Source organism: Lygodium microphyllum, chromosome 2, assembly GCF_053477565.2.
Source record: "Lygodium microphyllum isolate KBCC chromosome 2, Lygodium_microphyllum_v1.1.10, whole genome shotgun sequence".
Lineage (NCBI taxonomy): Eukaryota > Viridiplantae > Streptophyta > Polypodiopsida > Schizaeales > Lygodiaceae > Lygodium > Lygodium microphyllum.
In genome coordinates this window covers 119,740,031-119,884,209 of record NC_141136.1, presented here as the reverse complement: position 1 = coordinate 119,884,209, position 144,179 = coordinate 119,740,031, and the positions used below count along the sequence as shown (strand labels likewise).

Here is a 144,179-nt window from a genome sequence, read left to right as displayed (position 1 = left end):
CGGCCACCAGTATCCTGCTAACAGAGCCTTCCTGGTTGTCGCTTCTCTTGCAAAGTGTCCACCACATGGTTCGTCATGGCGTGCTTTCATACTATGTCGATTTCATTCCCTGTAACACATCTTCGCAGCACTTCATCTTTGCCTCTCTTGTACAGTGCACCGCCTAGTAAAGTGTAGGGGGCTGATTCTAACAGAAGCTTCTTCTTCTCATGGCTTGAGATGCCATGAGGATACTGTTGAGTTGCCAGGAGGTTGGCTATGGCTGCATACCAGGGAGTAACTGTTTCAACTAGAAACAAGGAAGCATCAGGAAGGTCTAGATTATCCTGTTTCTCTTCTTTTGTTTGAGGGATCCGTGATAGATGATCGGCTAGGACATGGGAGCGGCCAGGCTTAGTGACCACTTCAAAATCGAACTCTTGAAATAGAAGCAACCATCTCATCAGTTGTCCTTTAACATCTACTTTGTTCATTAGGAAGGACAGGGCTTCATGATCCACATAGAACTTGAAATGCGTTGACAGTAGATAGTGTCGAAACTTCTCCAGTGCAAACACCGTTGCCAAGCACTCAAGCTCTGTCACACTGTGTAGTTTCGTTCCCTATTAGTGACCTTTTAGCTTGCATAATAAATGGGTTGATCTAATTTAGAGGGGGCCTTTTGACATAGGACAACACCTAGCCCTTCAACTGATGCATCTGTGTGCACATGGAACTCCTTCGTCCAGTCAGGAGGCTGCAAGATAGGTGCTTGGATAAGGCATTGTTTTAGGGCATTAAAGGCTTCTTCACTGTCATCAGTCCAAAGGAAATCCGCATCTTTCCTTAGGAGCTTGTGCAGAGGGGCTACCTTGGTTGCAAAATGTGCAATAAATCTTCTATAGTAGCCCACATGGCCAAGAAATCCTCTTAATTGCTTGAGGTTTGTTGGTGCTGTTAAGGCGGCAATCTTTTCAATCTTTGCAAGGTCTGTTGCAATCCCTTATGCAGAGACAATATGGCCCAAAAGAACTCCTGATGAGACACCAAAGACAAGTTTGTCCGGGTTGAGAGAAATCCCGTACTCTCGACATCTGTCAAAACATTGCTCTAGGTGTCCCCAGTGCTCACGGATTAAGCTATAGACATAAAAGTCATCAAGATATACCCCAATGAAATCATGAAGATGATTTTGAAAGGTGGCCATCATTACTCGTTGGAAGGTGGCAGGAGCATTACAGAGCCCAAATGGCATCACTCTATAGGCACAGGTCCCCCATTCTGTAGTAAAGGTTGTTTTAGATTGGTCCTCTTCTGCAATTTGGACTTGGTTATATCCACTAAATCCATCCAAGAGGGAATACAGCTCATGCCCTGCCACTGTATCCAATAGTTGGTTTGTAAAAGAGATAGGAAAATGATCTTTCTTTGTCTTCGAATTGAGCTTTCGAAAGTTGACACATATTCGAAGTTTCCTGTTCTTCTTGGGTACTATCACAATGGGCGAAACCCATTCACTGTTAGCCACGGGATAAATGAACTCTGCTTCAAGAAGTTTCAATAATTCAGCCTTTACCAGAGCATAATAATTAGGATTCATTCGCCTTTGTCTTTGCCTTAAAGGTTTGGCATCAGGCTCTAGGTCAATGTGATGTTGACATACTGTGGGATCAATCCCCTTTAGGTCTTTATATGACCAAGCAAACACGTCTAAGTTCTTCTTTAATAAGTCTTGCAGGACTACTAATTCTTCTTCTGGAAGATTGAGACCCACCTTCAGGTGACATTTGGTACTGTCAGTCTCCAAGAACGTTACTTGTCTTTCACCTTCCACTTCGCGGATAAATGTCCCACGGATTGCTTCTGGATAGAGGTCTAACTCTTTCAAGAGAGTAGTATCCTCGTCTGATGTTCCACTAGAACAAGTGTCCTCCTTCTGAACAAATGACTCATTTGTCTGTTAAGGTTGCTGAAAGGGTATCAGAGCTTTGTTTGCTTCTGTATGAGTGGTAATTTCTTATGGACTTACGGATTCATCTTCAGAGGATGCATCCAGGAATGTCACATAGCACGGACCTTCTATGGGCCGAGGCTTTGATAGGTCTGACTTCTATTGACAAGGGGCATCATCATCATCTTTTCTTTGGATTGAACGATCAGGGCGATAGGAGCCACTGGTGAACTTAATTTTTATGCTTTTAATCCATTACTTATACAGATTCTGCATACTTTGTGGTCCATTGGCCAACCCAAATGGAACCATAGTCATTCCATACAGCACCCTGAGATATTCGGCCTCTGAGGTCTCTGTAGGGACATCAACAAGATCATCCGTTATTAGAGAAAATTCTTCATCTGTACTTTCATAACCTGCTTCATTTTCTCCCTCATCATTTTCATCCACTTCCTCTAGAGGCTCTGTCTCTGTTTCTGTAGAGGCTCTGTAGGAGAAGAACAGATCTTCTGCCTCTGCATCTATTTTTGCTTCTGTCCAGCTTTTGACTTTGCTTCTGCCTCTGTCTCTGGCTCTGTGTCTATTACTGTCTCTGTGACTATCTCTGTATCAGCTCTGTCTATGTTCTGCATCTGCTCTGTCTTTGCTCTGTCTCTGCTCTGTATTTGTTCTGTATCTGCGCTGGTACTGTACTGTCTCTGTTCTATCTCTGTGACTGTCATGTAACAGGGAGAACAGTACATCCATGCTTCTATTTCACTGTCAGAGGTGATTTCAGAAGTTAATTCTAGTTGAGGCAGGAGGTATTCTCCCATGGACAAGGACTTTGCTTCCCTCAGTAGTTGGCTTACAGTGCCCACTGCTAGGGACTGTGCCTCTATTTTCTTAGGAAAGATATGCTTAACAGCCTCTTCATCTCATGATGTACCATCTGTTACCTCGTTAGAGGAGTCAGTTATGACTTCAATGGATGTGAGCCTCCATCAATCAATGCATCTGAAATAAAGCATCCTTCTATCCATACACTAATCTCTGGGGTTCCAAGATCTAGGAAGGCGTTAGCCACATCGACTTCCTTTACAGGCTCCGGGGCTTTATTAGTCTTAGTCATTGTTGAAGGAGCGATCCTTAGTCCACGTCTTCTTGTCAAGATGCTTTTGAATCTCTTTCGGCAGCTAGGAGACAACATCAGCTGTCGGAATGTTAAGTTAGGTTTAAAAGTGTCTAGGTCTTTTACCAAGTCATAATCTTTGATAGGATCCACAGGCTTCTCCAGCCTACTGGGGAATGGGGCTACATCCATTTTCATCTTTTCTTTTTCTTCTAATAATTATAGCATCGGCACTTCTTCTGTTTCTGGAGGTGCTTCTATATCATCTATCTCTTGGGCCTCTGGTCCTGTTTCTAGGACTGTCTCTGTAACTCTCTGTAGCACTACAGTGCTTTGTACTACACTATTCTGTCCTATACTGCTCTGTCCCTCTATTGGTAGGTTGAACTTCACAATCTTGGCAGGAGAGTTATTTTTGTTTTGAACAACTGGTTCCTTCTTCTTGGTGCGCGTGACAGCGGCAACTTCCAACTCTACCAAATTGGAGGCAGACTCTTGTACCTTTTGTTGGCTATCAGTGGAATTGGCCTTTACAGGGGTTGGACTTGGACAGTCCTTTGTAGTGTGGCCTTCTCCTTTGCATCGGCTGCATAAGGGCTTGTAATCTGCATATCGTCTAGGGTTTGGACAATTTGGGGAGATATGTCCCTTTTCTCTACACCTATGACATTCCACCTCTGATCTCTGACCATTGCTAGACTGTCGGCCTCTGTAACTTTGAGAGGGAAACCTCCTTGGACCGAAATTAGGACCAAATTCCCTAGGCTTTGGTCCAATATCTGGTGTTGTCATTTTGGATTCTAGCAAGTTGAATCTTGTATTTTTATCCTTTTGTCTTCGTTCATGCATCTCTTTCAGAGAGTAAATATCCTCTGTATGGTTCTTCCGCAAACAGTAGGAACAGAAGACTCCAAGAATGGTTGGTTTTCGAGTACATTCAGTGGCTAAATGTTCCGCTTGATGACACTTTCCACACCATGTATTAGAGCGCATCACATCTCTTCCAGCTCCCACAGGAGTGGATATATTGGTGGTATTCACCTTCAGCGTCTATAGCTGCTCTGTAATCACATCCATAAGCTCTTTCTTGATACTTGCAATTGAGTTGGATAAGTAGTCCTTCAGATTTTTACCTCCTGAAGTACTTGTAGTAGGGTTTTGGGAAGCTTCTGTAATTACTGCATACACTGGTTGGGTCGATCCAGAAGGTCCTCTATTATGATTCTGATTCAGAGCTCCTGTTGAGACTTGGGGTTGTTGATTCCAGTTGGTAGGATTCCACTATTATTGAGTCGCCATTGAAGGAACTATTTGAGGCCACTGTTGTTGTGGTTGAACCATCATTTGAGGCACTGTCATCTGCGGTGATCACAATGGATTAGGTGCATTATACTATGGCACTGTTTGCATCTGGGGATAGGAGTAGGGAACTGTCCCTAGGACTGCATTTGGTGGGTATACCATTCCTGGCATGGGAGGAGGTAAAACTCCTCTTCCTGGAGTCATTGATAGCCTTGCTTCAACTTCGTCATACAATATTGCACCTTCCACTGCCGCTTGTTGCAGATTGACTGGTCTTCTCAATTCCATGAACTTGCAAACTTCTGGTTGTAGGCCTCTAAGGAACACTCCTTTCTGGATACCTTCGTCCAAATGATGGTTAGCCCATCTCTTCAGGATGGATTCCATTCGCGAGACATAAGCTTCTACTCTTTCTCCAAAGGACTGACTTAGGTTCATGAACTCCTCTCGCATCCGCTCTTCGAAACCTTCACGTCTGAATTTAGTGAGGAAGGCCAACTTCAGGTCGTCCCATCTGCCAAAAGTTATTGCTGCCTGTCTCTCATACCACTAAAACGCCACGCCCTTGAAAGTGGCAAGGAATATTGCTAACCAGCTCAGGGGTTCGGGCATTGTTAGCCACACATGGTACCATGAATTCTGCCATACGAAGATCAGGGTCTTCATTATACTCTCCCTTAAAAACTGGCAATGGGACTACATTTGTTGGCCTGTCATCAATATTTCCAGGACGAATCTGACTAGGAAGGGGACCTTGAGTTGCCATGGGAACTTCTGTAAAGAGTGCTTTTAGGACGTCAAGGGAAGCTTCTGCTGCGAGCTCGTTCTTAGCTTTGATTTTTGCCTTCTCTCTTCTCACATACCTCTGGACTCGTTCCAATGCTTGCCTCTTGATTGCGTCATTCATCAGGGGGTTGGCTCCAACCAGTTGGTTTGTACTTAACAGGATAGTATCAGAGAGGGCCTCAGTCTCTGAGGGATTCTCTGGCCAACATCTCTGCTACTTCCTTCTTTTCAACCTCTCTGGATTCGGCTTTTAAACCACTACAGAGGGGGAGATATTCCATTCTGAAAGTATCAAAACTCATTCTTCTTAGGATTGTTGTTATGTCATTATAATATTGCCAGCTTCTGAGGGTTTCAACAATGTATGTTATGAAAAACACTCTGTCTACCAACTTCCAGTGGGTTGCTAATTGGACAAACAGAAGATTATCAGTGCACCAAGCATCCCACGTATCTTTCTGTTGAGCATCCACGAACAAATTCCAACTCTTTTCCTTCTTGTTTTTGTAAACCTCCACACACCACGACTCTTGGAGCTTCTTCACAATCTCCCTCTTGATGATGTTTGGAAACTTATCAATGAATGTCAAATCTTCCATGGATGATCATTCTCTCTATTTTCTGCTCTTCAATTTGTTTCCAAAAAATTTTCCACCAAGATACAAGTTTCTGCTGCTTCAACAGGAAGAGGAAACAGTCCACCACATAAAGCATGCATCATGATGGTAATATGTTTCTGCCATTGTGGGATGAACTTCTTGTGGAAAGTGGCTTTGATAATAAGAATCTCCAACTCTTCAGTGGAAGAAGGAACTTTGCAAGGATCCATTGAATTCTCATCTTCTTGGTAATGCCATTTCCTTCATTTTCAGCCTCTTCTGATGCTCGTTTTGATGGCAAGTTTTCCCCGGCTGCGCACCAAAAACATGGAGCCCCAAGAGGAACACCAAGGAAAAGGGGATTCTACTACAAGAAAATCTATCTTGTAACATCAAAAAGCTTTTATTTCATTCTTTTGATCATCAAAACAAAGGAAACATCAATTCTTCACGAAGCATCATAGTAGATATCTCCCACGGATTTGATAGAATCAACCATAATCTTCAACATGTTCATAGAATCCATCAATAGAACAAAGAATATAGAAGAATACACCATCTTTGAATGGAAATCAATAACATAATATTCATCTTCAATGTCTTCATAGTTTTCTCTCTCAATCTCTCATATACAATTACATTGTTTTGATAGAATTGACTATCGTTGGCTCTCTCTCTCTCTCTCTCTCTCTCTCTCTCTCTCTCTCTCTCTCTCTCTCTCTCTCTCTCTCTCTCTCTCTCTCTCTCTCTCTCTCTCTCTCTCTCTCTCTCTCTCTCTCAATAGTACATCATCTCCTCACTACAATTCTCTATAATAACTCTCAATAATCCTTCTTAGGTCATGGATGCACCTCCCAAGAGGTATGTCTGATATGAAGAGTCACCAGAGCCACTACAGTGTCTTTTCACAGCTCACTACTGTCACTGTCACTTAGTCTTCTCTTCAACTCTTCAACACAGCTACTCTATAATAACTCTCAATAATCCTTCTTAGGTCATGGATGCACCTCCCAAGAGGTATGTCTGATATGAAGAGTCACCAGAGCCACTACAGTGTCTTTTCACAGCTCACTACTGTCACTGTCACTTAGTCTTCTCTTCAGCTCTTCAACACAGCTGCTCTATAATAACTCTCAATAATCCTTCTTAGGTCATGGATGCACGTCCCAAGAGGTATGTCTGATATGAAGAGTCACCAGAGCCACTACAGTGTCTTTTCAGAGCTCACTACTGTCACTGTCACTTAGTCTTCTCTTCAGTCTTCAGCAGTTGCTTCTTCCATTTATTTTAGCTCTTTTGAACTTAGATTCATCCTTTCCAAAAGTTAGAAAACTTTTCCCAAAGTCACACATACATTCTACATAACACTTACAGAAGATCTACAGAACAGTACAGTACAGTATCAGAGCAGCTACAGAACAGTTACAGAGCAGAGATAGAGCAAAAACAGAGGCTCTACAAAAGGTCTACAGAAGGTCATCAGAACCTCATAACTCATACTAAAACCATTCCAAACTATCAAAAACTATTCAATAAGCTTCCAAAAGATCTCAATGTTCATCAATCATCAATCCATGCTTCATACAAAAGAAAATCAGAACAAAACAGAAGCTATACAGAAGGAATACAGAACCAATCAAAACCTCAATAGAACCTATCAGAATATCACATAGCTTCATATCTCTACTGAGAATCATCATGAACTTCAAAAACATAATCAATATCATCCAAAAGACTCTCAAATACTTCCATTAACAACCATACATCACTCTAAATCCATCAAAAATCAATCATTCAGTCCTCAAAAACAACAAAAATCAGTCAAAAATTCAGCCTTTTTCCACTCTCAATAGATATGTGGATTGTCTTTTGGGGACATGGAGATGACCAAGAACCTGTGATCTGTAAGAAAAGGTGTCAATTACCATTCTTGTGGGATACAAGAGCAAGTTAGTCCACTACAACAAGAGGTGCACTCATTAAGAATGAGTGTTCATGCTTTTTTGCAACAATTGAATTGTTGCATTGATGATCACAATTGATTTAAAAATAACTTGATGTGTTGGTAGCTTGGGGAGGGGAGTTATGGACTGAACTTCTTTGAGCACTATCATTATCTTCTTTGATGTGACAAGTAGTACCTTTGATGTAATGAGAAACACTTTTAATGCGACAAGGAGCATTATAATTGGGAACTATCTTTGATGCTTTAGATAATTTAAACAAAAGTGGGTTTTCTCTTTGACTTTAGTGCCCGTTGCCGGCATTTTCTTTTCCTTTCGAAAACAATTGCTTGAAATTAGGTTATATTTATGCATTAAAAATGCTGGAAACTATCTAGAGTACCAATCTCATTTTTTCAGTAAATGTGTTGGAAAAAATCCCCATCTTCATTGCACATCTCAATTTCTCATCATTGACCTAGAAAAAAACCTTGTCTTCAACTGCATGCCTCTAGGTTCTCCCAATGCTTATTAGAGATTGTATTGAACTCTACATTTTATTGTTTTCTTATACTTTTCTCTAGTGTCTCTCTCTCATAGTATGAGATATATATATATATATCTCTCTCTCACACACAATCCTATGATTCCATAACCTTAGGATGATCCCTATCTTGCTCACTCATGTGATTGTACCCCTAGGCCTTTACACCACATAATTTTTATGTTCTCAAATAGCATGTTATTAAAATGATGAAGTGATAAATATTATGGACAAAACATAAAATTTTGTTTTGTATCTCATTTGAGTGCAGTTAGATTAATGTGACTTTTACCCTTGCCCTCTCTCTCTCTCTCTCTCTCTCTCTCTCTCTCTCTCTCTCTCTCTCTCTCTCTCTCTCTCTCTCTCTCTCTCTCTCTCTCTCTCTCTCTCTCTCTCTCTCTCTCTCTCTCTCTCTCTCTCTCTCTCTCTCTCTCTCTCTCTCTCTCATGACATCTCTAGATGGTACTAATATAAGTAGTTTATGAGTACTATTAGATGGCTTCAACAAAAAATTACTCACTTAACAATTATTTGTTGATACGAAATTATCATAAATTCCAATAAATATGGGATTGCCATATCGAGCAACTACTAGAGACAATGTGATGCATGCTCGTAGGCATTTGCTCAACTCTATGAGCTATAAACGAAGACAAACAGCTAGACTTAGGGCTCAAATGATCTAATTGCAAAATGAACATGCATTTTTGAATATTCATCATAGTAGAAAAGCCTCTCTAATGAGACATGATAGGTTGCTTAATATGATGCCTTTTGCCAGTCAAGCTATGGATTCTCATGCTGAAGTTAGTCTTGTCAATGTTCCACAAAGAAGAGAAGCCTCTATAATGTTACATGGTAGGTTGGTGGATATGATGCCATTTATTGTTCACAATATGTTTTCTCGTGCTAAAGTTTCAAATGGGAATATTGAACCAATTTCTATACATGAACCTTCATTATTAATGGTTGTTGGCAATGCTCTAAATGACCAAATTTTAGAGAATCTAATGATTAGCGAATTAAATGGTAATAATGTTCCCAATTTTGAGCCACAAAATGGAGGATTTTGCTCTATTCTACATACTCTTCCCACAATGAATATTCATCCCGCAAATACGATATTACTATTTCAAGACCCTAATGTGCATTCCATTAGGAGTCTTTTTGAAGTATGTGAGTGATGTTTGGCTAAACTATGGAGATGTGAAACACAAATGGGAATTCAATTTTGTTTGGTAAAATTGTTGCCGAAATGGAAAAGTGATGTTGCAATGTCCACCACAATCATTACATGATCTATTGCATGGTGTTCATCCTCAAAGTAGAGTGTTTAAAAGTAATATATGAGCTTGTAATTGTGCTCTTGCATTTGTATGGCTTGGAGCAAATGTTGATGAGCTTTAAGTGTTGTTGATAATGCTTACACTTTCAAATCACATGGCTCAATTTATCACCGTATAGGTTCTCTCCTACCTAATATGCAACATCGTGAGGCCAATATTTGCTCGCGACTATATGTTTATGATACAGAATATGAGTTGCCCAATCAATTAGGGTTTTTGTCTAATCTCTTGCAATTTTTACTTGTAGAGTTACAATCTATGATGCATGATCACAATATATATGCACAAGCTTTAAGATCTATTGTAGGCAATTACAACATAGTCCCTTGACGAAATTGAGAATTACTATTTTTAGTGTGCAACAAACAAACAAACAATACACAACATCTGTTGTTTGTTGGCACCAAGATTACGACTATCATGTCAGGTCAAGGTGATGAGGATACTCTTGATCATCGTGATATTCATGTTTATACTCGAGATGGTCAATGTTTTTCTATTTCAATCTTGCACAAAGTTTATATGTCTATATTATATGTCCTTTTTTTTCCAAAGGTGATGATGGGTGGCATACAAAAGTTCCTTATAGTCATGTCAATGTTCTAGTGCATGCATATAAATTATTGAATAAGGATTGTATTACTTTTATGCATTTTGGCTCCAAGTGCACGAAGACACCAAAGCTTGCATTTTATGTGATGGTCGACTATCGCAACATATTATTGTTGATGCATATTGTAGCATAAAGCAATGTAGTTTGGCTTGTCATCAAAATCAATTTATTCTACATTTAAAAGTTTTTAAAGGCTTGGCAGATATGGTTGGAGTAGCCGATAACTAGCACAATTAACTGGTATCTCTTTGGATAAGAGAGTGGTTTTACCATCTTCATTTACTCATAGGCCAAGACACATATATCAACTATATCAAGATGTAATGGCCATGGTATGAAGCAAGGAAAAGCCTAATATATTTATAACTATGACATGTAATCCAAAGTGGGCTCAGATAAGTGATGCTTTGTTGCCTAGACAAAGTGCTCATGATCATCCCGATTTAACTACTCAAGTAGTGATATGATGCATATCTGACTAAAACAATAATTATTTGGAGGAGCTGTTGGCTATGTTAGTGTGATTGTGATGCCAGAAGGCATAGTCCACGGTGGATTTTGTGAGGTTTTGCGGTGGATTCTGTAAAATTATATTTATTGCTGGGGCTCATACGCAAGTAGGATTCCTTATGCGAAAATTCGATGGGGACGCCTATCCTTTTTAGGCATCTCGTTAATTTAATGTGCAAGTGGGTGATTCCATAGCGGGTGATTCCACAAAATACATATTTAAATTAATGGACGTTTATGAGTTTAGAGTGCGCACTCGTAATAAATTAAGGTTAGGACTGCGTTCTAACAAATTTATTTATTTTGTAGCTAAAGACTGCTAGGTATTCACTTTTGTCGGTTTAATTTTATTATTTTCTAACAATTGTGAATGCTTCAATTGATGTGTAGAGCAAGTGGCGGTGGCACTGGGAAGCACTGGGCGATAGTATGTATTCAAGTTATTTAAAAAAAATTATCATTTTTGATGGGCGCATATCTTAGGTGTGGCGCCAATATTTATTTTGATGCGCTTATTTATTAAAGCGCTTGACTTATATTTATTATTTTATATGTACATGAGCGTATGATTTAAATATTTGTTATTGGACATTGTATCTGGGCACAGCCCAACTCTTTGGACATCCAACCACTTTATTCTTTATTTGGACAAAAGCAAACACAAAAGCTAAAGCGTGCTAATTGTAAATTTGGGCTATTTTTTTAGCTTGGAGATGAATAATATATTAAATACATGCTTTGCGGAGCGCTCACACAAGGCATAGGGGGAGATTGTACCCAATTAGTCTTCTTGCTTCATGTTGTGCAAGTCTTCTCTCTTGTTTTTTGTGCAAAAGTAGAGTTCTTTTGTTCTTGGGGACCTTCCCATGCTCGCTACGTACGCATACAACATCCGATCTGTGCACCAGTGGTATTAGAGTGAAGCTGAGATCGAGGGCTTCCAATCACTTATCATCTTGCACGAAGGTGAAGCTCCTAGAACGATCGAGCTCTACAGTCAGTCTCGCGACAATCCGTCAATACCAGCGTGTTCCTGGTAGTGAAGAACCCCTTGCAATGCTGTTGGATCGCGAAGGACTAGTTTTTGATGGTGAAGGACCACTTCTCAAGTTCCTTTGTTAAGTCTTCTACTTCTCAGAAAAACAGGCAAGAAATTTCATCAAAGTTGAGTTTGTAAGCTTAAAAAGCATAAGCCCCAAAAATTTCATAATCGGCGACAGCAGCATGTACTAATCGCCGCTGTCGCCGTTCAAAAGGTGTCGATGTCCTCAGAAACCACGATTAAGTTAAGTCTCTATTATCCAAAGACTAAAGCTTTTTAGCTGTACTAAGGCTCAAAAACTCAATTTCCAATCTTAACTATAGAGGTTCTTCACACTGAATTACTTCCGAACCAGTTTTGTAGTTCCTGCAAGCCTCTGTTCACACCTGTGCTATGACAGAGATAATTTCTAGCAAGCAGATTGCTATACGCAATCTACACGGACGAAGTATACTCTTGGAAGAAGACCGTGACATCAACTTCAACATCCGCAAAGAAGAAATATTGCAAAAAACCATTTTTAGAAAAAAGTGAAATAAGCCTTGTAAACCCGACTTTGAGCTACGCTCATCCCGCTAACAAGATTTCAAGTGTGTGAGGTTGTTTGAAATTTTGCAGGACGTCTTATCAAACCATAGAAGATTTTATGGCCGAAGGTGATTTATCGGAACCAACGATGGAGCAAAAATTGGACCTAATTATGATGCAACTTCAAGAGGAACGAAGAGCACATCAAACTTTGCAAGCTCAATTGGCCAGCTGCAACAATCTACTGTCGACAAAGATGGATCGCAATCTGAAGATATTATACGACATACGATCGATGTGACACTTGAAGCGCAATCTATTTGAAAAGAAATAAAGATAAGTAAAAGAAATTTCAAATTTTGTACTTTCAATGGGTCACGTGATGGAAAGACTGTACTTGCTTTTATAAGTCAATTTGATGATTATTTCCATGAGGAACAATATACTGAAAAAGACAAACTCAAGTGTGTCACTAATCATTTAGTGGAAAAGCATCACTATGGTGGACTGTTGTCCGCAAAAGCATTGATTGTCCAACTACTTGGGAGGATTTCCAAAAGAAATTTTTGCATAATTTTCTTCCAACCCAATCCCATGAAAAAGCAATCAAACAATGAGATTTTCTGCAAACAGAGGGATCGTGAGCCTATTTCCCAATATACCGAGCATTTTTGGAATGCTTTATTGCAACTACGAATGCTCGAAGATGTACTTGAGGTGACTCATAAGTGGAAGTTTATGTCTGGGTTACTTGGTCACTTCTATGCGGAAGTGAACATGTTCAAGCCAATGACTCTCGAAGATGCAATTTCCTCAACCCATGATGTTGAAGACAAGATTCGAGGATGAGAAAAGCAACCACAACACTTTTCAAACAATGCTAACTTCGGTTCAAAACAATTCAATTCTAATTTTCGAAGATTCAATCAAAATCGTTTCCTTCCATCTTCATTCCGTAAATCTTGGACACAACCCCCTGCTTTACCATCAAACATAAATCCAAATCCTAAACCATCTCTTCAACCAAATCCCAACATTCCTAAACTTTTCGATGTTACCAATAATGTGTCTAAAGCCAAATCCATAGTTTGTTATAAATGCCATCAACCTGGACATCTAGCGGCAATTTGTCAATCCAAAAAGCCAACTGTTCACATCAACTATTTGGGAGTGACAGAAGATGAAGACCATGAAGAAATGCCAGATTTCACAGAAGACGATGTTGATATCGGTACTACTTTAGATACTTTACCAGGTATGCCAAATTTCCATTCTTTATTAACGATGAAATGTTTTGTGCATGGTAAAAAAAAGATTGTTTTACATGATGATGGGAGTACATACGACTTTATTTCTGCAAAATTGGTAAAAGAATTGAAATTATGTACTGTTTCTACTCATTATCGCATCAAGGCTGCATTTTTAGGCACTAGATACAATGGAACACACGAAGTGCATGACTTAGAAATTAAAATTGGCGATTATGTTGAACATAGAAATTTCTTAGTTGTGCCATTGCAATCTAGTGACATTATCTTAGGAATGCATTGGCGTCATCAGTATAATCCTGATATAGATTATTCCACGCATTCAATGAAGATTCATTCTAATGGGAAACAAATCACATTCCATGGTATGCACACTTTCGATAATTTTCCATTGCTTAGTCATACACAAGCTAAACATGCACTACGAAAAGATAGCAAATCCTACTTAATATGGATGAATGAAATTGAAGTTAAAGAAAATCAGACGCATCCTAGGCACACACAATTTCAAGATTGTTTTGCTGCTGACTTACCACCTGGCTTACCACCTATATGTCCTGAACATCACAAAATAGACCTAATTCCTGGATCACAACCACCATGTAAAGCACCTTATAGACATAACCAAACTGAATATAAAGAAATTCAAGTCCAAGTTGAAGAATTGTTAACTCGAGGACTCATTAGGCCCAGTAGTTCTCCATTTGGTGCACTTGTCCTATTAGTGAAGAAGAAAAACAATACCTATAGGATGTACATTGAAAATCGTGCCCTAAATAAGATCACTGTCAAGAATAGATATCCAATCCCTAGGGTAGACAATCTTATGGACAAACTACAAGGGTCTGCAATATTTAGCAAGATAGATCTTAAATCTGGATACCATCAAGTACGATTGGACATATCTGATATTTTCAAAACTGCATTTAGAACACAATTTGGACACTATGAATTCCTTGTTATGCCTTTTGGTTTAACTAATGCACCAACCACATTCAGTCGTGTGATGAATCACATCTTTTTGAAGCATCAGTATTGTGTCATTGTTTTCTTTGATGACATATTGGTTTTTAGCAAGAATGAAAATGAATATTATGAGCATTTATCTTTGGTTTTCAATTTACTGAAAGAGAATCAATTATATGCTAACCCTGAAAAGAGTGAATTTTTCCAAACACAAATTGAATACTTAGGACATATTGTTTCATCTGAAGGTATTAAAGTTGACCCTAAAAAGATAGAAGCAATTTTGAATTGGCCGATACCTAAAAATGTGCATGAATTACGTTCTTTCTTAGGTCTTGCTAGCTTTTACAGAAAATTTGTGAGAAAATTTTCATTGCTTGCATTACCTTTGACAAAATTATTAAAGAAATGTATTGTGTATCATTGGCCCGACAATCAACAAAAGTCCTTTGATTTACTGAAACATGCTTTAACTCATGCTCCTATATTACAATTACCTAACTTTAATAGACCATTTTTCCTAGTAGTCATTGACACTAGTGAATCTGGAATAGGAGCTGTCCTTATGCAAGATTCTTATCCCATAGCCTACTCTAGCTGCAAACTTAAACCCTCTAAACTTAAGTATTCTACCTATGATAAGGAATTGCTAGCTGTAGTACAAGCTTTACGTCAATGGAAACACTATTTAATGGGATCTGAATTAATGATCAAAACTGACCAACAAAGTATTAAACATCTCCTTAGTCAGCCACAAATATCTGACCGACACATTAAATGGGCTGCTTTTATTTAAAGTTTTCATCCACTTATACAATATCAACCTAGAAAAGAAAATGTTGTTGCCGATGCTTTAAGTAGAAGATCGACTATTCATAATATCTCTGTGATATCTTTTGATTCTCTTCTCCCTATGAAAGATACCTATGACCAAGTCCCTAGTTTTCAAGCTGATTGGAATAAATTACTTACCAATAACTGGATTCCAATTAATTCATTGTCTTATGCTAATGGATTTATGTTTTACGAGAAAAGGTTATATGTAACTGTTCCATTTAGATCCTTTGTGTTGCACAAAACTCATTGTCCCCCATATCAAGGCCATATAGATATTATTTCTACTTTACGTACTTTGATTGAAGATTTTTATTGGCCACAAATGGAATCTGATGTTTCTAACTTTCTATCTGAATGTTTAATTTGTCAAAGAGTTAAGCGACACCATGGTAAACAATATGGTTTATTATTGCCTTTACCAAATCCAGAACGACCATGGGAACAGATTTCAATGGATTTTATTATTGGTTTGCCTAACACTAAAGCTAATCATGATATGATTTGGACTATTGTGGATAGGTTTAGCAAACAAGCATATTTCATTCCATGCAAGAAAACGTTAACTGCATCGCAAGCTACTCAATTGTTTTTAAAAATTGTTTTCACTAACCATGGTTTGTCAAACGTTATTATTTCTGACCGTGATTTTAGATTTTGCAATATTTTTAGACTACTTTGTTTGCTAATTTAGGAACAAAGATTTATTTTTCATCTATATTTCATCCTGAAACAAATGGGCAAACAGAAGCTACTAACAGTACAATTTTAGATATTTTGCGTGCATACACAATTTCAAAACCACAAACATGGAATACACATTTATATTTACTTCAGTTTGCATACAATAACACACCACATACAGCTACACAGAAAGCACCATTTGAAATCATTTATGGATATAGATTGCCTACACCTGTTACATCATTGTCAAACAAAGTTCAAGCTGCTGATGATATTGCTAACATGCATGCTACTATTTTTTATGAAGTTAAAGATATGATTGCGAAAGCCCAGAAATCATACACAAATCAAGCTAACAAGAAAAAGAAAAGCTATGAGTTTCAAAGTTGATGATTATGTTTGGTTACGCATTGAAAAGAGAAGATTACAAAGTGTTGACAAACACCCTGTTGTAAAGTTAGCTCCTAGATTTTATGGACCTTTCAAGATCGTTCATAAAATCAATGACAATGCATTTAAACTAGAATTACCCCAACACCAGAAAATTCACAATACTTTTCATATCAGTTTGTTACAACCTTTTAAAGGCCAATTACCTGTACACCCTATTTATGAAAACCCTCCTTTGTTAGAAGAAGAAACTGAAATCCTTGAACCTGAGACTATTCTAAATACCGACTTTATGACCACTAGAACTGGCCATAGATATTCTAGATATTTGGTAAAATTTAAAAATCATCCTGTTGAAGAGGCCCAATGGATGCACGCTCGTGACCTAAGTGCTTACCCCTCACTGCTTGCTCCACATTGAGCTAATAGCAATTGAGGACAATTGCTATCCCACCCCGGGGGTATGATGCTAGGAGGCATATTCCACGGTGGATTCTATGAGGTTTTGCCGTGGATTCCATAAAATTATATTTATTGACGAGGCTCATACACAAGGTGGATTCCTTGTGCGAAAAGTCGATGGGGACGCTTATCCTTTTCAAGCATCTCGTTAATTTAATGTGCAAGTGGGTGATTCCATAGCGGGTAATTCCGCAAAATACATATTTAAATTAATGGACGTTTATGAGTTTAGAGTGCACACTCGTAATAAATTAAGTTTAGGACATATTTCTAACCAATTTATTTAATTTGTAGCTGAAGACTGCTAGGTATTCACTTTTGTTGGTTTAATTTTATTATTTTCTAACAATTGTGAATGCTTTAGCTAATGTGTAGAGCAGGTGGCGGTGGCGGTAGGAAGCACTGGGCGATAGCATGCATTCAAGTTATTTAGAAGAAATTATCATTTTTGATGGGCGCGCATCTTAGGCATGGCGCCAATATTTATTTTGACGTGCTTATTTATTAAAGCGCTTGACATATATTTATTATTTTGTATGAGCATGGGCGCATGATTTAAATATTTGTTATTGGACATTGTATTTGGGCACAGCCCGACTCTTTGGGCGTCCAGCCGCTTTATTTTTTATTTGGACAAAAGCAAACACAAAAGCTAAAGCATGCTAATTGTAAATTTGGGCTATTTTTTTAGCTTGGAGATGAATAATATATTAAATACATGCTTTGTGGAGCGCTCACACAAGGCATGGGGGGAGATTGTACCCAATTAGTCTTCTTGCTTCATGTCGTGCAAGTCTTCTCTCTTGTTTTTTGTGCGAAAGTAGAGTTCTTTTGTTCTTGGGGACCTTCCAGCGCTCGCTACGTACGCATACAGCATTCGATCTGCGCACCAGATTGAGTTTCAGAAGCAAGGGTTGCTACATTCGCACACTTTGCTATTTTTAGAGCATCCTTTCAAGCCCTCTGAAGTGAGTCATTATGACAGATTGGTATGTGTTGAATTACCTGATTAAGAAAGATTTCTAGATCTATTTAAGACTATCAAGAAATGTAATATTCATGGTCCTTGTGGTGTAATGAATCCCAAGAGTCCTTGCATGCATGATGGTTAATGTACTAATGGATTTCCTCGAAAATTCACTTACATGACAATAGTTGACAATATTGGTTATCATGTCTATAGAAGGTGAGATGATGGAAACGGAGTGACCATCGAGGGTAATGGTGTTGATAATCAATGGTTGGTTTTGTATAATTCTTATTTGAGTAAAAATACAATGCACATATAAATGTAGAGGTATGTTCGACAATAGTAGCCATTAAATATTTGTATGGGTATGTATATAAGGGACACGATTGTGCAATGATGAAGTTTTGAGCTAGTTGATTCAACACCTAATCTTATGAGTGTCCATGATGTGGATGAAACTCAAAGCTACTTGGATGCACAGTATATATTTGCTTCTAAGGCATATCGATGAATATTTGATTTTTCATTACAAAATGAAAAGCCAGATACACAATGCTTACAAGTGCACTTGTCAGTTGAGAATTTATGTAGTGTTTCAAGATATAGACAATATATTAGATGTGTAAAATGGAAATATCTAGAAAACTTGTTATACTAAGTGGTTTGTATGCAACCAAGATTATATAAAGGCTAGGAATGTTATTTATCAAGACATTCCAATGTATTGGGTGTGGAATGCACAAAAAAAGATTTGGACTAAGAGAAAACGTGGAAATACTATCGTTTGAATCTACTTTATCGCACCGACCTGCAATGAACATTACTATTTGGTTAATGCTTTTGATAGCATCTAGAGGGTGTACTTCTTTTCAAGATTTATGTACTGTTGACAATGTAAGAAGCTACGCTTATGCAAACATGAGCTCAACTTCTACTTTATTTGGTGCTATTTTGGTGTTTTGTGAGCTTGCTCGACCTGGTTAGATTTAGGAAAGGTTTTTGGTATCAATGACAAGTGATATTCTATACAAGTTGCAACAAGATCATGGGCGTATATCTCATGATGCTCTACAATAAGGTGTTTTTAATAAAGCTTTATTACATCTCAAAGGTTTTTAATGTCAACATGGATGTAGTTTAATTGACTTTCCAAGGCTGCCAATTTCTCATAGATCACATGCTTAATTACATATTAATTAGCTTTTGAGAGATGAATATACAAATGATATAGTGGAGCAATAAAGTGTTTATATTTCTATGGAGATAATGTTTAATGATGGACAAGAAGTTACCTATTTGTGCAATTATGGATACTGTTGGATTCAAGCTTTGGGGATATATTCTTTTTGGATGGTCCTAGTGGCTCTAGAAAGACTTTTCTTTATAAGTGTTGACTTGCTAAGTTACAAAGTCATGGTCGTATAGCATTGGCAATAGCATCGTTAACATTGTTGCCTTGCTTCTACCGGGTGGTTGTACTACTCACTCCAAGTTTAAAATACCATATGAACTAAAAAGTCAATCCACTTGCAATATTTCAATTCAAAGTGAACTCATTTAGTTGCTGAGAGAATCAAGCTTTATTTTGTGGGATGAGGCTCCTATGATGCATCGATATGCCTTTAAGGTAGTTGATAGAACATTAAGGGATATTAAGAGGTGTGATAAACCATTTGGTGGAAATGTTACTTTGTTTGGGGGATATTTTAGATAGATCTTACTAGTTGTGATCAAGAGCTCCCATGAGGATATTGTCAATGCAACTCTATACTGCTCTCATTTATGGAAATATGTTAAGGTGCTCAAACTCTCTAAGAATATGTGTGTACGTGGAAATGGTGGTGTACAAAATCATGGTTTCAATTGCTGGATTCAAGGGATAGGGGATGGGATGGGAATTGCAAATGGTTGCGATAAGTTGCAAAATCCATCTAGCATGGTGCTAGAAAGACAATCTATTGAAGCCTTGGTTAATATTGTATATCATCAAGTAATCATAGTTATCGACTTTGGAATTTTTTTTAGAGAGCATGCCATACTTGCATCACGAAATACAGAGGTTGCCACTTTAAATCAACAAGCATTGCACTTGATGTCAAGGGATGTTGTGTAGTATTATAGTGTAGATTCAATTGTAGAGATAGATGATAATTCATTTTTGTACTCTATAGAGTACTAGAACACACTAGATCTTGTGGGTAAATTTCCCCTCATCTTTTATTGTGGAAGATTAATGCACCTATAATTCTCCTCAAAAACTTAAATCCAAGAAAGGGATTGTGTAATGGCACAATATTGATATGTAGGGCTTTTAATAGAAAGCTAATAGATGCAAAAATAATAACGAGGACAAATATAGGCCAATGGGTTTTTATTCCTAGGATCACTTTCATTCCTACCCATTTGCATTTTCCATTCACTATGAAATGAAGGCACTAGCATTTGCCATGACAATCAATAAGACACAAGGCCAAACTTTGTATGTTGTTAGTCTTTATTTGAAAGCACCAGTGTTTACTCATGGTCGCGGTTGTATGTAGCATTTTCGAAGGGTGAAATCATCATTTGGTGTGAAAGTCTTGCTAGAAGAGAGTGCAAATGCTGTAAATGTCACCATAAACATTGTGTTTAAAGATGTGCTTCAAAAAGTATGCTAACATGAAATCCTTTTTCCAATATAAATATTTATTGGAATCCCCTTGTAAACACTTGGCTCACATATTTTTGTGATATTTTTATTACATAATTGGAAAATGTTTTTTTCATTGTGGATCTCTCTCTTTCTTAAGTATTTGACTAACTTTTGCATATGCCTACTTTGTGTTATGGTTATTATCCAGCTTCTAAGTCTCAAAAACATCTACAACATACTCTACATGCAATCACTAGCCATGCTATTATAAGAAGGACTTTGGCTAGAGTCATTGAGTGCATGGAGTTTGATGCAAATAAAGACATTATGTTTCCCATGTTTATTGAGATCTCAAATGTAGGTTGTATTCAATGTTTTCATGTTCACATGACTACCCCTTATTAGAATCACAAGTATAAACAGTCTCACATAGATAGGATACCCATGGGTTGGAATAAATACGAGAGTAAGGATTTGGGTTACTTTGTCATTTGTAGCAGCCTAGTGTTTCTTGTGTGCAAAGTACCCAAGAAATTTTAGTAAAGGTTAAACACTTCAGATGCATGGAAAGATGCAAATTAAAACCTAATATTTAATAAATAAATACAATAATTCATCACATTCCTAACATATTTGGTTGTTGTAGAAAATGATATACCTTGGATAACATATTACAAACTAGTATTGTTGGTTTTCAAAGGCAAAAACAAAAAATCCATGCTTCTCCTTATGCAAACATTATGAGAATTTATAATTGATAGCAAAATATCATTGTTCTAGAATTTATAATCTTTATTAAGTCACATGTCAAACCTGATGTTGAAATATCAAAGTGGGAGCATGAAAATGTGTGCACAAGAGGGAGAAGAGAGCTCAAGTACAAGAAACAGATATTACTTAGTAAGTTGCTCAATAAGAACTAAGATACACTCTCTCATCTCTTTGAGAGTGACCTTTAGGTTGTTTATATAGCCTCATTGTGGGCTAGGGTTAGAATTTCCCTTGTCCTTTGGTTCATTTACACCTCATCTTCCCTCATGCACCCTTGCTTACATAGGGGTCCCATGCTATACTCCAAACACATTAAACATTTTTGGTATTGTATATACTTTGCTAAAATTTAGAATATGCCATATAACTCAAGGCTTAGGATATGCAGCTCTAACAAAGACCCAAAAAACAACAACACATATAGTTTTTAGCATGACAATGCCTACACAATGACTTTTACAACAAAGGAGGTTTTAGCCACCGAGGAACTCCTAAGGGAGTACCTTGAACTCATGGAGAAAGCATCCAAAAAATAGTGGATAGAAGAAGGGATTGCTTCAAAAGTAATTTAATTGATTCAAACGTAACACTTGGTAGGGGTCGGGGGTGGTGTTAAAATGACTTTATAAGACATTTGAGGAATCCCCATGCATTTCCTAAGGCCTTCCCTAACTCTTACTCTTACTCCCATCCTCTCTAATAAATGAATTACCTTATCCTCTCTTGGAGAAGTTAGCAAGGGTTATACAAAAACTCAAAAGTCTCTTCTTGCACTCTTTACACCTAGCTTGGTCTCTTAATAAGAACTCAACTAGCCTAGTGAGATTGTGCTATTCACTCTTTTGTGTATCTAGGAGGAGCTCCTCTCCTTACTATAAGAGAAAATGGGCTATCAATCAATTGTTTGCCTCTTCATAGCATGTAGTGTCAACATTTGCCACACACACAACATGGCTCTTTTTATAGTTCACATATGAAAAGTAATGGAGTGTGCTAGTACATCATTTTTGTAGATGTGTAGCATTACTCTCTATCATGCACATAACTTATAAGTCTATTAGAACCAACACTTGTTGACATGCATTGGTCCACACACACACACGCGCGCACACGCACACACAGATACAAAGCTAATATTTAAAACCTTGCAACCCTATAAGAAATATTTAACATTGATAGCTTCATTGTCATTGTCAATAGGAATGAAAGCAAAAAAATAACAAATACTCCTAAAAGAACCTAAAAGGAGAGGGCAAGATGTTTAATCGCATTTAAAACTCATTTTTGAAACAATTATGTATTGTCATAAAGTGGATTGACTCTTAATCAGATATTAAACTTAACGATGTTGGATGCTTTAGAGAGCCTTGTGGTGCCTATGAGGTAGGACCAATAAGCATTCTCTGGAAAACCTTTCACCAGCATTCACAAAAAGTCAAGGTTTAATGTAAAATGAATTGCAAAAATTTTAGAAAACCCTCTAAAATTGAAGGAAGAAAGTTTAAAACCTTATTTTTCTTTACAAAATTTAGTTGCAAAATTTTGTATGGGTACCCAAAATGTTTTTGGTGGATGCTGCCAGAATTTTGTCATTTTCGTGGATGCTGCCTGAATTTTGTCATTTTTGAAATTTCAATTGACAGGCCGACTCCTGCTTTGGCGTTTACTTTGGGTCAAAGGGATTAGATCCGAAGGAGGCATGATTAAGGCTCCTAATTATCAGCCTGTAGTGTCGCGGCACTGTGCATGGGGCGAGGCTGAAAATTGAGAGCTCGGGCCGCCCCGCCCATCGACAGGAAGAATCCGGGAGACGGGCGTCTTACAGTTCTCTTATCGGTTTGCCTCGCAGTGGCAATCGAGATCAGGTTAGCGCAGTTCCTTCTCGATTTTTGCAGCTTGCCTCAACGTCAGAGAGCATGAAGCTCGTCATAATCTCAGAGAACATGACCCACAAGGACTAATCAGGCGGCCGCAGTAGGACGAGAGAGAGAGAGAGAGAGAGAGAGAGAGAGAGAGAGAGAGAGAGAGAGAGAGAGAGAGAGAGAGAGAGAGAGAGAGAGAGAGAGAGAGAGAGAGCGAGCAGGCTTACGTTTCTCTCTTTTGCATCCAGGAGGTCTGCAAGGCCGGTAATCATATGGCTCCATCCTTTTCCGTGCACCATTGACAATCTACAATCCAAATCATGGTCTCTTCCCTGCGGCATGTGAGCATTCTCTTGGTTGCTGTGTTGTGTGCCTCTATCTCTGCGAATTTTGCACAGCTGCAGTTCCCGGGTGCGAATCTTTTCGACCATGGCGACCTTGGCTTCTCCATTGTGCTCCCACTTTCGAGAAATCCGTCAAATCACACCCTGGCTCGCCATGAAATCACACGGCTTTCTAGAGTACTCGCAGATGGTGCAGAGCCCAATGCCAAGATGACACTGTACGATGACCTTCTCACCAAGGGGTAAGAAACATTCTATCATAAGGCTGGACTTTGAAACCTGGGAAAGCAAAGGCTCACAATTATAGTTATGCTATTGTTCCAGGTATTATACAAGCAGGCTATGGATTGGCTCACCACCCCAAGAGTTTGCATTGATCGTGGACACAGGCAGCACTGTCACTTATGTCCCGTGCTCTTCATGTACTCAATGTGGCACTCACCAGGTACGCAAGTCAGTATATCAATGTTGTTGTTCAGCATGTCAATGTTGTTGTTCAATCTAGCATTCAGCTGCATGATCATTGGCTGGCTGGACTTTGATTTACAATATTATGGTGTTTTACCAAGTTGCTGAGTGGTGTAAGGTTCTCTTTCTTGGCTTTTCTTTTGCTTGAAATTGAGATTTGTTGACCCTTGAGCGCAATGTGTCATTACCAGCATTATTCATTTATCTACATAGTTGTCTAGTCTTTACATCCATTGTCAAGGTTTTCTATTGAATTGTGAAAGCACATGGCAGGATCCTAGGTTCAAACCGGAGAACTCTAGCACCTACAAACCCATGAAATGTGGTCCCGGTTGTTCATCTTGTGACACAAAGAAGCAGCAATGTACATATGAGAGGCGGTATGCTGAAATGAGCACTAGCAAGGGACTTCTTGGTGATGATCTCATCTCATTTGGTAATGAGACTACATTGGGCCCAGAGAGGCTAGTTTTTGGATGTGAAACTGCAGAGACAGGTGACATATTTGATCAAAAGGCTGATGGTATCATGGGGCTTGGTAGAGGTCCTTTAAGCATTGTTGATCAACTTGTTGAGCAGAAAGCAATGACAGCGTCCTTTTCTCTATGTTATGGTGGTATGGATGAGGGTGGAGGTGCCATGATTATGGGTGCCATCCCTCACTTAGATGAGATGGTCTTCACCACTTCCGATTTTACAAGAAGGTAGTAGCACCACTCTGTTTGTCTTTTACAGTGATTCTGCTGCATTATTGTTGTTGATGGAAAATCTATGCTATGTTTTGTTGCAGTGCATATTACAACCTTGCTCTTCAAGAGGTTTTTGTTGGTGCCACTGCTTTGCCTTTGGATAAGGGAGTTTTTGACTCAAACTTTGGGACTGTACTGGACAGTGGAACTACATATGCATATTTTCCAGACAAAGCATTTGAAGCATTCAAAACGGCAGTGAGTGTTTTTAACAACATATATTCAATTGCTAAGTTAGCTAGACTCAATGAATGATCAGTTGTTTGTATCACTGTATTAAATCTCAGTCTGCATGAACAAAGCTTGTACTCAATTATCAGATATTGTTGCTGTCCTAGTCATTGCATTGGAATGATTAGATTAAAATCATGAAACTTAAACCTTGCGTAAACTGGCACCACCATCCTGTGGTTCTCTAGTCTTATTGGTTTAAAGCAAGATAAATTTTTATTGTCATGTTTCTGTAAATAGAGAAGCTGAACAAATTCCAAAATACTTGATGTTCCATTTCTAGGTTGAAGGACATCTTTAGAGGCAATCTCATAGGGTTATGATAATTGGGGTGACAAGCTGAGTGAGGCTATAAAGGGCTCCTTTACAAGCAATCTCATAGGGTGACGATAATCAGGGTGCCAGGCTGAGTGAGGTCATAACCAGTTAGAAGGCTGAACCTCAAATTTGGTACATAAAGGACTTCAGCTATGTGGAAGAAGAGGAATGGCATCTGTGCCTCTAACAAGCATGGTAGAATTATCGTCTATGGTAATGGAGCCCCCTCTATCACAGAGATTGTGGAGCCAATCATGTCCAAAGGTCATGTGACTTGACAAAATGCTATCCACAAGCCATGGCTTCTCTGAGGAAGGAGAAGACAATGTTTGAATGTGGTGTCCTCTACCATATAAGTATACAAAAGTTTTGTTGTTATGGCCATCTACGCCTCTAACAAGCATGGTAGAATTATCATCTATGGTAATAGAGCCCCCTCTATCACAGAGATTGTGGAGCCAATCATGTCCAAAGGTCATGTGACTTGACAAACTGCTATCCACAAGCCAAGGCTTCTCTGAGGAAGGAGAAGACAATGTTTGAATGTTGTGTCCTCTACCATATAAGTATACAGAGGTTCTGTTGTTATGGCCAGTGTAGCCTTAGACACTTGAGTCCTTGGATCCTCTCTTTGCCCAAGGCCAAAGCTGAGGATACTTTTTCCTACATTTCTCCTTTGGATGAGTAGTCTTCCCACAAATAGGGCACTTGGGATGACACTTCATCTCATGCTTGTCTTTGTCTTTGTCAACTCGCTCCTCCTTTTCTTACTTTCCTTTGTTTTGCTTTTGTCCATTCCTTGATGTGCTTGATGTGCTACTAGGGTACCTCCCCCTCTAGAATGAGAGCTCAATGTTGAGGAATAGTAGGTTTTGTGGGGAGAAACACAGAGTTTACAATATTGTTTTGGCAAACATAGTGACAAAGAAAACTCAAAAACATAGAAGAAGAATGAAGACAATGAATACTGAATCATGTTGATACAATGGGGCTGAGCTTGGAGATGACTGCATTATCTTATAAAGAAATTCCCTAACATAAAAATACAAATGCAAGCATACGACAAAGCACAAATTGATAATAGAACATAGTTAGGGTTAGGGTAACCTAGAGACAATGAACACAATGATTAATTTGGAATGAATGAATCTAAATAATACAATGCTTATGCAGCAAACACACTATGAAGTGAATGAATACTAAACCTCGAACTCGTGTCTCAAGGATTGAAGCAGAGATAATGAGTTGGAGAGTGTGTCATACTCCGACTTTGAAACACAGCAAGGCAGCCTCCAAATACGTTTGGTAGCAGCAAATGTAGGAATGTGGATGTTGGTTTGTGTCGGACAGGTAGAGGTGAGAGAAAAACAGCAAACATAGATTTTGGAGATGATGTGGCAGCTTGTGGTGGAGGGCTGGAGCAACAAAATGCAAGTTTTTTGATGAAGACGAGTAGATAGGATCAAAATGCAGCCGGCTTGGGGGTCACCCATAGTAGGAAACAGCTCTAGGATAGGTGCCATGCGTAGTGGATAAGCTGCTAGCAACAAACAGATTTTGGGACTGGTTGATAGTAGGTGATAGCTGATGTGGACAACAGATTGTGAAGGAAGGTTGTTGGTAGACAATCGCCAAAGCTTAAAAGGTAGGAGATGATGATGCGTAGCTCTAGCTGAGATATCCTCTGCGAATGGGGTGTGGACATCAAAGCTAGTCTACGTGTAAACTACAAAAATGAGATTGGATTGAGTGGGAAGGCATGTTGTCTATTTATAGAAAGCTTGGATCCTCCCAAATTAGGGTTTACATGACTCTCTTGAACTACGTTTGTTTAAAATAAATGGTTTATATTCATTAATTAACTTGGGTTTTGGGGCTGTTTAATTAAGGTTAATGATTTTTAAAGCTCAACATCCTCTCTTAGGCCTAAAACTGGAACGAGAAAGGGACTGTGAACAAGCCTGGGCTATTTTTATTATCATTTTCCGAAGGCATCTCACCCAAACTAGCTAGGGCATCAAGCAAAGGGTGCACGTCAGTTGCCCAATGACCTACCAAGACTATAGAGGTGATGGTTATCTTGCCAAGGGAGCCGGAGTATTCACCCCAGAGAGGACAGAGTATTAGAGAAGGGATGCTTCTCAGCACCCTAGTGGCCCACTAAGTCCTACGAAGGTGGATGGAAACACAATGGATCTTTTTTTTTTTTTCAATGGAGGGCTTTTATTGTGTTTTTCAATAGATTTAGTATTAAGTGAGGGTTTTCAAAAGGTTTTTGGTCAATTTAGTAGCTATGTATGGATTGCTAAGGGAATGGGGTATGGTGCTGCTTCTCGAGTTGACAACCTTTACAAATAGCTCGAGATAGCTTCAGGGCGTAGAAGGCCCTCAACCATTTGTCAATGTGACAACTCATAAAGAGAGTCGCATCTGAGATATCCTAAGCAAAAATGCCAAAGATGCTCATTGTTTATGGGCTCCTATGTGGTATGTGGTACTTAAAGTTTGGAAGTGGTGAAACTTTGAGCCCTTTGTAGTCGACTCAGAAAGAAATTGGGTCATGTGGTACAGGCCACTAGACTGTGCCTCACGGCGAGCAATTACTAAACCAGTGTGAGAGTCAAGGACCTCGATTGTGGCCGTTGTAAAGAAAGCTGCTTGTCCCAACTAGCAAAGCTACTGAACGGATAATAAGTTCACCTTGAGCTGGGGAACATAGTATACATCATCCAATGTAGCTAGATTCGGGCCCTGGTCATCAGTGGCAAAATTGACGCGATTGTGAGTTTGAATCTTGATTGAGGAGTTGTTCCTAATGCGGACTATTCTTTTTGTAGGGGCTTGGGAGACGAAAATGTCCTCGATGGGGATCATATGATGAGTAGCTCCATTGTCCATGATCCAAGGAGTAGCTGAAGTACTCGGTTATGATGAGTGGGCCTTTGTAGTAACCTTGTCGGGAGGCAACTCGCAGATATGGGTGAGACTCGCATCCTCAAATGTCTCTAAGGAGACAATGCGAGCCTTTGTAAACCGGTTAGACATGCCCTTTGGCATTGAGAACGATGTTGATTGTGAGGGTTGATCGGTGGTATTGTGGGTATGGCCTTGCCACTACCCTTGTTGGGGGTTTCCACCACCTTGCTTCCCTTGCTGGGGTTGCCCGATTGGGGGGGCAGGGGTCAAGTCTTAGGTTTTGGTGTAGTGCCTCTTGCCTTTGATCGATACTTGTCATCAAAATGTCTAGCCTTTTGACAATGTTGACAATCCTTGTTTTTCCTAGGTACATTCTACCACCCAAGTTTTGGAGAGGACTAGGAGCTCCCTTGGGTCTCATTGACTTGGTTTTGGTTTTAATTTTGATTTGAGTTTTGGTTTCACTTGCCATTTCCTTGTTGCCCCTTCGAAGAAGAAGGAAGGATAGCCCCCTTTGTGGAGATCATATAATGAAACTAATCGAATATCTAAGCGTAATGTAGTAGTTGACACTCAAATTCATAGAATGTATGCATACTAGGCTGTGAGATCACTTGCTGCACAAAATGGAAGTATTTTTGTGGTAGTTGGTTAAGGAACAATGTGACGTGATTATTAGAGGACTTAGAAGCTCCCATGATAGAGACTCGACGAGAACTCGTCAATATTCAGCCAACTTGACTTTCAAGTCATCCTGGTCAGTGATTTTAAAGTTTTGGAGCTCACGGTTAAGATTGATGTGATGGGTCCTATCGCAAGTTGCATAATAGTTTGTGAAGTGTGTCCAACACTCTGACGCTAAGTCAAAATGTTGAAGTTGAGAATGAAACTCAGGTAATAAACCCTACACTAGCTCGACAATAGCGAAGGCATTTCTAGCCTTCCATGAGTAAACAATCTCATATGGAACAAGTGCGGAATTGGGTTGGGTTTCCAACCCTTACACAATATCCCATAGTTTCTGTGAGTCAGGGATATATCTCATCAAATTGAACCAAGTAGTCTAGTTAGACCCGTTAAAACGAGTCTTGTCAGTGAAAGCATGCTTGGATAATGAGGAGAAAGAACCATGAGGTATTGGATAGGTGGGATAAGAAGGATAGTGTGGATAAGAGGAAGGTGGTGGAGGGGGATAAGGAGGAGGAGATGGGTAGGCAGAAATAGGTTGTAAGTGTCCAAAGGGTGTCGATTGATGCAAAGGCATTGGAACATGAATGTTTCCATAAGGTGCTGGTATTGGGAAACCAAATCATTCAATACATTTCCTCTACTTCATTCCTATTTTGGTTTTCATTTATAGTCCCAAAAAGGATTTATTTGGATTATGATTTAGTGTCCGGGCGATATTCGAGAGAGCCAAGGCGCCATTGGAGAGACTTCAGTGGGTGCCACTCAAGAGAGTTGGGGCACTCACTTCCCACATTCTTCATCCCACACATTCATTTCTTCTGGCACTCTATTACTCTCTTCCATATTCTTCTCTCCTTTCTCCATTCTCTCCATTGCTGTCCACACCTCACCAGGAGGACATTATGGTTCATGGCTTTTGCATCCATCTCCTTGGTGTTTTGCAGCCTACATCATTCGGCATTAGCCCTCCTTACTTGATGTCATCGTCATGCTTCATTTGCAATAGGTTTAGGCTTATAGCAGGTTACACCCTCTTTATCAGCCCTACGTCAGACATGGTTGTTAGATAAGAAAAGTATGATATAGTACAGTATGATAAAATACGGTAGTAAATGGTACCTTATGATTTCATAAGGTACGACACGATATTAGTATGAAAAAAAATTAACTTAATTAAAAAAAACTATAAATGATAAGACACATGTTTAAAGTGAAAATAGGCTATAGCAATGCCATTACAAAATGGGATCAATGATTATACATGATACATCATACACTATCATAGGAGTTGGGAGTCAGACGAGTCACGATGGACTCAAGAGTCAGGAGTGGAATTTGCCAATCTGGATACAATCATCAATGATACATCATAATCATCATCATCATCATCATCATCATGAGAGCACTCATCAAGAGAGTCTCAAGATGACCACTCAGCATCGAATGATGAGACACTCTCATACTTATCCGCATTGATAAGGTTACCATCATCATCAAATGATGGCTTCATAAGCAATGGTTGTGTAACCATGGGCAAGGGAGGGATGTCATCATTAGGCACAGGATGAGAGCTACTAGAGCCTCGCCTCATATATGTTTACAAACCACTTGAACCACCCCTCGTTGATCTCGGAGGGCTTTGAATGACCATGCCCCTGCTAGTAATTGTTGCAACTCGAACTCCTGGAACTAGTCGAAATCCTCGCCCACGAGCACATTGATTGCGAGTCTCACGACTGTCTGCTGTGCTATGAGCTCTCTATAGAGCTGGGCAAAGATCTGCTCCTTTGCATCAACCTCCTGGTATACACTCAGAAGAGTGTCACCCGTAAGCTCAAATGTATTAACATTCACCTACACAATGCACATAACTTGACATAAGATTTTATATACTAAATTGTTAACTTGTATAAAATTGAGAACAACAAAAGTACAAATTTAAACTTGGAATGTATCAACATTCACCTACACAATGCACATAAATTGACATAAGATTATAAATACTAAATTGTTAACTTGTATAAAATTGAAAAAAACAAAATTACAAATTTAAACTTGACTTAACTAAAACGACAAGTGTTTACTTGGACTATCCATGGTCATTATGGCCTTCATCATACGCAAGTTAGTGCGGCAATAGACTAGCCGCTCTAACTATCGTGTGCTAAGCCGGTCGTAAATCTTCGTGTCAATGAGAGAATAGGCACTTCAATTTCTCTCACATGCACCCGAAGAGCAATCTTAAGTAAGGACTTTCATGGCCAAGGGTTGAAGAGTTTGCAGTGCATGTCTAAAATTCTGCCACCAAAAGAGAGGCTTCACAAGTGACTCTCTCATCCAACAAGTAGGAGAAGCAAAAGCTACATGTTGCTCAACACCCCCTCTTAGGCCCTAAACTAAGTCATGAGAAGTAGGCCAGCCAAGCCCTTTTAATTAGAGTCTTTTACCCCAAGGCGTCCCACCCCAAAGCAGCCAGGGCATTGGGCAAAGGGTGTACGTCGTCTATCTAGTGATCTATCAAGACTATAGAGATGATGGTTATCTTACCAAGGGAGCCCAAGTGATCACCCCAAAGAGGCCAAGGCATTGGTTGCCCAAGGGTGCTTGTAAAGGTGGATGGAATCAACAATAGACTTTTTTTGGGGGTTTTTTTAAAAGGGTTGAGGTTTAGTGTAACACAAGATTTAGCATTAAATGAACGTTTCAAATTAGTGTTCGTCCCATTGAGTCATTGTGCCTTGAAGTATGGGAAATAAGGATGGATAGCCCCACTACCTTGATAAAACAAGTAGAACAATCCCATACACTACCAGGATAAGTACCTACGAATGATCTAGGTGTCAGAAGTGGAGCAGGAATGGAAGCGTAAACATATGCTGTAATAAAATGCTGAAAAACAAGACAAAAGAGAAAGGGAAAGAAAACACAATACAAATGAGAACTCAGAGCGGTGGTGTGAATGCATTCAAATTTATCTAACCCTTCTGTTGTTTTTGCTTTTGTGGATGAGCTTTTTGATCAAATGCCAAGGTTTCTCAGAGAGTACCTAGCTTTGGTACCATGTGAAGAAATTTCCTGTAAATGCATAAAACACAAAACCAATCGTATGACAAAGCATAAATTGATAAAAACACATATCACAGTTAGGGTTAGGGTAACTCAGAGACAATAACACGATGAATAATGAAGTGAATGACTATCGAATATACAATGCTTATGCAACAAATACACTATGCAATGAATGTTGAACCTCGAACTCTCGTATCTTGGGGATCAAGGCAAAGGTTATGAGTTGGAGAGTGTGTCGTACTCCAAAACAAGTCCAAAAACGCAAGCAAGGCAGCCTCCGTGTGTCAAACACCTGCAAACACAGCCAGGGAAGGTTGGATCTGATGTAGACAGTAGTAGGAGAGAGAATATGCAACAAATATAAATTGTGGAGAGAGAATACCTGGCAATAGCTGGAGACAGCAAACACAAACAGTCTGGAGGTAGGTGATAGTGTAGATGACCTTGTGGAGGAGAGAGAAGATAAAATGTAGACAGTTAAGTCAAGGCAACAACACTTGGATGATGGTGAGAGCTTTTAAGGCCCTTGATGACTGTAAATGTAGATTGGATGATGACACTAGCAATTGGAGATGGACGCTTGGTAGCAAACGCAAGTCTAGCAACGATGGATTAGTAGGGGATAGATGGATGTGGGTGATGGAGGCTAGAATTAGAAGCTAGATAATAGTAGACAACAATGAAAGGCTTTTACCGTGATGTCCTCCACGAATGGGGTGTGGATAGTAGAGATATGACTTTGAAACCCACAAAAACAAGATTAAGGGAGAGTGGTGGGTTACATGTCTATTTATCGAGAATTTGGGGCCAAATTAGGGTTTTGCATGTGGTACTCACTAACTCTCGAGGATTGCATTTATTTTTAAAATAAGAAGGTTTGTTCATTAATTAAGTGTGTTTTGGGGTTGTTTAAGTTAGGCTAACGTAATTTTAGCTCAATAGCCTATACCCTATTGCTTGGAGGATTGCGTTTCGCTCCCTCTACAATGCAGGTTTCCTTCAGATACTACCAGCTGATCAGCCTGATCAACTAGGATAGTGTAGTCATCTTCGAGCTTTGGCTCCATTGTATTACCTTGATTCAGCTAGCATGATTCAATGATGCATCATTCATCATCTTCTTCTTTTGTGTTTTCTGAGTTTCTCTTCTCTATCAGTGTTTGCTATACATACTGTGTATTTCTCCCTCCAACCCTACTCTTTGGTTTGCTTTCATAGTAGTCATATTTTGATAGCCGATGGAGGTGGAGGAACTAGTACATGTGAGCCTTATCCAAAAGTCAGTTGGGGCATAGCAAAATGATGAGAGGCCCATTAGGTAATGCCATGGAGGCATACTTTGGTGCCAACTGATCCACACTTGGGAATGTCTAGGAGGGTATCCCAAGCTGTGAGAAGCCTGAAAGTGTGTGAAAGAGAGGACGAGTCTTCATCATGCATGCAGCGCCCAATTGAGGAAAAGAAGAGTTCCTAAAGGTCGTGCCTTAGTGTGAAGAACCCCCCGATGTGGTGAGAGAAGACATGTGAGATGCACTTAATGGATATGTGAAGGAAGGTGCAGCAAAAAAAGAGGGATGGATGGGTGGAGATTAAATGGATTTGTGGATGCGGTTGTGGGAAATGTTTTAGGCTTCTTTTGTCCATCAAATGCATTGAATTGAGATGAAGAATGAGATGATTCACCTACTTGAAAATGTCCATGAGATGAAGAAACTGAAGGAAAAGAAGAGGGAAAACTTATAGGTGGAGGTATTAACCTTTTGTACTCTTCACATCTCTTAGAGTTAAAAAACAAAAGTTTGTCTTCTTTAGGACTAATGAACCAATATCTTGATTGCATGGCCCCTTCTTCATGAGAATCATCAAAATCTTGCACAAAAGAGGAATTGGAATCAAAAGATTGAGAAGTATGAAACTACGTATTTGGCATGGGACTAAATGAGAGTAGAGATGTGAATGGCATAGATGAGAGGGGTAGAGAAGTGAATGGTGTGGGTGTAAATGAGAGAGATAGGGAAGTGAATGGTTTGTACTCAATGCCCATTTCCATGATAGGATGGCCAATCCCTTATGGAGCTTTTGTCCTTTTTGCAAAATCGTTAGATTGGTGCATCAAATGTAGATAGGAAAACCCATATTTACCTTTAAGTTGTTAAGCCCAATACATAAGGATGAGGTTGTACTCGGCTTGTGAGATCTCATAGGGTCTTTGGACTTCATGGTCGTCTAATGTCTCTTCGGCCATGTTAGTAACTTGCGGAGCAAGTTGTGAGACCCACTTTTGCTCCTTTCTCGATGGATTTGGTTTGGGAGAATGAAGTTGTGATGTAGTATTCGAAGTCATGCTACCTCTTGTCGTTTCTTCTACAGAGAGCTTTCAAATCAAAGGCCTAGGTTTCTTCAAAGAGAACCTCTCTTTGATACCATGTAAAGAAATGCCCTAACACAGAAACACAAATACAATCATATGACAAAGCACAAATTGATAATAGAACACAGTTATGGCTAGGGTAACTTAGAGACAATGAACATAGTGAATAATGTGGAATGAATGAATCTGAATAATACAATGCTCATGCAACAAACACACTATGTAGTGAATGAATATTGAACCTTTAACTCTCATGTCTCAAGGACCGAGGTAGAGATAATGAGGTGGAAAATGTGTCATGCACTAATAGATCCTGAGACACAGCAAGGCAGCTTGTGAATACATCTAACAAAAGAAAATGCAGCGATGTGGATGCTAGATCTGTGTCAGATAGGTAGAGGTGAGAGAAAAACAGCAAACACAGATTTCGGAGATGATGTGATAGTGTGGCAGAGTGCTGGAGCAGCAAAATGCAAGTTTTCTGATGAAGATGAGTAGATAGGATCAAAATGCAGCGAGCTCGAGGATTGCCCATAGAAGGGGACAACTCTAGGACAAGTGACATGTATAGTAGATAGGCCACCAGCAGCAAAAGCATATGTTGGGACTTGTTGACAATAGGAGATGGTCAACAGCAAATTGCGAAGGAAGGCTGCGAGAAGGTAGGAGGTGATGATGGGCAGCTCTAGTTGAGATATCCTCTGTGAATGGGGTGTGGACAATGAAGCTACAACACTTGTAAACTGCAAAAATGAGATTGGACTATGTGGGAGGGTAGGCTGTCTATTTATAGAAAGTTTGGGGCCTCCCAAATTAGGGTTTACCTGTGGGACATTGAAACTCTCTTGAACCGTGTCTGTTTAAAAGAAATGGTTTAAATTTGTTAACTAACTTGAGTTTTGGGGCTGTTTAATTAAGGCTGATGATTTTTTTAGCTCAACATGTCTTGGTTGATCAAGCAGCAACATTTGGAAGGGATTTGCATTGTGAAGGGAGCAAAATGTAGTCCTTGGGTGTAGAGGTGTCGGAGGAGACATTGAAAGATGATAGACAAGAGTAAAGGGAGCAAAAAGCAGTCCTTGGGGGTCATAGAGACGAAGGATATGCTAAGATCTCTCCGAGATGATGGCTGTTGTCAAGAAAACACAAGAATGTTGGTGAAGATCTCTCTATGTGAGTAGCTGCAGATAGATGACTATTGGGCCGCCCTTCAGGAGGGTGAAAAACACAAGTATTTGATATAGGACTGATAAAGAGGGTGTAGCCTACCATAGATGGCTTGAATCTGCTGCAAATGCCAGAAGGTGGTTGATGGCTGGGAACTATTGCCAAGGTGTTGGAGTGGCAGCAAGAGTTGGAAATGCACAATAATGATGAAGATGGCTTGCTGTTCCATTCTAGGGAGGAGTGAAACCAACAAATGCAGCAATGGAAAATAACAAAGAACAGGTCACCAGGGTATGTCGTTTCAAAGCACAATAATTTAGAGTGTTTGGAGCTAATGGCCATATATAGAAGACCCCCTAAATGAAGTCACCTATTGGTAATGCAAGGAACCTCGAACTCCCATGTCTCTAGGACCGAAGAAGAGAATATGTGTAGGAGAGTGTGTTGTACCTTGATGGATCCCGAAACACAACGAACAACCTCCAATGTGTTTGGTAGCAGCAAACAGAGATTTGGATATTGGGAAGAGTGCACAATGGGAATGTGAGTCAGAAGTGGAGCAGTAGCAGTGTTGAGTGCGAGGGTGAGAGAATCCCAAGACAAGTGTACCGGCTTGTCAGGGTACACAAAGAATAAAATGTATTTATATGTTAGGGTACAAATAAGGGTGTGTTCACACTCGTATACGTTTATACATATGGAGATTAAGGGACTTTTCACCCGAAGGGGCTTTGCACCCAACAACCTCCCACTTTAAAGCCCCGAAGTGGCACCTTTAAGCTAGCCAACTCCCACTAATCGAATGCAATGCTCATGCTGAGCCTTTGCAAGACTCTTGAGAACATTTATAGGGTTATCTTGGGTTTTGACTTTAATTAGTGTGACAAGACCATCATCCAAGACCTGTCGAATGAAATGGTATTGAACGTCTATGTGTTTGGTACAGGCATGAAACATGGCATTTTTAGCTAGACACATTGCACTTTGGCTATCACAACCAAGCACTGGAGTACAGTAAGAAATACCAAAATCCTTGACCAAACGGCCAAGCTAAATAGCTTTCTTAGAAGCTTCTATGGCTGAAATATATCCAGCCTGTGTAGTACTCAGTGCTACAACTTTCTGCAACTTTCAACACCAAGAAATAGCTCCACCAGCCAAAGTAAAGACATACCCACTGGTAGACTTTCTAGTGTCAAGATCTTTTGCCATGTCCGAATCACAAAACCCTTGCAGCTCTAGTGTACCCTTTCCATAGCATATACATTTGTCTTGTGTACCTTTTAAGTATCTAAAGTTACATTTCAATGCTTCCTAATGTGGTTTTCTAGGGTTAGACATGAATCTACTAACAACTCCCACTGCATGGGCAATGTTTGGACGAGTTGCAACCATGGCATACATCAAAGAACCACAAGCTGATGCATAAGGGGTGCCTTTCATCGCAATAGCAGCTGCATCATCTTTTGGGCAATCAACTTTGCTAAGCTTTGTATATGGTGGTAAAGATACACCAAGAGATTTAGCATCAGCCATATTAAATCTCTTAAGTACTTTGCTGATGTACTTGTCTTGTGAGAGAAACAAGTGTTGTCCTCTATCGCCTATATCATAGCAGGAGTAAGAGTGGATGTCAAGTATGCCGTCTGATCTACTGAAAGAGCATCCAACTCATATAAACCATGACACAAAGATCCTGTCAAGACCAAAGTCATGCGTTCTTTATCTCTAACCATGCAACGGTCATCATCAAATGTGACCTGCAAACCACAACGTGCCAAAGAAGAAATAGAAAGCAAATTCTTCTTGATTCCAGGCACAAACAAAGCATCCTGCAGGCGGAGAATAGAGCCATCAATGGCTGTGAGCTGAATCTTCCCAATACCACGAACAGGGTATGATGCATTATTGGCACACTGTACCGAAAAATACCTGACGTGGACTGCAGGCTGACGTGCTGGTTAGACGGTGTCGGGCGATGGTGTCGGGCGGACTGCTGACGCAGGTGGCGATTTAGATAGGCGTAATGGCGCTGGCGTCGCTTCAGATAGACGAATGGGCTTCAGGCAGGCGGCGCAGGAAATGGGTGGCCCTGGAGACAGGTCGTGCTGGTGACAGGCGGCGCAACAGTGGCGTGTCGTGGCTTCTGACGGCTGACGGCTGACGGCTGACGGCTGACGTGGCGTCTGACGGCGAGCAGGAGGCTTGCGACTGACGAGCAGGAGGTTGGCGACTGACGAGCGCCCTGTGCACGCTGAGCAGACGCAGGGCTGAGGACACGCTTGGCTGAGATGGCGGCCCCTGCAGGTGCAGTGGACGCACGCAGGTACAGGGCGAAACTGACGGGGGTTGCAGACAGTGGAAGCTTCAGTCTGCAGACTGCAGACTGCTCTGATACCAAATGTGAGATGGAAGGATCGAGGTGCAGTTGAGATTCAGTAGACAGTGTGAGAGTGAGAGACAGAGTGAAGCACGACATCCAAGAGAATAGATTGAAAGAGTGTAACCAGAAAGTACAAAGTACAACCCTTAAACCTTAGGGTTGTAGGGGGTGTTCACACCCGACACACACTAAGTGCCCATAAGTGTGTAGCATAAGCACATAAGCACATACGACAATAAGACTATAAGTTTGGGGGAAAAAACCTCTCCTACCGAGAGTAAAAAGTGCCCCAGTGTCCTACTGATCACCGACACTCCCATATGAGCGTAGGCGTAAGTGAGGCGTGAGTCAAATACCCAACAAATTAATTTGGGTCACCTCTCACAATGTCTGCAATTTCTGACTCGAAATTTACTGTCAAGCCTAGATGGGATCAAATCTGGGAAAAGCCCCAAATTGTCTAGCCAAATTTGCACAGATTTTGAAATTGTGCCTCTGGTGTGTGAACATCTGCCAAGGCAAGTGGTAATTGAGAGATTGAAGGAAAAAATTTTGATTTAAAAAAATTGCCCCGAGGGGGGGGGTCCGTTGACCTCGCGTCAGTCACGCAACATGACCTGACCAATGGCGGCCTAGCTGGACCCGTTGCCACGCGCGCATGTCTCACGCCCCGTCTCACGCTCGTCGTGCCCGCCTACGCCCTGCGGATCATTGCGACTGTCGCCTGTGTGAATCGTCATGCTCGTTGGTGTTGCTTGCTCCACACTGCGACTATTGCGTGCTGGTCCCCACAGGCTTAGCACCTCGATTGATCCTGGTCCCGCCTAGTCCTTCATGTTGACCTAACAGCTGCGCCCAACTCTTGTCAGATGATCCTGTTAGGTCAGACCAGACTTGCCAATCTTGGAAAGCGTGTGGGACCTGATGCTTTGATACCAATTGTTGGAAGTGATAGGGACGCAGCTCGAGCAGGAGTGAATGAGTGAGTGTGACGGCTTGAGAGAGTGTGAGCAGAGTGAAAGTACGAGACGATAAGAGTGTACCAACAATGTGTTGGTACACAAAGAATAAAATGTATTTATACTTAGGGCACGTAAAGGGTGCATTCACATGTACAATGTGCGTGTACTATACACGGAGGTTACCGGGCCTTTATATCCCAACATTTCTTTCCTTCTAGTTTCTTTCTTTCTTGCTCTTTCTTGTAGTAGTGACAATTGGGCTTTTTATGCCGTTTACGCCCACATTGATAGCAAGTAACATCTTGCTATTTGCCCTTGCTTTTACTCCTACTTCTGCCTTTATTTCTTGCATTACCCCTCTTCTCTGACTTGCCTCTAAGATGATGGACTGGACTTTTGCTTTATCTAGTGGACTTTCTTTTGATCTCCTCATTGAGAATAGAGCCTCTAACAACATCAAAGGTTAAAGTAGGGTTGTTGCTAAGTGAAACAACCAAAGATTCCTAGCTATCAGGCAAAGTCATCAACAAGGAAATAGCCTTCAATTTATCATTGAGGGTCTGCAAACTAGAGTCCTGCAAACTGACTCAAAATCCCTGTGAAAGCACTCAAATGCTCAGATGTTGGCTTAGGCTCATCCAACTCCATGTTCACAAGCTTGTGCATGAGATGCACTTGATTCATTGGAGTTGTATTTTCATAAGTGTCCATTAACTTTTTCCATATGACATGAGCGGTATCAAGACGCTTAATGTTTGTAAGTACATCATTAGATACAACCATTTTAATGTATGCAATGGCCTTCTTGTTGAGTCTAGCCCAATCCTCATTTGTCATAGCTGCAAGCTTGGTTTCCAAGAGAGCGTCATCACAGTTCTTGAGAAACAAAATGCCTTGCATCCTGTCCTTCCATAGATCAAAGCCAATCTCTAGCATTGGGGACATACTATTAGCAGGAGATTTCAATGCACACACTGGAGATAGACAGAGTGACTTTTATATGCATGATAATGCCATGTTTAAAGAGAGCGACATAGAAATAGGCCTACGCAGGAGAGCCTAGGATAAAGAAGTGAGTACCTATGGGACACACCTATTGACTTTGGGAAGTGCACATAGACTAGCCATCTTTAATGGTTTGCCACAATGGCCAGGATTTGACAATTTGACATGTTGGAATCACAAAGGAGGGGCAAGTACTGTGGACTACTTGATAGGCTCACCAACATTGATACCAGACATCCAAAACTTTAAGATATCTAAGAGACCAATTGGCATAGCAGTAGATCATGCTATTTTGACACTCATGCTCTCTTGTGTACATATGAAACATAAAACACCATGCCTCCCTAAACATCCCAAATACTACTTTACAGAAGATACCTCACACATCTACAGTGGTTCTTTGCAGACTAGTTTATATACATTGGACTTCAGTAGATCGTTGGAAGAATGTACAAGGGATTTAGTAGTGGCCATATATGGATCATCCATGTATGCATTTCCACACACCTTGCCCCGATGTAGCCCTATACGATCTACTGCTCCCCAAAATTGCTGGTATGATGATGAGTGGAGTTACTTGAGCTCGCTTACAGAGGGAAGTGGAGCTAAGCACTCAGACACATCGCCAAGCAAAGGCGTTCTTCAAATGCCTTGTGCGGAAGAAGAAACAAGACTACTTATTAGCGAAAGCAAAAGCAGAGATATATCAGCTATTTTTGGGGCGGGATAGCAAAAGCACATGGAAGATGTTTCATGAAAGACAGCCCCCCATACAGATTACATCACCAGATGCTTGGCTTGATTATGGGAGACAGCTGTATGACTTGTGAGGACAGCCACCTATGCAGCCCCACAAGCTTGTAGGCCAACACAGTGGTCATTCTTCACGTGGAAAATGGCTAGAAATGCAATTTATAAATTACAAAATGGGAGGGCACAGGATGAAGATGGACTAGTAGCAGAACATTTCTCACATGCTTGTGACATATTAGCACTCATATTAGCACATATGTTCAATAGAGCAGTATGTGAAGGTTTCCCTATGAGTTGGTCAGACAATACTATAATTCCACTATTTAAAAGTGGTGATCCCCTAATTCCTAGCAACTACAGGACTATCATGATCGGCATACTCTGGCCAAGATATATGGTTCTATATTGGAACATGAACTCAGTGAGTGGGATGAAATGCAAGGCAAGAGAGCACAAGGACATGCAGGTTTCAGACGAGGATATACCACGTTGGATCATATTCTCACACTTAGAGCCATTATTGAGGAGGGCCGAACCTGAGACAAGAGGATCTATTGTTGCTTTGTAGACTTTCGCAAAGCTTTTGATACAGTGTCTCGTACACGCATCATGCAGAGATTGCAGGACATTGGAGTAACAGAGGGTATACGATGGGGTGTCTATGCATTATATGAGGCAGTGACAGGTCATGTACGAGCACCTGGGGGGCTATCAGAGAGGATTGACAGTACCATAGGAGTGAAATAAGGATGTCCACTTTCACCCACATTGTTTGGTCTATACATAGATGAAGTGTCTGATTACATAGACCCAGGAGGAGGAGTTGGAGCCAGCCTGGCAGGGGTGTTGATATCGATATTACTGTATGCAGATGATATTGTTGTCATTTCAGATTCACGGGAGGGATTGCAGTGCCATCTAGATACTTTGGACATCTTCTGTAGAGATAAAGACCTCACAGTGAACCTTGGGAAGACCAAAACCATGGTTTTTAATACTTTAGCAGCATGGGTGACTAGATCTATGTACCAGTTCACATTTGGGGGAGACATACTGGAGCATGTGAGGAAATATGTCTATTTGGAAGTTACCTTCTCTGGCCCACGTTTTTTGTTGAGAGGGGCATTAGAGGCACGTCTGGCACGTGGATATGTAGCACTAGGGGCACTCGAGAGTCAATGTGCTCACATACAGTTTCAAGAGCCCCGCACCAAACTCTGGTTGTTTGACACCCTAGTCACACCTACATTACTATATGGAGCAGAGGTATGGGGTTGCAGCTTGTACCACAAGTGTCTTAGCCCACTCACTGATCAGATTGGAGTAGAGAGGGATTATTATGATGGTTGGGACAGCATGGAAAGGCCATTGATCGTGATGATAGCACGTATGATTAGGAGTAAGCCCTCCACCCCACATCCCATTGTCCGAGCAGAGCTAGGGGCAACACCTATAGTTACAGAGGCACTCTTTAGGGCAGTGACCTTTTGGCATAGACTATGGGAACTTTCACGCCATAGATACACTAGATTGGCACTAACCTCATCTAGACAACTAGCAGCAGGGCGAGAAGAATTGTTGGTTTTCACAGATGACTATTTGGATGAGCCTACATGGTTTGAATATTGACTGTCTTCCACCTTTGGATTATAGCCTTGACTGCCCTACACTTTCTCTTAGCTGATCAGAGTTGAACCAGGTGATCAGAGCTGATATCTTGAGGATTGCGACAGCAAGGACATGGATCCATCCACCACTCCCTCTAGGATCGAGATGGAGTTTTATAGGAGTCATTTCTTGTGTCTCTCTCTGATGATGGTTTCACTATTCGGCCAGCATATATGGACACCCATCTCTCCCATAGTGTACGGGTTGCTATCGGACAGATTCTCACCTCCTCACATTGGCTTCAGATGGAGACAGGCAGATGGACAAATACCGTAGCAGAGAATAGGACTTGCCATCTTTGCGGTTGAGAGCCTGAGACAGAGGAGCACTACATATGCAGATGCACAGTATACTATGACATACGAGGACGGTACTATTGCCTCTTCCGTGATGGATTTGGACCCCTTTGTCGCATCATGGAGTACAAGGACCAGAGATGCCTAGGTCTCTTCCTCCTGGAGCTCGAGAGGCGCCGAACTGCACTACTGCGAGACAGGAGGTTAGCTCACCTAGAGGGACACACATAGAGAGCAGTGACAGAATTCTTCTACAGAGCTGATCCTACTGACACTACCAACCTAGCAGAGACAGAGCCACCCCGCCAGACACCTTACAAGCCACACCGTGGAGCACATTGAATAGAGCCATTTCCCTTCGTCGAGCATGACGACCCCGTCTACTAGGACCACATCCGAGGAGGCCACACCACAGTCGGATTAGAGCCATTATCACGAGACACCGCAGACTCACCATTAGGCATATCAGTGAAGCAGCTAGGGACTGCATCATAGATGAGATCATGTGCAAATCTTGAGATCAGCTACAGCCCATAGTCTCCACCATACTTTTGTACATGGTTCTATCAGATTTGGTTCTCCTTTCCTTTCCTTTTCTTTTCTATCGATGGAACAACACTACACATGGTTCAACCCTAGTATAGTCCCATTGTATAGTTATTTTTAGTATTGTTTCATAGGCCACCCACTTATTTGTAATGTTATCTTTTCTTTACTGATGGGATGACATTAGACATGGATGTACTGTGGATTTTGTCTCATAGGCCACATTGGCCTTATGTAGATGTTAATATATCTTTCTTTCTTTCTTTCTTCTTTCTCTCTAGCTTCCTCTTGCATTCCATGATATTCCCTTGGCAAATTTCAGCACATTCCAGCCAGTTATGAAGAACAACAATGATAGTTGCTGTTGAAACCCTAATTTACAGCAGCATGTAGGCCACCTTGGGATTTGTGCCCAATAGTTGAAGACCTAGAGTTTATAGTAGCAACTGCAAAATGGGAATTTACAGCCAATCTGAAGGGTGAGCCCATTGCCATTTGCTTTGGCCCACATGCAAGTGTCTAAGGGCTGACTTGTGCCCAAATATGTAGCCAAAACTGTAATGTCAGACTTGTGAATTTATTGCTTGCTGTAAATTGTGTTGAATCAGGTCATCTGTCACCCTATCCTAGAAGGAAGGTTGTTTTCACTAGAGCTGATGGTGATGTGAAGAAGACCTCTAGAGCCAAAAAATGGCCAAATCTAGCTGATTGCTCCATCAACAACTAAAAATGGCTGGCCAATTGGCAATAAGTGCTGGCTGACTACTGAAAAATGCTGATGTGGCAGCAACAAGGCTGATTGCAACCATCTGGAGCAGATTGGGGCTGATGCATAGTGTGAACACACCTAAACTGATTGGAAGAAGAAATGCATGCTCTAGAATGAGTTGCTTCCTTTGTAACAGCACATGACAAACATGTCAGAGCTCCTAATGTTCCTGTTTGACTTAGACTGAGGCTCATAGGTAGGAGATGACAATGCATGATAAACATGATTGCTAACACCCACTTGTAGATCCTAGATGGGGCTAAAGGCCAAAGAAGAGGTGGATTGAGGGTGATAGAAAGAGTGCCAATGCCAATGAAGTTTGTTGATGTAGACTGCCAATGAAGAAGCTCCTTACAGTCCTAGGAACCCGCCTTTGAAACACTAGGGCCAATAAATCCATAGCCGCATCATTGAGATCACCCCCCCCCCCCCCCCCCCCCACCACCACCACCACCAAAGGGATGGGGGGTATGAGGGAATTCTGGAGGAGAGGGTGGGGGATGGGAAAGAACCTGCGGAATAGATGGTGCATAGGTGAGGACGGGTGTCTCCTGGGCTTGAGCCATGATGTCATACTCCAAGATCATAGGGACCAGTTCCTTCTAGGTAATAGCATCCCATAGTGGAGAAATTGGAACATAGGTGGAGAAGACATCATAACTTGGGTGAGGAAGATGAGACAAAAGAGTCACCGCCATATCCTTTGACAAAATAGTCTTCCTAAGGGAGGGCTCTTGTGGGGCAGGTTGAGGAGGTGTTGAAGTGTGTCGTCAACTAGAGTTGGATCCCAAGTATAACGACCACTAGTTGGAGTTGAATTTGGTATAGGAGTGGGCAGGCAGCAAAAATACAGCCTATAGGAATGAAGTCCGAGCACGGTGTTCCAGCAAGTGCAAAGTGACAGCCGTGGAGCCTCATCTAGTGCAAAAAGCAGTTGTCCTTGGAGTGCAGATCAGCAAGGTGGCAGCTGGTTGGAGAAGGCAAAACATGTGCTGAAGATGTTGAGGAGGTTGTTTGATGAATGTAGAATGTGATCAACAGTTGGGCAGTGGTTGTGAGCAGCAAAATATAGGCTGAAAGTAGTCGTGTTGATGCAGAAATTAATGATGTCAGCAAGCTGGAGCAAAATGTGTTGGGAATAAAGGCCCTCGTGCCTTTTAAATGTGCTCGGGTGTGAACAGACCCTTAGCATTTGTACTTTCATATATATATCTATCTAAAAACCTAAAGAGGTACACACTCGTCATTGTACCCACAAATCGTATTCACTCTCCTCACTACTCTGCATTCTCTCTCTCGCACTCTCTTAGCTGCTAGTAAGCATTGTGTGTCTCGATCCTCGCACCTCGGAGCTCTACAAACTGGTATCAGAGTGGCAAGGAGTGTCCATGTCAAATTCAGATGATGATTACTGTGACTCTGATGATGATGAGTCTAGTAGGAAGAAGTTTAAGAAGAAAATCAGGATCAGCCAGGACTAAGGAGAGGAAAGTAAAGGATAAAGATAAGAAAAAGGTAGAGGCCAACAAGCTAGATAAAAAGACTATACAAAAACTGAATGATTTGGGTCTTTCTAATGCCAAGAAGAAAGAAAAGTGGTATGAAATATATTTGAAGAATAGTCATGAGTCTAGGACTTGCTGGTACAATCCTAATGTGAGGATGGCACAACAGATGCTAGTGATGCAACCTAGGCCAAGACCTATTCCGACAGAGCTACAGTCAATCAGGTTATTACTGACAGGCGCAGGAGAGTCGTAGGCAGGCTGTGTGCATGAGAGGCACTTGACAAGTGCAGAAGATGCAATCGACTGGTTCAAACTGCACGGCAGGTAAGTCGGATGAGCTGGCGATGACCAGCGTGACGCAGACTTGACTGGAGACGTGGACAGTCAATGACCAGTCAAGCGGCGGAGCAGGCATGCAGTAGCACACGACAGGACCAGTGGGCGACACGAACTTCACGGCGGGCGACTTCACGCTAGCGCGACTAGACTTGACCTGACGGGTCAACATCAAACGTGACATTTTTTTTCTTCTCGTTATTTTTTTGGCAAATTCTTGGAATTTTTTTCGTTTTCCCTTGCCAGCCGTTCGCATGCATAAGCACAAAAGGTCAGATTTGTGCAATGTTGGCCCAAAAATTTGGGGCTTTTCTAGATTGAGTGCTGTTCATGCAAAATTGAGGCATCTGCGTCAGAAATTGCAGACATTGTGCGCGTTTGAATTGGGGATTTCGCCAAATTTATTGAAATTTCGCTCATTTGAGTGAAATTTCTCAACATTGGACCCATAGAATTTGGAGCTTTTATTGTATTGGTGAAATTCTGTTTATCTGAGTTAGATTGGCTGACATTGGTGCATGTTTGGACCTGAGAAAATTTAGGCTTTTGCAAAACCTTGTGAAATTTTGCTAATTTTGCCCGTTTTATGCTTTCGGGAACATGTATTAATGCAATTTGGATACCTAGCATTTGGAAAAATTTGGGGGTTTTGCTGAAATTTCTCTATTTTGGCAAAATTGGCATGTTCTATGCATGTCAGAGACAATGCAGATGTATGCTTGATGCTTTGAGCACAAAAATTTTGGGGCTTTTGACCGTGCGTGTTAGATTTTATGCCCGTGGGTGCATGTACAACAGAAATTGCAGATAAAATTTGGGACTTCTCATGTAATGTGATGTACTTGCCCTTGGAATTGCTGTAATCAGTTGTGGAATGCTGCAGCACATGGCTTGGTGCTTCTGAAAATTTACTTACAAATCTGAAATTTCTGCTTCTACATGGTCATTTATTGCTGGTTGGTACTTGTTTGTACCGTGGTCACTTGTGTTATAGTTTGGGCCTACATTTGCTGAATTTTTTGGTCACATTTGGGCTAAAAATCATGGCTGGCAGCAGTGATAGCAATAATCTCATGCACATTAAGAAGCTTGAAGGAGCACATAACTTTGCTGTCAGGCAAAAACAATGGTACAATATCCTGTTGCAAAAGAAGCAGGCAAAGCCGATTAAGACCAAAGGGGCAAAGCCCGCAGACATGGAACAGGAAGATTGGGGTGAGTTAAATGAGCTTGCACGCCCAACCATCGAGCTATCGATTTCTGATGCCTTGTTGTTTAACATTGAAGGTTTGGATTTTGCATATGCTATTTGGACTCGATTGGAGGAATTGTATGCACAGAAGAGTGCCGCAAGCAAAGTGTATTGTCTGAAAAAGCTTATGGATTTGCGTATCAAAGAGGGTACAACAATGTCTACTCACTTGAGTGAGTTTAACTCCATTTTCAGCTAGCTGGTTGCCTTGAAGTTCTTGATTGATGAAGAATTTAAGGCTACCTTCTTGCTTTGCACTCTTCCAGAGAGTTGGGATACATCCAAAATTGCTATGAGCAATTCTAATGTGATTCTTTTGTATGCTGATATAGAGAGTGCTCTACTCATGGAAGAAATGAATCGACAGAACAATGCATCCAGTAAGTCTTCCAGTGCTTTGCATACTAGGGGCAGATCACAACAAAAAGGCGAATCTGATAGCAAGGGACGCAGTAAATCACGTGGCAAAGATGTTGAATGCCATGATTGTGGCAAGAAAGGTCACTTTAAACGTGACTGCTACAAATGGAAGAAAGAGAAAGGAAAGGGCAAGAAGATAGATGATAGCAAGGAAGAGAAGAAAGAGAGTTAGCCTAAGAAGAGCAGTGTGAAAATTGAAGAGGTGAATGCGGTCACTCATGACAGTGACAGTGGGAATGATGTACTCTTGGTTTCTTCACACTTTGGTGCACATGCTTTACTTGCAGATATAGATGATGACATGCATACTTGGATTCTAGATTCAGGTGCTTCTTTTCATGTCACCCCTCATCGTGAGTGGTTCTCTGACTATACAAGGGGTCGACATGGTGCTGTCCATATTGGAGACAACTATGCCTATGACATTGCAGGTATTGGCAGTGTGCAGTTGCAATTTCAGCATGGTTCTATCTTCACACTTTAGCATGTATAGCATGTACCTCAGCTCAAGAAGAGCTTGTGCTTGAGCTTGATTAGCACAGGGCAGTTAGATGATGATGGATTTCATACCACCTTTGGTGATGGGAAATGGAAGATCTGTAAGGGATCTAGAGTGATTGCCAGAGGTTGTAAAAGTGATACCTTGTATTCTCTTCATGTATCTAGTGTGAGTAATCATGTTATTGCCGTGACTGAGTAACTGAGTATTTCTTTGTGGCATGGCCGGTTGAGACACACGAGTCCAACTAGAATGGAAGTGCTCTCTCGTTTGGGTTACTTGCCTAGTCTTTGTTATGCTGATTTTGAGCATTGTGTTTATGGTAAACATGCACAGGCGTCTCATAAAAAGCATTTTTCGCTAAAATCTTCTCCTCTAGAGTTAGTACACTCCGATGTATGTCAAATGCCAAGATTATCTTTAGGGGGAAAGAAATATTTTGTCACCTTTTTCGATGATGTTACACGGAAGGTATGGGTTTATCCTATTTGTAGCAAGGATGAAGTGCTTGACAAGTTTAAAAAATTCTTGGCATTGGTTGAAAATTAGACTGATAAGACACTTAAGTGTCTTTGCTCTGACAATGGTGGGGAATATGTATCCAAGGCCTTTCATGCATTTTGTGATAGCAAAGGGATCAAGAGGGAGCTCACTGTCCCTCATAATCCATCCCAAAATGGTGTTGCAGAGTGTATGAATCGGACCATATAGGATAAGGTCCGTACAATGCAGTCTCATGCTGCATTATCCCATGGTTTTTGGGCAGGGGTTGTTAAGACAGCTGCACACTTGATCAATCGGTCACCAAACAGGCCTTTTTGGGGGGGGGGGGCGGGGGAGTTCCCCAAGAAGCGTGGCGGCTTAGCGTGGTCGGGCAAGCCACCTTCATATGCTCACCGAAAAGTGTTTGGCTACAGCTTTTGTGCACATTCGTAAAGAAAAACACAACAAACTTGAGCCAAAGTCCTATAAATGCATTTTTCTAGGATATGGTGATGAGGGTGAAATGGGTATAGATTATGGGATCCCGAGAAAAGGAAAGTAATATGCAGCAATGATGTTATCTTCCAGGAACATTGCATGCATAAACAACCCGAAAAGACTGAGGAGGTCCGTAGGGTTGTATTCTGGGAAGAAATACATTTTGGACAGCAAAATGCGCCCGTTGTACAACAGCAAATACTTGCTGTAAATGAACCTGTAAATGCAGAAAATAATGCTGGAAATGATAAGCCAGCTATTGCCCATGATAATGAGCCACTACATGTGCAAGAACAGCTAGGACAACAAGTTGTTAATGCTGATTTGCAGGCTGAAATGCCAGGACAGCAAGCTGAAAATGCTCAACAGCCAGCAAACAATGATCATTGGGTTAGGAGATCATCTAGGGCTACTAGACAATCTAATAGATTCATTCTTGGTGCAAACAATGTGGCTGATTATGTCATGTTGACAGACTGTGGTGAACCGTCTTGCTTCAAGGAAGCAATGGACAGACAAGACAACAAGAAATGGTATAAAGCCATGTTGTCAGAAATGGAATCTCTTGAGAAAAATGGCACTTGGGACTTGGTGCAGTTGCCTAAAGGGCAGAAAACACTTCCATGCAAATGGGTTTACAAGATGAAGGTCACTTCTGGTTCTCACCAAAGTATAAAGCAAGATGGGTTGCGAAGGGGTACAAGCAGAAACATGGAATTGACTTTGATGAGATCTTCTCTCCTGTAGTCAAGACTACATTGAGAACCATTTTGGGCTTGGTTGTAGCTGAAGATATGGAGCTCATACAAATGGATGTAAAGACTACATTTTTACATGCTGATCTGCATGAAGATATATATATACAGCAGCTTGAAGGTTTGTAGAAAAAGGGAAAGAGAAGATGGTATGTAAACTCAAAACGAGTTTGTATGGGTTGAAACAAGCACCAAGAGAATGATATTATAAGTTTGATACATTTATGCAGTCTCAAGGTTTCCATAGAAGTTAAGTGGATTATTGCTTGTACACCAAGAAGGCAGCAGATGACAACATGATTATCTTGGTTTTGTATGTTGATGACATGCTGATTGTTGGCAGGGATACTCATGCCTTGGACTCATTGAAGCAAAGTTTTCATGGTAGCTTTGACATGAAGGATCTTGGTGATGCAAATCACATTCTTGGCATGCGAATACTGAGAGATAGGTCAAAAGGATTACTCTATCTATCTCAACAGGAGTATATCTCCAAAGTTTTGCAGCGTTTCAATATGGAGGGGGGGAAAACAATTGGGGTTCCATTGCCTCCATATGCGAAACTCAGTGTAGAGGACAACTCTACATTTGATGATGAGACAACTGAAATGGCCAAGATACCATATTCTTTAGTTGTTGGCGGTTTGATGTATGCTATGGTTGTTACATGTCCGGACATTGCCTTTGCAGTGAGAGTGGTTAGTAGATACATGGCAAACCGTGGTAGAAAGCATTGGGAAGCAGTGAAAGGTATTATGAGATACCTCGGAGATACAAAGGAGTTGTGCATCTGCTTTGGAAAGCAGAAGGCATCTGTTGTTGGCTTTATAGATGCAGACTATGCTGGTCATGCGGATTGCAGAAAGTCTACTTCTGGGTATGATAGGAGGAGCAGTCTCTTGGATCTCCAGGCTACAAAAGTGTGTTGCATTGTCTACTACAGAGGCAGAGTATGTGGCTGCTACTGAGGCATGCAAGGAGGCTTTATGGCTTTCATGTTTGGTAGGAGAGCTTGGCATTATAGAGTTACCTGTTCTCCATTGTGATAGTCAGAGTGCTATCATGCTCGCACGGAATCCCGTCTTTCATGCAAAAACGAAGCACATACAGGTGAAGTACCACTTTATTAGAGATGTACTTGACAGCAAGAGCATTGAGCTTGTCAAAGTGCATATAGATGATAATCCTGCAGACCTTCTCACGAAGGGTCTTCTAGCAGAGCGGTTTGCTCATTGCTGACGGACGATGGGAGTTGGATAGATATATGTATTTCAGCTTTGTACATATCTAGAGTTAGTTGATTCTTTTCTCCTCTTAAGACACATTGCCTTTAAGTGGGAGGTTGTTGGGAATAAAGACCCTCGTGCCTTTTAAATGTGCTCAGGTGTGAACACACCCTTAGCACTTGTACTTTCATATATATATCTATCTAAAAACCTAAAGAGGTGCACACTCGTTATTGTACCCACAAATCGTGTTCACTCTCCTCACTACTCTGCATTCTCTCTCTCTCACTCTGTCTGCTGCTAGTAAGCACTGCGTGTCTCGATCCTCATGCCTCGGAGCTCTACAAAATGCAGCCTGTAGGAGTCATTGGGATGATGGGTGACAACTTGAGATGACCATGGCAGCAGGATGGATGAAGATGACAGCAACTGGGGCAAAATGCAGACTGTTTGACTCTGAGTCAAATCAGAAAGGCTACAACTGAGGTTGGCCGTTGCAAGAGCTGGAGATGATGACGACAACAAACCGGAGTGAAACATAGGCTGTAGGAGCCGCTGTACTGATCCGTGCTAGCTGAGGATTTCCACGGCAGTAGGCTGGATGAGAGGAACAAGGTGGAGCTGATGGTGATGAGCCACGAGGGATATAAGTGATCTAGCGCGCTCTCTGTTTATAGATGAGGAACCAACCAAAAAGTGGGGAGTTGGCTCATGGGACATTGACACACGCTAGTGCATTTGAGTTTTGGGGTTGTTGAACAAATTAATGAAGGATTAATGTGTAATGCACCTTTCTTTAGCTTAACAAAAACTGCCTTAAATGCATCTTCAAGGTCCCCCATGAGCAAAGGTGTGACCCTTGTGTAGGCTTCTAAGACAAGTCAAGATCTTAGAGGCATTGCTGTACATGCACAAGAACCGCATTAGTGAAGGCCAATGGAAGAATGAGTGGGCACAAACATTGTTAGGATCAGGGGCTGTGGGATAGGCTGGATGATGAACTCCCAGAGAACATAAATGCTGAGAATGGCCTTGTGTTTAAGCTTCCAGAGTGAATAGTTCACGTTGTCAAGCTTTTGGGACTCTAGAAAGTCTGGAAGGATGGGAACTTGAATAGTGTTGGCAGTGGTCATTTCATGTGCTCAGGGGAATCAAACCCTTATTTGTGGACAGCTTTTTTGGAGTGTTGGCTGAACTACTTCTCCTAGGGCATCCCGTCGTTCTTTCCATAAACATCAGGGTGTGTGGTGTCATTGATCGTCTTGTATTTGCTGATTCTTGGTGTGGAAAGATTTGAGAGGGAGCTTCTGGAGTGTGGGAGCTGGTGCTCAACTGTTGCACTCTTTGTTTCTTATAGTGGATTTCTGTTCCTGTGTACAATTTGTGCAGTGTCTCTTTTGTTGCTGTGCTGTTGTTTATTGCTCTTCTAGCATGGTATTAGATGTGTTTTGAAGCAGCTATGCTCATGTTTGCTTTTTGATATTGTTGCTGTAGTAGGTTACTGGTAATGCATTTGTGCTGGTCTGGTGTATTGGGCTGCTGTGCGTTTTGCATATGTGGCAAGCCTGCTTGTCAGTCATGTGTTGACTGATGACCTGTGTCGGGTGTCTACTCGTTGGTGCAGTCCAGCATTTGTCTCTGTCAACCTTAGACCTGGTGGAGCAGTATCTGGCTGTTTACTTTTCTGTTGAGTCTCTGACTGCCACTGTGTTCGGCTTTCTGTCCTGCTGTGTGTGGGCATTTGATGGTTTCAAGGTTGCTGATACCATGCACAGTTTTGGTGTTGAATAAAGGCTCAATGTTCCAGTGGTTTGTGGCACCTCATGACTGTTTGTTGCTGATGGTACAGGGGATGACTGTGACAATCAACCATATGTGACTCACACTAAGTCCTGCGATGAAGGTTTGCCAAAACTTGCCAAAGAAGACCCTTTTTTTAAAGCAAAGGACCCATTCTACTAGCAATATCATATAGTGAGAGACTTATATACAGCTGACATTTGATGGAAACAGAGGTGTGATAAAGAGTGCAGACAGCAAAGAGAGAATGAATGCGAGAATGAACAAGGCTCATAGGCTCAAATTGGAATATGATAGCTGAAGAGAACTATATGTGCGATCATTAGGCAGCTTAAGTAGGCAATTGATTAAGAAACTCATCAACAACTGAGGGGAAATATGGTCAACCTGAAAGGTAGAGAATCTAGCCAAATCTAAATGTACCACATGGCATAAACTGCCCATGACTGTAAGCATGGAAAATGGGCCCTGGACATGGCACTTACTGTGTCTAGATAGGGAGCTGGATATGCACAAACACAACAACAAAAAGGTGACTGATCTCCAGTCACAAAAATGTTCTTTTTGTGGAAATCCTTTGTTCCAAGGCTCATCCCACTTCTTCCTGAGTTCTGTTGACTATAACATGTGAGCATCCATGTAGTTATTGTCAAAGTGTGAAAATCCAAGCTGAATCTAATCCAGGGGATTCCCATTGCCTCTATGAATTTCTTTGTAGGACATGCCCTTTCTAGATATTCAGCCTTCTACACGGAATGTGACTGCTGACAGCCTGTTATTTGTTACAGATTCACCATTAGCAGTCTACTTTTGGTCTGAATGCTCTGCCTGTTTTGGTTACATACAAAATGCCCAAATAGAAAGCTCAAGGTTGTTCTTACCTTATCAAGCAATAAAGAAGCAAATACTCTTCATGAGCAGAGCCTGTTAATGGGTTTTGTATCGCATCTGCTGTTCACTCTCTTTGTATTCTAAATTTACCATGCACCAATATGGAGAGTGTTCCTGCATGTTGCATTGTTTCCTACTGAACTGTGACTTGACATCCGTCCAGAGTGACTTAAGTCTAATGCACATTTCGGTACTATACCTATTTTAGGTACACACCCAGGATAGTTCCTGTCTAAGAAAAGATGTTTAAGCTTGTTCTATTAGCTTGTGATGGCTATTTAACCTTCCAAAAACAAATTAAAAAATTTCCATACTAATTGTTTGTAAAGCAAGCTCTTTAGAAGTGATGCATATAAAGTGCATTTGGGCATGTATGTGTTTGTTAGTTTTGATGACTTAAAAAAACATTGATAGCTTTCCTAGTCTGATTCGTGATGATTCTATATCAAAATTTTGTGTTTGAATGGTGTTATTTTGCAGCTTATACAACATGTAAAACTGCGTAAAGTTGCTGGGCCGGACTCACATTATCCTGACGTATGTTTTGAAGGTGCAGGAAGGTAAACAATGCATGCTGGTCCAAGTTTTTAAAAATCTCTAACACCTTTGAATTATAAACCACATGAAATGGATATGATGCTTTCTATGGCTCATGCTTGGCAATTTTTGCTAGATAAGCTTACTACCAGAAACTCTTTGATAAGGTTAGCTTTGAAGAGTCATTGGATATGTTTCAATTTTACTACTTAAGTTGTGTTAGGACAGATAAAAGTGAAATGGTTGTGGATCCATGATCTGATCAGTATCACAAGATGTATTAATGTCACGGATGGCCTCTTTCCCTGCTTTGAAGAGGTTCTACAGAAGTCATTTATGAAACCAAACCAAACATGAATAAACAAGAATATGGCAGATCAAGGTATCACGAGAATTTGTACTTATTTGGAAGTGTGGATGAATCACAAAGACTACCGGAAAAGGCATTGTGTCACATATGCTAGAACATGTAAGTGCGTTGCAGATTGTTGCTGTTTTTAACGTATAGATGAATCACACAGAATATGGGGAACAAATTATTTTGACATCCACATTTACAAGATTTCTCACCCTGAAACATCTATCTATCCATTGTGAGTAGGTCTCAACCTGGCCTACTGAAATAGAGGTCTTGGACTTGGTATTCATTACTCCCTCATTAACCAAGAAATCCTTTCAAGTCTTTTCCTTTGCCTCAGACACCAAATTATGCACCTTCCAACATGAAGGTAGTGAATTTCAGATATGTATATTAACTCGTGTGTCCACTCGCACCACTTGTGGACTACCTCAGGCTAGGGACTGACTCAGACTGGCCAGTGTCTTTTGGGCAGTTCGATCTTAAACTAGCTTTTGACTATGACTTAGGCCCACATTTGACCACTATGAGTCAGATGAAGTGGGACATATGGTTCTTTCATGTGGAAGCTGCCAATATTTAAGCTGAAAAGTGATGCAACATTTCGTGGGATTCTAGCATTGACTTCTTGGTTCTTATAAAACTGCGCATAGTTGCAAGGGTTTTTGGAGATCAAAGAACACACCCAAGCATGCCAATAGTCTCAACATTATATTTGCCATCTCATTCATGTTATCTCCCTTTTAGAGTTATTCCTTGTTTTTTGAAGTTTGTCTTCTGAATATTTGTCATATGTATTCTTTTGTTTTCTCTGTGTTAGAGTGAGGCCCCTGCTTTGGTGCACGTGTCAAGTGTGAAGATATATTATAGAACCTATTTGGTTTAATCCTAGTAGAGAGGAGTGGAGCTTTGTGTTTGCCTTGGTATGAGACAACAATACAAATACTCAAGTTCCATCTCTTGATAGGCTGCATTTTGTTTTGTAATGGATTATTCATTAATTATAATATTCAGTTTCCTGGCATAATGGAGTCACCTGTCATGCATCCCTACTCAGGGGAAATATAGGGCCAAATATGATGCCAAACCAGACATCTAGTAATCTATGATGAAGAGACTCTTGGCATGTCCTACAAAAGAAGCATGTCCCATCTGATATTCTTTGCTGATGAAGTGCACATGCAATTGGCAAAAATTCTACCAAGTCCTCCATATGAAAGACTTTGCATTGAACTGTAAGACAGTGCCAATCTTGGAAGATTGTTACCTTTGGCCTTGTAAATGCCATGCTTTGCAAGCTTGCAAAACATGATGGTTTTCTGGCAGCTTCCACAAAGCCATACACATAACTTCTTGCCATGACTTAAATCAACCTATTAAGCAACGTAGAGTTTGGGAGCCAAAGTTTTCGACGTGCATCGGTGATGTGTCTTCGGGAAAGCCTCAATACATGGGCTCAGTGGATTTGCATGTACTCGATCTTGGGAGATGGCTCCAATGCTAACCAAGTGTCGTAGGCATGCGTGAAACTTGACCTCGCAAGGCGGCTCCTAAGCCAGAAGGAGCTGAAAAGCCAAATCTTCAGTCCAGGTAGGACCAGTAACATTACCTGCAATACTAGTCCTAATTGAAATACAAAAGCCAACTTAAATGGATCAAAGAAAGAAACTTACATACTAGATCTTTTAAATTGAGATGCTTTCGATGGTGTGTTGAATGAAAAGAAAGCTATGTGAGTGTAGAATTGAGTGGAAGTAAATGAAAAAAGTGAGTATTAAGTAGAAAACTTGAAGGAGCCTAACTAGCCTAAGGTTCCTAAGGATAACTTAGGACTTCTAAGAGACTAGCATAGTGGAAGGTGAGGGCGGAAAATGTGAAGGTGAATGTGAAGCACCGAACTCAAACTCGAAATAAAACAAAGATAAAGGATTATGTTGTGAAACATCTTTGATCATAGAGTTTTCTTCTACTCCATATTGGTACTGAAATGGGTCTCCTAGGTGACTTATAGTCGGTTCCCGCATAACTGAAGGAGTACTGTAGACGTAATCAAACTCACACAAAAATGAATTGTATAAACTTGCCATTGGGCTTGATTATGAAGAGTTTGAAGTTTTGGTTGTGTCCCGAGTGGAGAGTCTTATAGTTGGTCCTTGCATGATTGAAGGAGTAGTGTAGACGTAATTAGACACACATAAAAATGGATTGTATGAACTTGCTCCATTGGGCTTGATTATGAAGAGTTTGAACTTTTGGCTATGTCCTGAGCGGAGTGTCTTTCCTCAATTGAGAGAGGATTAGTCTTGTTAGTGGAGTGCTCCAACTAAGATGTATCTTGTACAAACCAAGCAATCCACGATAATCTCAGGTACACTCTTTAGAAAAGCACCGGATCTGATACCATGTGGAGATATGCTAGGGTTTGCAAGAGAAAACACTAAGTGTATGACCATGACTGAAACATAGAGAACTTAAATACAAATACGATAATGTAAAAAGACAAATAGAGAAGAAAGGGAATTGTGAAATGAATGAATGAATGTTGTAAATGAAGGAAACAATGTACAAGATGCTCAAGGGAGAGTTTTCCAACAGCCGATGGCTCTTGTGGGAGTGGGCAAAGGGAGATGTTGATGTGTGTCATCCACCAAAGATGGAACTTGAGTGATCTAATCACCAATTTGAGTAGAGAATGATGAAGAAAAGTGCTGAAAATGCAAAAAGACTTGTTGTAGATGATGATGGCGTCAGCTTGGGGAAAAATGCAGCTTGTAGGAGTTGCCAAGCCAAAGGGTGATAGTTGGAGATGATCATGGCAGTAGGCTAAATGAGGAGCTTGATGGATGGAGGTTGGGAAGAATTGGGGTAACCTGTGAAACAAGGGATGGGGTGAATGGTGGGCAGTCTGTCTATTTATAGATGAGTGGATCCTCCCAAATTAGGGTTTGACTTATGGGACAAAGATTCCCTAGGACCACACACCATTTAATGAAACTTCAGGTAATTTACATGTTTTGGGGTTGTTTTCAAGAGCTAATCAATTGACTATGCATTTTTTAGTTCAACAAATTGATGGTATTTATTCTATCGAGTAATCTATGTCCCATTGGGAGAATAGAAGGTATGGTTAGATCCAACGTATCGTGAAATAGACAAGCTATTCCAACCACCCATGGGTGTCGATGATGAAGAAAAGGTATAGGGAGTATGTGAAGAAGTTGACAAGATAGACTGCTGATGGAGACTACCATGTGAGTTGCTATAAATATGGTGGATCTAGAGTTTACCACTTTCTGAGCAAAATGGGATAAATGCGCATAGATCATGTTCACAAGAACAAAATACCAATATATGGGGTAATGCAAAGGGCAATGGAAGATGTCATGCTCATGCAAAATGCGATGCAAGGGTGCCACTTGGACAATGCCCTCTCAAGGGAATTGCTCACTTGTGCAAGCACCCTTTTACACTCATAATCAACAAGATGATACAAATGATGATATGAAGTACAAAAATAATAATCTCTCAGAAGTAACCAAAATGTTGTAAACGCCAAGAGTAGAAGACCGCTCCCTCTCTTGTTTGGACGATAGAAGGGGAAGTAAATGCCCCCTCTCCTCAAGATATTGATGTCGATGGGGGAAAGGAGAAGGACCCAAAGAAGAAGAGTGAGATGCATGTCCGGTTGAAACGTGTGAAATGAATAGCCTCCAAGGTCACCTCAAGGAAGGCAAGAACTGTGCGTCGGGAGGAGAAGACTCCTTGCTGGTTGAGAGTGTGAAGCCCCATCAAGGAAGGGCAACCAAAGTAAGGAGTGCCGAACGATCCAAGTCTCCGCTCCGATCAATTGATAGGTCCTCTACAGGTAGGGCCAACTTGCAAAAGACAAGTTAGGAGCAAAAATACCACATACAACCATAAAGCATGCATACCTCAACGTCAATGAAAAAGTGCTTGTGAGTGCAATGTGTTGGGTTTTGTCCCACTACCAAAGGGTAGGCCTAAAGATGTGAGAAAGTAAGAGGAAGAATGTGCAGTAGAAGAGAAAAGCTATGCTAGAGCATGCCTTGCAAGAATCCACTGATATGCAAATAGGAGGTGTGCTAGGTTTGTGATTAGTGCCACCAACGTTTGAAGTGGTAGAAGGCTCCATGATCTGCTGGATCAGAGGATCTTTAGGAAAAGTGCGCTCAACTGCTTATGCTTGTGCCCTTGATATAGAGGGCAACTCAGGAATAGATGGGGACACATCAAGTCTATCCTCAAGGGAGACAAGGAGTGATGGAGGACTGAAGTCCAAAGTAGTGGCATGGGCGGACTAATTGGATGACCTCTATGGTGAAGCGGGGAGGGACAATCCAGCTGCCTTGTGAGCAGTGGATCTACCTCGCTGAGGTGGAGGATGACCCCCTCTTGGCTATGGAGGTGGGGCCTGAGTGTCCTTGCCTGATGTGCTCAAGTTCCTAGGTTGGAAAGAGGGTCAAGTCTTGGGTGGATTGCCCTTGGCCTTTGATCAACATTTGTCGAAATGACCGGCCTTTTGGCAATGCTCATAATAACTATTCTTTTTGGGGACATTTAGCCAACTTGGTTTCAATCTTGGAGGGACCAACACAAAATCTTCCTAGTTGCCAACGATGGTATGCCACGGCCTTGGAGCGGCCTTGGAGTGGTAGCTTCCCAAAGTTCAAACTCTGATTGTTAGCACCACCAGAAAAGCTTGTGCAAAAGCATCACCCCAACACCATCTGAACACGAGTAATGGACAAGAATTACACCTTGTTGTACCCACCACATGCAACATGTGCCCCTAACAAAAAATGGTTTTGGGCACGACATTGGATCTTGTGTGAGATAGTAGGTTGATGCTTTGATACTAATGAAACATCTCCCTAGAATCTAACATGCACATGAGACATGGCACAAGCCGTACTTGCAGCAAAGAACAATAAAGGAATGGCATTAGACTCACCTCCCAACCATAGAGCCAACTGGGCTCAGCCTCGAGCCTGGGAGCTAGTAGCAAACCAAGTCATGCCACATCCCAAGAGTTGGCATCCCATACCACTAGTCCTCACCATCCCAATGTGTAGACGTGTTGGCCTATGGGCCAAGAGTCCAAGAGTGGTGATCACACAATGATGTCCACAATAGGGCCTTGAGTCCTATAAATAGGACTTGGCTGCCCTGACCCTAAAGTGTCCCTAGTTCATTTGCACTAGGCCACTTTATGACCATTGTGACCAATGTTATTATTTCCTGTCTAGATGTCCAAGGATGTAACACTGTTCCCCACTTAGTGCATGCCATAGCAAAAACTAGCTATATTTCATTGATTATGTTTGTCACAACTAATACTTTGACTCCTTACAGTGAATGATGAGTGAGAAAGGGCAGCCTTGTGGTATCCATGTTCTAGAGTCCTTGCTTTTATTACATAGTTGTTGCAGGTGGAGTGAGCCACCCTTTTTCCTTGTGATTAAGGACAACGTGAAGCCTCTTTGGAGTTTCAGGAGGGAAAGTATTTTCTAACTGCAACTGCATCATTTCAATGTTTTTGATGTCTTATGGCATGCTTTTTCTTTTGGAGCACTGCCATTTTTCTGGCGCTTCCATACAAGTAGAGAATCATAGGTAGATTTAATACTTTGGGTTATTTGCCTTTTCAGTGACTTGTCTAAGCTCTCTGATCATTTTCCTGAAGTGCAACTCAAGTTCGGGGATGGAAAGATAATCTCGTTGGCTCCAGAAAACTATCTTTTTAAGGTAAGGCCTATTAATATTGCCATAGTTTTGGGCGTCTAATTCATGAGGAAATAGAGCAATCCACAAGAATCCATTCATTGTAACTGATTCATAAGTATTGAGCAATGGTAATCCCAAAATTGGACACTTTTAGTGAGTTTGGTGCATGTTCCATTACAATTTTGAACTCATTTTCTACTTTCACAGCATGTCAGGGTACAAGGAGCCTATTGCTTGGGAGTGTTTGCTAATGGCAAGAACTCTGCTACACTTCTAGGAGGTAAGACAGGGTTGCTCCAGCTTGGATTGTTCTTCTTTTGGGTACATTTGTCTCTTTTTTGGAGCACAAGAGAGACCTGTTAGTTATTTGAAAATGTGATGTACTCTTGAACATAGATTATGACTTTTTAAATGTATGCATTTAGAATGAAAGTTTTAGGAAGAGGTAGTTAGTTACATGCTGGCCCTTGCACTATATTTTCCTTCCCCTTCAGCATTAGATAAAAAACTATGTGCTATGTACTGGACTCATTGTGCTTACTTGTTCGACTCCTAGAACCCTGTACACCAATAAATGTGTCTATAGGCTGACAAATGCATTGTTTCCTTAGATCTGATGGGATAAATACGATGTTTCCTTAGATCTGATGGGACTTGTGGGTTGCTCTCAGTAATGAAATTATACATTAAGCTTCTGTAGTACAAACTTTATATTTTTCTGCAAATTGGGCTACTATTCCTAGGTGGTGTCAGTGTCTCTTTTGCCAGATCTGTAAGTCATGCTGTGAAATAGGACATTGATTGCATACTTTGTCAGGTGGGCACTATGGTGTCGTGGGCAGTACAGAGTAGCAGTGGTCGACTTTATCATCATCTTCATGTGATAGGGGACAACCCTGCATTCTCCCACTTGGCTGTCCCTATTTGGTTCAACTCAGGGAGTGAATGTTTAGGGAATTTTAAAGCAAGATCAAAATGGGGTACTGCTTTTAAGTTTGATTGGTTAATGAAGAAGCAGGTTGGGATGATGGGCAAAGGGACTCTGATACACAGTTTGGCAGGCGGGCATTAGTGTGCCCAATGGGCTCAGCGCTAGAGTTAGCTAATTCTGGCTAGCAGCATGCATCTTTATCATCTCTCAGGATCAATCAGATAATGTTTTAACACCAATAACTGGTGAATAAGCAGGTGCATATTTTGTGAAGTGTTGATATGGCTTATGGTAGTTCAAAATAAGGGGGAATCACCAAAATACTCCAGATTTCTTCGGAAATTCCCAAAATACCTTTCAAGTCTTGAAAAGCAAAAACACCCTTTATTTTTGGTGAAAACTCTGAATATACCTTTCATTTTGGGCCAAATTTCCCAAAATGCAAGATTCCCATTATGCACCTCATAATTTCCCAAAAAATTCGATATATATCACATTTTGCAAGGATTTACAAGGACTATTGTATCAAAGAGCCTAGAGGGACGATAGAATGAGGACTTTAGATGGCCTACTGTATTGATGAGGAGAAATAGCTCATGATTCTTGGAGACAAATGTCACTATTCTTGAGGTCATTTGTGGTGATTTTGTTTAATGCATGCAAGGGTAGATCCTCAATACAAAAGGAATGCTGTAGGTGATGGATGAGGAGCTTGCAATTACACACATAGAATACATCACTTACTTCCTACAATGAAAAGAGAAAACACAGTAAACTGTAATATAGGCTTAGAGCTTACCTCTAGTAGTGACAAGTCTAGGCTCATACAAATTGTTCTCCACTGTAGTTCCATGATTGAGGCTCCAAAAAAATTTGTTCTCAACTCTAGTTCCATAGGTTCATACAGATTTTTCACAACTCTAGTTCCATGATCGAGGCTCCATAAGTCCCAACAATGAGTTCATTATATAATAACTCATGCTCAAATATTACTCATGTAGTGCTCACAGGCTGACTGAAGGCAATCTATCTTAGTGCTTCTTGAGGCAAAATGCTTCCAGGAATAAAGAGTGAACTTATGGGAGGCCCAGTTCATGTTACTGTCCTCCATGAGATGAATAATACCTTGATTGATGTATGACATAAGTGTCTGTTGGGTATTTGACTCACGCCTCACTTACGCCTATGCTCATATGGGAGTGTCGGTGATCAGTAGGACACTGGGGCACTTTTTACTCTCGGTAGGAGAGGTTTTTTCTCCTAGACTTATAGTCTTATTTTCGTATGTGCTTAAGTGCTTATATTACACACTTATGGGCACTTACCGTGTTCGGGTGTGAACACCCCTTACAACCCTAAGGTTTAAGGGTTGTACTTTGTACTTTAATTATACACTCTTTCAGTCTATTGGATTGGGTGTCGTGCTTCACTTTGTCTCTCTCACTCTCACACTGTCTACTGCACTCTCAGCTGCACCTCGATCCTATCACCCCCTCACATTTGGTATCAGAGCTCAGCTCTGAGCTCACCACCTGTCTGCAGTCTGCAGCCCACGCCAGTTCTGCAGCCCCCGCCTGTTCTGCCCCAGCCGCCAGTTCAGCCCCGGGTCGCCAGCTCCAGCCTTCTCAGCCCTGCGCCATCTGCAGACTCCCTCAGCGCCACCTGTACCTGCCCAGTCCTTCCTGCGCTGGAGGCGCCGCCTGTACCTGCCAGCGCGCAGCTCGCCACCGCCTGTCAGTCCGCCAGCATCCTCGGCTCATAAAGGAGACGCCGCCACCTGTCCGCTGGAGGCGCCGCCTACTCCGCCAGCGCGCCACCTGCAGACCCCGTCTGGACCAGTGCTCGCCTCCTGTGCTGCGTCACCTGCCTGCGACGCCTCTGTTGAGGCATCGTCAGCGACTCCGGCTCTTGCCACGTCTACTGCTGCGCCGCGTGTCACCCGTCAGCACCACACTGAGTGGTCAATGACAGCCTGTCACTACGTCAGGTATATTTTTTTTAATTTTTTTTTCTTTATCCTTTCATTCCAGATAAATTTCTGGAAGAGAGGATTCCTATGCAGCAGGCACAGCATCCAGAAACGTGTCTGGGACACATTGAATGCAAATTTCTGGCCAAATTTATCAGACATTTTGGGGCTTTTATGTTTTTTGAGGACATTTGCATATGAACTGTAGCTACAGTCACAGAAAGACTGTTTTGAACACATTTGAGGCAAGAAATTTTGGGGATTTTGACATTACAGTGTTGCTGAGCACTGTTTACACCTTGGGAAGCGTGCATTAGAGACAGTTTTTTGACAGAGTACACCCTTGCACATTAATTGCAGAAGTGTGCTTGCTGCAATTTCTGGAAATTTGCAGATTTCCAGTCCCTACTGCTTTGACATTTCTCATTTGTCTTTGGAAATTTGTCATCATGGCAAATCAGGGAGGTGATGTATTTACGTATGTATCCAAGGAAGACAGATTGGAGGGAAACAATTATTCGCTATGGTTATTCATGCTGAAGAATGTATTAGTGGCTAAGAATTTATGGGATTATGTCAGTGGAGAGGAAACTTGACCGGGAGTTGTAGCTCCCGTTACTCCTCCTCAAGGAACACGTGGACAACGGGGACCTCAGCCCGCTCCACCTCAACCACTTCCTCCAAGAATTGCAGCTCAAAAAGCTTGGGATACACGTGATGCACAGGCTTTGCCGCTGATTGCCTTGGCAGTTCAGCGGTCCATCATCCCTCACATTCGTTCAGCATCTTCTTCACGAGATGCATGGCTGACTTTGGAGCATATGTTTGTAGGAAAGAATGAGACTCGAATCTCTTTCTCGAAGAAAGAGTTAGAGACTTTGAAGATGAGGAAGGGTGATTCTATGCAAGATCACTTGAATAAAATTCAGGACTTGCAGGAGCAGCTCATGAATGTAGATGAGTATTTTTCGGATGCACAGTTGATATCCACCACCTTGAATTCCTTACCTCCTTCGTACTTGTCTTTTCATATTGCATTGAACCTCACCATGAGGATTGCTGAGCACCCACTCACTTTATTCAGCTGGTTAGTTTGCTTCTAGAGAAGGAGCAAACAAGGAAAAATAGTGGTGTGGATGCTATAGTCTCTGAGCAGGCTTTTGTGGCAAGACAGAAAGGCAAAAACAACAAGGTGAAAAATGCTCCACAGAGTTCTGGTACTTCTAGCACATCACAGAATCAGACACAAGGGGGGACGCAAGCTAAAAAGGGAAAATGTCATTATTGTAAGAAGCCAGGCCACTATATCACTAAGTGCAGGAAGCGCATTGCCAAAGAGAAGAAGAAGGAGTCACGAATGTCTGTTTCTACTACTCCTTCCAGTGCTAGTGAGTCCGCGTCCTTTGTTGTAGACAGGGACTATTGTTTTTACACTTGCAGTTATGACATCTCTTGGGCTGATAGAGCACTTAGCTCTACAGAGGATGCTGACACTTGGTTCTTTGACAGTGGTGCTTCTAGACATATTACATCTCGCAGAGATTTGTTTGCCTGAGTTAGTGCACCTCCCGTTGGGAAATCGGTACAGTGTGCCAATAATGCATCATACCCTGTTCGTGGTATTGGGGAGATTTAGCTCACAACCATTGATGGCTCTATTCTCCGCCTGCAGGATGCTTTGTTTGTGCCTGGAATCAAGAAGAATTTGCTATCTATTTCTTCTTTGGCACGTTGTGGTTTGCAGGTCACATTTGATGATGACCGTTGCATGGTTAGAGATAAAGAACGCATGACTTTGGTCTTGACAGGATCTTTGTGTCATGGTTTATATGAGTTGGATGCTCTTTCAGTAGATTAGTTGGCATACTTGACATCCACTCTTACTCCTGCTATGATATAGGCGGAGTTATGGCATGCTCGTTTAGGGCATGTAAACTTTGGCAGCTTGATGCTTTTGCAGCGTACTCAGATGCTGGATGGCTTACCTCTCTTGGAGAGACCTCCTGAGCACTTATGCGAGGGATGCATTTTGGGAAAAATGCATCGTTTCTCATTTCCCCGTGATGTTGCTTTCAGAGCAACAACCAGATTGCAGTTGGTGCATTCAGATGTTTGTGGGCCTATGCAAACAATGTCATTGGGCGGTTGTTACTATTTTGTGACATTCATTGATGACTTTACACGTTTTTGCTGGGTCTACTGTTTAAAAAAGAAGTCAGAAATGCATGATGCATTTTTGGCTTTCAGTGCACTTGTTGAAAATCAATTTGGATGCAAAATTAAGACTCTCCATTTGGACCGAGGGGGGGAATACATGTCCTCTATGCTGAATTCTTTTTTGAAGCAGAAAGGCATAGTCCATCAGTACACTACTGCCTATACTCCACAGCAGAATGGGGTAGCAGAGAGGAAGAATCGGTCACTCATGGAGATGGCGAGTTGTATGCTGAAGGCAAAGAGCTTGCCTCATAGTTTTTGGATGGAAGCAGTCGTGTGTGCTTGCCATATTTTAAACAGATGCCCTACCAAAGCCTTGAAGACCATCACACCTTTTGAGGCTTGGAACGGCCGTAAACCTTCTGTTGGCCACTTCCGTACCTTTTGGGTGTCTTGCCTATGCCCATATTCCACAGGTACTTAGAAAAAAGTTGGACAACAAGGCTGTTAAGTGCATTTTTATGGGATATAGCAGTGAGAGCAAAGGCTACAGACTCTATGATCCCGTTACAAAGAAGGTTTTTGTCAGCAGGGATGTTTTTGATGAAAAATCAGAATTATCCTTGGCTGGTTTGGACACATATCAGGCTGCCCGTGATGTTTTTGAAGGGCTGCTGCCCATTACTTTGGTGATTCAGCTGGAGCTTGAGAAAATGAACCTAATGTTTAGTTAGCTGCTCCTATGGAAAGTGCAGAAATTCAGCCATTGGCTGATCGGAATATTCAGCATAATGCTGAAACTGAAATTCAGCAAGAACTTGCACACAGTCAGGAAGCTAGACAGTTACCTAGATGGTATTTGCAGTCTATGCAAGAAAATCCTTTGGATGCACCCATGGCTGGTCGTACTAGAAGGCAAACTCGTTTGCATGATTCAGCACATACCATGGAGTTTGTTATGGCAGCAAGTACTTTTGATAATGAAGAGCGTGAATGTTTTGAGGATCCACAACACAGTGTGCATTGGATGGCAGCAATGCAAGCTGAATTAGATTCTATCACTAAGAATCAAACTTGGGATTTGGTGTCTTTGCCATTTGGGAAGAAAGCCATTGGAACGAAATGGATCTACAGACTGAAAAGGAAAGCAGATGGATCCATTGATAAATACAAGGCACGGCTTGTAGCTAAAGGCCACGCACAGAAAAAGGGCATTGACTATGAGGAGACATTTGCTCCTACTTCTTGTATGACGACCATCAGGCCTATGATTGCTTTGGCTGCACATTATGGTTGGACAGTGCATCAGCTGTATATCAGGACTGCATTTTTACATGGGGAACTTCAAGAAGAAGTTTATGTACAACAGCCCATTGGTTTTGCAGTTGAAGGCTCAGAACATTTGGTATGCAAGCTCAAAAAGGCACTATATGGTTCGAAACAAGCTCCTAGAGCTTGGTATGCAAAAATAGATGCTTTCTTGCTTGGTCAGGGGTTTCTAAACAGCTCATCTGAGTCTACCCTTTACGTATGTAAAGAAGGGGGATCTATGCTGATTATATGTCTTTATGTTGATGACCTTTTGCTCACTGGAACACATGCTGATCAGATTTCAGCATTCAAACAAAATTTGCAGCAAACTTTTGACATGTTTGACTTGGGAGTTTTGCATTACTACTTGGGCATCCAGTTCATACATGATGCTCGAGGTATTGGGCTATCACAGTCAAGGTATATTGGGCAGCTTCTTGAGAAGTTTGGCTTACAGGATTGCAAGCCAGTTTGTACCCCCATGGAACCTGGACTGAAACTGTCATTACATGATGACAGTGATTTGTTTGATATACATACATATGCTCCTGCAGTTGGATGTCTTATCTACCTATGCAACACTAGGCCGGACATACAGTTTGCAGTTTCAGCTTTGAGCAGGTATATGCATCAGCCACGTATGTCACATTGGCAAGCTGCCAAGCGTGTTTTTCGTTACTTGCAGGGTACTAGATCTCTTGGGTTGCTTTATGCCAAGGGGGGACCACTGCAGTTACATGCTTACAGTGATTCTGATTGGGCTGGTGATTATGATACACGTCACTCCACTAGTGGCAATTGTTTCTTTCTTGGCTCTTCTTGCATTTCTTGGCTTAGCAAGAAACAATCCACTGTTGCCACATCGTCATGTGAAGCTGAATACAAGGCAGCTTTCACTACCATAGTTGAATGCGTATGGCTTAGACGCTTGCTAGCTGATCTGGATGTATCTGTTACGGAGTCTACTCCTTTGTTCACTGACAGTCAGAGTGCCATTGCAGTGGCACGGAACCCAGTGTTTCATGCACGCACGAAACACATTGAGATCCATTATCACTTTGTCAGAGAGCGGCTACATGTAGGTGATATCAGCCTTGTCTATTGTCCTACCACGAGTAATGTGGCAGACATCTTCACCAAAGCTCTTTCTCGTGACAAATTTGAAGCATTTCGCGATGCTTTAAATTTGATATCCTTTGGTGGCGGATGATCCTTGTACTCTCGATCACTCTTCACTCCGGGGGGGTTTGTTGGGTATTTGACTCACGCCTCACTTACGCCTACGCTCATATGGGAGTGTCGGTGATCAGTAGGACACTGGGGCACTTTTTACTCTTGGTAGGAGAGGTTTTTTCCCCTAGACTTATAGTCTTATTTTCGTATGTGCTTATGTGCTTATATTACACACTTATGGGCACTTACCGTATTCGGGTGTGAACACCCCCTACAACCCTAAGGTTTAAGGGTTGTACTTTGTACTTTCATTATACACTCTTTCAGTCTATTGGATTGGGTGTCGTGCTTCACTTTGTCTCTCTCACTCTCACACTATCTACTGCACTCTCAGCTGCACCTCGATGCCATCACCCCGTCACAGTGTCCAATGGTGGACAACCTCTTTTACACAATTTTGTAGCTTGCTTTGCTCCAGATAGTATATATCTTCGACATATAGATGAGATGGACACTTTAAAATAAACATGTGTAGTACTAGAGTCATGGAGACATCTAGCATAGGAGACTCAATGTTAGGTATGTTTTGGATGCTCTGTGCTATGTGGTAATGCTTAACATTTTTGCTTATTGTAAAAAGGAATTTGAATGAAAACCTTGTGTGCCATAAGGTACAAATATCAAGTGATGATTACAACCATGGACTTGTGAAAAGACTTTGAGAAACATTGAGGGTTGTGTGATAGACATGTACCTTTGCTTAGTCCAAGTTCCTTAGGACTGACCTTAGTTTCATGCAACCTGAAATTACAATATCTAGAATAAGAGAGGCAGAAAACCAGCTTTTCTGTGTGCTTGATGAGCTGTACATCAGCATTTCTTCGTGATCCTAGTTGAAAACTGCTCAGTGATAAACATTAGCAATGTAAAATACAATACAAGAACTCTGAATATTGAACGCAATAAATCTGGCCACTCTTAATGGATAGCGTCTAGAACAAGCGACGAGCGATATTTGAGGTACTCTCTCATAGCCCATAATGGAAAGAGTGATGCAGAGGTGTGAAGGTAGAATGAAGACAAAAGTGAAGTAAACCTGTGACTGAATGAACTTTATGGTGATTTGCCCCTAAGCAGGGAAAATCTGGGAGCTCAGCTGATATAGTGAATGGTCCCAATGAGGTTGGCCAGATAAAATGAGTGGGGCAAAAAGCCTAAAAAGGGATTAAAAATGGAGCTGGACAAATCCTCTCAACACCCGTAAATGTGATGTTTTCGGGAAACAAGAACATATTGAGCTGAGGGGCTAAACACATGATATGTCCAAATGAAACAGAGAATACAAAAAACAGCCCCCTCTCAAACTGAAGAAGGTGGTGGTCCAATTCCAACTTTGTAAATTAGATCACCAAGGCTGCTCAAGGGAATTGGCTTAGTAAAAACATTTGCTACATTGTCTTGGGTAGGAGTGTACTCCAATTCGATACTTGCTAGCTTGATCAACTCATAAACAAGATGGTAATGAACCTTGATGTGCTTGGTCCCTGTGAATGGAAGTTGGGATTTTGTGCTAAAGAAATGATACTTTGGTTGTTGGACTTCATGACGATTTTTTCTCAGTGCAAGCGCTAGGATATCTTCACATGGTATCAGAGTGCTCTCTTAAAGAGTATCATGTTGTATTGTGAAGGCTTGATTTTGTGCGAGATATAGGGATGACATGTAACCATTTCATAATGTCTCAGACTCCTTGGGATACTGTGGTGTCTTTTTAGGCTTCTCCATCATTGGAGGCCCTAAGGAGGCATTGTGGACTCAACGAAGAAGACGGTGCTTCACCTACACCTTCACTTTTTCCTCCTTTTTCTAGCTTCATGATAGACGAGGAGTTTGAAGAATTCATGTGCAACAAGTATGGTCCAACTTACCTCTCTACTACTAGCTTTTCTATGACATTTGGACCAGTTGGTGAGGTTGGTGGCCACTATTAACCTTTTGAGTCTTATGAATCAAAATGCTCCCTTCTTTCTTCTTTTGGTATACAAGATCCAGATAATTTTCAATATACCAACTTTAATTGAGGAGGCTCTAGATGTAGATATACATCTACATGTATACTTGGAACTTCTTTTGTTTCTTTTGAGGCTTGAGCATTCAGTTGATACTTGTCTTTCACACTTTTCTCCCATCTCACCACCATCTCTTGAATCTCTTTCTTTTACATTTTGTAATTTAGGATTGTACTCCACTTTTGCATCTAGGACATTGGGAGTTAGGTCTTTCATCTTCGCTCCTAGTTCCTTCTCTTTCTCTACACCTCATGTTTCTGTCCTTAGGTGAATGCTGCTTTGCACCCTATGTTACCTATCCTTTAATGAATGCCACTTTGCACCCTAGTAATTGTTAGAGAGAATGCCACCCTTTAACATCGTGTCTTACCTATACCCACAAGTGAGCACTTTTGTTTACCTTGGGCTAGCAGTGATGGGTATCCCCCTCATTTCCTCCAAACATTCCCCTCCTGATCTATTGGTCTCTCAGATGCAGGGATTTCCATCCGCTACTTATGGTGCCTCTGTCACATACTCCATGGGTTACTCCCATGCAGGGATTTCCACCCTTTTTTCCACGCGTTCCTCTCTCTCCTACATGGGCTACTAATGTAGTCACCATGTTGAGCTAAAATAAGGATTACATGCTGAATTAGCCCCTTAAACAGCCCCAAAAATGCTTAATTAATGAAAACCCTAAAATGGTGCGTTGTTCAAGACAGCTTTAAAACGATGCATGGTACAAGGCCCCAAAACTTTCTATAAATAGGTAGACTACCCTCCATTTTGCCTAATCTCATTTTTGTAGGTTTCAGGCCCTCTAGCTTCGTTGCTGACACCCCGTTTGTGGAAGACATCTCAGCCATTTCAGTCGAAGCTGTGTTGTTGTCTACATTCATTAGGCGCCTATTTCCAGCCTTCATCATGCAGTCTACACTGCCTATTGCTGCTGTCCAGCCTAATGATTGTTTCAGACCACTCGCCAGCTGCCACCAGTTGCCATGTGGCAGCAACAACTATGTTTTCACTTGCTAGTTGCCGCCCTGCTCTAGTCAATTGCAGATCTGTCTGCGTTTTCCTCAGCTGGTTGCTGTATAGGTTGCCACATCATCACTTGCAGCTATGTTGATTGTTTACTCTCTCCTTTGCCTATCCAAGACTTAGCCGGCACTGCTCACTGTTGTGTTTGCTGCTCTCCAATATTTGGAGGCTGCCTTTCAGTGATTCGGGATTTATCAAGAGTATGACACACTCTTCCGCTTAGCACCTCTGCCTTGGTCCTCGAGACACGAGTGTTAGGGGTACAATTTTTATTCCCTACATGGTTTGTTTATTGCATGAGCATTGTATATTGAGTATTGAGTCACATTCATTCAGATTTCCACTGTGTTCATTGTCTTTGAGTTACCCTAATTCTAATTGTGTTCCATTGAGTTTATGCTTTGTCGTACGCTTCCATTTATCTTTATGCATTAGGGTATTTCTTCGCATGGTATCAAAGCAAGGTTCTCTTCCATGAATTCTTGGGCCTTAGATTTGAAAATCCTTTGTAACTTATGCAGATGCCTAGCCTACTACAAGATCCAAGGGCACTTCCATTGCTTGTTCTTAGAGGGATTTGGGTCACTATCCAAGGTTATGGATTTCCCGGATCATAGATGTCTCAAGCTCTTCTTGCTAGAGCTATTCCACCATAGAGAGTACCTCTTACCGACCTGACAGCAGACACAAAGCCACACCCTAGCGTGCACTCAGAGAGTTCTATAGAGCATTGACTACTCCCTCCACTGCAAAACCCTCATTGGTTCGACCAATGGCCCCACCACAAGGACCGCCTTAGACATAGCCATGGAGAGATGCAAAACCCATTGCCCATGTCTAGCTGGTCCACGCCCTCGTAGGAGGTACCATCTATGCACATATAGAGAATACAACACCGTCACAAGGGAGCCCTACCTCACCGCTTCAACCTCTCTATGCTAGACAGACCCATGAGAGATATCTTGAGATGAGAGTGCTTCCTAAGCAGTTCCACATTGTATCTGGCTTAGACATCATTTTGTACTCATCAACTATAAATTGTTCATTGTTTATTTTTCATTTGGATAGTCATAGCATTAGATGTTAGCTATGTTGGGACATGGAAAATTCCCTAGCTTTTCAAATCTAACATTTTGGTCTCATAGGCCAATTTGACCTTTTGTTGACTTCTCTCTCTCTCTCTCTTTCTCTTTCTCTCTCTCTCTCTCAGCACAATGGTTGGCCATTCTCAATGGCTTGGCTAGATACCCCCTATCCGGCGCCTTCACATGTTATCCTCACCAACACGGTGCCAACACAATAGACTATGTTCTTGCCCCACCGATGTTGATATCTCACATCCAGAACCTCTCAGTATCCCCACGCCTTCATGGAGTTGCACTGGATCATGCCTACCTATCATTCACCATCGACCTCCAATTCACTGACACACAAACCCATCGTGCAGCTCACGGGCACCCGAGATACCTCTTTTCCAGAGAGACAGAGGATACCTATGAGGTGGAGATCCTTAGATTGTGCTCCTTTGTTTTTGACTTGAGTTGACAAAGGTGGCAAATCTTGTTATCCGGGGGGAGGGAGTTTGCGGCGTATCTACCTGTCTTGATCCAGAGTTGGTGTGAGGATGTATGGAGTTGCCCAATGGCACATTGTACACCATGAGACAGATGTGCATCCATGTATCTTGGGTGGATAACAAAGCTATTGGGGGATATGCATATAGTCATCTTAGCCATTGGACTAGATGTCTTTCCATAGTTAAATCTATATATTTATGCATAACCCTTTGCAACCAACCTTGCTTTGTACCTTCCAATGACCATCCGATTTGCACTTGACTTTATATACTCACTTATAGCCGATTGCTTTCTTGCTATAAGGCAACTTAACTAGATCCCATATATCTTGTTCAGCCTTTTCTTTGCATTCTTTTTTTCATTGATTAGCAAGTCATCATTGATGGTTGTCCAATGTCAAGGACTTATACCTCCCCACTTGCTTTAAGGTTCGTTTTTTTCTTTTTTGCAAGTAAAGTGTGGCTGATTATATTACTCGAAAGACTTATTAAAATGGAATGCTCATGCTCGACAGACTAGTTGGAACTGATGCAAGGTCATAAATAAATCATGTGTACAAGCCTCTCAAGGTGATTTGGGGGCCAAAAAGCCATGGGGGGGGGGTGTATTGCCATCTCGGGCTGCCTACATGCATCATGAAGAACAGGTCCTGGCCGCCCCAAGTGTGCATCAAGTGAAAACAGAGCTCCTGATGAGCTCGAGACTCGCCTTGCACCTAGTCTCATTGGTCGCAGAGGAAGTGGACGATGGAGGTCGAGAGCTTTGCCAAAGTCGCTTGTACTGAAAGTCTCTCCCTGCCAAAGACCGCCTTCAAGATGTGCCATCCAGTAAGACTCCCTATGATCTCCTATACCTCAAAGTGGTCTGATGTGGGCTCCAATACCTGGCGGATGGGTAGAGCCTCCAAGCCGACTAGTACGCATGACCTAGCCTTAATGATGAAGATCGTGTCCTGCATCCCAGCCTCATACAAAAGGTGACGGCCCTGGTTGATTGCCTTCCAGTAGAAAGCTCCCCATGAGATACATCCAAGGCTGGGTGCTATATGGCAAAGGATGCGGCATGCTCCTCTCCACACGAGCTGCGTTGCCTCACACGACCAAAGGCACTGCTTTGGCGTTTCCAGAGGCTGTTGTGTGCAGCGTTTACATTCTCCATCCTTTTGCATATGGTCTAACCAACTCCCCACTGCCGGGCCTCCATGTGCCAGCAACCATGAGTACATTCTCCATGAAGGCGCCCAATCCATGTCCTCCTGCATCAGCACGTGTTTGCAAATCCTGGATGTGTACTCCAGGAACCTTGGTGGCTTCTTGGCGATCAAATGGCCGGCCATAGCCACTCTCCAGGGTCCCACTCCAGCTCATCAAGTTGCCTGCTCTCCCATATCCAGAGGTGCCACTCCTAGAACTCCTCCCAAAATACATAAGGGTCCAAATGCCATGTCTTCCCCTGAAGGCCAACCACCTGAATCCTTCTCCACGGAAGGGCAACTATCCCCTCATCTTGTTGCCCTCTGTCAAGGACCAAACCCCCCCCCCCCCCCTCCTCCCCCTGCACGGTGAAGAAAGTCCCATGTGGGGTGCCGCCCACTCTACCTGCCACCTGTAGGGGGATACTTGTTGGTGAAAAATTAGTGGCCCATATCTCGTCAGGCTCTACCGGCTCTCATATCGGGGGGTCACGCCACTCCTGAGGTATCGCTGCATCAATCTCCCTCTCAATTCAATTCTTCTCTGGCAGGTTGATGCCCACTGCAACACCTCCTCGTCCACCATCCTGTACACCTCCCGCCATGTCTTGATGGTACGAGCCAGACCGGCCTCCCAACCAGCCCACTGGATGTGGGGGTGCTCGCCAATTTGTATCCCATTCCGATCTTTGACCTGGGATTCTAGATCATTGGCTAGCGGTCTATCTCCTCCTAGCAACCTAGGGGTCTTTGAATTAGGGCCTTACAGAGGCCCTGCCACACATGAAGTAGGTTGCGGAGGAAGGAGGATTTGGGAGGCGTGATTTGGGCTGTCGTGAAGATCCATCTCAAGGACAACCTCCAATCACCGCCAAGCCTCGGTCTATACTCTTGGAGACCCTGCTACAATAGAACCTTTTGTGTCTGCCTTCCTGGTGTGAAACTGCGGACTACTAGCTTGCCCAAAAGGGCCAGACTTTGATACTCTAGGTCTATGATCCCAAGCCCTCCCTCTGATCGATGCCGGATGATGGTCGCCCACGCCACCTTGGCCCGAGAGTCCCTGGAACCGTTTGACCGAGCCTAGAAAAAATTCCGCACTAGGCGGCGAAGTTGAACTACATAGGACGAGGAAAAGCACCAACACGAGGCGATGTACCAAGCCGTCGCTAGGAGGACTTGGTTAACCACCAAGGCTCGGCTCGCTAGGGAAAGGCGAGCAGTGCTCCAGTAGGTCAGCTTCTACCGAATAGAGTCGAGGGCTGGAAGAAACTGTTGGGCAGGAGTGATGTCGAGTTCCACTTGGAACCCAAGGTAACGGATGGTGTGTCCTCTACACACCCATCTGAATCTCAAGTGGACATCCCACTCCATGCGAGATTCCGAGTCCTAAGGAAACCAACCGACTTTCGCCAGTTGATTTTCGCTCCTGCTGTAGTGCAAAACACCTTGAGAGCTAGTCTCACTCTCTCCAATATCAGCTTATCGTCCTCTATGTGTCCTCTATGTAGAGTGCTGTATCATGTGTATACTCTGAGTCTAATAGCTTCGTCTCCTCTCTCACCGGAAGTCGGAGGCCACGTAACCTACTCACACGTGACCTGAGGAAGTGAGGCATTGCCTTTGCAAAGAGTAGGAACAAATACAGGGCCAGAGGGCAGCCCTACCGCGGACCGATCTCTCCAGTCAAAACTCCTTCCCTTTCTTGCCACTTATGAGAACCTTGTTGGTAGCTGATTTGTAAAGTGCGGAGACCTCGTGGATCCATACTTGGGGGAAGCCCAACCTCACCATGTGCCCTCTAAGAAGTCCCAGTCGACCCTATCATAGGCTTTCTCGAAATTGAGGAGTAGTACCACTAATCCCTGACCATTGTGCTGGGCCCACTCAATCGCCTCAAAGAAGGTGAAGACAGTGTCTAGGATGCCCCTATCCTGGATAAACCCTATCTGTGTGTCATGAATGATGTTTGGTAGCAGGCGGAGTTGCCTACCAATCATCTTGGCTAGTGCCTTATAGACCACTGACAACACGGTGATCGGTCTCCATTGGGATAGCTCCAACCGGTCTTCCCCTTTGGGGAGGAGATTGATAAGACTTGCCGATAGACTCCCTGGCATCCGTCATGAGCTGAAAAACTGTTGGGGAAGGCCACCAGTAGGGGGGTCCTTCACCACCTCCCAGTAGGTAGTGAAGAAGGCCTTAGTAAGGCCATCCTCCCCCAGGCATTTTTATCCATCCTGTCCATGGAAAGCCTCCTCTAGTTCCTTCTTTGTGAAGGGGTCTAGGAGGGAGCATCCCATCTCCTCTATGACGAGGGGCGGGATGTAATCCCAGACCTGCTGTCTACATCGTGGTCCTTTGGCTGAGGCTGTCTCCTATTGGAAAAGGCATCTGTAGTAGTCAGTGGTAATCTCCATGATCTTATCTGGGCTAGAGAGAATCCTTCCATACTGATCCCGAAGGCTGCATACCTGCTCTCCTGAGGTGTGGGGCTGATGCACTTGGAAAAACTTCCCTCACAACGTGTCCCCCTTCCGCGCCCAAAAAGGTTGCTGAGGTGCAGAATGAAAACTCCGAGCGCCTGTCCTCTAGGCCAGCATTGGCTGCTCGTGCGCGCACCTCCTGTACATGGAGGATGGGATCCCAGGTGCCTCCCGTAGTAGTCTCTGTGTGGTTGTTGGGTCCCGGCAGAGTGCTCTCTTCTCTTCCCAGCTCTGTTGCCTGGCTTGTAGGGTTGCCTTCTAGGAGATAGTGCTCGACTCGGCTAGGACCTTAGCAACCTCCTTTGCGGTCCAGTCCCTCTTGCCTCACCAGTCCTGATCTGCTCAATCTCTCTCTTCATCTCCTCCCTCCTATAGATCGAGTTAGGGATCCGATAGGATCATGTGTCTAGAGCAGAGGCTAGGGCATCAAGTGTCAGGAGAACCGGGCAGTGATCAAACAAGGTGGTGCGAGCCAACTACCCTACCTGGCCTCCGCGATAGCATCCCCACTCTCCCACATAAAACCTATCCAGCCGCTCCAGCAGAACTCCGCCTAGCCGCTTGTATCCCCAAGAGAAGTCCAATGACCTCTCCCTCCTGTGGAAAGCTGGGTCTCTCCAAGCATCGCGTGCTCCTACTGCCAGTAGGAAGACCTCCCATGCTCCTGCTCCTCCCTAGCCATGCCCTGGTAGTTTTTGCCTGTGCCCTGCTAGTCCTCTAAGGCCTCCAGCTTGTTGAAGTCTCCTCCAACAATCCAAGAGTCCACCTCTTGGAGTCTTGCTGTGATTTCCACCCAGAACTTGCTGCGTGCCCTAACCTCAGTAGGGGCATAGACATTGAGGACTCCAAGGCACGAGTCCCCAATATTCAATTTGATTCATAGAACCCTCCTTGCAACAATCGTCCCATGGTCCCGTACACAAGCAGTGAGGCTCGGGCCAATAGAGGTGCATTCGCCTCCACTCCTTTCATGGGCACCGATGGCGTGCTCTCAGTAAGTGTGCGAACTGCCATGGGGATTATAGATGCACCTGGTGGTACCACCACGGCATCTATGAGCCATGCTAAGAGGTGTGACTCTGTACATTGGTAGAAATGGGCCGCTTGTGCCAAGGGCCACTCGATCACATCCATTGGAGCTCTCCATTGCGGAGGGGCTCGAAAGATAATGCTCAGATGTGGGACCTTGGCCCTAGCCCCACCAGTTGATGTCCATCATGCAACCTGGCCACTGCTCGGAGAAGAGTGCTAGACCTCCTTCTCCCATCCATTGGGAGATGTGGTCTGCCACTTGACTCTTCACCTCCTCCTCTATCTGTGTCATTGTCCAATCTCTTGTATGAGAGGTTTGATGGAAGAAAGCATAGTTTGGTCCATCCGGTGGTGCTAGTAGATGGACCTTGCCACTCCTTGACTTACGTACCACGAAGTGGTAGCTGTTGCGCTTGTCTCAGGAAAGTGTAATAGGCGGCATGGACAGATGAGCTGGTAGTTGTGTGTGTGGGGGGGGGGGTGACTAGGTTGCTAGTGAGTGGAGGATGTCAGTGTATGGGATTCCTCACCTCTTGTGGGGGGAGGGGGGATGGATTGGGGGGGTTTCACCTGTACTGGGTGGGGATCAAGGGGATTGATCACTGAGGTGGATGGTGGGGAGGGGGGTGTGGGCTAGGGTTGGGTAGGAAATGGTGGGGAGGAGGGGGGGGGGGTGGAGGGTGTGGGGGATGAGTGCCCTTGGGTGAGGTGGCCTGTGACGCCTCCATGGGAGGTGGATGTGGAGTCTTGTGGTCTTGCCGGGTGGGACGAGGAGGGGGGGGGCCGTGTGGTGCTCTACTGGGGGGGGGGGGGGGGGGCAACGCTCACCCTCTTGCTCCCTGTTGCAGTGGTTGTGTCTGAGGGGGTGACTATGGCCCCCTTGCCGTCTCCCTCTTTGTCATGTCGAGACCTGTGTAAAGCCGTCCGTGTCGACTTGTAGGCCGGTCGGTGAAGCCGCCTTGGCTACAAAGCGCGTGCAATCTGTTGCTTGATGCCCAAAGTCATGGCAACACAGGCACTACTCTGGTTGCCCAATCACAATAACCTGCTGCTTGAAAGAGTGTCCTCTTGTCTCAATCTCTAGAAACTGTGGTATATTCTTTGTCTCTTTCACTACCACCTGTACCTTTGGGACTCTTGCAGCTGTCATTGCGTCCACGAAGGAGGCGGGAAGGACAGTGCCGAGAAGAGCCGTCCAAAGTCATCCACCAAGTGGCAATACTCTACCACCAGTCCAGGGAAGAGTAGGGTGACCGGATGTTTAAGAAATCTATTGTGGAGCGCGAATGCCTCCACTGTGAAGCCACTGTACCAAGGAACCGTGTAGATGACCCCCTTCGTGGAAGCATAGGGTGAGGTAGCCACTAGCTCATGGGCTGCGTCTGTCGAAGTGAGTCGTACCATGAAGATCCCTTTACCCATGAGAACCGCCTCCACGATCTACCCTATGCCAATGCGCAACGTAGAGTGAAGCCAATCTTGAAGCTGAGCCCTGGATGGAGAGTGTCCAACGACTTGACCAAAGATCGCCGTTTCTTTTAGCTTGAGCTCTGTGGCATGGGCGGCTAAGAGCTATTCCTTAGAGAGGACGACGCGCAAGGTGTTTGACTGGGGGGCACTCGCAGAATGCACCGGCATCTGACCAGAGGTTTCCATTGTGCGTCCCTACTGAGAACCTACCAATCTCACTGTTGTGCTGCTGGAGGGGGGAGTGTTGTTGCAAATGGAGGGAGCAATGGGCGGGTTGGGGGGGGGGATACTGATTTTCGGCGGTGGGGGAGGTGTTGGACTCCACGGATGGCTGGCTCCCGATAGGAACCCACGGGTGGGGCATGCCGGACAGGGCCACAAGGCGAGGTTGGCGGGAGCAGCGTGGGGGGGAGGCAATTATGGGCATGGGGCTGCATAGGGGTTTCTTGGTGGTCAGTAGGGCGGGTGTGAGAAGGAGATTGCCTGGCGAGGGGAGGAGGTTGCCTGGCAGCCAAGAGGGCCGGGGGGGGGGGGGAGCGTGAGGAGAAGGAGCTGATGGGAGGGGAGGGGCAGCATGTTAGGATGGTGAGGGGACGCAACTCCACAGGGGGGAGGGGGGGAATGGCGCGATGGCGGGTAGGAGGGAGGAAGGCATGATGGTGGCCAAGGGGGGGGGGCACAATTGCGGCCAGGAGGGGGGGGGGGGGAGGCGCGATGGCGCAACAGGAGGGAGGGGGGATGCGCGATGGCGGGCAACAACGCGACGGCTGGGGGCTTCACAATTTTCGGTGTTCTAGCTATGAAGGGATTAGTCGCTCTAAGCTTCGGTTATAGCGTTCCAAAGAATAGGGATTGGCTCTTCCATAATCATTTCTGTTCGAAAAAGGCCTAGCAGTGTAGAGGCACTATGGTTTTGTCGATAGAAGTTCTTCCTCTCAAGTAATGAGGGTATGTATGGGTGATTCCGCACTCTAGGCATTTCTAATCTGCCACATTTTCTCTTTTGTCTCTTACTTTTTTGGACATGTTGAAGATGTGATTGGGTAAAGCCATAGCTCCAACAAGCTTTCTATTCTCGAGGTTTTCTTGTACCCCTTTCTTAACCTTGAGTTAGTGCCATAACTAGTATAAGCTAATAGTATGAGGATCACATTTTCTTCCTTGCTTGTAGACACATACAAACTAGTATACAACTTTTTTTCTAATGGTTCTTCTACATAGTTGGTAGGGATGTGGCTAGAAGAGTATGTTACATAGGGTGTTGTTGGTCTTGTTATGCGTAAAGGATTTATTTCTATTTGTGGCACTACTAGTCTTGGATCTCATGGTATTGGAAGACGGAATCCACTATTGGCAAGATAAGGGTTGGTGGCATAAGGATTAGTGTAGGAAAATCTTGTAGGTAGGTAGGTGGAAGCATTGTGCCCATTCTTTCATAGTTGGTATAGGCTCTGTTTCTAGGTTCTAGGTACTTTGACACTAGATAGTCACCACAAATTAGTATACAACTTTTCTTTTGCTTTCAGATAGTTGGTAGGGATCTTGCTAGATGAATGGTACATAGGGTGGTGTTGGTCTTGTTATGCGTGAAGGATTTATCTCTTTTTGGCACTGTTAGTCTTGGATTTGGTGGCACTAGCAAAGGGACTCCTCTATTGAGAGGATAAGGGTGTTGACGTAAGGAGTAGTGTAGGGAAATCTTCTAGGCATTCGATAGATGGAAGCATCATGCCCATTCTTTCACAATTGGTACACGCTTCGTTTCTAGGTTCTATATATTTTGATGATAGATGGTTTCTGCCGTACTAGATATAGTGATTGTTTGGGTTATACAGCGGACTAGGCCTTAAGCTCTCAATGAGCTTCACTAGTTCTTGTTTTAGGTCTTCCACTTCCTATGAAGTGATTGATTTTTTCTCTTTTCCTTTATCAATGTTAGGCGCTTGATGCGGGATGGTCCAATGGTCCATTGAACATGTAGCTGGAAGAGTCATGAATATTCATATCTATTGATTGGTAGTTCAGATGTAACAATATGATGTACTTCTCAAAGATAGTAATGACAATCATGATCAAAGGGGGAGGAAGAAGTAGTGCCTTAAAGATAGAATAGGTAGAAGCACTCCCGGACTCCAAGATAGAAACAAGCAACCAGGGAGGATTAATGGTGTAGAGGGCGCGATCAGCTGATCTAGACCGACCCCACGATGAGGAGGTTGCAAGTGCAACCTAGTGAGCCGAGACCACCCCGAAGAGCCATCAGAATCCAGGGTTTGACTGGTACCGCTAGACGAAGTCGAAGGTATGGAAAGCTCTGATGATGTCAACGGTGCCACTCACGCCCTTTGCACTGGTCATCATGGTCACCAAGTGTAATCGAGTACAGATGAAACACCATAACACTAGAGACACCATAGTCTACACCCAACAATAGGGTATGCGCAAGCGTAACATATTGCAAATCAGAGCATGAAGATGAACGAACAAAATGAACAGAACAAAAGGAAATGTGCTTGTGGGATGTGCATGGCTGTCCCAGCATTCACTAATTTAGTTGCTGGTTTATACAGTTTATGCATGACTTTTAGTTTACAGTGGGCCATGGGAAAATTATTGTACTGGAAGATTCATACAATTTGCACAAGGATGAGCCTGACACTTTGATTTTACAATGAATATTATTTGCATATTGTGGGGTTCTTTGTACTCCTGCCAGAGTTTATGGAACATGGAACTTATTTACCAAACTCAGAGGTTCCTGAGCCAAAAGTGATTGTGAAAGAGTATTCCTATATTTTTTGGATCCCACCTTGCTATCCTCTACCTAATTTTTATCGGTTCAGGCTTCAGCTGCTTTTGTTGACAGTTATTATTTTTCACAGTTGCTATTTTTGGTAGCTTTTGAAATTTGGTGACCTATATTATTCCTTGTGTGGATGATTTTGGGATTGTTTATCTCTCATACTCTATGTTTTGTCGGCTGTGGTGCTTAGAAGGCATTAACTAGTAGATTGTCCTTCCCTTGATAGGTAGACACCAAACCGTCTTATGGGCATGCTACAGTTTCTAGGCATCAGTGATTTAATGTTCAATATCAGGTTGGTTGTTCTGATCTGTCTGGTTGGAGGTTTGTGGCTGGTGGCAGGCCAATTTGCATGTCCTCGTTCATGGATATTGCTTCAATATGGAAGGCATGTTAGGTGGCTCCCTGATGCACTGATCATCGGCACTTGGTTTCTTGCGCTTTGATGCCCAATCTATTATAGACTACTTTTATTGCGTATTTGTTTAGAGGTCAATTGTGTTTATGTTGGTTTGAAGAGACCTCATATTTTGAATGGGGGCTACTATATTCTTAGAAACTTCCGTTGTCCTCTTAGAGGAATCTAATTTTGCTCGAAGAGAAGTTGCTTGACTAATGACTTACATGATAATGAGTGAGGTGTTTAGGTTTGTTGGGTGGTCATCCCTGTGGGGGACATGAGCCGTGGGGGAGGGGCAGTGGGTGGGTGTGGGAACTGTTCTTTATTAGTGTCCCAGCGCTCCTACTGTGAATTATAAGGCAGTCTGTCACCTGACAACTTTTTCAGTTTGGCTAGTCCATGAAACTTGCATGCCGTGAGAAGGATGCAGAGGGAAGAAAAGTCTCATATATTTTTCTTGGAAGAAAATTTTGATCTGCATATTGGGAGAATATGAACTGTTCTTCAATGGAAGCAGAAAATTGAGCATACAGCTTCCCTGATTGCATTTTTTGTTTGCAATATTTGTTGAGTAAAAAACATGTTTTTGCTTCCAGATTGATAAGCTGTCAAGCTTGAAAGAAACTGCTGCAACTAGGTCTGCTTGCAACTTTTGTTGCTAATGCTACTGGTGCTGTTTGGGAATAACACAGATGCAAGCCTCGAGGGTGCAATTAAGTATCCTAAGCTTAAAAACCTACATAAAAACCATTCAATCAAGAGTGAGCACTTGCATTAACCTCCTTTCCAAGATCATTGCTGGAAGGTTTAAACATTTGTGAAGTAATCTTTGGTAGGTTACACAATAATTCAATGTGCTATTCTCATTGCTGTATCTATTTTCAGTTTGTTGATCGAATATGCTGCAGGTATTGTTGTGCGGAATATGCTTGTTACATATGACCGTGTTAACCAACAAATTGGGTTTTGGAGAACAAACTGTTCAGATCTTTGGAGAAACTTGCAGGCTGCTTTAGTGTCACCAGGGTCCCCAGTACCACCTCCTGTAGCAGCACCAGATGGATCAGTGGAATCTAATGCTATACCAGGTCTCAAGTTCAATAATATAGTGTGGATAGGGGACTGTAGATTCGCTTTTATTGTAGAGAGGTTGTGAACATTCTTGATTGTAGACATTGCTAAAAGAATTCTAGGTAATGAGGATTCAATGTTCTGTTGCAGAACAGGTTCGACTTGTGTATCTGGAAATCTGGATATAACTGTTGTATTGAACATGACTCACCCGGACTCTAACAGTTTCAAGGAGAAGTTTCTAAAGGACTTGTCAGATGACCTGGAGGTTGATAGGAGTCAGGTATGAGGAGGACGTTTGGCAGAACTTATTTGTAGTCTTTAGTGCAACAGCATCAATATTATAATTGAATGTTGGTACTGTGATGAATGAAATTCTATCCTGAAATTTTCAGGATTTATAAAGACTGATTTGACCTAATGTTTATCAGCTACCTTTTTCCATAGAAAAAGTTTTAATTAAAAACCCCTCAGTGATAGAGTATAGGGAATAGGCATTCTTGGGGTTTGTACTGCCAAATGATACGTGAAATTCTTGGGTGGGAGAAGGTGTCTACTTGCAAATGGCTAGAAAGATCTTACAGACACTCCTCCTAAATTCTGAGTCTCCTTGTAAATTTTCCCCTTTGCCTATGAGGGTATGGATATTCTTTGTCCAAATATGAGTTAGTGTCTTAGAGGATGAGGCATGCTGATGTTCTTTAGCCTCATCTTCCTGTCTAGATGTATTAGGCGATGATGCTAGGACTGACCTCCCATCTGCTGCTGTTTCTTTATGTGCAGTTGGGCACAACTCTGAAAAGGGTTTTGCACACTTACAGAAACTTTGCAATCAGCTGCTGACAACATGATAATCTTATTGCCTAGTAAATGCCCTCTGTTGGTTGTATATCTTGTTTTCTGCTATAACAACAGGCAGATTTCCTCTCTTAGTGATCAGAAAAGCACAACTGTTATAGATGCTTGTCTGCTCAAATGATACTGCATCAATACAAGAAAGCTTCTATGCTCGATGTAGGTGCTGAAAAGGCGCAAGCCATTATTGCTATTCAGGCAAAACATGATGATGCTTTTCCTGATTCAGCTGCTTGCATAGAGACTAAGCTTTCATGTAATGCTGCAGATTCTCTGGTGAGTTACATGTCATGACTATGCCATCTTCCTGTCGCAACAAGCCAAAATTGTTGTGCATTCATATGTCAGTCTCCTGTTTTGCTCCTGAGGTGGTGCTACATAGCCTACATGCCACGAAATATGTCATTTCCCCACAAGCCATGACCATTATACTGCTAACATTTATCAAGCATTTCCTTTTTTGATGTAGTTGCAAACAGCTTCTCTATGGCTTGCATTATTGGAAGGTATGACTTATTATTGCTATTCAGGCAAAACATGATGATGCTTTTCCTGATTGAACTGCTTGCATAGAACCTGATCTTTCATGTAATGCTACAGATTCTCTGGTGAGCTACATGTCATGACAATGTGATCTTGCTGTCACAAGCCAGAATTGCTATGCACTAACGTATATCAGCGTCTCCTATTTTGCAAATGAGGTGGTACATGCCATGAATATGTCTCTCCCTACAAGTAAGAAATATTGTGCTGCTAACATTCATCAAGAATCTTCCTTCTTGTCTATGTGGAGCTCCATGCCGTGATGACGCCATTTTCTCACAAGTCAAGTGTGATAACATTCGTCATCCTCTTTCTTATTGCCTATGGAGTCGTAATCCAAAGGGCCACAGCACACAACCGAAAAAGCTTTTGTTTCCATCCCTGCAGAACCAATAATGCTCTTTAGTCACTGGTGCTTTTCAAGTTCCATTGACATCTGGTTTCATGAACCAGTAATAATTTTAAAATCCCTGTTTTAAAAGTCCTGTGGAGTAACACTAGATTTTGTTTTTCTGTTAAAGAAACTACTATGTGCTTCTTGCTGGCTGTGGTTACGAGCTTCCCCAATGAGAAAATAGAGCATGCAATATTGTCACATGCAGCAAGAATGGTAATGCTAATGACAAGGAAATGGTGCTATTAATTATTACGCCTAATTTTCTGCAACATCAATGGCTCAAGAGTTGAGGGCAGAAAACACCATTATGCCTAATTCTTACAGTAAAAGTGCACAAAGATGATAAGTAGAGAAAGTCATTCATTTGCAATCCCCTTTCTGTTCCCCTTTTTTCCTTGGCCTTGCTAGATGGAAGCTCACACTTCAAACTACACCCAAGCTTCAAAGATACTTGATGGAACAACAGACATATCAAATGTGATAAACTCTTGAACTAAGAGATCAACATGAACTACTTGAGCAAGTATGCAAAGCATGAAACCAACTTTGAAAGGAAGTATCGTGCACTGTGAAGTTAAACCAACTTTGAAAGGAAGTATTGTGCACTGTGAAGTTAGATCTTGAGACCAGCTACAGCCCATAGTCTCCACCACACTTTTGTACATGGCTAAATCAGATCTGGTTCTTCTTTCCTTTCCTTTTCTTTTCTATCGATGGAATAACACTACACATGGTTCAACCCTAGTATAGCCCCATCGTATAGTTATTTTCAGTATTGTTTCATAGGCCACCCACTTACTTGTAATGTTATCTTTACCTTACTGATGAGATGACATTAGACATGGATGTACTCTGGATTTTGTCTCATAGGCCACATTCGCCTTATGTAGACGTTAATATATCTTTCTTTCTTTCTTTCTTTCTTCTATAGATGTTAGTCTGGGCGTTAGATCTGGAAGCTTGCTCCTTGATCTTGTGAGAGTGCACAATGGAAGCTGAACCAAGAAACAAAACTAAAGGAATGATGAACAAAGAGAACAGAGATCTGAGAAAGAATCATGAATGGGCTATGTAATGCATAATACAAAGCAATAGAGCAAGTACAATACCACCATGGCATACAACCCACATATGACTAACTAGCAAGAATGCTCTCAGATCTCCCCCCAAATCCCCACGATAGATTGAATGAGTGAGGAGGAGGATTGAGCATAAATAACCAGCAATAATGCATAACAAGTAGCAGGTTGGCCAGCATAAACTAATGGCCAAATATGAGGCCAGTAAGACTGAAATGCACCACCCTGGCAGCCAGCATGCTGCCCACCCTGTTGCCCACTAAAGGAGCCCAATATACAAAGTATAGAGCCCTCATCTGACTCAGATTGAGGCACACAAACAGGAGATGTACACAGAAGAAGGTATAGAACAACATTCTTGCTAACAGTGACAGCATCCTTCAACTATCCCCTCCATCTAAAGTGCCTAAAGCACATAAATTGAAAGACAAATACAATGTTAGAGCTCCTATTGTCCTCATGTTACTCAGGTTGAGGTTCACAAGGAAGAGATGACACACAAAAGACACACACGGCTACTTGTCATGAGGACATGAAATTTTGCTTGCTTTACATAACATTTGGATTAATTTTTAATCAAATGTTTAAGTACGTGTTGCACATGTCAAGTGCAACTGAGATTATTTTATATTTATGAGCCAAGGACTCAAGGAAATCAATGGATGTCAAAGGTAAAAGTTGCCTTGAGTAATATTGCGTAGATACTAGGTAGTATATGGTGTCAAAAATTGGCCTAAGATATTTTATTAACCGTAAGTGTCAGTTGGTGACAATAGGGATTTGGCATTTAATGGTAGTTAACACAAGCCAAGGGCTAAAGAAGGCTGGCTTGACAAAATTTTTAGGCACTAAAAGAATTATTAAATTAAATTTCAGAATTTTGAAAGCTGAAAATTAATTTAATAATGCAGATAATGTTGGAAAATGGGATTAGAAAGCTGCCATTTGGCAAAACTTGCCTATGCAACTGGAAAAGATGCTTTGTGCAAGGTGAAAGAGACAAAGAGAAGGTTGCCATAGCTGCCACAATAGTTGATAGGCCATTTCTAGCCAACAAGAGATCCTTCGGGAGCTAGTGGCATGCCTTGAAGAAACTACAGCGATAGGTGATAGCAATTCAAGGGTTGTCTCAGCCAAGACAAACTTCATATTCAGTGTCTTCCATCAACAGAGATAGCTTTTATGGTTGTCTAGACATGGAAGCAATTGATTTCTTCCATTTTTTTGCAATGGAAGTCTGAATTTTCTCTCTATTCAGCATTCTCTCTCATTCTCTAGCCAATTCCCAGCCTTGCTCCGAACATCTCAGCATTTTAATCCTTAAAGGTTGAGAAATTGTATTTTTCTCTATTGTAAACTCTAATTTACAGTAGAGATCACGGTTTGATAGCAAGCTCGGGAAACGTGCCAAGAGAATGAACCTCAAGGCTTGAATTTTCAGGATTGAGAATTATTTTTCAACAAGATTCAAGTGAGGGATAAGCCAACATTCAAATATGGGACAAATTTCATTTCCTAAGGAGTCGGTGAAGGCCAATTGCCCAAGTAAATCAAGGGGCAAATCGATTTGAAGGCTTGTTGGTCATTATTGACAAGGGGCTTTCGGATGCGAAGGGGATTGAAAGAATCCCATTGTATTCGAATTCAATTGCAATTAAAGATAAAGAAATACTAAAAGGGGCGTCAATTCTGGGGCTAACATGGTGTCCAATGTCCAAGATTTTTTTTTGCAAGTAAAACGTGGCTGATTATATTACTCAAGAAAACTGATTACAATGGAGTGCTCATGCTCGACAGACTAGCTAGAGCTATGTGAAGTCACAAATACATCATGTATACAAGCCTCTCAAGGCAGTTTGGGGGAGATGGGGGCAAGAAGCCATGGAGAGGGGGGTATATCACAATCTGAGGCTGCCTGCTTGCATCATGAAGAACATGTCCTGGCCTCCCCAGGTGTGCAGGAAGTGAAAACGGAGCTCTTAATGAGCTCGAGACTTGCCTTGCACTTGGTCCCACTGGCCGCAAAGGGAGTGGATGATGGAGGTCCAAAGCTCTACCAAAGTCGCCTGCACTGAAAGGCTCTCCTCGCCAAAAACCTCCTGGCAACGCGCCTTCCAGATGTGCCATCCAGTAAGACTCCCTACGATCTCTGATACCTTAGAGCGGTCTGTTGTGGGCTCTAGTATGTGGCGGCTGGGCAAAGCCTCCAAGCCAACCACTGCGCAAGACCGAGTCTCAATGATGAAAATCATGTCATGTATTTTGGTCTCATACAAAAGGTAATGGCCCTAGTTGACTGCATGCCAGCAGAAAGCTCCCCACGAGATACGTCCAAAGTTGGGTGCTAGACGGCGGAGAATACGGCATGCGCCTCTCCACTAGAGATGTACCACGTCACACGACCAATAGCAGTGCTTTGGAGTTTCTAGAAGCTGCCGTGTGCAGCATTTACACCCTCCATCTAGTTGCATCTAGGCTAGCCAACTCCCCACTGCTAGACATCCATGTGCCAAAAGCCATAAGAAATATGATACCCTTCTCGGTCTCCAGCTGTCCCATAGGTGGTGCCAGAAAGTCGGACGGAAGGCATTCGTGATAATGTGTTTCGCCTAGTATCTGCTATACGAAGGTGCCCAGTCCTTGTCCTCCTATATCAATACATATTTGCCAATCCTGGCTGTATATTCCAAAAACCTTGGTGGCTTCTTGGCGACCGCAGTGGCCGGCCATAGCCACTCTCCAAGGTCCCATTCCAGCTCATCAAGTGGCCTGCTCTCCCATATCCAGAGGCGCCACTCTCGGAACTCCTCCTAGAACACATAAGGGTCCAAACGTCAGGTCTTCCCCTGAAAACCAACCACACGAATTCTCCTCTACGGAAGAACAAAGATCTCCTCATCCTGCTGCCCTCTATCAAGGACCAAACGCCCCCCCTCTTACATGGTGTCGTGATGTTATGAAGATACAGTGTGAAAAAGTATGGAATGTATCATCATCCGACTTCTTTATTAATCTAGAGAGTCAATGTGATCTGAGCCATTAGTACTAGTGTAAGTTGCATGGATTATCTGAAAATACTAGATTTTTGGATAATTTTAGCTTATTTTTGATATTATTTATTGTAAAATAATCCAAAAAAGTTAGAAAAAGCTTCTAGATTAGGATGGCATGCAAAAAGCTAGTTGCTTTTTCAGCCAATTATGGGATTTTCACAAGAGGGACAGATTGACGAAATCGCGCGCGTCGCGATCGCTGTAAACATGCTAAAAACTGCAGATTGAACGCAAAGAAGGAGTGATTTGGGAGATCCGTGAGTAGGTATCTCGGGTTTTTATCCCCCTTTCGGAGCCAACGGAGCCATCGGATTTGGATTCCGAGCAGCATAGAAGGAGCTGTAATTTTGAATCACGTTTTGTTCTACGAAGAAGCTCTAGGAGATCTAATGCCTGGAGATTGCTTCTGAGTAGTGCGAAGATTCCAGGTTCTTTCAATATATATTGATTCAATTCATTGTGCTTTGTCTTTGTGGTATTTATCACTTGTGTATTCTCTATCTTCTCTTCCATCTCTTATCTCTACTTCCTTCTACTTCTAATCCCCCGTGGATTTGACCTTTTGACAAAAATCCCTCCGACATTGGTGAACCCGACGTGAAAGATCGTCAGAAGAAGGAAAGACAAGATGGGAGAATCTTCGAATACATTCTCCGGTGATGTTTTGCAACAGTTGGTGCAAAATATGAATATGCTTATGCAGGAATAATAACAACAGGTAATGCAAGCTTCAGCTCAAACAGAAAGTGTTGTGATGAATGCTTTGCAAGCAGTTGAGTGTGAGGTGAAGTTATTCAATGGCAGGAATGTATCTGCATATGTGCATACCTATGCTCAGAAGATGGAATTCTTTGGAGTGGCTCAATCTGCATGGAGCCAGTATTTTGTATGTGTTACTGTTCATGAACTGAAAGCACGGATTACTGAATTATACTTGCAGGATGTTGACTGGGTAGCCTTCAAGAAGACACTTAGGGAAGAATTTTACATTGAGGACACCAGTTTGATTACGCGCAAAACTTTTCAATAGTGGGTTTTACAACCTAATAAGGGTCTTGTGGCTACAAAATTGTTAAGAGAATTTGAAAGTCGATTTGAGTAGTTGGATCTTGCAAAACAGCAAGCTCTTACAAGTCAGAAAATTGAATTGTTTCTACATGCAGTTGATCTTGAGCTTCAAGAGAAGCTTGATGATTTGCTGGAGGATCAGACTACAGAGACAGGTTAGAAAACAGAGTGGAGACATGTCAAGGAAGCTGTTACTACACTTGTGAAGAAGCATAGAATAAGAGAAAGATTGCATGTCTCTAGCTTGCCCACTGTTACGGGCAAGACAGTTGATGTATCCAATAAGCCACCTACTTTTGTGGCTAACCCTATGGCTGTACGTGCTATTGTTCTCTCTGTTAGGGAAGATGTCTTAGATGAATTGGTCAAAGGCATGCGGGATCTTCAATTGAAGGTTGCAAAATTGGACGAAAAAGGGCAAGAGGAAAGGGGATGGGCAGCAGCCCCTAAGCTTGGAAAAAGATGTATGTGGTGCGACAGTTTGCAGCATGAGAAAAAGGATTGTGCTGCCTATTAAGAGGCCTTGGCATGAGATCTCATCTTTTGGAAAGATGGCAAGATCCATGCACAAGAAATGGGATTGCCTCTTGCTTTGAATTTTGGAAAGGGAGGTATGGAGAAGTTGTTGGAAGACTTGGCTGTCCGAAATGCTTATGCGGCGGTACATGCTTCTACTTTTGGTCTACAGTTGGATAAAAAGCATGGCCAAGTGATGGTTGGTCCAAAGGCTGAAATATGGACACATACTTTACATGCAGCTGAAAAGAGAAAGGTCACTGATAGTGAAATGTCTCATGCAGGGCAAGACATTTGTGGCATAACTAGTTGGGAATCACCGGTAGATGCATATTCAGTGTATGCATATTTAGCAAAGGTATAAAACACGGATGCACTTATGGAAGAAAAACGTAAAGAGATGAAGATATTGTAGGGACATCTAAAAGAATGACAAGAAGAAGTGTGGATCAGCCTGAAGCTGCAAATCAGCTACCTCCCAAGCATGTTATGGAAGAGGTCAATCAGGAGCAAAAACATGATAACAAACAAGAGGGCAAAAAGAAGGGCAAGCAGCCAAGATATAAGTTGCAATCTAACATTGAGACAGCCACAGATTTTAAGAAGGTTCTTGAAGAACGGATCTTAAACAGTCGGGTGGAATTTACCTTGGGAGAGGTGCTTGGCATTGCCAAGCGAGAATTTCATGATGAAATCATTGACATAATTAAAATGAAGCGTCCGTTTCTTGGTGATACCACTAGTGCATTGCTGCAATTGAAGAGGAAATTGGTTTGTTGGGTATTCGGGCTGAATATGAGCATGAAGTAAGTATAGGATTGTCTATGCAGGATGCTACTAATCAGTGGACAGCATGTGGAAAAGAGAAGAAAGTGGCTGAAAATGCATTGTCTCGTAGCAATATGCATGGTGGAGTAAGGCAAATGCAACGATATGGAGAAGAGACTCTAGGATTTATTCCTCGAAGTCACTACACAAGAAATCATTGGGCTAGAGCTACTACTGAAACGGTAGTGAAAATAGGGGAACGTGAAACTCCTTGTGTTGCTTTACTTGACCATGGGTCTGAGATAAATGTCATTGAGCGTGGATTGTATGAAAATGGTGCATGGCATGTAGACACTAATCATGGTTGGCGAATGAGGGCTGCAAATAATTCTTCAGGGGAGCTCTATGCTGCATGTCCTTATGTAAAGTGATGATTGGTGATGTACAGGAAGAGTAACACTTCTTTGTGTAAGATAATTCCTCATATGCAGTGATTTTGGGACAGCCCTATATTACAGCTGTGCGTATGGAAACAAAGGTGCTTGATGGTTCTACTTAGGCAAGAGTCAGAAGCAAGGATGGAAGAAAAGCAGTCCAATTTCTTACTGTTTGTGTTAATCATCCTAGAAATCGGGATACGCTTCGAGAGTCTCCTTTGGTTCCAAATACAAGGGAATTCAAAGACCTAGATTTTCATTAAGCACTGCTGTAATACGGGGCTACAGTAATGCTATTCAGAGGGTGTACTCGCCTCTTGATGAAATGAAGCATGTATTTACTATTGGTAATTCTCAGTTTACAGCAAACAGTTCACGTTGGTTTAAGCCTATGGAAGCTATGTGCAGGGCTGAACGCATATCTATGAAACGGGCTACTAAGGAACTGAGAGCATTGGGATTGTTAGCTGAAAATGATGGCATTTTAGGCATCTTTTATGGGCTGAATATTACTAACACTATGGCTGAAATTTCAGCAACTATACATGTAGAAAATGAGGCTGAAAACAGAGTGTTGTCAGTATGTTCTTTGGATATGCATGGTGTTATAGCATTGTTTGCTCAGTAGGAAGGATTACAATGGACTGAAGCACTTGTGGAGACAAAGTATAAGACAGTTGTCACAATGGTGAAACCAATTGCTTTGCCACTTTCACTAGAGAGTGAGGGTTTGTATGAAAAAGTGTCAAGGCAGCCAAGCTTACGGGATCCTAAAGATATAGGTTATTGTTTACATCTAAAACATTACAGGAATTTAAAGTTGGTGCAGCAGGGTTTCTTTTGCCTGCTGAGAGAGACTGTTTTATGCAGATGTTGGCTAAACATGGAAAGGCATTTGCATTTCAGATAAGTGAAATAGGTTGTGTGGATCCAAATGTTGTCTCTCCTATGGTCATATTTACGGTGCCACATGTACCATGGAACTTGAGGCCTATTCCAGTGCCTAAAGCTTACTTGCCAAAGCTGATGGATTTGCTAAATGAAAAGATTCTCATGAAGATCTTGGAGCCTTCTTCAGTCCCGTACTCAAATCGTTGGTTTACTGTGCCCAAAAAGAATGGGACTTTGAGATTTATTCAAGACATGCAACCAGTCAATAAAGTAACCATAAGAAATGTGGGTGCAGGTCCTGTGGTTGATGAATTTGCAGAGGCTTTTGCAGGCAGAGCGGTCTATTCTTTGGGTGATCTTTACTCGGGTTATGATCAGTTTCAGCTTGCAATTGAAAGTAGGGATATCACAACCATGAAGACTTCCTTGGGGTTAGTACGAATGTGTACTCTCCCAAAGGGAGCAACAAACTCAGTGGCACACATGACAAATGCTATGAATAGGGTACTCAGGGATTTTATACCACAATTGACTATGCCCTTCTTGGATGATGTTCCAATCAAAGGGTGTGAAGTGGATGAAAAGAATGAAGAGATGGATGGTCATGGATGCAGATAGTTTGTTGCACACCATATTGTGGATTGTGAGAGGATTTTGACACGTCTAGAAGAGGTGCATTTAACTCTTTTTGGACAAAAGTCTGTCTTTGGAGTTGAAGAGGTTTTGATTGTTGGGTATATGTGTGGGCCTTATGGGTGAAGGCCATCACCAACAAAAATAGATGGGATTGATAGAATGCAAGATGTATGCACGAATGTATCAGAGGTGCGTAGATTCTTGGGTGCATGTATGTTCTATTTGATATGGATTCCTCACTTTCCACATGTAGTCGATGCTCTTTATCAGCTTCTAAGGAAAGGTCAGAAATTTCATTGGGAAAGGAAGCATCAGAAAGCAATAAAGAAATTAAAGCAACTCTTAAAATCTGCTCCTACATTGAGAAAGGCTGACTATTCACATGGAAAGCCTATCATTATTACTGTTGATACAAGCCCAACCGGGATTGGATGGACAATTGGGCAAGATGATGAGGAAGGGCAAAGATATGCAATTCGCTGTGGTGCTAAAGTATTGACTGAACACGACAGAGAAGGTATCCACAGGTTAAAAGAGAATTATGGGGAATTGTGACAGCCCTTAAATGTGACGAGTATTTTATGGGTGCTCATGTAGTCATTGAGACCGATTGTTTGCCGATATTGGGTATGATTACTAGTTGTGCTACTCCGGATATTGCTATACTCCGGTGGATTGCATACATAAAATCTTTGAACCCTGAATTTCAGTATATTGCAGGAAGAGATAACCCAGTGGGCAGACATGTTATCTCGAGCACGCTATGAGAATGAAGATGGGATGATGGATGAGGAGAAAGAAAATGACTTTCTTATGGTTGAAAATGATGTTGCAAGAGTGAATTTAGCAATGCAAGGTGTTGCTACAGCATTAACAGAAGCTTGGACAACAAAGAGAAGACACTTTAGATGTTTTGTATCTTGTGTAGAAGTGTTTTTGGAAGACAAATATGCAGAAGAGTGGTTGAGAATTGGTCAATACCTCAGTACATTAACAAAGAGAGATGAATGGTCAGATGAGGAGTTTAAGAAAATCAAGAGGAAAGCGTATGGGTTTTTCTTAAAAGATGGATATTTATGGAAACATGCTAAAAAGAAACAAGGTATGTCATTGCGAGTTTTGGGTGACAGAGCTTCATAAGAAAAGTAATGCAAGAATTTCATGAAAGCTTGTGGGCTAGTCATAGAGGTGTTTGGGGTACTTTTACAAAGATCAAAGAAATATATTGGTGGCAGGGTATGTATAAGGATGTTGCTCACTTTGTGAAAACATGTACGACATGTCAAATGTATTCATCTGTGAGACATCGGGATGGATTGCAACCCACATATCCATTGTCTCTTCATTTTAAGTGGATGGTGGATTTGGTCACAATGCCTACAGGTCTTTGCCAAATGAGGTATCTTGTGCTTGCTCGTGAAGACTTGACTAATCAAGTGGAAGGGAAAGCTTTACGTACTAAGACAACAAATGCTGTGTGTACTTTTCTCTTAGAAGAGATCTTTTGTCAGTATGGCTGTGTGGGAAAAATTACAGCAAATAGGGGTGAGTTGGATGCAGATGAAGCTCATGATTTCTTTGCATGGCTAGGGATAAAGCTTGCTTTAACTTCAACCTATAACCTTGAAGGAAATGGAAAAAGTGAAAGAGGTCACCCACCTATTGTGAAGGCATTGGCAAAAGCATGTGGAGAGAAGGTAGAAGAGTGGCCACGATTGCTCCCTTATGCTTTGTGGGCCGACAGAACAACTCATAGTGCTGTTACAGGATATATGCCTTCAGAATTGATGTATGGTCAAAAACCTATCATGCCGATAGAAGAGATAACAGTCACATGGAGTGTGTTACCTCGGGAGGAGGAGTTGAATCGAGAGAAGTTGTTGGCCTTACGCATTAGACAGCTGGAAAGAAAGTCAGAAGACATAGAGGCAGCAATTGCAAAGTTAAGGGCAGCAAGGATACAAAACAAGAAACGGTTTGACAAAAGACATAGACTGAGACCAAGAACCATATAAGATGGGGATTGGGTATTGGTTTATGATAGCAGTTTAGACAACTAGTATAGTGCCATGCGTAAAGTTTCCAAAAGATGATTTGGACCCTATGTGGTAAGACAGGTGTTAGATAATACTACTTATGCATTAAATGAACTGGATGGGACAACCATCAGGTAATAGGAAAAAGAATCAAATTATTCAAAAGGCGAGAATCTACTGCCTATGAGTTGCTAGAATCGGAAGAAAATAGTGGTTATGATATAAGGGCTAGCCAGGAAGATATGTAAGATGAAGAAGCAAAGGATATGGTTACAGATGTGAGGGGGTGAGAGGATCGAGGTGCAGCTGAGAGTGCAGTAGACAGTGTGAGAGTGAGAGAGACAGAGTGAAGCACGACACCCAATAGAATAGACTGAAAGAGTGTGGAATGAAAGTACAAAGTACAACCCTTAAACCTTAGGGTTGTAGGGGGTGTTCACACCCGAACACGGTAAGTGCCCATAAGTGTGTAACATAAGCACATAAGGACGTACGAAAATAAGACTATAAGTCTGGGGGAAAAAACCTCTCCTACCGAGAGTAAAAAGTGCCCCAGTGTCCTACTGATCACCGACACTCCCATATGAGCGTAGGCATAAGTGAGGTGTGAGTCAAATACCCAACAAACCCCCCTGGAGTGAAGAGTGATCAAGAGTACAAGGATCATCCGCCACCAAAGGATATCAAATTTAAAGCATCGCGAAATGCTTCAAATTTGTCACGAGGAAGAGCTTTGGTGAAGATGTCTGCCACATTACTGGTGGTAGGACAATAGACAAGGCTGATATCACTTGCATGTAGCCTCTCTGTGACAAAGTGATAATGGATCTCAATGTGTTTCGTGTGGGCATGAAACACTGGGTTCTGTGCCACTGCAATGGCACTCTGACTGTCAGTGAACAAAGGAGTAGGCTCCGTAACAGATACATCCAGAGCAGCTAGCAAGCGTCTAAGCCATACGCATTCAACTGTGGTAGTGAAAGCTGCCTTGTATTCAACTTCACATGACGATGTGGCAACAGTGGATTGTTTCTTGCTAAGCCAAGAAATGCAAGAAGAGCCAAGAAAGAAACAATTGCCACTAGTGGAGTGACGTGTATCATAATCACCAGCCCAATCAGAATCACTGTAAGCATGTAATTGCAGTGGTTTCCCCTTGGCATAAAGCAACCCAAGAGATCGAGTACCTTGCAAGTAACGAAAAACACGCTTGACAGCTTGCCAATGTGACATACGTGGCTGATGCATATACCTGCTCAAAGCTGAAACTGCAAATTGTATGTCTGGCCTAGTGTTGCATAGGTAGATAAGACATCCAACTGCAAGAGCATATGTATGTATATCAAACAAATCAGTGTCATCATGTAATGACAGTTTCAGTCCAGGTTCCATGGGGGTACAAATTGGCTTGCAGTCCTGTAAGCCAAACTTCTCAAGAAGCTGCCCAATATACCTTGACTGTGATAGCCCAATACCTCGAGCATCATGTATGAACTGGATGCCCAAGTAGTAATGCAAAATTCCCAAGTCAGACATGTCAAAAGTTTGCTGCAAATTTTGTTTGAATGCTGAAATCTGATCAGCATGTGTTCCAGTGAGCAAAAGGTCATCAACATAAAGACATATAATCAGCATAGATCCCCCTTCTTTACATACGTAAAGGGTAGACTCAGCTGAGCTGTTTAGAAACCCCTGACCAAGCAAGAAAGCATCTATTTTTGCATACCAAGCTCTAGGAGCTTGTTTCAAACCATATAGTGCCTTTTTGAGCTTGCATACCAAATGTCTGAGCCTTCAACTACAAAACCAATAGGCTGCTGTACATAAACTTCCTCTTGAAGTTCCCCATGTAAAAATGCATTCTTGATATCCAGCTGATGCACTGTCCAACCATAATGTGCAGCCAAAGCAATCATAGACCTGATGGTTGTCATACGGGAAGTAGGAGCAAATGTCTCCTCATAGTCAATGCCCTTTTTCTGTGCGTAGCCTTTAGCTACAAGCCGTGCCTTGTATTTATCAATGGATCCATCTGCTTTCCTTTTCAGTTTGTAGATCCATTTCGTTCCAATGGCTTTCTTCCCAAATGGCAAAGACACCAAATCCCAAGTTTGATTCTTAGTAATAGAATCTAATTCAGCTTGCATTGCTGCCATCCAATGCACACTGTGTTGTGCATCCTCAAAACATTCAGGCTCTTCATTATCAAAAGTACTTGCTGCCATAACAAACTCCATGGTATGTGCTGAATCATGCAAACGAGTTTGCCTTCTAGTACGACCAGCCATGGGTGCATCCAAAGGAGTATCTTGCATAGTCTGCGAATACCATCTAGGTAACTGTCTAGCTTCTTGACTGTGTGCAAGCTCTTGCTGAATTTCAGTTTCAGCATAATGCTAAATATTCCGATCAGCCAATGGCTGAATTTCTACACTTTCCATAGGAGCAGCAGGCTGAACATTAGGTTCATTTTCTGAAGCTCCAGCTGAATCACCAAAAGTAATGGGCAGCAGCCCTTCAAAAACATCACGGGCAGCCTGATATGTGTCGAAACCAGCCAAGGATAATTCTGATTTTTCATCAAAAACAACATTCCTGCTGACAAAAACCTTCGTTGTAACGGGATCATAGAGTCTGTAGCCTTTGCTCTCATTGCTATATCCCATAAAAATGCACTTAACAGCCTTGTTGTCCAAGTTTTTTCTAAGTACGTGTGGAATATGGGCATAGACAAGTCACCCAAAGGTACGTAAGTGGCCGACAAAAGGTTTACGGCTGTTCCAAGCCTCAAAAGGTGTGATGGTGTTCAAGGCTTTGGTAGGGCATCTGCTCAAAATATGGCAAGCACACATGACTGCTTCCATCCAAAAACTATGAGGCAAGCTCTTTGCCTTCAGCATACATCCCGCCATCTCCATGAGTGACCGATTCTTCCTCTCTGCTACCCCATTTTGCTGTGGAGTATAGGCAGTAGTGTACTGATGGACTATGTCTTTCTGCTTCAAAAAAGAATTCAGCATAGAGGACATGTATTCCCCCCTGAGTCCGAACGGAGAGTCTTAATTTTGCATCCAGATTGATTTTCCACAAGTGCACTGAAAGCCAAAAATGCATCATATACTTCTGACTTCTTTTTCAAACAGTAGACCTAGCAAAAATGTGTAAAGTCATTAATGAATGTCACAAAATAGTAACAACTGCCCAATGACATTGTTTGCATAGGCCCACAAACATCTGAATGCACCAACTGCAATCTGGTTGTTGCTTTGAAAGCAACATCACGGGAAAATGAGAAACGATGCATTTTCCCCAAAATGCATCCCTCGCATAAGTGCTCAGGAGGTCTCTCCAAGAGAGGTAAGCCATCCAACATCTGAGTACATTGCAAAAGCATCAAGCTGCCAAAGTTTACATGCCTCAAACGAGCATGCCATAACTCCGCCTGTATCATAGCAGGAGTAAGAGTGGATGTGAAGTATGCCGACTGATCTAGTGAAAGAGCATCCAACTCATATAAACCATGACACAAAGATCCTGTCAAGACCAAAGTCATGCGTTCTTTATCTCTAACCATGCAACGGTCATCATCAAATGTGACCTGCAAACCACAACGTGCCAAAGAGGAATTAGATAGTAAATTCTTCTTGATCCCAGGCACAAACAAAGCATCTTGCAAGCGGAGAATAGAGCCATGAATGGCTATGAGCTGAATCTCCCCAATACCACGAACAGGGTATGATGCATTATTGGCACACTGTACAGATTTCCCAACGGGAGGTGCACTAACTGAAGCAAACAAATCTCTGCGAGATGTAATATGCCTAGAAGCACCACTGTCAAAGAACCAATTGTCAGCATCCTCTGTAGAGCTAAGTGCTCTATCAGCCCAAGAGATGTCATAGCTGCAAGTGTAAAAACAATAGTCCCTGTCTACAACAAAGGACGCGGACTCACTAGTAGTGGAAGGAGTAGTAGAAACAGACATTCCTGACTCCTTCTTCTCTTTGGCAATGCGCTTCCTGCACTTAGTGATATAGTGGCCTGGCTTCTTACAATAATGACATTTTCCCTTTTTAGCTTGCGTCCCCCCTTGTGTCTGATTCTGTGATGTGCCAGAAGTACCAGAACTCTATGGAGAATTTTTTACTTTGCTGTTTTTGCCTTTTTGTCTTGCCACAAAAGCCTGCTCAGAGACTATAGCATCCACACCACTATTTTTCCTTGTTTGCTCCTCCTCTAGAAGCAAACTAACCAGCTGAATAAAAGTGAGTGGGTGCTCGGCAATCCTCATGGTGAGGTTCAAGGCAGTATGAAAAGACAAGTACGAAGGAGGTAAGGAATTCAAGGTGGTGGATATCAACTGTGCATCCGAAAAGTACTCATCTACATTCATGAGCTGCTCCCGCAAGTCCTGAATCTTATTCAAGTGCTCCTGCATAGAATCATCCTCATTCATCTTCAAAGTCTCTAACTCTTTCTTCAAGAAAGAGATTCGAGTCTCATTCTTTTCTGCAAACATATGCTCCAAAGTCAGCCATGCATCTCGTGAAGAAGATGCTGAACGAATGTGAGGGATGATGGACCGCTGAATTGCCAAAGCAATCAGTGACAAAGCTTGTGCATCTCGTGTATCCCAAGATTTTTGAGCTGCAGTTCTTGGAGGAAGTGGCAGAGGTGGAGCGGGCTGAGGTCCCCGTTGTCCACGTGCCCCTTGAGGAGGAGGAGTAACGGGAGCTACAACTCCCGGTCTAGTTTCCTCTCCACTGACATAATCTTATAAATTCTTAGCCACTAATACATTCTTCATCATGAATGACCATAGCGTATAATTGTTTCCATCCAATCTGTCTTCTTTGGATACATAGGTAAATACATCACCTCCCTGATTTGCCATGATGACAAATTTCCAAAGACAAATCAGCAATGTCAAAGCAGTAAGGGATGGAAATCTGCAAATTTCCAGAAATTGCAGCAAGCACACTTCTGCAATTAATGTGCAAGGGTGTACTCTGTGAAGAATTGTCTTTAATGCACGCTTCCCAAGGTAGAAACAGTGCTCAGCAACACTGTAATGTCAAAATCCCCAAAATTTTTGCCAAAATTTCTGTCACAAATACCCCAGAATGTGCATTTAATGTGTCTCTGTCACAGACACAAGCACGTGTCCCAATGCAGAAAATTGATCCTGTTGCTGCACGAACTCCTGTGTTTGAAATAAAAAATGCAAAATGTTACCTCTGCAGAATGATTGCAGCTGACTGACAACGAGCACAGATCCTGAGGCAACGTCTGCGCACAGGAACAGGCTGGCGAACCTGGTGGCGGGCTACCGCAGGTACAGGAAGTGGCGTCCTACGGACAGGTGGCTCGTGCAGGCCAGTGGCACGCACATGCAAGACTGGCGCACGCTGACAGGTGGTGCGCTGGGCAGAGGAGGCAGCGCCTGGACTGGCGGCGTCTGCAGGTGGCACGCTGGGCAGAGGAGGCGGCGCCTGGACTGGCGGCGTCTATTGGAGCAGCGTCAGCACGCGCAGGTACAAGGCGCGCTGGTACAGGTGGCGCGCGCAGGCAGATGAGGCGGCGCCCAGGACTGGTGGCGACTGCAGACCTGGCGACGGGATATGGCGGCTGGGGCAGAGTTGGCAGCTGGAGCAGAAGGTACAGTCGGGGGTTGCAGACTGCAGACAGGTGGTTGAGCTCAGAGCTGAGCTCTGATACCAAATGTGAGGGGGTGAGAGGATCGAGGTGCAGCTGAGAGTGCAGTAGACAGTGTGAGAGTGAGAGAGACAGAGTGAAGCACGACACCCAATAGAATAGATTGAAAGAGTGTGGAATGAAAGTACAAAGTACAACCCTTAAACCTTAGGGTTGTAGGGGGTGTTCACACCCGAACACGGTAAGTGCCCATAAGTGTGTAACATAAGCACATAAGCACATACGAAAATAAGACTATAAGTCTGGGGGAAAAAACCTCTCCTATCGAGAGTAAAAAGTGCCCCAGTGTCCTACTGATCACCGACACTCCCATATGAGCGTAGGCGTAAGTGAGGCATGAGTCAAATACCCAACAACAGAGGATGAGGAGGACTCAGAATTCGGTGACAACTAGGATTTTGGTATATACCGGAGGATGTGCAAGCTAGAGGGGGTGGATGTCGTGATGCTATGAGGACATAGTGTGAAAAAGTATGGAATGCATCATCATCTGACTTCTTTATTGATCTAGAGAGTCAATGTGATCTGAGCCATTAGTACTAGTGTGAGTTGCATGGATTATCCGAAAATACTAGATTTTTGGATAATTTTAGCATATTTTTGATATTGTTTATTGTAAAAAAATCCGAAAAAGTTAGAAAAAGCTTCTAGATTAGGATAGTATGCAAAAAGCTAGTTGCTTTTTCAGCCAATTATGGGATTTTCACAAGAGGGACAGATTGACGAAATCGCGCGCGTCGCGATCGTTGTAAACAGGCTGAAAACTGCAGATTGAACGCAAAGAAAAAGGAGTGATCTGGGAGATTCGTGAGCAGGTGTCTTGGGGTTTTACTCCCCTTTCGAAGCCAACAGAGCCATCGGAATTGGGTTTCGAGCAGCAGAGGAGTTGTAATTTTGATGCACGTTTTGTTCTACGAAGAAGCTCTAGGAGATCTAATGCCTGGAGATTGCTTCTGAGTAGTGCGAAGATTCCAAGTTCTTTCAATACAAATTGATTCAATTCATTGTGCTTTGTCTTTGTAGTGTTTACCACTTGTGTATTCTCTATCTTCTCTTCCATCTCCTATCTCTACTTCCTTCTACTTCTAATCCCCAGTGGATTCGACCTTTCGACAAAGACCCCTTCGACAACGATGAAGGAAGTCCCACTCTACATGTCATCTGTACGGGGATACTTGTTGGTGAAAATCTAGCGGCCAATACCTCGCCAGGCTCTACCGGCTCTCGTATTGGGGGGTCAAGCCACTCTTGAGGTATCGTTGCGTCAATCTCCCTTCTCCTCAGCTCAACTCCTCTCTGACAACCTGATGCGTGTTCCAACATCTCCTAGTCCGCCATATTGTACACCTCCCACCATGCCCTGATGGTACGAGTAGGGCTGGTCTCCCAATCAACCCATTGGATGTGGGGATACTCGCCAATCTGTATCCCGTCTCGGTCTCTAACCTAGGGGTTCTAGATCACCGGCTGGTGGTCTATCTCCTTCTGGTAACCTGGGGGGCTTTGAATTAGGGCCTTGTAGAGGCCCTGCCACACACGAAGTAGGCTGTGGAGGAAAGAAGATTTGGGGGGTGGCGTGATCTGGGCCCTCGTGAAGATCCATCTCAAGGACGGCCTCCAGTCACCATCAAGCTTTGGTCTGCACTCCTAGAGACCCTCTTGCAGTAGGACCTTCCAGGTTTGCCCTCCTGGTGTGAGTCCGCGAACTACTAGCTTGTCCAAAAGGGCTAGGCTCTGGAACTCTGGGTCTATGATCCCAAGCCCTCCCTCAAGCCGATACCAGATGATGGTCGCCCACGCCACCTTGGCCCAAGAATTTTTGGAACCGTCTGACCCAACCTAGAGAAATTTCTACACTAGGCGGCGAAGCTGAACTACACAAGATGAGGAAAAGCACCAACACGAGGTGATGTATCAAGCTGTCGCTAGGACCTAGTTGACCCCCAGGGCTCGGCCCACTAAGGAAAGGTGGACAGTACTCCAATAGGTCAGTTTCCGCCTGATAGAGTTGAGGACTGGAAGAAACTACTGGGCAGGAGTGATATCAAGTTCCACTTGGAACCCTAGGTATCGAATGGTCTGCTCTTTGCACACCCATGTGAATCCCAAGTGGATGCCCCACTCCGTGCTAGAGACCGGGTCCGTAAGGAAACCAACCGACTTTTGCTAGTTGATTTTTACTCCTGCTACAATGCAAAACACCTCCAGAGGTTGATTTTCGCTCCTGCTGCAATGGAAAACACCTCCAGAGCTAGTCTCACTCTCTCCAGGATCAGCTTATCATCCTCTATATAAAGTGCGGTATCATCTGTATACTCTGAATCTAACAGCTCCATCTTCTCTCTCACCAGATGTTGAAGGCCACCTAGCCCACTCACACGGGACCTAAGGAGGTAAGACATCGCCTCTACAAGGACTAGGAACAGATATGGGACTAGAGGACAACCTTGTCGGACCGATCTCTCCAGTCGAAATTCCTCCCCCCCTCCTGCCACCTATGAGAACCTTGCTAGTAGCCGATTTGTAAAGTGCATAGACCCCTTGGATCCATGCCTGAGGGAATCCCAACCTCACCATGGTGCCCTCCAAGAAGTCCGAGTCAACCCTGTCATAGGCTTTCTCAAAGTCTAGGAGAAGTACAACCAATCTGTGACCACTGTGTTGGGCCCACTCAGTCACCTCAAAGAAGGTGAAGACATTGTCTAGGATGCACCTAGTCTGGACAAAACCTGTCTGTGTGTCATGAATGATCTTTTGAAGCACGGGGTGGAGTCATCTACCAATCATCTTCGCCAGTGTCTTATAGGCCACTGACAATAGGGTGATCGGTCTCCATTGGGATAGCTCCAACCGGTCTCCCTCTTTGGGGAGGGGACTGACAAGACCTGTTGATAGACTCCCTGGCATCCATCTTGAGCTGAAAATCTCCTAAAAGGTCAACAGTAGGGGGTTCTTCACCACCTCCCAGTAGGTAGTGAACAAGGCCTTAGAAAGACGGTCCTCTCCTGAGCATTTTTGCCTGTCCAGTGCATGAAAAGCCTCTAATTCCTTCTCTGTGAAGGGGTCTAAGAGGGAGCGTCCCATCTCCTCGGACGAGGGACGGGATGTGGTCCTAGACCTTTGTCTACAACGCTATCCTATGGCTGAGATTGTCTCCTGCTGGAAAAGGTGTCTATAGTAGTCAGTGGCAATCTCCATCACCTCATCTGGGCTAGAGGGAATCCTCCCATACTGATCCCGAAGGCTGTGTATCTGCTCTCCTGAGCTGTGGGGCTGATGCACCTGGAAAAACTCCTTGCACATCGTGTCCCACTTCCGCGTCTAAAAGATCGTGACCGAGGACATCGAGGACATCGTTGGCCTTCCTCCTCCCAACTCTGTTTCTTGGCTTATAGGGCTGCCTGCTCGCAGATGCTCCTCCACTCGGCTAGGACCTCTGCAACCTTCTTTGTGATCCGGTCCCTCCTATCCCACTCCCTAGTCCAGAGCTGCTCAATCTGCCTCTTCACCTCCTCCCTCCTGTAGACCAAGTCAGGGATCCGACAGGATCATGTGTTTAGGGCTGAAGGTGGGACATCAAGTGTCAGGAGAACCGCGCAGTGATTTGATAAAGTGGTGCCGGCCAACTGCCGTACTTGGCCTCCGCGAGAGCATCACCACTCTCCTACATAAAACTTGTCTAGCCGCTCTAGCAAAACTCCGCCCAGCCGTCTATATCCCCAAGAGAAGTCTAGCGACCTCTCCCTCCTTTGAAAAGTTGGGTCTCGCCAAACATTACGTGCTCCTACTGCGAGGAGGAAGACGTCCCATGCCTCTTGCTCCTTCCTAGCCATACCCTAGTAGTTTCTGCCTCTACCCTCTTGGTCCTCTAAGGCCTCTAGGTTGTTGAAGTCTCCTCCAACAATCTAAGAGTCCACCTCTGGGAGTCGTGTTGTGATTTCCACCCAAAACCTGTTGCATGCCCTAACCTCTGTAGGGGCATAGACATTGAGGACTCCAAAGCACGAGTCCCCAATATCCAATTTGATCCATAGAACCCTCCTTGCCACAATCGTCCTGTGATCACGTACACAGGCGATGAGGCTCGGGCCAATAGAGGTGCATACGCCTCCACTCTTGTTGTGGGCACCGATGGCGTACTCCCAGTAAGTGTGTGAACTGCCTGGGAGTATCTTCCCTACCCGATGGGCCTAGGCGGGGGTGAGCTTGTGCTCCTACAGAAGTAAGACGTCGATCTGTCTGGCGAGGGCAGGCTGCAACTCCTGCCAAACAATCAACTTCGTGGAACCACGTGCCCCACTGTAGTGGAGGCTATTCACATTCCAGGATGCAAGATGTAAACTCGTAGGGAAACCTGTGACAGACTGAATATATATTTGTTCTGTGTGGAAGTTGCTCATGAAGAAGAAAAGCTATGGGGCATGCAGATACGCTTTGCTGCAGGCTTAGACGGTGAACTCCATTTTCCCAAGGCGGACCATGGGGGTGATAGATGCTCCAGGTGCTACCACTAGGGCAAGCTGAGAGGCGTGACTTTGTACAATGGTAGAAACGGGTTGCTTGTGCCAAGGGCCACTCCATCACATCCATCGGTGTTCTCCACTGCAGAGGGGCTCGAAAGATGATGCTCAGATGTGGGACCTCAACACCAGCCCACCAGTTAATGTCCATCATGCAACTTGGCCACTGCTAGGAAAAGAGTGCTAGTCCTCCCATCCACTGGGAGGCGTGATTTGCCACCGGACTCTTCACCTCCTCCTCTATCTGTGTCATCGTCTAGTCTCCTATGTGAGAGGTCTGAAGGAAGAAAGCATAGTTTGGTCCATCCGGTGGTGCTAGTAAATGGACCTTTCGGCTCCTTGACTTGCATACCGCGAAGATCCCCACCTAGTAGTGGGAACTCTCCACACTCCGCAACTCTCAAGTAGGACCACTGACCGTTGCGAAAGAACTCCTGTGGTAGCAGCTACGCCTATCTCAGGAAAGTGTGATGGGCGACAGGGACAGATGAGGTAGTGGATGTGTGTATGGGGGGGAAGGGGGGCCTAGGTTGCTGGTGAGTGGAGGATGTCGGCGTATGAGGTTCCTCACCTTCTACGGGAAGGGGGGGGTCACCTATATTGCGTGGGGATCAGGGGGGCTGATCGGCGGGGGAGATAGTGGGGAGGAGAAAGATCGAGGGACGGTGGGGTGGTCAGAGGTACGAGGCAGGTGTGGAGGGGCTCTGGGCTAGGGTCAGGGGGAAGCCGTGGGGAGGGGGGGTGGGTGTGGGTATGGGTGTGGGGGCTGTGGGATCTTAGGTGAGGTAGCCTATGACGCCTCCATGGATGGATGTGGAGGCGTGTGGTCCTGCCGGGTGGGACGAGCAAGGGGGGGGACTGCGGGGGACCGGCTCCTTGTTGCCATGGTTGTGTCTGAGGGGGTGATTGTGGCCCTCCCTATCGTCTTTCTCTCTGTCGTCTCTGGACCCATGTAAAACCGTCAGTGTCCACCTGTGGGCGTGTCGGCGGAGTTGTCTTGGCTCCGAAGTGCGTGCAATCTGCTGCCTGATGCCCAAAGTCATGGCAATGTAGGCATTGCCCTGGCTGCCCAGTCACAATAAACTGCTACCTTAAAGAGTGTCCACTTGCCTCAATCTCAAGAAACTTTGGTATATTCTTTGTATCTTTCAATGCCACTTGTACCTTTGGGACTCTTGCGGCTGTCACTGCATCCACAAAGGAGGCAAGAAGAACTATGTCGAAGAGCCGTCCAAAGTCCTCCACTAACTGCCGATACTCTACCGCTAGTCTAGGGAAGAGTAAGGTGACCGAATGTCTAAGAAACCTGTTATGGAGCACGAATGCCTCCACTGTGAAGCCACTGTACAAGGGAACCATGTAAATGACCCCCTTCGTGGAAGCATAGGGTGAGCTATCCACTAGCTCACAGGTTGTGTTTGTAGAGGTCCCATGAGAACTGCCTCCGCGATTTGCGCTATGCCAATGCGCAGTGTGGAGGAGTGAAGCCAATCTCGAAGCTGGGCCCTAGATGGGGAGTATCCTACGACCCGACCAAAGGTCGCTGTTTCTTTTAGCTCCAACTCTGTGGCACAGACAGTTAAGAGCTGTTCCTCAAAGAGGACGATGCGCAAGGTGTTTGACTAGGGGGCACTCGCAAAATGCACCGGCATCTAACCAGAGGTTTCCATTGTGCGTCCCTGCTAAGAACCTACCAATCACGCTACTGTGCTACTAGAGGGGAGGGAAGTTGCTGCAGAGGGAGGGAGCAAATGGAGGGGAGGAGGGGGGAAATGCTTTTATCTGATGGTGTGGGAGGTGCTGGACACCACTAAAGGCCAGCTCACAACGGGTACAACACAGGTGTTGGGCTTGTTGGACGAGGCTGGGGCCAGGACCGCAGGGCGGAGGAAGCAGGGGATCAGGGCAGCAAGGGGGAGAACAGGGTGGGATCAGACGGGGGAGAGCTGGGAGGGGGGGGGGGACAGCGGGCGGGGGTGGGGGAGACGGAGTAGCACTGGGGGGAGCTAGCGCTAGGGAGCAGCACTCCACAGGAGGGGAGTAGGTGGGGGAGTCCAAGGGGGAAGGTGGAGGAAGCAGTGTGCCACGGGGCAGTTGGGGGGGGGGGGGGGGGGAAGCTGGTACGATGGCGGGGGCGGAGCAGCAACGCACGCAACGGCAGGGAGCTCGCGTCTTACTAGCTGTCATTTGTTGTTTAGCATCTTCCAATGTCCAAGATTGATTGGTAAATGTTTGTGTTTCAGCATTTCATTAATTATTGCTTGCTGTAATTAAGTCATAATCAGGTTATTACCACCCCTCCACGGAAGGAAGGCTGGTTTCACAGCTAACATAAACAACCTTGATTTACTATGTAGTCTATTTTTTGCATTCATAATTTTTGCAATGTGTCTCTTTAATAACACCTATAATTTTAGCCATCTTCAGTAACTTGTGGTGAAATTTCTCTATCCAAAAGAAAATTATTAACTAAATACAATTGGAGACGAAAAATCACTTTTTGATTATTCCAACCACAAAGAACTTTTGCGACTAGTGCCCTCTTTTGGGGAAAGAAATTAATTATGATTCATTAGGTCCATTCATGATTTTTCTTACTGAGGTCCAACAATTTCAATATAGTTTAATATGTCTCATGTATTGATAACATCATACATACACAAACAACATGATACACATAGCTAGTACTAATTTCATCTATCACTCTCTTCTCTCTCATTAGATATTTTTTCAATCTCCTCCTTTTCTCTCTTAAAAAAGTATCATCTTCCTCTTTCCCATCTTTCACTCGGCAGCTTAAAGTGGAAATATGTGATTAGGATAGACATAGAGAACTAAGGTGAACCTAGGGCAACCCTATCATAGTGTATAGAGTTTCATAGTGCCCTTTAAATATGGGATGTTTCAAACTTCTGTATATCGTATGAGGAGATGTCATCACACTTGCATGCTTGGGTCTCATAGGCTATCTTAGCCTTTTGCAAATGCTCATGTGTGTGTGTATGTGTGTGTGTGTCCTCCCCCTCCCTCTCTCTTTTCATGAATGATAACTGTATAAATTTGCAAAAGTACAAGAGTCACAAATAGGCTAAAAGGATGGTAGAGGAATGGAATAAATTCTTGTATGCCACGAGTGTCACAAAGACGTGAGTTTTTGTTTTCTTTGCTTAACATTTGGATTGATTTTAATCAAATGTTTAAGTATGTGTTGCATATGTCAAGTGCAATTGAGATTATTTTATATGTACAAGCCAAGGATCCAAGGAAATCAGTGATGTCAAAGGCAAAAGTTGTCTAAAGTAATGTTGAGATACTAGGTGGTATTCAGTGCCAAAAATTAGCGTGAGACATTTTATTAGGCATAAGTGTTAGGTGGTGACACTAGGTTTTTTAACATTTAATGGTACTTAATACTAATTTGGGAGCTAAAGAAGACTTTAGAACACTTAGTAGCCAATTTAATTGTTGACTAGTTAGACTAATTTTTTGGGCACTAAAATACTTATTAAATTAATTTTCAAAAATTTAAAGCTGAAAATTATTTTAATAATGTAGATAATACTGGAAAATGGGATTAGAAGTCTGCCACTTGGCAAAACTTGCCCATGCAAGTGGGAAATACATTTTTGAGGCTAGGGGTGAGAGAGAGAGGGTCATTCCAGCCTTGTGTAAGGTGAGAGACATAGAAGCCTGCCATAGTTGCTATAACAGTTGAGAGGTCATTTCCAGTTAGGAAGAGACCCTCGGGGAGCTAGTGACATGCCTTGAAGAGACTAGAACAGTAGGTGATAGTAGTTTGAGGCTGTTTCAACCAAGACAAACATCATATTCAGGGTGTTTCATCAATAGAGACAGCTTTTATGGTTGTCTAGACAGAGCAGCAGCTGATTTCTTCCATTTTTTTGCAATGGAAGTCTGAATTTTCTTTCTATTCAGCATTCTCTCTCATTCTCCAGCCATTTTCCAGCCTTCCTCCGAAGATCTCAGCATTCTAATCCGTGGAGACTAAGAAATTGTATTTTTCTCTATTGTAAATTTACAATGGAAATTAGGGTTTGATATTAACCTGAGGAAGTGTGCCAAAAGATTGAAGCCTCAAGACCTGAATTTTCAAGGGTGAGAGTTAATTCTTAGTAAGATTCAAGTGAGGGACCAGCCAACATTCGAATTTGGAGCCATTAGAGATATTTCATTGAGAAAGAACTAAAGCAAGGGGGATGCCACCCTAAAGCATTTGCCAAAGAAATACTTTGTATTTATAGGATATTTTGTTGATCCAATCTTCCATTATCGTTGATTTCCACCATCTCATGTGTTTGTGAATCCCAAATGGAATTGCCCTTATTTGCTAGCCAGTCATGATCCTTAATAGGAAATAATAAATCTGATTAACTAAAGTATGCTCCAAACCTAGTCGTTCCTTAAGTCTCCAATCTTGCGAAGGACTATCAAGAAAAAGCCTATGAAAGTTGCCGATCATGCAAGGATGTAGTAATGTCCCATAAGTCACAATATCCTCAAGGAACACGAAATATCCGTCGGGCTGATTGAAAAGTCATCAAAGCTTGCTAGGCAAGGGAAAGTTGCTTAGCAATAGAAATCAATTCAAGTTGTACCATTTGATTTTTGGCATCTTGCTTTCCTTCCCAATAAACAATCTTAGAAACAACAAACAACTCAACTTGCATCAAGTTGGCTTGTAAACGACCATCACGTGGATGCTAGCCAAATTTTTGAAGCCTCACATTCCATGAGTGGTCCAAGTGAGTCAACAAGACTGAAGATTTAACATTGACAGGCTAATCAACATTGAGAACATGCTACCAAGAGCTATGTATTCTTGTATTCCTATGCACACTGCCCGTATCTTCAATAAAGAAGCCCGATGGAGATCCAAGACTGCTGGGTAGAGCAGATAGCCTGAAAGTAAGACTATCTAAGTGCCACCATGTGAGTCTCCACATCTAGAATTGTGCCACCTTCATTCTTTTGGATGTGCCAAATGTGATCCCATGAAATCCAAGATACACAAAAATGCATTGAATTCTTTTTCGAGAGCATGAAACAAATTGACCAATTAGTATCCGTCAAGTTGGTCTTCGACCAAGGTAATTGCGTTAAATAATAGGAAAGCATGGGCAATATAATTGTCTGAGCCATTTTGAGCCACACATGGAAAGGTCACACTTGCGATTTTGAATAAACAAATTTGCCTTCTACCCATATGCCATACATTCACACCCAAAAGATAACCCAAGTGCCATGCAATACTTTTTGTGGGTACGACCTCCCCATGCCACCCCAAGGTCTCAAATCGTGTTTTGTATGGTTGACGGGGGACTGATATGGAGGTCTTAATGTGCAGCCTCGAAGCTTGAGCAAATGAGTCCCATATATGTAAAGCTTTGTAAAGCTTAAGCGTCAAGGGCGAGGGAACCTTTAGAATCAACTTAATAATACTGAAACCAGCCTTCCTTCCGTGGATGGGTGGTAAATCCTTGTTTACAACTTAATTACAATAGCAAGCAATAAATGCAAATCTGAAAATATAAATTTACCCACTTATCTTGGACAATGCACACCCAATTGGCCCCAAAATTGGTGCCCCTTTCGATATTTCTTTAGCTTTATTGAAAAAGAAGTTGATTTACAATGGGATTCTCCCGATCCCCTTCACAATCCAAACTCCCCTTGCTATCCAAAGTGACCAGAAAATCTTCAATCTATTTTGTCCCTTGATTCAGGCACTTAATTGGCCTTCACCCACTTCATAGACGATGGAAATGCCCCAAATTCAATGGCTAGCTAGTCCTCCACGCTGAATTTAGCTGAAATTCACCTTCAGCCTTGAAAATCCCAAGTCTTGGAGCTTCCAATTTCTGGCATGCTTCCTGAGGCTACTGCTAAACTCTAATTTTTGCTGTAAATTAGGGTTTACATGAGAGAAATTTGCAATTTCTCAACCTCCAAGGGTTCAAATGCTAAGATCTTCTAAGCAAGGTTGTGAAATGGCTGAGAGATGAGAGAGAAAGATGTAGAGAGAAAATTTATAGTTTTGTCACGAAGAATGACTAAAAATCAATCAAATGCAGTTGCTGCCCTACCACAACAGCATTAAATGCTATCGCCTACAACTGAGATATCCAAATCAGTTGTCACCTTGTACCTGGATGCAATCGCTCAACTGTGGAGGGTCCGAATTTGCAATCGCCTCCTTAAAACTCACTCGTGCTTGGTTACAATGGCTGAAAATAGATTGGCCATGGTTGCTCACAGCTCTCCCACATTTGCTACACCAAGAATGATCTGTTTTTTCTCTTCTTTAGCCTTTTATCAACATATTTGGGCAAGTTTGCCAAGTAGCAGCCTTTACAAATGGTTTTTTCAACATTATCCAATATTAAATATTAATTTACAGCCTTTAATTATTGAAAATTAATCCAATAATTATTTTGGTGCCTAGAAAAGTAATTTGACTTGCCAATAATTAAATTGGCTAGGCATCTTCCACTCCCGAGTCTCTTTGTACCATCTTTGACCATTAGATCGGTGTTAGGTATCATTAAACACCACATCTTGTGTCACCAACTGACACTTATGGCCAAATGAATGACCTAGACCAACAATCAACACCAGATACCACCAAGTACCTATGCAACATCATCGCCACAAATAGCAACGATCCTACTTTTGTTATAAATAGTACTAGTATCCAGTAATTGAAGATTGAAACATATAGCAACTTTTGCGTTTAACATCCTGTGATTTTCTCGGGGCTCGGGTCATAAATTTACTCTAACCCCAATTGCACCTCACATGTGGAACATTTACTTAATCATGTGATTCAAAATCAATCCACATGTTAGGTGAGGTTTCAAAAATACATGTCCTCATGACAAATACCCTCTTTCCATGAGGCAAACATAATTCTTAACACCCGAATTTCCTAGCACATAGAGGTTAAACGTGTCGCTAGATGAGTAGCATAGGTCTCCAAAAACTCATTTGTAAGTCCATCCCAACTAGGGCTTGGGTAAATGCTACTAGACATCCATCTCCTCATCTTAACGAATATTAGCCTTCAAACTAGTAGCAATATGAATGGAATCCTGATCTTGTATCAACTCATAAGACACAAACGGAGCATCATAAAATCTATTTGAAATGGTCTACTGTGACCCAAGTAGTGTGTGTTAGTTTTATACAGGTTGTTGTGTGTATACACCTTTTATACCTCCCAACATTAAATAATGGTCTCTCTGATAGTATCATTTATTTGTATATTCATTATCATCTAGTATTTTATAAATTGTGTTCTCTGTTTTTTTTCCCATGCTTTCACATTTCTGTGTTTGCAATATCATTTCTTTACTTTGGAGATTCTTGAAGATACCAAGACTCACTAACAACCTTGAGCAACAAGAGACATAGGTGTGCACGACGTGAGACATTAGACACCCATAGACTTATTCCAAGTCATAGCTCCACTAGGGTAGGCTTGATGTCTAATATCAACTTTACCTAGTTGAGGAGTATTTGGTGATCAACTAGATTAACTCCATTGATGCGAGATATTATACACCCCATCTAGATAGGTGTTGTCTTATAGTGTAGCGTCTTGGACAACTTCATTTTTTGAGAGTCCACAACTTTGGCTTGATCCAAGACCTAGGATCTTACTATCATAGCAGCCAGAAACGCCAAAAACGTTTAGAAATGAAACGTCAGAAACATGTTTCGTAAGTTTTTTTCAAGAGGGGGTAAAATAAGAAACACGGGTTTTTTTATATAGGGATTTTTAATAGTTTTGACTGGGAAAAGAGGTTCTAAACCTCTATGGAACTCTGTCTTCAACAAAGAATGGCTAATTGAGCTTGAGTGATAATAGAGTCAATTGAGAATAATACATTATACGTTACATATCCATGATTCATTATTGATTTGTCACTTATGCCAAAGTTGGTCTTTGGACAAGTTATATAAATGTTTAGAACTCAAACATTATGATTCATACATATCATATAAAGAAAATTGAAATTAACATGTAAATAGCTTATCTATAATATAAATTGAGTTAAGTTACAGCATCATGATTCTCATTTCAAAACAAACTGACAAAATGTCAAAATCAAGAATGAATTGTAATATATCATAAATAACTCATAAATGAGACTAAAGTTGTATAATATTCAAATCTCAAGACAAAATAGATACTAGATTGGCAAAGTCCAATAACTAAACAAAATCGCAAAAAATCAGTCTCTCATCCAAAATCTTGAGCCCTCACGAGTCATTACACATCATCATCATCATCATATCTCACATTGCCCATTAGTTTTTGTAAAAAAAACCATGTTTTGGATTCCAACTCACCAAAAAAATAAAAAAAGCTAAAAATGCCCACGTTTTTTACTCTTAGAAACGTTTCATACTTTAAGAAACGTTTCGTAAGTTTCAAGTTCAAAGAAACGCGTTTCTTAGTTGCTATGCTTACTATTCTCCTTCTCAACTTTGAGAAGGCATATGACTGTATCGATTGGGAGTTCTTAGAGGGTATGATGTTGAGGATGGGATTTCCAAAGCAGTGAGTCAAAGGAATAATGATTCTTTACTCCTCAACACATGGGTTTTCTATGTTATTATATAACGAGATATCTTGGATGCCATGTGGTTTTTGTTATTATCTTAAAGCAACAATTGGCACCTCTCCTCTTGAACATAAGACAGAAGCTTCTTTATTGGAGCTTAGTGAGACTCTCGCTAGCAGGAAGAGTATTGGTCATCAACCCAAGTTCTTGCAACCATGTGGTACATCACTTCCTATTGGGCATTCATTAGGTCATGCATCAGCCAAGTGAACACCTTATTCAAGGATTTCATTTGGTGCGAAGGAGACAAGAGCCTAGCTAGAGCAAAGGTTGCTTGGGATTTCTTCATACAACCTAGATCCAGAGGAGGGTTGGAAATCATAGACTCAAATAGCTAAAGCAAATCCTTGTTGGCTAAGTTCATTGTTAGGGGTTTGCTTCTAGGTGGGGAGACTAGAAGAAACTTTTGATTTGGAGATTGTAGGCTATGACACCTACACATGAAGGACCATGATCACCCAACATCCATTGGATTTTTCAAGAGATCAAGACCAAGGATTTAGAGAGGAGCTTTCAGTTCTACCACTATTAGAGCATGGAGATTTGTATAATTGGGGCAACACCAACTTCCCCCCACTACATCTGAAGAGAAAAGGAAGTAGATTAGATTTGAGCCACTCTCTTGGAGAAAGGATATACTAAGTATAGCAAAGATTCTCTTTATAGGTCATTGCACAAGTGGGAGATTGGTTTGCATGCCAAGAGCTATTGCGTGAGACTCATAGACAAAGACTAGAGGGTCTTAAGGGAGCCAAAGTTATGATTGAGGCTGTGACATAGGGAGTTTTACTAGATGCCAAGGCATCAAGGTGAGGCTCGATGGAGAGGAGAGTCGAGATTCGTCACTCTGATCACGATGATGCTTGAAGAGGGATGGGATTGGAGGAAGAGGAGAGAGTGAGAGCTTTAGAGGCTTGAGGACCCAAGAGGGATGGGGTGGGGAGATGATGCTTCAAGCGGGAGGGGATGGGGAAAAGAGAAGAGGGGAAGAGGAGATGATTCTTGAAGAGGGAGGGGATGGGAGGTTGATGCTTGGAGACAAGGGTGGGAATGAGCCTTGAGGAGAGAGTGAAACTTCAGACTCCAAAGAGTGTGCAAATGAGTCCCAAGTCGAACACCCATGCCTTCTTGCCAGACGCTGCCCCAAACCCTTGCGAAAATGCGCGGAAATGGTTTTGGACAGCCAGTTTGTGTCCATAGGATGAGTGGCAAAAATGCATCAAAAATATCATACGAATTTGTATGGTACCATACAGATACATACAGTACGAACCTGTCCGTATGTCGTACAAAGGCAACTATGGTCTTTTCATCATCAAATGTAGGGCTGTCCTTTGTATTTCACATATGGAGACAATGATACACCAATTGCTTCTCCCCCCTCCATATTGAAACCTTGTAAAATCTTGGATACATACTCTTGTTGTGATAGATAAAGAAGACCTTTCGGTTTGTCCCTGAGTATACACATGTCAAGAATATGCTTTGCTTCACAAAGATCCTTCATATCAAAGCTGCTATGTAGGTTTTTCTTCAATGTGTCTAACACACGAACATCCCTACCACCAATCAGTATGTTATCCACATACAAAATCAGTAGAATAAGGTTGCCATCTTCCGCCTTCTTGGTATGCAAGCAATGATCCACTTGACTTCTCTTAAATCCTAGAGATTGCACGAATGTATCAAACTTATGATACCATTCACAAGGTGCTTGCTTCAGCCTATACACACTTTTGTTGAGTTTGCATACCATCTTTTCTTGCCCCTTACCCACAAAACCTTCTAGCTGTTGCAAATATATGCCCTCTTGTAGATCACCATATAAAAAAGCAATCTTTACATCCATCTGTATGAGTTCTATATCCTCACATGCAACCAAGCCCAATATGGTTCGCAGAGTAGTCATTTTTAGTACATAAGAAAAAAACTTATCGAAGTCAATCCTGTGTTCTTGCTTGTACCCTTTGGCAACAAGCCATGCTTTGTACTTTGGTTAGGAACTAGAGGTGACTATTAACCTCAGCACTGTTGGGTGTAGTGGACAACAGAAGCAACAGGAGACGGAGGCAAGAAGCAAAGCGTGCTGCTGAAGTTATATTATTGAAGTTATGAAGAATACAAAAGATACACCTAATATAATGAAACCTTAACCTACCATGATGAAACCCTAACTGGGTGTCATACATGTACTAGGTGTCCCAACTGGAACTAGTACTAAGTGTACCATAGGTCCTAACTGATAATATCTAGGCCTACAAGGCACATACCAAGGAATGAGTGACACCTATGGATAGCCCATAGAGTGGCCTACAAACCCCCCTCGACGGTATGGGCTGAAGTATCCTGGAAACGTCTCAAGATACCTCAAAGACTAAGTCATGGTTGCACAAATTCATCCAATGTGGATATAGCAACCTATGACTGTACAGAGAAGGCAGATCACGTAACAAAAGGGACCAAGTGTAAAGCTTGTTGAAAAGCTTCAAACTTAGGCCGTGGAAGAGCCTTAGTGAATAGATCTGCCAAGTTGTCCTCAATGGGAACATAAGACAACTTGATGTCACCATCTGACCATCTCTCTCTGACATAATGATAATGAACCTCAATGTGCTTTGTGCGAGCATGAAACACTGGATTTCGTGCTATAGCCAAAGCACTCTGACTATCAGTATGGATGACGGTAGGAGCTGTCTGACCAACCAGAAGATCTGCAAGTAATTTCCGTAGCCAAACACACTCTACTGTAGCTGTGAAAGCTGCTCTGTACTCAGCTTCACAACTAGATGTGGCAACTATAGCCTGCTTCTTGCTGAACCATGAGATGCATGAAGAACCAAGCATAAAACAATTGCCATTGTGGGATCTGCGTGTATCCTGGCAACCAGCCCAATCACTATCAGTGAACCCATGCATGATAAGTGAAGTATCAGCCCTGTAGAGAAGGCGCAAGTATTGCATGCCTTTGATGTACCTGAAGACACGTTTCACTGCATGCCAATGGTGATGAGTGGGACTGTGCATGTATATGCTCAACTGAGAAACCACATACTGCAAGTCTGGCCGAGTATGACATAGATAAAGCAAACAACCAACTGCCTGCTGATAGGAGGTAGCATCACATGGACCACTGCCATCTTCAGCAGAGAAATGAAAACCAGTCTCTAATGGGGTGGAGACAGGCTTACAATCCTCCATCTGAAATCTATGTAGAAGCTGCCCAATGTACTTCGATTGTGACATCACAATTCCCCCCTCAGATCGAGCAAATTGAATGCCCAAATAGTAGTGCAACTGGCCAAGATCACTCATGGAAAAAGACTGCTGTAATTCCTGCTTGAAATCTGCAATTTTCTCGGAATGTGGCCTAGTGAGAATCATATCATCCACATAGAGGATCAAAATCAGCAAATCTGCCCCCCTCTTGCAGATATATAAAGTCACTTCTGTAGGACTATTCTGAAAGCCAAGGCTGAGCAAATGAGTGTGTATCCTGTCATACCAAGCCCTGGGTGCCTGTTTCAATCCATATAAGGCTTTCTTAAGCCGGCATACCTTGCGTTCAGACCCTTCAACCTCAAAGCCTGGAGGTTGAGCAACATAGACTTCCTCTGCCAAAAGACCATTGAGAAATGCTGTCTTTATATCCAACTGATGTACCTCCCAATTATTATGGGCAGCCAGGGCAATAACACATCTAATGGTGGTGATGCGTGAAGTGGGGGCAAAGGTCTCTTCATAATCAATGCCCTCCTTTTGAGCATAGCCTTTGGCCACAAGACGGGCTTTGTACCTGTCTACTGAACCATCAGCTTTTCTTTTTACCTTGTATACCCACTTAGTCCCTATTGCATGTTTGCCTGCAGGCAGGCAACATAACTCCCATGTTTTGTTTGCATGAATGGAGTCCAATTCATCCTGCATGGCTTTCATCCACAATTCATTTGAGAAGGCATCTTTGTGACAAACAGGCTCCTCATCAAATGCTATAGCAATCAATGCATGAGCAACCGAGTTTGCCAAATCTCTTTTGGCTGCAGCTCTCGTACGGGCCTGCAAAGGAGCATCTAACTTGTTGTCCTTCAAAGTTTCTAAGAGCCAACGAGGAGCTCTTTTAGGCTGTCTAATATCAGCCAATTCTTGCTCTACTGCTTCTTCCACAGTGTCCCCAGTAGCACGTGGCATCTGTGTCAAAACAGGTGGCTGTCCGGACTGTGTAGTAGGCTGTAAATGAGCATTAGGTGGAGGAGCATAACCCTGTGGTGCATCATCTGAGGCATCAGATCCAAGCAATGGCACAAGAGTATCAAAAATATCTGAGACACCAAGTGTAGACTGCACTTTGCAGTCCCGCAAGGGCATGGAAGATGTCTCATCAAAGATGACATCTCTACTGACAATTACCCTCTTGGTGGAAGGCTCATAAAGTTTATAACCTTTACTCTCTGCACTGTATCCCAAAAATATACATTTTATAGCCTTATCATCCAGCTTTGTCCGCCTCTGTGAAGGCACATGTGCATAGGCCAAACACCCAAAAGTACGCATGTGAGAAATGGTTGGCTTGTGTCCTTTCCAAGCCTCATAGGGTGTGATTGTTTTCAATGCTTTGGTGGGGCTCCTGTTGAGCACATAATTGGCACACATCACTGCATCTAGCCAAAACATATTGGGCAAATTCTTGCCCTTAAGCATACACCTGGCCATTTCCATAATTGTCCTATTCTTTCTCTCAGCAACTCCATTTTGCTGAGGAGTGTAAGGCATTGTACACTCCTGATGAATACCATGGGATTTCATGTAAGCATTAAATTCCTCTGACATATATTCACCACCTCTGTCTGATCTCAAGTGTGCAATCTTCAAGCTTGAATCATTTTCAGCCAAGGCAATGAAATGCTTGAAGCAGGTAAACACCTCTGACTTGGACTTCAATGCAAAGATCCAAGTATACCTGGTAAAGTCATCAATGAATGTCACAAAATAATAGAAACCTCCAATTGAAGCAGCCCGCATAGGACCACACACATCACTGTGAATCAAGAATAGCTTGCGTGATGCCCCAACTCTACCATCCTTAGGTATGACAAAGCGGTGCATCTTGCCAAGCAAGCAAGCTTCACAGACATGCTTATGAGGAATCTGCATCTGTGGCATATCTTCAACCATTTTAGGCAACCTTACCATAGCATTAAAGTTAAGATGCCCAAACCTCTCATGCCACAAGTAAGTATCATGCAAAACATCTGCATCAACTGCATGAGCATCATGAGCTGAATTGTCATATGCATCCAAGCTGTACAAGCCCCCCTGAAGAGTACCAGTCAATACAATAGCATCAGCATGACTCAAGTCATAGACTGCACACCTATGCCCATCAAAGACAATCCGAAATCCACATGTAGCGTAGCTATGGCTGAAATAGAAATCAGATTTTTTCGTATGCCTGGTATATACAAAACATTCTCCAGAGTGACAACACTGCCTGTAACTGATGTAACAGCCACCTGCCCAATACCCTTAACCATATAAGATGCATTGTTGGCACATGTCAGGGAACCCCCCTTTGGGGCATCAGTAAGAGAAGTAAACAAAGTTTTACAGGAGGTAATGTGCTTAGAAGCACCACTGTCAAAGAACCATGTAGAGGCTGAAACTGTCATACAAGCATGTGAACTTGTATCATGCACTAGAGGATTGTGATGGCATTGAACAATGAAGCCCCAATTCTGATCCCTGGCATAATTAGCTTGCTCATTAGCATGCCCATGTGTATTTGCATCAGTGCCAGAGGTAGATGTGACTGAAAGTCCAGCTTCTTTCTTCTTCTTTTCAAAAGCAATCCTCTTCCTACATTCAGCAATTTCATGGCCTGGCTTCCTGCAATAATTGCACCTCTTTTTCTTCTTTTGATCACCCTGAGAGGATGAAGTAGAAGGCTGACTAGTTGCTGTATTTTTGGGGACAGATTTCTGAAATCTCCCCTTATTCCGATCATTGGCTGCAAATGCCTGATCTGAGTGCATACTGGCATTCCGATTCACATGGCTCTGCTCCTCCTGCAGTAAAAGTGCAACCAATTGATCAAAGGAATAATAGTTGGCATTGCCCATGGCAACCAACCTCAAGGTAGTGGCGAAACCTTGGTAAGAGTCAGGCAACCCATCCAATGTGCCTGATACAAGCTGTGAGTCAGGGATGTCCTCATCAATATTAGCCAATTGCTCCTTTAAATCTTGAATAGCTGTAAGATATGCATCCATATTATCACCCTCATTCAGACGAGTATCCTTCAGTTGCTTGCGAAGATAAGCAACACGCGCCTCATTGCGTACCTGATACAAGGAAGCAAGCTTATCCCAAGAGTCCTTAGCAGTAGTGCATGATCTGATATGAGGAACAATACTTTTTTTGATAGACAAAGCAATAAATGCCTGTGCTTTAGCATCACGGCCATCCCACTGTATCATCTCCTGAGTAGGAGGAATGAAGGCATCATGGGAAGAACCAGTGGATGTAACATCACTAGAAGAAGGTGTAGCCTGCCTGACGGGCCTAGGCTCATTGCCAGATACTAGATTCCACAAGTTCTTGGAAACCAAGACGTGCTTCATCATGAATGACCACATAGGGTAGTTAACCCCATCAAGCTTATCATCAGCACTGAAGGCCCCAAAGAAATCATCTTTGCCACCAGCCATTACGCAGACAAATGCACAAGAATGACAAAAGCAAAGATTAGGAGCCTCAAGCTCTCAATTGCAAATACCAATTACTGACTCCACAAGCCTCAAGGCTTTCCAGGCATAAACCAACTGTATGACCAACTGAAATCTGCCAGCAATATTTGAATGTACCTGAAAAGACAAATCCCCGCAGGCAAAATTCAAACTGAATGCAGGAATTTCAGTCAACCAGTTGACCGGTCAACCCTAAAAGTCAACACTGGTCAAACACACAGTAAATCAGCTTTGACCAACTCGCCACCAGTAGATGTATGTTTGCAACAGCAAATACTACTGTAACTACAAAACCACTCAATAAACAAGCTGTTTGACCAAAACCGGGGCAGTTTTGACCAAAATGGTCGTAGTTTTGACCGCGAATGTCAAAATCCAGCAGGACCAAGGCAAATGGAACTAGAAGAGAAGGATGACCAGATCTGTACCAAATTTGACCCAAAACAGTCTCCGAAACCCTAAAACCAGAAGTGGTTTTTGCAAAACCGGAGGTGGTTTTGGAGCAGAAAAGTGATTTTGACCTGATTTTTGCACCCAGTAGGGGCGTCCTGACTTGTAGAGCTGCCAAAAAGTTTGCACTTTGTCAAAACCGTTGTGTGCAAGAAGTGGTTTTCTGACGCAACAGGTGGTTTTGACAGAAAACAGGCGGTTTTGGCCCAAATGAAGGCTGAATCAGCTTAAATGGAGTCCCCCAAGGTTGGAGAAGCAGCAAGAAGGATGGGAGATCATATTTGAAGCACTTTTCCGCGACGAAACTTTGAGCAATGGCTGGAAACTCCAGAAAATGGCGATGGGAAGCCTCCTGGGAGTGATGACCAGCAAGAAGAGGAAGCGGGAGGGTCAGATCTGAAGCAATGAAGTGATGGTAACCCGCTCTGATACCACTGTTGGGTGTAGTGGACAACGGAAGCAACAAGAGACGGAGGCAAGAAGCAAAGCGTGCTGCTGAAGTTGTATTACTGAAGTTATGAAGAATACAAAAGATACACCTAATATAATGAAACCCTAACCTAACATGATGAAACCCTAACTGGGAGTCATACATGTACTAGGTGTCCCAACTGGAACTAGTACTAAGTGTACCATAGGTCCTATAACTGATAATATCTAGGCCTACAAGGCACATACCAAGGAATGAGTGACACCTATGGATAGCCCATAGAGTGGCCTACAAGCACAAGAAGAAAGCAAAAAAAGTGAAAAAGCGCAAGTCAAGACCTAAAAGAGGTGGTCTAGAAGGAAATCGGACACAATGGAAGAAGCAAGAATGGAAATGGCCGAAAGTACAAGGGCGGTCTCAAAAGCTAAGTCAAAGGAAAAAGCACAGTCATAGTTTTTCCATATGTGAATCAAATGTCAAACGCAAACGCGTATGAAAGTATGAAACGAGTATGATTCAGACCCTAGACCTAAATCATACGTGACCCTAATTTTTTAACATATTCTTAACAAAATATGAGAAAAATACACAACCAAAAGCAAAACTGAAAACTGCATAATAGAGTCACATCATATATCATGATTCATGATTCATCTGTCATCAACTAATCTACTCATCATCTTCATCGTTCATTAAATTTACTCATCAACTAAGTACGTCAGGTAGCAGCATTTCCAAGTAGAGAGCTGTGTTTCCCACAGTTTGTGGAGTTCCTCAGGCTGAGTTCAGTTGTTTTCAGTCATGATTCCTCAGGAGTGTGTGTTTCAGACTACCTGGATCCAAGGAAAGAGTCGGCAGATAAAGGCGACCACATTCTATATGCTTTTGTGTAAAGTCGTCAACATTTTTTAATTAAAAAAAACGTCAAGTCTGATATGGGGTTTTCAGACGTCTGTTTTTCAAACGTTTACAAACGTTTGAAATTCATTTCAGACGCGTCTGAAAACAACTATGAGCACAATTGTAAATACAAGGCACCCCTAAAACTTTTTGTAAAAGAGCGTTAGGGTCTCTCCTGTGCAAATTGTAAAGATTGATGGGCGATAGGAAAGAAGTTAGGAAGATAAGAGGACAATGGGAAAGAGGGCCTAGGCCACGGCTGGCCATGTAAAAAAGGGGATAAGGGGATGACCTCCCAAAAGGGATTTCAAGGTTTTGTATATAAAGTTGAAAAGTGAATAAGGAGCTCGTTCTTTGGTGTGTAGCTAAAGTGGTCTCCTCTTGTCTTCTCTTCTTGCTTGCTTGTGCTTGTGCTTAAGAGAGGGAGTGTGAGAGTGTGAAAGAGTGAGTGAGTGAGTGAGGGTGAGGGACCATTGTGGATAAGCTCTCCATCTTCTCCTCTCTTCTTTTCTTCTCTCGTCTCGCACACGTGGCTATGGAGGATGGAGCAAGGTGGAGGATTGAGGATGCTTGAACTTGCATCTTGAATCATGAAGCTATCAGAGGACCTGAGGGAGGAGGCTACTCCATCGGCAACAAGGTAAGCTCACTACACTCGTAGGATTGAACGCGCATCAGCTGAGAGATAGTCATTTGTGCTCGCTTGAAACGCTTGAAACAATAAGGGGTCCGTGGATCTTGGCGGTTGAGCATGAGCTCCCACTACAATGACCTTCATCTTATAAACCCATTTGCATGGTAGGATTTTTTGTCCCTTAGGTAAAGGCACCAAATCCCAAGTACCATTTTTCTTTAGAGATTCCATCTTTGATAACATAGCTTTATGCCATTTCTTGTTGCCCGTCTCTATTCATTGTTTCCTTGAAGCATGACGGTTCACCACAATCTGTCAACATGGCATAATAAGCAACATAATCTAGCTATTTAGTATTTCTAGTCGATCTATGGACCCAATGATCAATGTTTGCTGGCTATTTAACTTGCAAATTTGCATTAACAACTTGTTGCTCAAAAGGTTCAGCATGCTGTCTTGCCTATTCTGGTTGTTTCAATGGCTCAATTTCTTGCTGAAATTGTAATATATTATAGGCAACTTCTTATTGATCAATTTCAGCATCATTCCTTGCATTTATAGAGTCATTTATAGTAGGTGTCGTACAACGGGAACTCTTTGCTGTCCTGCAGGTACTTCTTCAACATGACCCTTCTCACTTTCTTTGCCTTTTCAGGTTGTTTATGCATGTGAATTTTCTAGAAGATTACATCATTGTTGCATACAATTTTCCTTTTTTCGGAATCCCGTAACTCATACTCCATTTCTTCCTCGTTACCATATCTTAGGAAAATGCATTTACAAAACTTTGGCTCCAATTTGTTGTGTTGTTTTTTGCGTATATACACAAATGCCTCGCAACCAAACACTCTCAAGTATACAATACAAAGCTGGCTTGTCCCGACCACACTTCTTGAGGGACTATTCTTTGCAAAGATCTGTTTGGTGACCGATTTATCAAGTATACGACTATCATAACAGCCTTTGTCCAAAATCCATGAGGTAATGCAACATGAGATAGCATGGTACAAACTTTCTCTTGAATAGTCCTATTCATACACTCTGCGATACCATTTTGGGGTGTATTATAAGGGATAATAAGCTCCCTTTTTATCCCATTGCTATCACAAAAAGCTTGAAAGGCTTTGGATACATATTCCCCACCATTCTTAGAGCAAAGATAGTTTAATGTCTTGCTAGTCATATTTCAGTAAGTGCTAGGAATTTTTTTAACTTATCCAAAGTCTCGCCTTTACAATTAGCAACAATCGTAGAGTCCTTACATATCTTCCATTTACAATCCCCAAAAGTGGTATGATAACCTTCATCATCTAGCTACCTTGTCCTTATCAAGCTCTTCTTGAGCTAGGGTAACATGCCTCACATTATACAGAGTGAACATTGAATCATGTTGAAATGCTAATTGCACATTGCCAATCCCTACGATGTCACATGCATAATTGTCCCCCAAGTTGACAACACTATGCCTACCACCATTGTAGTCAAAGAACCACTCATGGTGTGATGTTATATGGAATGAAGCACTTGAATCAAGAATCCAGGTGTATATATCATCATCAAAATCTGCAATCAATGACTGTGCACTAAAAGAAGAACCAAAGAGTACATCATTGCCACTGTCACTCTTGCGATTGATTACATTGACTTTCTCTATCTTTACACTACTCTTCTGTTGGTTGTCCTTTTTCTCATCTTTGTTATCATCAATGTTTTTTTCTTTGCCCTTTTTTTTCTTCCACTTAAAGCAATCCCACTTGAAGTGTCCTTTCTTGCCACAATAATGACACTCCACATTTTTACCACGAGACTTGCTGCGTGCTTTTTTGTCACAGTCGCCATTCTGCTATGATTTACCTCTAGTATACAATGCATTTGAAGACTTGTTTGCTGAAATATTTTACCTATTGAGCTCCTCCACGAGTAAAGAGCTCTCCACATCTGAATATAGTAGCATAGCGTTAGAATTACTCATTGCTATCCTAAAAGTGTCCCAATGTTCAGGCAAAGTGCATAGCAAAAAGGGTTGCCTTGAACTCCTCACCAATGTGAAATTCCAAAGCAATTAGCTGGCTGAAAATAGAGTTAAACTCATTCAAATGTATAGGCATGGTTGTACCTTCCTTCATACATGTGATGGTCCAATCCTCAGAGACCCGCTCGGGACCCCCTGGGGACCCTGTCTAGGCCCCGGGGCAGCATTAGACCCATTTCATAACTTTGCCATCTCGACCCCTCAACGGCCCTTGGGTGAATCGTGTGCCGTGTTATGTTCCGTGTCGCGTTCCGTGACGTGTTGGGGTGCCCCGAGACGTGTTGAGGGGTCGAGATGGCAAAGTTATGGAATGGGTCTAGTGCTGCCCCGGGGCCTAGACGGGGTCTCCAGGGGGTCCCGAGCGGGTCTCTGAGGGTTGGACCATCACAATACAAAGGTCCATCAAAATTTTCAACCAATAAACCTTATTGGTTGCACTCTTTTGAGCATATAACTCCTCAAGTCATTGCCACATACCATAAGTAGATGTCAATTTCTTTATATTCAAGAGCAAAGTTTTGACATTGAAAGCTCTATGGTAGAGTGTGTAAGCTCATCTAACTCATCCCACTCATTTGGATCCATGGTTGTTGGTTTTACCCCTTTTGTCTTTTTAGACTTCATTTGTTTCTTTTGCACCAAGACATTATAGCACTGCTTCTCCCATATAGCAAAGTTGTGTGTACCCTCAAGCTACTTAATGTGCAAAAGATTGTTGCTATCATTGCTGCCAGCCATGATTTACAAAAGTGACTCCAAAGTCAACAAATGTGAGCCCAACTGTCACATAAACGACCAAGGTATGAAGCAAGTACCAACCAGCAATGAAAATTCAAGTAATTGCGGAAATTTCAGATCTGCAAATCAATATTCAGGTGGATGAAATGTGTGCTACAGCATACCATAAGCAGCACATCATAAGCAATTACAGCTGTTTCAAGGCTAATATATCAATTCATGAGAAAGCCCCAAATGTTAGCTGCAATTTCTACTCCAAAAGCATCCATGGCACAAATTTGACTTCCATGGTCAAAAGCCCCAACATTTCTGTTGGGATAAAGGCCCGGTTTAACCCCCCCCCCCCCTACCCGGTGTATAGTACGCGCACATTGTACATGTGAATGCACCCTTTACATGCCCTAAGTATAATACATTTTATTCTTTGTGTACCAACACATTGTTGGTACACTCTAATCGAATCGTACTTGACTCTGCTCTCACTCTTGCTCTCCAGCCGTCACACTCTCTTGCTCGACTTGCATCTCACTCAGCTGTGCTCGTTCCCCAACTTCCGAGAGGTCTTCTCACCTGTTGTGAAGATGACCACTCTACATGTGCTTTTTGCTCTCACTACTGTACTAGACTTAAGAGTTGTATCAAATGGATGCAAAAACAACTTTCTTGCATGGTGACATTGATGAGGAAATCTACATGAAACAGTCGAAGGACTTTGTAGTTCCTAGAAAAGAGCAAATGGTGTGTAAACTAAAACGCAGCTTGTATGGGGTGAAGCAAGCATCATGGCAGTGGTACAAAAGGTTTGACACCTTTATGCTTATCTCATGAGTTTACACGCAGCCATGCAAATCATTGCTTGTACATGAAAAAGGATACAGATGGCAGCTCCATCATACTTGTTTTGTATGTGGATGATATGTTGCTAGCTGGGAAAAGGAAGACTAGTTTGGATGCTCTCAAAAATCAGCTGAAATCAGCCTTCTCCATGAAAGATTTGGGGAATGCAAAGCATATTTTGGGCATGAGGATTCGTAGAGATAGAATGCAGAAATTGTTGTTTTTATCTCAAGAAAAGTACATTGGAAAGGTACTGGACAGATTTAACATGGCTGAAGCTAAGCCTTTTGGGGTACCCTTACCTCCTTATCTCAAGCTTAGCAAAGCCAACAGCCCGAAAGATGACGTGGAAGCAAATGCTAGGAAGGGAGTTCCTTATACATTAGCTTGTGGCTCTCTTATGTATGCTATGGTTGCTACTCGTCCAGACATTGCTCATGCAGTGGGAGTTGTTAGCAGGTTTATGTCAAATCCTGGCAAAGCACATTGGGAGGCTGTCAAGTGTATTCTTAGATACCTCAAGGGTACACAAAGAAAGTGTATTTGCTATGGGCAAGGTGCACTTACTTTGCAAGGTTATTGTGATGCAGACATGGCATGTGACTTGGATACTCGTAGGTCCACTAGCAGGTATGTCTTTACAGTTGCTAGTGGGGATGTTTCTTGGTGTTCCAAGTTGCAGAACATTGTTGCATTGAGTACCACTGAAGTTGAATACATATCAGCTATTGAAGCTTCTACGGAAGCTATATGGTTGAGCAGATTTGCAGAGGATCTCGGCATGTCTATGGTACTGCAATTTTGGGATGTAATAGCCAAAGTGTTGTGTATCTGGCTAAGAATGCCATGTATCATTCACGCACAAAGCATATAGATGTGCGATATCACTTCATCAGACAGATTCTAGAAGATGGTCAACTCACATTGACCAAGATTAAAACACAAGACAACCCTGTAGATGTTCTCACTAAAAGTCTAAGCAAAGCTGAGCACAAGCATTGCATACGACTAGTGGGAGTTGGTTAGCTAGAGGTTCACATCAGACCTTTAAGTGGGAGGTTGTTGGGATAAAGGCCTGGTTTAAACCCCCCCGTGTATAGTACACGCACATTGTACATGTGAATGCACCCTTTATGTGCTCTAAGTATAAATACATTTTATTCTTTGTGTATCAACACATTGTTGGTACACTCTAATCGAATCGTACTTGACTCTGCTCTCACTCTTGCTCTCCAGCCATCACACTCTCTCGCTCCCTCCTACTCGACTTCCATCTCACTCAATCGTGCTCATTCTCCAACAATTTCTTTGCTCAAATTGCTCAAATGACATCAAACGTAGCTCCCAAATGGATTGCACATGCCAATTTTACCAAAGTTTCACAAATTTTTAAAAAGCCCCAAATTTTTCTGGGATCCTATGGGATCATTTTGCATAGGAATTGCATTGCAAGTACGTCTCAAGGCCAAATTTGACCCAAACATTGCAAATTTTGCAAAATCTCCAAATTATACAGGGTCTAATGTGTCAAAATTTCAAGAATTGTATCTATCCCACTGCAATTTCTGCATATACGTGAAAAGCCCCAATTTTTGAGACCCAAGTGTACAAGAATCCACATTTTTTACCCAGCCAAGTAAAATCTTCACGCATACGCCAAATTTCCCAAATTTTGGGAGTAGATCTGTGCTCAATCTCTGAGATTTGTCGAGCTGTGCTTATGCGTGTGTGACAGCCTGCAGAGCACCAAGGAAGAAGAAAAAATTCATTAAAAAAAAGGACATGTCGGCAGGTCAGGCAGCATGTCACCTGCGTGTCTCCTGCCCGTGTCACTTGCCGCTCTTGTGCGCCCTCTGCGCTGACGCCTACTTGGCACGTGTGCTGCCTAACTTGCTTGTCACCTAGGCTGACCTGCAAAGCCTGCGATGACTGTCCTGGCCTGCAACCTGTGACCTGAGCGTGCTGCTTGCGTGACTGGCGCTTGATCCAAACTGATGACCTGCTGTTGGCACAGCTCAGACTGACTCCGGGAAGCGTGCTCACAATAACCTTCAGCTCTGATACAAGTTTGTGGTGGCCTACACGCAGTGCAGGTTTGATGCTCACAATGGCAATGGCAATGGTGGAGAGAGAGAGAGAGAGAGAGAGAGAGAGAGAGAGAGAGAGAGAGCGTGTGTGAGCAGGAGTAGAGAGTGAGAGAGAAAAGAATGCACAACATGTGGGTACAAAGAGTTGTACCTCTCTTAGGTTTTTGGTGTCATGTGACTCTTGTGGCATGTAGTTAGATATCATATGCACACTGTTTTCATATGTATTTTAAGGGTTCTTGGTTTGGCAAGCATCTCTAAATATCCAGTGTCTTTTTGTTCAAAAGCATTGATATTCAGTGGATCTTGCATGCAGGTTAATCTCATGGATTTTGTAGATAGTGGTAAAAATGTGACTGCCATCTTCACAGTGCATCTTGCTGCAACAAATGAGCATCTTCTGCAGACTGCAGCAGAGGTAAGCTCCCAGTTTACAATGCTCAAACTGTTTGCTATGAAACATGAAGAGAGCTTGAGTAGTCCTTGCTCTGTGGCAGACAATTATTGCTCATCTGAAAAGTGAGGATCTTTCCCTCCATGATTCCTTTGGGCCATATGTTGTCACCAACTGGAACCTAGCAATCGTCAAACAAAGGTGTGTTTATATCAATTTAAGTCAGGTAATTTAATTAATGTCATCTTTGAGCAGCTCTCATGAGGTAGTTTCTACTTTGCATGACAGGCCAAGCAATGAACCAAGGCTTTGGGTGTTAATTTTTGTATTTACCCTATTTGTGTTTGTAATAATGGCTGGCATTGGTTCCCTGGTCTGGTGGTATTTGTGGAGATTCAGAGGTCAAAAGTATGTAAGCATCCAAGAGAGCATTCAGATGACTGAGCAGATTTAATCCAAGACGTAGGAGTGTAGCAGTATTGCCCACTGGCTTGGCTTTTCTGTGCTCTAATGAAAAAGTCATCCACAAATGCATCTCAAATACATGTACGGTCCCTTCACGTGACCTGAGACACTACATTTTGTATCCTCTGCGTTCCTTTTTCATCCTCAAATGCCTCCCAGATACACGTACGGTCCCTTCATGTGACCTGAGACACTACATTTTGTATGCTTTGGGTTGAGATGATTTTTTACTGCATTACATTGTGCATCCTTTGGGCTCAGATGCTACATTCATTATGGTAAAGATATCAATATGGTGGGAGTGCAATTCAGCTCCACAACCTATGATGAAGAGTTACTTGAGATGTTCAAACCATGCAGCTGGCTCCAACAGATACAAGCTCCAAATGTGTCAATCTCCAATTGTCTTTTGGTTGAGACCAGCCCTCAGAAACTGCATGCTTGGGTTTCTTGCAAAGCTCTCTTGAGGTAGTGGAGCTTATGAAGTAAACAAGGGCAAAGAAGTCCACTGATAACAATTACAATACTATTGAGGAGGCACACATATTCTTTTCCATCAGTATATTTGTTCCTTTCATCAACCTCATCATTTTTCAAAATCTCTAACCATGACTGTTATCTTTTTCTTTATGTTTGGCAAGCTTTAATGATATTTATCATTCTCTATCTTCTTTTTTCCCTTGTCAATGTTACTGAATTAAAGAATATTCAGATGGTCAAGGGCCATCCAATTTTAGGATGAGATCTTTGTCAAGAGAGTTCCTAGTGGAAGGCTCTCAATTAGTGACATGGTGTTGTTACATGAGATTGCTTGGGGCCATTAGGTCTTTTGTACTAGTGTTGAGATTAGCTCTTACAATTTGTTTCTTATCTAATTGCTAGATAGGTATGGGATTTCATTTCAAGGGTTTGGATTTTAATGGCATTGCAAATATCTAGAATAATAAGCAAACGGGTAAGAAACAAACGATATTAAGCAACCACAAGTTGTGTAAGATGGTGGCCAATAGTGTTGCTACATAGGAAAATGCATATGGCCATTGTACCTGTTATACTAGTGTGAAGATTGCATCATATCATTTGTTTCCTACACCTCCCAATTAGTGAAAATTTGCTCATGGCCACTGTCTTATACAACTTATGGTTAGAGTGTATCATCATTTGTTTCTTACTCAATAGCTTATCGTTGTGGTTCTTTGAAACATCATTGAAATCTTTGTGGAGATTGCATCTTAGATTTCATTTTGTGTATTTGGATTTAAATGGCATTGCAAAGAACCACAATAGTAACCAATTGGGTTAGAAACAAATTATATTAAGCAACCACAAGTTGTGTAAGAAAATGGCCATGAGTAATCTTGTACAAAGTATAATATTGCTCTTGGTCTAGAAGATAAAGTACAAGGTTGAAGTAAAATAAAACTAGACTAGTTAGACAGGGATTTTCACATGTTAAAAGGGTATGACTTTTGAAAACAATTTACTTCAACTATCAAAATGATTACTATTTTCATAGTACTTCTAGTGGTCACTTATAAAAAGTGGCATGTTTACCAAATGGATATTAAATTACCGTTCTTGAATGGTGATCTCAAGGAGGAGGTGCATGTTACTTATCCACTAATTTGAGGCTTTCTATTCTAAAAACAAAGCATTTAAGCTAGAAAATGTATTATGTGGGTTGAAAGCCCTTAGAGCATAGAACCAATTAATTAGATAAGTACTTTTTAAGCTTAAAGTTTAACAGATATAAATGCTAACTTATATGCTTACAAAAATGGTGAAAGATTTGTAGTAATTGTTCTATATATGGATGATATTTTTATTATATGTGACTATGAAGATATGATCCATTATATTAGAAAGGCTTTGAGCTCCAATTTAAAAATGAGATACTTAGGGTTGTTGCAAGGAAATAACTACACTTATGAAAGTCAATGAGAAGTTATCCATTGAGAATACATCTATACTAGTAGACATTGTGAGGTACAAGAGGATGGTTAGTAGTCTCATCTACTCTTACAATAGCAAGACAAATATTAGTTTTATAGTTGGTGTTTTGAGTAGGTTTTCAAACAAACCACGAGAAGGAAATTGAAAATGTGAGATAAGGGTACTTATATATATGAAGGGAACCTTTTGTTATGTCATCACATACAATTTTGAAAGTTTTTTTATAGGGAATTGTGACTTAGACTAGGTAATTGAGTGTGATTCCAAGAAATCAATTTTTGAATATTGTCTCTTTGGGTTTAGTAATATTTTATTGGATAAGTAAGAAGCAATCATTATTGTATTGTTTTCTATCGAAACAGAGTACAAGGTAGCTTGTTTTGTTGCATGTGTAGTAATGTTAAGGAGGATCCTGTGGCATATGGGAGTATAGGATGAAGATATAATAGTGCTAAGATATGGTACTCATATTGTATCACATTGCCAAAAATTTTGTATTGATTTTTGGAATCACACTTAATTGCTAAGAAATCAATTCAGTATCACTATATGCATGATTTAATCGAGGGTAGGATAGTAAAGCATTTCTATTGTCCAATAGAGAAAATTGGAGCAAATATCTTCACCAAAGCTTTTTTAAAGAATCTATGTTGAGTTCATCTTCAAAGACTTGACATTGGGACGAGGATGTTTACTTGCGGGTGGACATTAAAGGGTATGTTAGATATGCACAATGCCCCACCCTCGTAAGATATCACCAACGATCCATGGTGCTCAAAGTTGTAACGGCCCCATTATGAGGAGAAGCCATACGTAAGCCCGCACATTGGTCTAAGTTTTAGCTTTTATGTGAGATGAGGTCTATGTGATAGGATGGCAAAAATGTGGCCTTTGTGGGTCTAGCCTTTGGGTTAAACTAGTTAAATTAATAATAACTTAAAGTACACTACATCAAGTTACAAGATGTGGGAGTTATTAGGATTCTCTATTTTTTGGGGTCTAGGGTAGTACACTAACTTGATGATAAAGAAAATATTTATTGGAATATTTCCTAACCGATTAGGGAATGTGGTTGACTAGGGAAGGTTCATAATATGGTCAAAGAGGTCGACCAGACTATTTCCCAAGCTATAAAAGAAAGACTCTTGTAAAGGGGTCATCAATCTATCTTTCACCTAGTCAAATTTCTTTTAGCTACCCTTAAGCTCTTCATATATCATCTATCTAGATCACCATCTAAGCTTCATAGTGGAAGCACATGAGTGGATAACTCTATCTTTGTATCAATTTGTTTGAAATCAAATAAGCTTTTATCCTTCTCATATTTGCTTTGTGTTCTCTATTTTTTGCTCAAATTCTATTCGTTGCATTGTGTAAATTTTACATATGTTACTAGGAAGTTTCAGATTTAATCTTTTTGTAAGAAGAGTGATGTATTAGATGCATTCCAAAAGTTCTAGGTATTTGTAGAGATATCAGTTGGGCAAAAATCTTAAGTGCTTAAGAATTGACAATATCAACGAATATGTTTCTTATGCCCTTGTGAACTTTTGTGCAAGCCATGATATCAAAAGAAAGTTATCCCTAAAAATCGTGCTCAAATTGGTGTGGTTGAAAAGATGAACATTACCATTTAGGAAATGATTTGTAGTATGCTAATGGTCTCACTAATGGGTTTTGAAATGAAGCTATAAAGAAAATAGTGCACTTGATTAATAGGTCTTCTAATAGGATGGCAAATTTCTAGCGGAGTTATGGCGTGGAAAGAGGCATAGTTATAATTATTTACGTGTCTTTGCCTATGAAGCATTTGTGCATGTACCTAAGGACAAGAAGAGTGAGCTTGATCCCAAGTCCAAGAAGTGTATCTTTCTTGGATGTGGGGAGTCATGAGAAATGGGATATTTCTTATGGGATTGTGAGTTTAAGAAGGTAGTATACAAATGGAATGATTAATGACGATAAGATGTATAGGTAGCTTGTTAAAACACTTGAGAAATAGTTGCATGGAAAAATGATTATGGTGGTTTAGGTCAATGAAATCCCCACATTAATGCACCTTAGCATCTTGCACGATATTCAAGAAATTTACTTGCAAGTGAAGGTCTTACATTCTTAGGGCTAAGTTTTTTGTTTTTTATCACTCAAGCGCTTTTGATAGAGCAAAGAATTGAGTGCTAAGTACCCTCGTTATGTAGATAGCTTTGGAGACTTAGGGGATCCTAGAGGAGATTTTAGCTAGTAAATTTCCTGTGGCTGCAAAAGGAGTGCAATGACATACTGCCTGACCTTCTAGGGTTGGAATGTCCAATCCTAGGCAAGACAATTGTCTTCTCTTGTGGGAGAGAGAGATTGCTGTAGGTGGACTTCCATACCATTGCTTGCAAATTTTATCAATAGATTGAATTGCTACAAGTTTGAATGTAGCTTAGGATGATGAAATAAAGCCAAGACAAAAAATGGCAATACAACTCAAGATGGGGTGATGCTAGTAGATGGAGAGAGAGAGAGAGAGAGAGAGAGAGAAAGAGAGAGAGAGAGAGAGAGAGAGAGAGAGAGAGAGAGAGTGAGAGTGAGAGTGAGTGAGTGTGTGTGTGTGTGTGTGTGCGCGCGCGCGCGTGTGCAATAGCCACACACACATAGAAGATCAAGAAGTATAGTTTCACAGTTTGATAGTTAGGAAAGCATACTCTAAGAGTTAAAATTCTTTTAGGCTAAATACTACAATGAGTGCTTTTCACATTGTGCCAAAGACACTATATCTTATAACACGTTTACATGCTTTTACCCACAGTACTTAGAATGCGCCTTTATAGGCTTAAAGCAATAGAGGCAAGGAAACTTGCCAATTTGACATATTGGATTATATATGCATTTCAATGTCTCACATATCATTTATGTCCTATGCTATGGGATATGTCCCAAAAAGGGTCCCTTCTCTCTTTTGCAAAACATGGAAAGGTATTGAAAATAGAACTATCACATTCTTACCCCTCTAGGACCATTAGTTTTGTAACACATCCAAGGAATAACTTGTTAGTATTTGACCATATTTTTGAATTAATGTAGTGTCACTAATTCACCACTTTTCACATTTGAGGAGAATGTTTTTCATCATTTAAATCAAATTTTTTTTCTATCATTATGGGAGGTATAGACACCCCAAAAGGGCCTTATAAGGATTAGACCAAGGAGGATTACATTTTGTCATCTAAGGAAGGTGGTGGGCCTTGATCTTATGATGAGAAAAGTGTTCACATTTTTTTGTGAAAGACAGTGGTCTGGATTCTAAGACTTTTTTTTAAAAACCCCACCATGGAGAATATAGTTTGGAAGTAAATGTGGCATGCAACAATGGGAGCTTAGTCTAGTGGTAAATACAAGCTCCCATAAGTTAGAGATCATGGGTCAAATACTACTCATTTGAGGCACATTTTGAATAAAACGTCAAAATGGTTGGCTAACCATGGCATGCGGTCATGTGGCATACTTAAAAGAATTCCAATTTTGCCACTTTAGGCACCATAATTGAAAATTGTAAATAAAAAAATGATTTCTCATTTCAAATGCAAACATTTCTTCCCAATCACATCAAAGTAGAATTGTTTTATATGAATGGGAGTATTTGTGTATTTGAAAATCATTCACTTTTTGAGGGAAACTACTTTTCCTTTTTCCAAATGAGATTGGTGTACACAATACCCTCCTTCAATGGGTAGGCTTAAAAAATCTTGTAATTAGAAAGTGTTAAACTCCTAATCTAAAGGGACCTTTTGAAGTCCACATTTCCTCTAATGAACATGTTTCATATTGCCAAAAATATTTATCCTAGCATTATTAAACTTCTCATTTTATTCACTTGCCCACCAGCAAAGTTGCTCATCTCCATGGATCCTTTTTGGGTGGTCCTACATAATGACCTGTGTCAGCAAGCTCAAACCAAGTAAGCAAAACCTTCATCTATATAACATTCACTAGTCTACTTTGTAGCATTGACTAATGGATGTGAGATAGGTTTGGTAGTTGTTGGGGTAAAGGCGCCTCTGCCTAGCCGCCTGTGTATTACTACACTGACAGTACCCACCACTGCACACTACAGGTGGCGGGCGCCCGTCACAGTCACTTATTCTTTATTCTTTTAGTGACAGTTTGAATAAAGGAAGGCCGGGCCACACATTGTGGTTGTTGGAGTTCCCACTTTTGAGTCTTGCTCTCTCTTGCTCTTGGTGCGGAGATCGGTCGCAGTATGCTCACGTAGTGAATCCCGGAAGGTCCCCAAGAACAATGAACTCTACCTTTTTGCACAAAAAACAATGTAAAAGCATGAACGACAAGAAGCAAGAGACCAATTGGGTTCAATCTCCCCCCATGCCTTGTGTGAGCGCTTCACAAAGCATATATTTTATGTATATTTCCATCTTCATGCTCAATAATAGCCCAATTTACAAAAATATGACAAGCTTTTAGCTTTTGAGTTTGCTTTCTACAAAAATAGGAAATAAATCTAATGGACGGTGCCCATGGGGTCTGGCACGCCCAACACAATGTCCCAAATAGAAATAACATATCCGTGCGCATAGGCGCATACAAAATAATAATCAATAATCAATGTCTCGATAGACATAACAAAATATAGGCGTGGCGCCTATCAAAATATAATCCAAAGGTCGAATACTCGCTAGACTCCAATGCTTTCCTCCGCCACTGCTGCTATCTCTACACATCAACTGAAGCATTCACAATCGTTAGTAAAATAATACAATTAAACTGACAAAAGTGAATACCTAGCAGTCTTCAGTTACATAAATAAATCAACTGGTTAGAAATAAATCCTAACCTTAATTTATTACGAGTGCGCACTCTAAACTCATAAACGTTTATTAATTTAATATGCATTTTGCGGAATCACCTGCTATGGAATCACCCATGTACACACTAAATTAATGAAACGCCCGAAAAGGACAGGCGTCCCCATCAACTTCTCGCACAAAGAATCCTCTTTGTGTATGAGCCCCGGTCATCTAAGTTTACGGAATCCACCGTAAAACCTCACGGAATCCACCGTGGAATATGCCTCCTGGCATCATACCCCCGAGTGGGATAGCAATTGACCTCAATTGCTATTAGCTCAATGTGGAGTCAACAGAGTGGGGAAAGCATTTAAGTCTCTAGCGTGCATCCATTGTGCTTCCTCTACAGGATGGTTCTTAATAAAGGTGGATTTTCATAAACAGGGTGGATAGGTAATTGGCCTCTAAATGGTCTCAATAAACTAATGTGAAATGTATTGTGAATTTTCCAATGAGATGGTAATTCTAACTTGAATGCATTATCATTAATCTTATGAATGATTCTAAATGGTCCATAGAATCTAGGAGCTAATTTGACAACTGGATGTCTATCTACACTTTGCAGTCTACGTTTTTCTATTCTCAGCCAAACATAATCATTAACTTTGAAATTCATGGCTTGTCTTTTCTTGTTGGCTTGTTTGGTATATGATTGTTGGGCTTTAGCAATCATATCCTTAACCTCATCAAAAATACTATTATGCATAGTAGCAATATCATCAGCACTCTGAATTCTATTAGACAAAGATGCAACAGGTGTAGACAATCTATATCCATAAATGACTTCAAAAGGTGTTTTCTTTGTAGATGTGTGCGGTGTATTGTTATATGCAAACAGTAATAAATGCAAATGAGTGTCCCATGTCTGAGGTTTAGAGATAGTATATTCACGTAAAAGATCTAGAATGGTGCTTTTTGTGGCTTCTGTTTGTCCATTTGTTTCTGGATGAAATGCAGATGAGAAATCAATCTTTGTGCCTAGATTTGCAAACAGTGTAATCCAAAAATTGTTACAAAATCTAGAATCATGATCTGAAATAATCACTTTTGGCAATCCATGGTTAGTAAAAACAGTTTTCAAAAATAATTGTGCTGCTTGTGATGCTGTTAAAGTTTTCTTACATGGAATGAAATATGCTTGCTTACTAAATCTATCTACAATTGTCCAAATCATGTCATGGTTAGATTTAGTATTTGGTAAACCAGTAATGAAATCCATAGAAATATGTTCCCAAGGTTTAGATGGAATAGACAAAGGCATTAGTAATCCATACTGTTTACCATGATGTCTCTTTATTCTTTGACAAATCAAACATTCAGAAACGAAATTAGATACATCTGCATCCATATGCGGCCAATAAAAATCTTCAGTTAACATGCGTAATGTAGATATGATACCTCTATGACCTTGATATGGGGGACAATGAATTTCATTCAAAACAAAAGATCGGAATGGAATAGTAACACACAGTCTCTTTTCAAAAAACATAAATCCATCATTATATGACAATGAATCAACAGGAATGAAATTATTTTGAACTAATTTTTGCCAATCAGAATGAAAAGTAATATCCTGGTGATATGTATCTTTCATAGCAATCAAAGAATCAAAAGATATGACAGAAATATTATGAATTGCAGGTCTTCTACTCAATGCATCAGCAACTACATTTTCTTTTCCAGGTTAGTATTGAATGATAGGATGAAAACTTTGAATGAAGGAAGCCCATTTGATATGACGGTCAGAAATTTGGGGTTGGCTAAGTAAATGTCTAATGCTTTGCTGGTCAGTCTTTATCATGAATTCTGAACCCATTAAGTAGTGTTTCCACTGTCTTAATGCTTGTACAACTGCTAATAGTTCTTTGTCATAAGTGGAATATTTCAGCTCAGAGGGTTTCAGCTTAGAACTAGAATATGCTATTGGATGATTGTCTTGCATTAGTACGGCTCCTATTCCTGATCCGCTAGCATCGGTCACAACTAGAAAGAATGGTCTATTAAAGTCAGGCAACTGTAAAACTGGAGCATTGGTTAATGCACGTTTCAGTAAGTCAAAGGATTTCTGCTGAGTTTCAGTCCATTGATAAACAATTCCTTTCTTGAGAAGTTTGGTTAATGGTAAAGCAAGTAATGAAAAATTACGTACAAACTTCCTATAGAAACTACCAAGACCAAGGAATGAGCGTAACTCATGCACGTTTTTAGGAACAGGCCAATGCAATATTGCATCAATTTTCTTAGGATCAACTTTAATTCCTTCTTTTGATACAATATGACCTAAGTACTCAATTTCTGTCTTAAAGAATTCACTCTTTTCAGGATTTGCAAACAATTGATTTTCTTTCAGTAATTGAAAAACTAATGATAAATGCTCATAATGCTCTTTTTCACTTTGACTAAACACCAAAATATCATCAAAGAAAACAATCACACAATACTGATATTTCAAAAAGATACGGTTCATCATTCTACTAAAGGTGGCAGGTGCATTAGTCAATCCGAATGGCATGACTAAGAATTCGTAATGGCCAAACTGTGTTCTGAATGCAGTCTTAAATATGTCAGATTTATCTAGCCTCACTTGATGATATCCAGACTTAAGGTCAATTTTACTAAATATAGAAGATCCTTGCAGTTTGTCCATAAGGTCATCAACTCTAGGTATAGGATACCTATTTTTTACAGTGATCTTATTTAAAGCTCGGTAGTCAATACACATACGATAGGTATTATTCTTTTTCTTGACTAAAAGTACAGGTGCACCGAATGGAGAACTGCTAGGTCGAATTAAGCCTCTATTTAGTAATTCTTCAACTTGACTCTGGATTTCTTTTTGCTCTATTTGATTGTGCCTATATGGTGCTTTGCAAGGTGGTTGTGTGCCAGGGATTAAATCAATCTTATGGTCTTCTGGACGTGAAGGAGGTAAACCTGGTGGTAGGTCTTCTGCAAAACAGTCCTTAAAATATGCAAGAAATTCCTTATGCCTAGGGTGCATATGATTTTCCTTTGCGTGCAATTCATTCACCCAAATGAGATATGATTTAGTACTCTTGCATAATGCACGTTTTGCTTGAGTATGCGAAAGCAGTGGAAAAATATTAGATGCATGCATACCATATAATGTAATAGATTTTCCTTGAAAATTAATATTCATTGTGTGTGTGGAATAATCTATATTTGGGTTACGCTGGTGTCGCCAAGGCATTCCTAGAATAATGTCACTCGACTGTAATGGAACAACTAAGAAATTTCTTCTTTCAATGTATGAACCAATTTGAATCTCTAAATCTTGTACTTCTTGTGTGCCATTGTACCTAGTGCCTAAAAATGCAGCTTTTATGCGATAATGCGTAGGTACAGTCTGTAATTTCAATTCCTTTACCAATTTTGCTGAAATAAAGTCATGAGTACTACCGTCATCATGCAAGATAGTCCTTTCCTTTCCATGCACCAAACATTTCATAGTCAATAATGAATGTGGAGTAGGCATACCTGGTAAAGTGTCGGAAGTAGTAGTAGTATCATCCTCATCTTCAGTGAAATCAGGCATATCCTCATGCTCGTCTTCGTCCATGGCTCCAAGATAGTTGATATGTGCTGGTGGCTTCTTTGAATGACAATTTGTTGCGAGATGCCCAGGCTGGTGACATTTATAGCATACTATTGGCTTGGCTTTGGTTACATTATTTGCAATGGCTGGAAGTCTGGGTACATTTGGATTTGCTTGTGGAATAGGCTTAGGATTTGGATTGACATTGGATGGTAATGCAGGTGGTTTAGCCCAATTCTTGCGAAAAGATGGGGATGAGAAACGACCTGGATTAAACCTTCTAAAATTGGAATTGAATTGTTTAGATCCATAATTACCATTGGCTTGGAATTGCTGTGGTCGTCTGTCTCTTCCACGTAACTTATCTTCAGTGTCGTGAGCTAGTGAGATGGCGTCTTCAAGGGTAGCAGGCTTGAACATGTTCACTTTAGCGTAATAATGTCCAAGAAGTCCAGACATATACTTCCGCTTATGTGTCGTCTCTGGTACGTCTTCAAGCATGCGTAGCTGTAGGAGTGCATTCCAAAAACGCTCTGTATACTGTGGAATAGGCTCACGATCCTGTTGTTGAAGTAAATCCCATTGCTTGATAGCCTTCTCATGAAATTGCGGTGGAATGAAATTCTGCATGAACTTCTTCTTGAAATCTTCCCAAGTAGCAGAATATTCTATGCTCTTACGTACTACAGTCCACCAAAGTGATGCTCTGTCTACCAAATGATTAGTAACACACTTGATTTTATCTTTTTCTGGATAGGTTTCCTCATGGAAATAGTCATCAAACTGGCTAATGAATGATAAAACAGTCTTTCCTTCTCGTATGCCATTGAAAGTGCGAAATTTGAAACTTCGTTTACTTATCTTTGATTCCTTGCGAATGGTTTGAGCTTCAAGAGTGGCGTCGATGGTACGTCGAATCAAATCTTCAGCTTGAGGTTCTTCTTTGTCGGTAGATGCTCTTTGTAATTTTGTCAATTGCGCTTGCAATGCTTGCCTAGCCCTTCGTTCTTCTTCCAATTGCAGCATGATTAGATCCAGCTTTTGTTCCATGGTAGGCTCAGGTAGGTCGTCTTCAGCCATAGGATCATCCATATGTGGGGTCGTCATCCTGTAAAACTCAAAAGACCTTTCTCACTCAAAATCAGGTTAGCGGGATGAGCGTAGCTCAAATTCAGGGTTACAAGGCTATGTATTTTTGGGTATTTCTTTCTCAATTTTCAGAAAATTTGCAATATTTCCTTCTTCGTTTGCTGAAAATACTTCAGCGGACCTGTAGATAGGTAGAATACTTTGCCACGAACAACTTTCCAGTTCAGAGTTTTTGCGCAGGAACAACCCTTCTAGGAGTTTTAAGCACTAGTCAGTTTTGACTCCAATTGACTAGTCTGACTTGCAGAGCTGCAGACTTAGCCGACTTGCAGAGTTACAGACTTGCAGAACTTAGGCCGACTTGATGAACTTGCAGGACTTGATTCCAGTCGACTTGCAGGACTTGACTTCGGAGGTGCAGGACCTGAAGTTTGTCGACTTGTGTGTCTTGTACAACTTGATGAAAGCTTAATGATTTAAGCTTAATAGCTTAAGCTATGGAAGGGGGGGTTAATAGGCAGCAACGGCGCGAATCGTGGGGGGGGGGCCGTTTTCTCCATGATGCGTGATTTTCGGAAGGCCCTCTTACAGCTCGATGAGGATTTGTGGAATTTCCTTAAGCTTTTAAGCTTTATGACTAAGCTTTTGAAGAAATTAGATATGAACTTCTTACTGTATATCCACGACTTGATGAAGGAGATGAATGCATGGTCCTCCGCCTGTATAGCCTAGTCCTTCGCGATCTGAGAGTAGAAACAGGGGTTCTTGATCACCAGAAGTCTGCCTGTATCGACGGTTCGCGACGAGATTGACTGTAGAGCCCGATCGTTCCTAGAGCTCCGCCTTCGCTCGAGATGGGTAGCGATTGGAAGCTCTTGATCTCAGCTCCGCTCTGATACCACTGGTGCGCAGATCGGTCGCAGTATGCTCACGTAGTGAATCCCGGAAGGTCCCCAAGAACAATAAACTCTACCTTTTTGCACAAAAAACAATGTAAAAGCATGAACGACAAGAAGCAAGAGACCAATTGGGTTCAATCTCCCCCCATGCCTTGTGTGAGCGCTTCACAAAGCATGTATTTTATGTATATTTCCATCTTCATGCTCAATAATAGCCCAATTTACAAAAATATGACAAGCTTTTAGCTTTTGAGTTTGCTTTCTACAAAAATAGGAAATAAAGCTAATGGACGGTGCCCATGGAGTCTGGCACGCCCAACACAATGTCCCAAATAGAAATAACATATCCGTGCGCATAGGCGCATACAAAATAATAATCAATAATCAATGTCTCGATAGACATAACAAAATATAGGCGTGGCGCCTATCAAAATATAATCCAAATGTCAAATACTCGCTAGACTCCAATGCTTTCCTCCGCCACTGCTGCTATCTCTACACATCAACTGAAGCATTCACAATCGTTAGTAAAATAATACAATTAAACCGACAAAAGTGAATACCTAGCAGTCTTCAGCTACATAAATAAATCAACTGGTTAGAAATAAATCCTAACCTTAATTTATTACGAGTGTGCACTCTAAACTCATAAACGTTTATTAATTTAATATGCATTTTGCGGAATCACCTGCTATGGAATCACCCATGTACACACTAAATTAATGAAACGCCCGAAAAGGACAGGCGTCCCCATCAACTTCTCGCACAAAGAATCCTCTTTGTGTATGAGCCCCGGTCATCTAAGTTTACGGAATCCATCGTAAAACCTCACGGAATCCACCGTGGAATATGCCTCCTGGCATCATATACCACTGGTGCGCAGATCGGTCGCAGTATGCTCACGTAGTGAATCCCGGAAGGTCCCCAAGAACAATGAACTCTACCTTTTTGCACAAAAAACAATGTAAAAGCATGAACGACAAGAAGCAAGAGACCAATTGGGTTCAATCTCCCCCCATGCCTTGTGTGAGCGCTTCACAAAGCATGTATTTTATGTATATTTCCATCTTCATGCTCAATAATAGCCCAATTTACAAAAATATGACAAGCTTTTAGCTTTTGAGTTTGCTTTCTACAAAAATAGGAAATAAAGCTAATGGACGGTGCCCATGGAGTCTGGCACGCCCAACACAATGTCCCAAATAGAAATAACATATCCGTGCGCATAGGCACATACAAAATAATAATCAATAATCAATGTCTCGATAGACATAACAAAATATAGCCGTGGCGCCTATCAAAATATAATCCAAAGGTCGAATACTCGCTAGACGCCAATGCTTTCCTCCGCCACTGCTGCTATCTCTACACATCAACTGAAGCATTCACAATCGTTAGTAAAATAATACAATTAAACCGACAAAAGTGAATACCTAGCAGTCTTCAGTTACATAAATAAATCAACTGGTTAGAAATAAATCCTAACCTTAATTTATTACGAGTGCGCACTCTAAACTCATAAACGTTTATTAATTTAATATGCATTTTGCGGAATCACCCGCTATGGAATCACCCATGTACACACTAAATTAATGAAACGCCCGAAAAGGATAGGCGTCCCCATCAACTTCTCGCACAAAGAATCCTCTTTGTGTATGAGCCCCGGTCATCTAAGTTTACGGAATCCACCGTAAAACCTCACGGAATCCACCGTGGAATATGCCTCCTGGCATCAGCTCTTGCTCTCCATCCGCCATAGCCCTCACTGCCAAGCTTCTTCCTCCTGGGTTCTACTTCCCTTTCAACTGGTATCAGAGCAAAGGCATTGGAGCTTGCCTGGCATTCTCTTTAGCCCAAATTTGAAGAGCTTCAACTCGAGCTTCAATGGTAGCCATGGCACCTTCATTTGTAGGTATGTTTTGATCTCCTGCCTCCTCCTCAATCTTCCGACCTTCATTCGACACCTTGTAGGGCTGCATCGGAGTCCCCCTAATCCTTACCAAGTGCTCAGTAGCACTACTGAAGATCCCTTAGCCCCTAGGAGCAACTAGCCCAAAATGCGGCGCATTTTTAGGGGGCTGGGCTTATGTCCTCCTGGCATTTCTAGCTCCTTCCCCGCCTTCTCCGCACTGTTTGGAACCTTCCCAATCATCTTCGGACTCCCGGTATTGGATCTTGGCTCCCGACGAT

At 42.1% G+C, this 144,179-nt stretch overlaps 1 protein-coding gene across 2 annotated transcripts; it reads left to right on the top strand.

Annotated features, from left to right (window-relative positions):
- The first annotated feature begins 22,915 nt into the window (after positions 1-22,915).
- Positions 22,916-130,356, top strand: LOC148040244 (aspartic proteinase nepenthesin-1-like). 2 transcript variants are annotated; one of them, XM_087697975.1, is made up of 13 exons: positions 22,916-23,208; positions 23,345-23,682; positions 23,765-23,885; positions 24,182-24,612; positions 24,699-24,855; positions 53,950-54,029; positions 60,034-60,130; positions 60,317-60,389; positions 82,611-82,790; positions 82,929-83,056; positions 129,100-129,201; positions 129,281-129,378; positions 129,466-130,356. In XM_087697975.1, the coding sequence occupies exons 2-13, from the start codon at positions 23,417-23,419 to the stop codon at positions 129,629-129,631; spliced, it is 1,899 nt and encodes a 632-aa protein (XP_087554101.1). In that variant the 5' UTR covers positions 22,916-23,208; positions 23,345-23,416; the 3' UTR covers positions 129,632-130,356. The 2 variants fall into 2 exon arrangements, with proteins under 2 accessions (XP_087554101.1, XP_087554094.1); XM_087697968.1 differs by having other exon boundaries at positions 22,916-23,099; positions 129,466-130,355.
- The last annotated feature ends 13,823 nt before the right edge of the window (positions 130,357-144,179 follow it).

Excerpts from the sequence above, each read along its gene's own strand:
- LOC148040244 (XM_087697975.1), top strand. The coding sequence starts at position 23,417 with ATGGTCTCTTCCCTGCGGCATGTGAGCATTCTCTTGGTTGCTGTGTTG. Across the intron at positions 83,057-129,099 it reads TGGAGGTTGATAGGAGTCAG|GTTAATCTCATGGATTTTGT; the intron begins GTATGAGGAGGA and ends TCTTGCATGCAG. Across the intron at positions 129,379-129,465 it reads CTAGCAATCGTCAAACAAAG|GCCAAGCAATGAACCAAGGC; the intron begins GTGTGTTTATAT and ends TTTGCATGACAG.